This window comes from Castanea sativa, chromosome 5 (assembly GCF_040712315.1).
Source record: "Castanea sativa cultivar Marrone di Chiusa Pesio chromosome 5, ASM4071231v1".
NCBI classification, from domain to species: domain Eukaryota; kingdom Viridiplantae; phylum Streptophyta; class Magnoliopsida; order Fagales; family Fagaceae; genus Castanea; species Castanea sativa.
The window spans coordinates 80,802,130-80,938,483 of record NC_134017.1 but is presented as its reverse complement, the minus strand read 5'-3'; the positions used below and the strand labels follow the sequence as shown (position 1 = coordinate 80,938,483).

General features: G+C 34.1%; 6 protein-coding genes and 2 pseudogenes across 6 annotated transcripts; 5 read left to right on the top strand and 3 right to left on the bottom strand.

Moving 5' to 3' along the window:
• Nucleotides 1–12,470: 12,470 nt before the first annotated feature.
• On the top strand, nt 12,471–15,075 carry LOC142637212 (vacuolar-processing enzyme alpha-isozyme-like; annotated as a pseudogene).
• Nucleotides 15,076–23,636: 8,561 nt separating this feature from the next.
• On the bottom strand, nt 23,637–30,701 carry LOC142636738 (U-box domain-containing protein 35-like). Its single transcript, XM_075811025.1, has 9 exons — nt 30,524–30,701; nt 29,620–29,705; nt 29,357–29,475; nt 27,925–28,160; nt 27,015–27,292; nt 26,338–26,439; nt 25,836–26,264; nt 24,653–25,408; nt 23,637–23,881 (listed from the first exon to the last, which is right to left on the bottom strand). Exons 1-9 carry the CDS (start codon nt 30,699–30,701, stop codon nt 23,876–23,878), a joined length of 2,190 nt encoding a protein of 729 aa, XP_075667140.1. The 3' UTR covers nt 23,637–23,875.
• Nucleotides 30,702–37,742: 7,041 nt separating this feature from the next.
• On the bottom strand, nt 37,743–40,411 carry LOC142633714 (pollen receptor-like kinase 4). The gene is made up of 3 exons (XM_075807955.1): nt 39,721–40,411; nt 38,613–39,215; nt 37,743–38,377 (listed from the first exon to the last, which is right to left on the bottom strand). The coding sequence occupies exons 1-3, from the start codon at nt 40,409–40,411 to the stop codon at nt 37,743–37,745; spliced, it is 1,929 nt and encodes a 642-aa protein (XP_075664070.1).
• A 6,098-nt stretch (nt 40,412–46,509) lies between these two features.
• On the top strand, nt 46,510–48,751 carry LOC142636603 (polygalacturonase QRT3-like). Its single transcript, XM_075810874.1, has 3 exons — nt 46,510–46,747; nt 47,109–47,345; nt 47,515–48,751. Exons 1-3 carry the CDS (start codon nt 46,550–46,552, stop codon nt 48,514–48,516), a joined length of 1,437 nt encoding a protein of 478 aa, XP_075666989.1. The 5' UTR covers nt 46,510–46,549; the 3' UTR covers nt 48,517–48,751.
• A 3,148-nt stretch (nt 48,752–51,899) lies between these two features.
• On the top strand, nt 51,900–55,441 carry LOC142634142 (pentatricopeptide repeat-containing protein At3g02330, mitochondrial). Its single transcript, XM_075808420.1, has one exon. The coding sequence runs from the start codon at nt 52,107–52,109 to the stop codon at nt 54,741–54,743; it is 2,637 nt and encodes an 878-aa protein (XP_075664535.1). The 5' UTR covers nt 51,900–52,106; the 3' UTR covers nt 54,744–55,441.
• A 632-nt stretch (nt 55,442–56,073) lies between these two features.
• On the bottom strand, nt 56,074–59,962 carry LOC142634390 (uncharacterized). Its single transcript, XM_075808681.1, has 2 exons — nt 59,577–59,962; nt 56,074–56,719 (listed from the first exon to the last, which is right to left on the bottom strand). The coding sequence occupies exons 1-2, from the start codon at nt 59,882–59,884 to the stop codon at nt 56,275–56,277; spliced, it is 753 nt and encodes a 250-aa protein (XP_075664796.1). The 5' UTR covers nt 59,885–59,962; the 3' UTR covers nt 56,074–56,274.
• Nucleotides 59,963–65,103: 5,141 nt separating this feature from the next.
• LOC142636831 (DNA-directed RNA polymerase III subunit 2) lies at nt 65,104–107,095 on the top strand. Its single transcript, XM_075811127.1, has 38 exons — nt 65,104–65,261; nt 65,403–65,508; nt 65,631–65,752; nt 66,079–66,171; nt 72,320–72,395; nt 72,468–72,558; nt 72,672–72,724; nt 72,900–72,964; nt 74,969–75,074; nt 75,207–75,317; nt 78,078–78,137; nt 79,507–79,539; nt 79,729–79,773; nt 79,856–79,954; nt 82,074–82,133; nt 82,241–82,333; nt 82,940–83,041; nt 88,632–88,742; nt 88,850–88,966; nt 91,831–91,947; nt 92,043–92,123; nt 95,739–95,843; nt 95,921–96,001; nt 96,096–96,227; nt 96,351–96,395; nt 96,999–97,076; nt 97,143–97,282; nt 98,418–98,508; nt 102,184–102,308; nt 102,388–102,523; nt 102,614–102,744; nt 103,322–103,447; nt 103,537–103,592; nt 103,876–103,946; nt 104,750–104,834; nt 104,921–105,024; nt 105,896–106,024; nt 106,640–107,095. Exons 1-38 carry the CDS (start codon nt 65,212–65,214, stop codon nt 106,688–106,690), a joined length of 3,477 nt encoding a protein of 1,158 aa, XP_075667242.1. The 5' UTR covers nt 65,104–65,211; the 3' UTR covers nt 106,691–107,095.
• A 12,602-nt stretch (nt 107,096–119,697) lies between these two features.
• Nucleotides 119,698–122,062, top strand: LOC142633299 (tyrosine/DOPA decarboxylase 2-like; annotated as a pseudogene).
• Nucleotides 122,063–136,354: the final 14,292 nt, after the last annotated feature.

Genomic DNA, 136,354 nt, shown 5'->3' with positions numbered 1-136,354 from the left:
GTTGAAGGTTAAAGCTGCCCGATTTATCCTGACTAAAAATGTCCTGTACAAAAGAAGATTCTCCCGACCATATCTAAGATGCCTCGGCCGTGAGGAAGCAGACTACGTGATGAGGGAGATACATGAAGGAATTTGTGGGAACCATTCTGGATCAAGGTCTCTAGTGCACAAGCTACTCCGAACGGGATACTACTGGCCAACAATGCATAAGGATGCCCATACGTACGTTAGAACTTGCGACAAGTGTCAACGATTTGGCAATCTCATTAGGCAGCCAACGGAAGAACTCACCCCTATGACGGCTCCATGGCCGTTCGCTCAATGGGGGTTGGACATCATGGGCCCATTCCCTACAGTGGTAAGGCAGCTGAAGTTCTTGGTGGTTGGTATTGACTACTTCACCAAATGGGTGGAAGCAAAAGCTTTGGCTACTATCACGGAGAAAAACATTCGTAGCTTTATGTGGAGAAGTATTATTTGTAGATATGGGATTCCAAGGGTGCTCATTTCAGACAACGGGAAGCAATTCGACAACGACGCATTCCGGGACTTTTGTTCTCAGCTGGGAATCAAAAATCACTACTCGTCGCCCGTCCACCCACAGGCCAACGGACAGGTTGAAGTCACAAACCGGTCCTTGTTAAAAATTATCAAGACCCGGCTCGAGGGGGCAAAAGGCATCTGGCCAAACGAACTACCAAGTGTTTTATGGGTGTACAGGACAAAGGCGAGAACACCAACAGGAGAGACACCGTTTTGATTGGCGTATGGTACTGAGGCCCTCATACCAGCAGAGGTGGAATTAGCGAGCTACCGTGTGGAAAGCTACGATGAGAGCAAGAATAATGAAGCATTGCGTTCAGAACTTGACCTTGTAGATGAGGTCAGGGCAGCAGCAGCAGCAGCACAAAGATTGGCGCGATACCAAGACATGATGGCAAAACACTACAACTCCAAAGTCAGGTACCGAGACTTCCAGGTGGGAGATCTGGTATTGCGAAAAGTACTCGGTGCTACAAAGGATGCCTCCTAGGGAAAACTGGGTCCTAACTGGGAAAGGAACGTACTACTTGGAGACGTTAGACGGAAGGAAACTGAGCCATCCGTGGAACACAGAGCACCTGAAGAAGTACTACCAGTAGTGCAGTAGGCATAAGACAATATCTACCCCCTTGTTTCCAGATTCATTTTTAAACAGTTGTAGTTTTTACTTATTAGCACCTAAGTTTTCTTTTCCATGAACAATATGGTCTATCGATTTGACATAATGAGAAGAATTTTTATTTAGAATATATGAAATGTATGGTGCTGAAGACCTATGAAGTCCACAAAGTAGACGGATCATCCCAAAAGATGAAGACCTACGAAATCCACAAAGTGGACGAATCATCCCAAAGGATGAACCTACAAAGTCCACAAAGTGGACGGGTCATCCCAAAGGATGAAGACCTATGAAGTCCACAAAGTGGACGAATCATCCCAAAGGATGAACCTACGAAGTCCACAAAGTGGACGGGTCATCCCAAAGGATGAAGACCTACGAAGTCCACAAAGTGGACGAATCATCCCAAAGGATGAACCTACGAAGTCCACAAAGTGGACGGGTCATCTCAAAGGATGAAGACCTACGAAGTCCGCAAAGCGGATGGGTCATCCCAAAGGATGAAGACCTGCAAAGTCCACAAAGTGGACGGATCATCCCAAAGGATGAAGACCTACAAAGTCCTCCCAAAGGATGAAGACCTGCAAAATCCACAAAGTGGACGGATCATCCCAAAGGATGAAGACCTGCAAAGTCCACAAAGCGAACGGATAATCCCAAAGGATAAAGACCTGCAAAGTCCACAAAGTGGACGGATCGCCCAAAATGGATAAAAATCTACCAAGTCCACATAGTGGACGGGCATTAACCAAGTCCACAAAAAGGACGGGGTGTCCAAAATGGATAAAAGTCTACTAAGTCCACATAGTGGACAGACATTAACCAAATCTGCACACTGGACGAAGTTATCCAAAATGAATGAAAATCTAGTCCAAAATAGAGGACGGACATCTACAAAGTCCACATAGTGGGCGGCATTATCTAAAATGGGTAAACATCTAGTCCACATAGTGGACGGATCCCTATTTTGACTGCATAAGAGACAGATATCTATCATAGACCCCATTGTGGACGGATCTCCCAATGGATTAAAATTATCAAACAATGGATGGACCCCTGCGACGCGATTAAAAATACTCGACGGATAAAAAGCAAGCAGATAAGTAAATAAGATTCAATAAGATTAAATGTTCACAATTACAAAACGACGGTTCAGCAAAATAAATTACAACGGTTAAAGTTTTGATTGCAAAAAAAAAAAAAAAAAAAAGAAGAAAGAATAAGAAGAAGAGAGATTGCTACTAATGCTTCGGGGAAGAGTTTTCAATATTTTGACCGTCGATTGGTTGACTTGGAGGAAGAGTTTGACCTTCGTTGGCTGGAGCAGCGACGGCAAACACATCGTCTGTGCTTTCTAAACGGACGAATTGCGCGAGTGTTTGCCCTTGAGCATCAATGGAGACATGGGACACGTCTAGATCGGGATACGACGACTTCACCTGACGGATGGCGTTGTCAAATCCATCAGCAAAGGAGCTCCCAAGCTCAGCCAAAAGGAGGTCGGAGTCACGATACTCCTGGACGGCTACTTCTTTTGCATTGTGGAGTTGAGTCTTTGTCTCTGTCAGTTCTTTCTTCTTGTCTTTCAAAATTTGACGTAAATGCTCATTCTCCGTCTCCAGCTCACCTCTGACCTACTCCAAGCACTTAAGCTTCCTATCCATGTTAATCTTCCAGGTCTTTAAGTCATGAAGCTCATCCTCCATCGTCTTGTTCTTCTTCCTGAGACGGTCCATGGTTGTCTCGTGATTGAGGCAATGGCCCATTAACCCTTTCATCATCAGCATGGCCTGAAAGCAAAATACAACACTATGTAAATGACGGATGAGAATGAACATAACAAAGCTAGATGACGGATTCAAAAGTACCTGTGCAATAGTGAAGAGGCTCGTCTCTCCCATCGCCTCCGTCGCATAGTTGCCGAGGTCTTCATAGTCGTCAGCCGTCAGGATGGACGAGAGTTTTTCCAGGGCATAACTTGAGTCTTCCCGAAAGAGAACGGGTGGTTTCTCCCCGGTGGGAACTGGACCCTTCATCAAGCCCTTACCTTTTCCATGCTTGATGGGTGCTTTCTCGGCCTCCAATGCCACGACGGGCTCTGGGGTGGTCTTTTGCTTCTTAGGAGGACGGTCCACTTTCTCTTGATTCCATTTTGACGAAAGAGATGGAACCCTCCCCTTAGCTTGACCAACCTCTTGTTTTTTCTTCACTGCTTGTTGTTTGATGAAGGCTCTTCTCTTGGCAGTGTCCATCTCTGTAAATCAAAGACGGATGTGAAGAGAGACAAAAGTAAAAATAATAACGCTAAAAGAAGACGGAGAGAATTACAACTGACTTACATTTTCTAACTCTGCTATCGTAACGACGGGCGGAAGATGAAGGATCAGGACCGTCACAGTACCAATGGAGAGTGTCAAGAGTGACGAGTTGTGCCCACGTCCTTTCTTGAAGCTTCGTCTTGTTGAAAATTCTCTCTAGGAAACTCCACTGCTCTAAGGTAACTTGTGGACGGTCCCGCGCTGCAAAAAAAAAAAAAAAAAAAAGGGTGATTAGACTTTGAAAAAATAAGATAACTTTCAAAGTTCAATTAGACGGAAGCTAAAACAATGGCGTACCCGACGGAGGCATTATGCCCCAAGTAGTGTCGACGGGCATATACGTGCCATCCCCTAGACGACACATCCATTCGTCCCCTTCCAAAAAGAAATATCTACTCTTCCAGTCCCTATTGGAGTCCAGTGTATCACTAACGAGCCTCAACAACGGGCTCCTAGCTACAAAACTGTACATGCCTTTTGATTTGACGATCTCTGTTGGACGGTAACAGTGGAAGAATTCTTCCACCGTCAATCTTCGAGAACTGTCAGACATGGCCCCGTACAAAACTTCTACGCCTATGAATACTCTCCAGGCATTTGGGGAGATCTGCGTGACGGATAGGCCAAGGTATTGAAGCAGCTGACGGTGGAGAGAACTCAAAGGGAACCTGAGCCCTGCCTTTAGGGCTTGCTCATAGATCCCAACACCGTCGACCCTCCTGTAGTAACATTTTTCAGACTTGTGGGGGAGACGTAGACGGATGTTATCAGGTATTTGATACTTGGTCCTAAGTGTGTTGAGGTGGGATTCAGTGATTGAGGACCTAAAATCGTTTATCGTCCAGAGGGGTAGCATGACGAACTCTTTAAGACCGTTCGGGCCAATCACAGATTGAACGAGGGGATCCACACCGTCTAAGCCACTACTTGACGACTCTGAACTCTCCGTCTCCAAACCTTCATCTAGGGAAGAAGAGGTACTGGATGGATTCATTTCTTCACTTGAAGTGTCAGGATCTCTTGGACCTGACGGGAATCTCTCATCGTAGCCCGCCCTGTCGCGGACAAATGATTGATTACTTGACGCACTAGACATTACCTACATTTATGACGGTATAACCTAAGACACCGACGGATCTAAAGGAAGTGCATATATATAAACAATAAAATAAAGAGAAAGACGGGAGAAGGGTTTAGAGTACATACTGGATCGAGGTCGAGCAAATACGGAATGACAGATAGACTAGCTGAACGACAAGAATGCACGGTAGAAATGACAGTGGCGCTCTGCTTGCAAATTTTTTGATAGGAAGAGAAAATGAAGGGAGAAAGGGCAGGCTTTTATAGAGCGAAGGGCACGGAATACGAAGGGACGCCTTGTTTTAGGGGAACAGCTAATCAAAAAGGACCACGTGTCCTTCGCCAGAAACACAGGTCACGTGTCCTTCATCAAGGTACGCTAGGACCGTCCTATCTCAATAGATTGCCATATGAATCACTCCATGAATCCGTCTGGTTTCAAAGACGGATCCAAGGAGTGAAGGGGGCAACTGAAGGGGATAAAAATAGGAGACGGATCTTTCCTACGGACTTGAAGGGACGGAGAGGAAGAAGACGGATTGACATCGTAAGAAATGCGTATAGGACGGTGTAGGTCATTGAGTATCCGTCATATATGGATTGGTTATAAATTCTTGGTTGTATGTCACCCGATATGTTTGAGTCGACTTTTGCTTTATCTCCACGCAAGCGTGTATACTTGAAATTCTTGCATTACACGTTTGTCCATAATAAGAAGACTCCTATATGGAAAAGAGTTCAAGAAGGAAGTTGTATCCTAAAAGGAAAGGCAATTCTACGCCAATATAAATACCCCAGAAACCCTAAACATCAAGGTACGCACAATTGACTCAACTCTGGCACTCTAGGGTTGTAAAGAAATTCTAACTTGACCTTCGGAGGGTTTTTGGCCGGCACCACACCGATGCTCTCTTTTAGGTCTTTTTGTTTTCTCTTTGCAGGTGTTGTCTCGAATTGGAGAGTGCTTGCGGCTTACTGGTGATTTTTTCGACTTCATCAATATTTATCATTCTAAGAATTTTTTATGTGGCCTTTCAATTTTTCTAATGCCATAGATGCCAGGATGCGAAGTTTTCCCTTAACTGATAGTCCAAACTCTCGAAACATTTACATGCGAACACTAAAAAGAAAAAAAAAAAAATGAAGGACAACAAAGTGAACCACCTTAGTTTTAAAATTATTTCTAAATATCAATTTCATGCAAACAAATATAATTCCATTTACAAACCAAAACTTCCCGCTCATATTTATACAATAGATTGTTCATTTGAGAACATTATATTACACTCATAGTCATTACCCAAACCCTCTCTACAAACATAAAACTGACCAAACAAGAAGGAAAAAAAATAAAATAAAAATTGTGCCAACAATGTAAACCTGACGAAAAGTATATATGCTTACGAACCAAATCATGGGGCTTCCATACACACACGCAAATAGACTGCGCATATTACATATACATACCCATATATAATCTTCAAACCATTTTTGTCAAACCAACAGTGTAAAACCCAACATATCAAACAGTTTTTGAACTTTTTAAAAATTACCCATAATTTTATTTGAATCCTAATGTACACTAACAATTGTTAGATCATTGTTCCCAACTTCCTATACGTGTATAAATATAAAGAAAACAGAAAAGCAAGAAGAAACATTGTTATTAAGAATAGGAACTCGACAAAGGGACTAAGCAGAAGTTTGCAGATATATATGTTCAACATGGAATCTGATTACAGAAGCCAAAGAGTTGTCAGTCAGTGTGCGCAATCTGACCATGAGAGACAAGATAAAGTAGTAACGGTTCCAACTTCCAACGGTTGAAGGAACAAGAAAGGACAAAGAGGGCTGGGAATGGGCCTTGGGCTGAACCTGGGCCTTGTTGAACCTGAGTCTAATCTAATTTCCAACTCTCTGATAATTTTATTTATATTTTTTTTATAAAGACCACAAATTAATAAAATTATGTTCTTTTTAACTTTTTAGATTTCGGGATGGAAATGGGCTTTGTTTTTTATAATCCACGGTATTGTAGTATATGGACACATAAATCAAGGGATTGATCCTAAATTTGCATTGAGAGTGGTTGGACATCCTATCATAAATTTTTTTTTAAAAAAAATTAAAAAAGTCAGGGACTGTTTGGTAGAATAATTTGAGATGAGATTTTTGTAATTTAAAATGAGATTTTTGTAATTTTTTAAAATACGTGTGGGTGAAAAAGTGTGAAAATGTGTGTAATGTTGTTTAAAATGTAAAAATATGAGTTTGAACTTAGAGACCAAATAGACCCTCAATATTTCTAAATATAATACCTAAGATTTAAATATACCCACCCCAATTACCCAATTAATTTTTTTTTTTTAAAGCGAAAAGGGTCACAAGCCACAACATCTTGTTTTTTTTTTTTTTTAATTTTTTTTATCGTGCCACAACATCTTGATTATTACTGTATTTAGAGGTGGCAAAATTGGACACGACCCGCGAACCCAACACGACATGACACGAAATTAGCAAGTTATGGGTTGAGGCTTAATAAGTTTGTGTCATATTCGGGTTGACACGACAAACCCGTTTGATAAATAGGTTGGGTTAGGGTTCAACTTATGAAACTCGTTTGACCCGTCTGACCCGTTTAATTAAATGAAATTTTATCAATATATCATTCAAACTATAGGTATATAAACTTATTAGTTGTTTTAGTTTATTTTCTTTGATGTATTGTGATTGATTATTTATGATATTAAAATATATTTTAGTTTTGAATGATTATTTATGATATAATTACTCATTAATTCTGAATTTTATATTTAAAATATTTATTTCCTTGTTTTTTCATAAATGTTTTTTTTTTTTTTTGATAAATTCAGATAAACAGGTCGACATGATTGACCTGTTTAATAAATGGGTCGTATTAGGGTTGAGGAATCTTGACCCGTTTAATAAACATGTCGGGTTAGTGTTGACCCGTATAGTCGGATACGTATGAGTTGACACGACACGAACCCGACACGCGAACACGAATTGCCACCCCTAACTATATTATAGATAAAAGTAGCTCTCCGGCTGCTTTTGAGAGCAATAATGGTCTATGTCTTAAGGGGGCGTTTGTTTCGTCGTGATATTACGTTATACTATAATATTTCATTATTGTAATTTTACATTAATGTAATTTCAATATAATAATGCAACATTACATTATTTAAGGAGGTGATGAGATTAAGATGATGTGACATATTTTGTAATTTTAAATTATGATAATGTTGGAAAAAATAAAATAAACAAAAAACTTAATGTTACATCATTGTAATGTACATTTCATTAAGGGTACATCACAACAAACAACGCCTTCTAAGAATGATGCTCAATTAAATAGTCCAAACTCAGCTGCATGCCATCCTTTACCACATGAGGAGTTCTCAGGGTTTGCAAGTCCTAATGATGTTAAAAAATCAGGTAAACCAAAATTATTTGTGTTCAATTTTTGTACGATGATTCTAGAACAGAAATTCAGTTTGATGCCTGTAATGATTATCTGCAATTTTTTGTGCTGACAATTTTCTCCATAACCTTACGTTTTAAGATGCTATAATGCTGAGGCCACTTTTTATTGATATAATGTTCAACTTAAAATTAATTCCTCTTATTGATTTTTGAACCATATACGCATTTATATATATCAATGGATTAATTGTGTTTTATGTACTTATAATATTTATATTTAGGCACGGAATCGGATTATTGGCCTACTCATTTTCATTGATCGATGTGATGATCCAGACCAACGCACACGAAAATTTGCAGGCTTTGCTGTAAGTTCTGATCCCTTTTTTTTTTATGACATTTTCTTTACTTCAAACAGTGTTTCCATAGAATATAACATCTTCCTCATAATCCTATTATTAAATTTCTGGCAGAGACCATTCATCTTATCTACATGAATAAATATTGAAGGTATATATCCTTATAGATAAATAACATAAGGCTACTAAGATACTGTATCTATTTTCTTTCAGATTGGAAATGCAGCCTTCTTGTTAAATTACGGATTGTCCAAAAAACTTATACTATTAGGATATGATAAATTTAATCATTTAACCAATACATCTAACACTCTGGAGATCCATTCCTCAACTTGCAAACTTGCTGCTTTCTGCAGAGGAAGAGACCAAAGCCTATGCTGCAGGTGCACTTGGTAATCTTGTTTGAAACTTCAACAAGCTCTGTGAAGATATTGTATCTAAAAAAGCCGCGCAGGTTTGTGAACACGCTGCATTATCATTCTAATGTTACATTATGCATGCATTTTGAGGAGGGATCTGAAGCCAGTTGCATATTCTGTAATAAGTGTGAGAATTATCAAATGGCCTTAATAAACAAAATTTAATCCCTAGAACTTGAATTTGAAAGTCATTATGTTGTATTTTTATTTGAGCTGCAGACCTTGATACCTTTTTGCTTATCAATTTACTGTTTATGTCTGGTACATAAAGGATGAAACTAACAATTAGACACCGGCCATATAACCACATGACATTTGTCAATGGAAAGGAAATAATTAGCTTAATTTGTATATATTTTGATTAAAAGATTTTAACAATTAAAAAGTAACCCAAGAACTTTATTTGCTTGCTCCAGGACTTAAATGACATGCCAAAGCTTTTCCCTGTTAATCACCATTGTAATGCTATACAGTTGCCATATTTGAAACTACGAGAAGATGCTATTTTCAATGAGTCACCATTGATGCTTCAGCAAAGTCTCTGATGCTTAGAGGGCCTAAATTAATTTGATAAATGGAAGTCAACTTGATCTCCGCTAATCATTCATACCATACTGTTGAAGGTTGAAATAGAAAATGTGAAGAAACTAGCATGCCAAAAACTGCTACTTAGTAAATGCTGTAATTTGTCCTTGTATATGGATTAATTTTTCAATGTGCAAACCATGTCTGGTTGTTCATTTTGTGTTCAAGTTATCTCACCATTTGTGTATTTTGTTTCCGATTTGGATAGGAAGGTTCTTTCCTTTTCCCCTTTTCTTATGAGCCTTTGGGGGGGGGGGGGGGGAGTGTGTGCATGCAGATACCTAGGTCTGTTGGTATATGTGCAAGCTTCAACATAAATACTTTAGATGCTAGGGCACTACTCTTTTGTGTTTCATCAACTTGAAGAGTTTTCAAAAGTTACCTTTGTCATAATTTTAGAATATTGACGTCCTACTGTCCTTGCATTGCATTGTCAATGATCTCAGCTCAAATGGCATGTTACCAATAAAAGAATGTTCTTTTGTAATTGCACCCATTTTTTCTTGGTAGCCTAATAGATTGTGAAGGACATCAGATTGGAATAGTACATATCATAAACTTGCAATTATGTTCATATATAGGACTTACTTCATAACCTCTAGCTAGACTAGCTTATATGATTTTTAAGATCATTCATTTTTTTTATATATGTTATGGATATATGTATATATAACTTTTCATTAAATTGAAACTAGTGCTGGAGGATCTTGCTATTGAGTTATTAGAAAAATGGGGTCTATATATAGTTGTGTGATCAAATTATTTGCCTGATTTCTAAACTGTAAACATTGCACCACAGAAAAGAAAGTGAAAATTTGATCCAACTTATAGAGTTTAAAACCAACCTAGTTCATGACTTCAATTTGCAGTTGTAAATCTCAGTTTTGTGTAGGATGGTGAAGTGTGCTTTATGGACAAAATTTTTATTGATTTGTAAGAGTTTCCAACAACTGAGGCATTAGCATGTGCAAAAGGTTGTGTGACTGCTCTTGCCTGCGTGCGCCACATTCCGCCTATATTAGGCATGAGGTTGGCAGTGGAGTGAGGCCACAACTTGACAATCACTTGGGTCTGCAAAGCAATGGGAAATATGGGTCTGAATTTGGTAGAACCCCATCAACATCATTAGTTTGTAATCAAACAAAACTATTTGATAGAGATACTGCTATTAGTATATTTTCCTGGCTCTGTTCCTTATATATAGTGATATCCCTCATTATGTTTATTCCACAAGTGCCGTGCCCAGTTGCATTTGAGTATTTGTGGGGAAGAATGGTTTGAATATCTCAAGTAAGAAAGAAAATAGTAGTACTCCTTGATCATTTGTACTTCCATATATGCAGATTACTTTGGATAGAAGCATTCTTTCCAAGTTTGATTTTTTAACCTCAAAGCAACTTCAGTTGAACCATATCAACTGTCATGTCATTATCTATTTTCTTTCCAATTTTTTCTATAATTTTTTAACATTTAAGATAAATTAAAAAATCCATTATTTAACAATCAAAATATCACCTCTCTTCTTTTTTTTACACTTTTTCCAACTTTCCTCTCTCCTTGTTTGTATCTTTTCATCTCCCTACTATTCTCTACCTTAATATCACTTTCCTATATCCTTTTATCTTCCTTTATTTTATTTTTTTTTATTCTCACCATTTTACTATAATTAAATTTGTCAATTTCTCTCTTATTCTATGCATAGTTTATTGTTTTCCCACACAAATGCTCACCATTTCACTTTCTCTCAAATTTTTTACATTTTTTGATGGATTTTTTTTCTTGTATCTCTACTATAGGTTGATGGCTTTTTGCAGAACTCCAATTTGGGTTGATGCGATTTAGTTTTGTGTTTAAAGTTGTTATCTTCTTCTTCTTCTTTTTCCTTTAATTGTTAAATGTTATCTTCTTGCATTATAAAGAGATAGTATATAAGGATGCCAACGAAGAGAGAGAGGGAGGTTTATGGTAAAGAAAAAAAAAAACAATACAAAGTAATAAAGAGTAGATAGAGAAAAGGTAAAATAAAAGAAATCAAACATCAATAGCAACCTGTTGCTTGGAAAAAAAAAAAAAGACTGTCAGGAGGAGCGAAAAAAAAAATAGAAATGAGATGACTATATAGAGGACATTAAAAACTTTACAATACAATAAAATCAATTGTTACATTCACTTAATTAAATCATATAGTTTCTCAAAAAAGAATTAAATCATATAATCAACAATTAAATATAATCATACAAAATTTAATTACACACACACACACAGAGGAGTTCAAGTTATACCTAGTCTACACATTAATAAATTTCCATCTCATTAATGCTAATTACAGTATCATTTACACCTTTTCTACTCATTAATGCTAATTACATGCAATATCATTTATTCTAATTACCATCTTATTTATTATTTCTTATTTATAAATTCCATATTTATCTCTTATTCCCAAAAACATTCTCTACATTCTCTATCTACCCTACCTCATTTGCTCTTTCATTATTATTTTTTTTTTATAATTAATCTCATCATATGCATTCCAAAAAATGTTAGGTCTCTTTGAAATCAATGGTTTAGAAAAAGTGTAACTATTATGAAATTACACCAGGTATAACTTAAATCCATCTCGTATATATATTTGAAATCGTTGCATTATATCTTCTCTATCAATCCTATGAGCTACATCTTTTTAATGTACATAGCCCATCAATCATTCATCCACTTATCTCTCATTTGATTGATTTGCTTCAAAATTTTTAAGGTCTAGCCTTTTTCCTAAATTTTAAGATTAACAAATTTCTACTTTTGTTGTTGGGTTTTATATTATTATTATTATTATTATTATTATTATTATTATTATTATTATTATTATTTTCATTTATCTTGTTATAATTAAGATGTAAGAGTTCTATAAAATGACATTTTTATATAAATAATTTATTTACCCAGCTCAACACCAATCAAGTATGTATCTCTCTCTCTTCTTCTTCTTCTTTTGTGTTTAATGAGTAAGTACCAATCTACAATCACATAAACAAAAATTATTACTACTTCTATTTAAATATCAACTTCTAAACATGGTCTTTTACAGGTTGTCTAAACCACAATGATTTGTTGGGGGCGTTTTGCATTTATACTACTTACACTTTCATGTTTGATTGTTGATGAGATCTTGAGGCCTGTCACATATGCATCCAAATTACCCATCAAAAGTACTGGATTTCAAAGGTGATTCTAGTAATAATGCTAATTGTAACACTAATTTCGATGGAAAGAGATGGGCGGTTCTAATTGCCGGGTCACGTGGTTACAAAAATTATAGACATCAGGTGTACATTTGACAAAATTATTTATACTTGTATTGAACATGTAAGTTAAGTCTTGTTCATTAGCACACCCAAAAAAAAAAAAAAAAAAGCGTAGTAATTTCTATTTAATTTTGGAAATGCAGGCTGATGTATGTCATGCATACCAATTATTGAAGAAAGGTGGGTTAAAAGATGAGAATATCATTGTTTTCATGTATGATGATATTGCATTTGACAAAAACAACTTTAGGCCTGGTGTGATTATCAACAAACCAAATGGGGATGATGTTTATAAAGGAGTGCCCAAGGTCTTTTTATTTTATACAATTTTCAATTATGAGCTCGTTTATAACATATATTAACATTTAACCATACTTACTTGACTTTGATTTATGTTTCTTCTTGTAGGATTATACAGGACAACATGTTAATGTAAACAACTTTTATGCTGTTATTCTTGGAAACAAAAGTGCCCTCACTGGTGGTAGTGGTAAGGTTGTGGATAGCGGACCAAATGACTGTATTTTCATATATTATACCGACCATGGAGGTCCTGGGGTACTAGGTTAGTAATCTTCCATTATATACCAAAATTTGGATTGAATAATACTATATTATGATTATTCTCACAAAGTTAAAGTAAAATTTTCAAACTAGTTACAATACAATAATTTGAAGGTTTTTTTTCTTTGCCAATGACTAAGATAATGAGTCCATCATTGATCCTACTATTTGTTAGTGATGCCAAATGGTGAATTTGTTTTTGCCGACGATCTTAACGATGTGTTGAAGAGGAAGCACGCAGCAAAAGGTTACAAAAGCATGGTAAGTTATCGACATATCGTACTGATTCCTTCAAGAATGACTAATTTATAATATGTAGCTTGATTAGTGTATTTATGATTTTGGGGTTCAATTACTTAAAATGGTTTTTATACTACCATGAAAATCATAGGTATTTTACCTGGAAGCTTGTGAGTCTGGGAGTATTTTTGAGGGCTTCTTCCAGATAATTTGGACATATATGCAACTACAGCATCAAATGCAACTGAGGATAGTTTTGCAACATATTGTCCTGATGAACCTGAAGCTCCTAAGGTGGAATATAACACATGTTTGGGAGACTTATATAGTGTTTCCTGGTTGGAGGATAGGTATGCAATATTTTGTATCATTATCACAACAATGTATTCTAATAACCTCCCTAAAAACATTGCCTTAAACCAATTAATGTGCTATTAGTACTAATGCTTTTATATTAAACCCGACGCTATTTTTATCCTTTATTTTTTCACTATGTCGCTAATTTTTGGAACTTGAAAACTTGGAGCAGTGACAAACATGATCAGCGCAAGGAAACTTTGCATAAGCAATATGAAGTGGTAAACATTATAACATCTAGTGAATGTTTTACAAAACCTCATGTTAAAAATGTCATTGTTGAATCTTAAAACAGGTCAATTATTGTGGAAAGTTTTTAATTATACATTGAATATGCTTGTAAAAATTAAAATAAATAAAGAGCTTTCCTAGTAGATCTTCTTGTTAGATCTCCTAATTACTATGTCTCTTGACCGGTCACCTATTACTAAAATCTTGTTGCTGCAATTACTGGTTCAAATGAGAACAGAAAAAGGGGATGGTTTTTCACATCAAGGTTCTCATGTAATGCAATATGGAGACAAGAAACTAAGTAATGAATGCCTCTACTCTTACATGGGTACAAATCCTGCCAATGATAATGACACTTCTGTTGAATATGCTTCTTCACCATCAACTTTGAGAGTTGTTAACCAACGTGATGCAAATCTCCTTTATCTCTGGCACAAGGTTTTTTTTTTTTATTTCAACCACTTGTCACTGTTAATTTCACATAGGTTCTTTAAGTTATGTGTCTCTTTTTTTTTTTTTTTCCTTTAAACAAAAGTAAGAATCACATGTCCTTGTCAGTACCATAAAGCCCCTGCAGGCTCTCATGAAAAGCTTGAAGCTCAAAAGCTACTACATGATGAGATTTCTTTAAGGAAGCATGTGGACTACAGTATAAATCATATTGGGGAGCTTTTGTATGGAAATGTTAGTAGCTCAAAAGTGTTGGAGACTGTTCGGCCAAGTGGGCAACCTATTGTGGATGACTGGAATTGTTTTAAGATGCTTGTAGGTCCTTGTTTCCTACTTTCAAGTTTCATGTGTGGATAAATTGCTAGCCTCATGACTTTGATGTTAATATTTTACTTTTCTTGCTACAGATAAGTACATATGAGAAATATTGTGGATCATTATCCAAACATGGGATGCAATACTTGCGAGCAATTGCTAACATGTGCAATGCTGGAGTTACCATGGAGCAAATGGTTACAGCATCAACTCAAACATGTTCTTAAGATACCTCCTACTTATTAGCATTTCTACCAAAATAGAATAAATAGATCCTCCTGCATTATCCTGCTCTAATGTGCCTCATATATATATGCATAAGAAATTTAGCAAGTTATTGGCATGTATGTGTCTTTTTTCTGTGGTTGTACGCATTTGGAATATGACATTTGAATCCGGAAGTATTGAAAAACTAACCCGTTATAACATATGAAGATAGTGAACATGATAAGTTAGCCTAAAAGCCTAATTTGTGCCGAATCATTTTAAGGAAAGAATTGAACCTCTAAATAATCATTATTATACATATATAATGTTGCATTAGTGAATAAACTAAGATAATAAACAAATAACAAGACCAGAAAAAGAATTATTTTCCCCTTTCCCACAATCCCACCCCAACTAGCTTGATCTTTAAAGTAATAAAAAGCGTAAAAGAGAACTAACAAAATAGAAATGACATATAAATAAAGTTGAGAGAAAAAAAGGGATCAACAGTGGTACATAGTTGAGTTTAAAAGGCTATATTACAAACTTCAAACATTGCACCACAGAAAAGAAAGTGAAAATTTGATCCAACTTATAGAGTTTAAAAACGATATCTTTTGGGGGAACCAACCTAGTTCATGACTTCAATTCGCGTTTGTAAATCTCAGTTTTGTGTAGGAAGGTGAAGTGTGCTTTATGGACAAAATTATTGATTTGTAAGAGTTTCCAACAACTGAGGCATTAGCATGTGCAAAAGGTTGTGTGACTGCTTTTGCCTGTGTGCGCCACATTCTGCCCATATATATTAGGCATGAGGTTGGCAGTGGAATGAGGCCACAAATTGACAATCACTTGGGTCTGAAAAGCAATGGGAAATATGGGTCTAAATTTGGCAGAACCCCATCAACAGCAATGGGAAATATGTGATAGAGATACTGCTATTAGTATATTGTCTTGGTTCTTCCTTATATATAGCGATATCTCTCATTATGTTTATTCCACAAGTGCCGTGCCAGTTGCATTTGAGTGTTTGTGGGGAAGAATGGTTTGAATATCTCAAGAAAGAAAATAGTAGTAATCCTTGATCATTTGTACTTCCATATATGCAGATTACTTTGAATAGAAGCATTCTTTTCAAGTTTGATCCGCTTGTCTTTTAACCTCAAAGCAACTTCAGTTAAGCTGCATCAGTGACCATATCATTATCTTTTTTTTTTTCAAATTTTTCCCATAATTTTTTTAACATTTAAGATAAATTAAAAACTTCATTATTTAACAATCAAAATATGATCTTTCTCTTTTTTTTTCTTTTTTTTTTTAACACTTTTTCCAACTTTTCTCTCTCCTTGCTTTTCGCTTTTCATCTCTCCAATACTCTCTACCTTAATATCACTTTTCCTAAATCCTTTTATCTTTCTTTATTTTTTCTTTTCTTATTCTCACCATTTTACTATAATTAAATTTGTTAATTTCTCCCTCATTCTATGCATAGTTTTTTGTTTTCCCACACAAAAAATGTTATTTTTCTTTCTCTCAATTTTTTTTTTCATTTTTGGGTGGATTTTGTTTTCTTGTATCTTTACTTCAGGTTGATGACTTTGTGCAGAACTCCACTATAGGTTGATGCGATTTAGTTTTGTGTTTTAAGTTATTATCTTTTTTGTTCTCTTTGATTGTTAAATTTTATCCTAATCTATCTATATATATAAAACCGACACCTCTAAATCTCTCACAATTTTCTACATTAGCACAATATTTAAATAAAATTATCACTTTTTTAAATAAAATTATTTTTGTTTAGTCCAAACTTAACAAAGAGTGAAACTCTATCTCTCTAACAAATCCAACTTAAACTCAAACTCATCATTATCATTTTTTTAAAACAAAATTATTTTTGTTTAATCCAAACTAAATAAGGAGTAAAACTCTATCTCTCTAACAAGTCCAACCTAAACTCAAACTCGTCCAACTTAATTAAACTCAAACACATCATTATCATTTTTTTAAAACAAAATTATTTTTGTTTAATCCAAACTTAACAAGGAGTGAAACTCTATCTCTCTAACAAGTCCAACTTAAATTTAAACTCAAACTCAAATGTTGATAATTTATTTCCAAATTTGCGAGATTAATCATGAATATTATAAAAGCAATGCAAATCTCAATATATTTTTTTTAAAGCCGAGTAGAGGTATGAGCTCTTGTTATGTTATTTTCTTCTCCTCTACTTTGTTAAAAAATATATATATTTTATGGTTTTTCATATATTTTTAAAAAGTAATTTTCGTACATGAACCACCAAACTCTCTTTAGCCATTTTTTACAAGATAAAAAACTTGCAAGAATTGAAATTATTCTTTTCAATGTAACTCATTTTTCTCTTTTATTTCTTTATTGTTTAGTCATATATATTTTATTTTTTTCAATAATTTCTAGGCAGTGAATTATCTAATTTTTTAATATTTTTTGGTGTTTCAGAAGTTTAATATCTTAATTTTTGAGTTATTTTTTTACAGTGTTTGAAACTATCTGACAAATTTTTTCTAAGTCATTGCATGTTCAAGCAATGACTTCTTCATCAAATTATAACACAAATTGAAGTCATACAAGAATAAATCATGCAATGATGTAGTTTCTTAATCAATTTAAGATGTTATAAAATTATTTTAGTCTACCTCATAAATAATTAGGTTCCCATGCATAATACGGGTTAGCGACTAGTGCATTATAAAAAGATAGTATATAAGGATGTCAACAGAGAGAGAGAGAGTGAGTGAGGTTTATGGTGAAGAAAAAAAAACCATACAAAGTAATAAAGAGTAGATGAAGAAAGGGAAAAATAAAAGAAATCAAACATCAATAGCAACCTGTTAATTGGAAAACAAAGAGACTATCAAGAGGAGTGAAAAAAAAAATATGAGATGACCATATGGAAGACATTAAAAACTTTACAGTATAATAAAATCATCTATTACATTCACTTAATTAAATTATATAATTCTTCTAAAAAATCATATAATTTTTCTCAAAAAAAAAAAATCATATAATCAACAATTAAATATAATCATACAAAATTTAAACTTAAAACTAATCTCTCTCTCTCTCTCTTTATATATATATATATTGAGATAGGTTCAAGTTAGACTTGGTGTAACTCTACAAAAGTTGCACCTTTTTTAGACCATAGATTTCTAAGAAATCTAATAGTTAGAAAATCTCTATACTTAATGTCATCTTTAAAATTAATTGCTGTCCATATTAGCTAACCTACTTAATTTGAGAGAATATTATATTATTTTCTTTTCTACTTTCTTTCTCTCTCCCAATTAACTCATCCCCCTAACCTTGCACAAGAGCCAATTCTCAACATTCTTGAGTAGCAAATTTTCTTTCTCATGGACATATTCTTATCTAGTATTACTTATTGATTATTTGATATGTGAGGCCGTTTAGCAAATGATTATTTGGGTCTAGATTTAGGTTTCTTTATTTTGGATTCGCAAATCTTATGGTGGAATGTGAAAAATCAACTGCAAGTGGATGCTTTTAATAAGGAGGAAGAGTTACTGTTCAATGATCTTAGCTCTTAGATATTGTTTTTATAAGGAGAAAAACAAATGAAACCAAATATGATCCTTAGAGATAAAATTAAATTATCAAATTGTAAAATTATAATAAGATTGAACTATCAAAATTTGATCTCTAGTGATTAAAATTTGTTTGTAATTCAAATTATAATCCCTACCATATGACAAGACAACAATAATGCTAGGAGAGTAGGAGTTCTCTCTCTCTCTCTCTCTCTCAACGTTTAAGGAGCCAATATGTAGATATTCTTAGATTAGGATTATCTAAACTTCACACAATACCAGATAAGAATAAGTCCACGAGAAAGAAAATCCGCAACTCAATAACATTGAGAATAGGCACTTGTGCAATGTTAGGGATGAATTAATTAGGAGAGAGAAAGAAAGTAGAAAAGAAAATAATATAATATTCTCTCAAACTAATTAGATTAGCTAATATGGAAAGCAATTAATTTTAAAGATGACATTAATTATAGTGATTTTCTAACCATTGGATTTCTTAGAAATCTATGGTCTAAAAAATAAAAGTTACACCAGGTGTAACTTATATATATAAAAAGAGAGAGAGAGAGAGAGAGAGAGAGATGGATTTAAGTTATACCTAGTGTAACTCTAAAACACCTTTTCTACATCATTAATGCTAATTACAATATCATTTATTTTTATAACCGTCTCATTTATTATTCTTTATTTATAAATTTCCATACTTATCTCTATCTACCCTACCTCATCTGCTCTTTTCTTTTTCTTTTTTTGCTAAGTAATCTCATCTTATGCATTCCAAAATATGTTAACTACAAACTTTTTTATTATTAAAATCTAGATGCCTTCAGTTTACTACACTATAATTTTCGCTATGATCATGTTATTAGTGCACTTAGAACTAAGAAGGAGTAGAGGAGTAGAAGAAAAGCTTAAAGGAGACATTGTTAGCCATTGTACCATGTACTTATTGTTGTGTGTACACACACTTATTGTTTCACATATCTAGACTTTGTGTTAGGTACTTGATCCTATAGAAATATCTTGTATGTTCAATTGTCGATATAATCATTCACTTACAAATGGAAAGAGCTGCCACTAATTTTAGATTTTTTCGGGTTAAGAAAAACTTCCCAAAAATTTAATTAAAGGCAGAAAGTCGGTGGCTGGCTACGGTGGAACCTTGTAGTCGATGGCAATGGAATCCTATGGCCGAAGATGGTGGAACCCTTTGGCTATGGTAGTGGAGGAGAGAGCAAATGAGGGTAGTGTTAAAAATCAAGCACCGCCTCTCTCTTTCTCTAGAAAATTCTCTTGCATTTCGAAAATTTCTATATGATGTTTTTTCTGGATTTCTCTATGAGAAGTCACTAGAGATTTATATGTAGAAGGAAAACTTAGCCACTAATTTTTGTAATAGTCTAGAAGCTGTCATGGGCTAGAAATCAAAATAATAAGAAAATAAGGCCTAGAACTACTAGAACTCTACTGGCAAAAATTAGATGAAGCTAGAAGCTTTAGTGCTAGTTTGGATAGCACGTCCACGTCTACGTCTGTGAGGTTTCCACGTTTTTTTTTTTTTTTTTTTTAAGACCAGTGCCTGGTGCATTGTTCATGGGACATGAACAGTGCACCAAGGCATATGAACAATAAAAAAAGAGTGAACAGTAATTTTTTACACATTTAAAAATTATTTTGCTACAGTATTTTCTGTTTTCAGTTTTCAATTTTCAGCAATAAGTTCTATCTGAACGGACCCTTGTCCGTTATTTAACCAACCTCCAGCTTATATAAATAAAAACTTTGGTTCCCACTTGTGAGGGGTGAAGTGTGTAGCATGTAAAGTGAAGCAAAGAAAGTCAAGAGCTAGTGTGCAGGTGTCTAGGTGTGTGCACGTATATTTATGCGAATTGACTAATGTCTTGTAAAAGGTCAATTGGTGGATAAAGTCTAAAGGCAAAAATAAAGTGTAGTGCATGTTGGGTATGGATTCTTATAAATTTTTAGAACCTATGAATAGTTGGTTCTTATATATAGAACCAATTGTACCATAGGATGTAAAAAATATATATATATATATATTATTATATTTAAAATATCTCCACACTCTCTCCCTCTCTTGTCTCTAACTTTCTTCTCGCTCTCTCTTCTCTGTTTCTTTTTCTCTCTCTTGGTGGCGTTGGGCTTTGGTTTCGGGTCTCTCTCTCTCGGTGGCATTGGGCTTTGGTTTTGGGGCTGGGGCTTGTATCAGTGGAGGGCGGCTTGGGTGTGGTGGCTTGGGTTGAAATCGGTGGGTTTAAATTGGGCTGCATGGATGTGTAGTGGCGATTTTGGCGGGTTTAAATCAATGGCTTTCTCTATGGTTGTGGGTTGCTTGGCGTGGGTGTGGTGATCACTTGGGTTGATTGATGCTATCACTGGGTTTGATCGATGTTGGCTTGGGTTGATCGGTGGTTGTGGGTTGCTGCCGTTGTAGTGTCTTCTGTGGTTTCATGGGTTTGATCGATGCTGCCGCCGCTATTGCTGCTACTGCCATCGCCGCTTAACTCAGCTCCTATATTGAAGCCCGATCCTTGTGTTCATCTCATTCTCCATTTTTTTTCCACATAAGGGTTTCTTTTTCTTGTCTTTTATTATTATTTTTTGTTGTTTTGGGTTCAGATCTAAGCTGCTAACATTTTTTTTTTGTTGTGATTTTCATTGTAAGATGTCTGATTGTGGACCGTGGAGTGTGTTAATGTAGTTTGGATCCAATGTGTTTTTTGTATGTGGGTATTCCTAAAAATTTAGGATTCTGTGGAGTCTTAGTGATGGTGGTGATGGTTGGCTTTTGGTGGTTGGGCTGAGTTTTAGTGTAGGAAGCTGCTGACTTTGGTGGATTGCTGGTGGTTGCAGTGATTGCTTGTTGTGTGCTTAATGCACAGATAGAGTACAAGAGAGAGAAGGGAGTTGTTTTTTTAATATATTATTTGTTTGTATAATTTATATTATTTTAATAAGTTGTTTCTAAATATAGAAAAAGTAAATTGTAAAATGAGATAGTAAAATAGATAAAGTAGATTTTTAAGGTGAAAAATGCGAAGTGTGACTTGTGTCTTTGTAAAAATGTACAGTCAACTTTTCAATATTATGAAATAAAATTTTGTTCTCCTCTACACGTGTTATCCTCTTTAGGTTAATAGGTAGAGAGTTGAATAGGAGGAAAGAATAGACGAGGGAGGGTAGATAGAGAACATGGAGAATGTTTTTGGGGGGAGAAGAGATAAGTATGGAAATTTATAAATAAATAAGTAATCATAATTGAGATGTTAATTAGAATAAATGCTATTGTAATCAGCATTAGTGAGTTTTTTATTTTACTATTATATTTACTTAAATTTAAGAAAAGTGTTATCTTCATAACATAGGTTCAAATTTGAACTTACTACTAAGATTACTTTTTTACTCCAACAAAAACAAAGTAATAACCTGCCACTTAAGATTTGTTATGAAAATGTTGTAGACATAGTATTTCTCTAAATCTAATGGTGTAGAAAATGTGTAATTGTTTAAAATTACATCAAGTGTAACTTGAATCTATCTTTTTTATATATATTTAGAGAGAGAGAGAGAGAGAGAGCAAAAATCCAAAACTAACCCTCTAACTTTCAGCTTTTCTCATTCTGGTTCTCTAACTTTTAATTTTGTCATTTCAGTCCTCTAACTTTCAATTGTTGTTAATTCGGTATTCGATTAACCGTCTGTTAAGTGTCTCTGTAAAATGAGCAAAACGACGTTGTTTTGGCTTTTTTTTTTTGTAATTAAAAGAAATTAAAAAAATGTTATTAAAAAAAAATTCACAAACTGTGTTTGTTAAAACAATGGTCCCCTTAGGAACCTTGTACAACTCATTCAACGGAAAATCCTCTGCTGCAATGTGTGGGACCAAAGGCGCCAGAGCTCTGTACCTCAGAATCTCACGCGCCACTGCGTGTGTGTACTTCATTTGCGCTAACTAGTTGCCGGTTATCAAAGAATCGGACTCTGGCAGCCATATCGACTCAACTTCTTCACGCACTTTCGCCAAAACCTCTAGATGCGAGTCGAGGAGAGTCACGGCTCAGAGGAGCGATGAAGTGGAAGCATCCTAAGCAGTGAAGAGAAAGTCAAAGAGGTAGCTTTCGATTTCGACATCATTGGTTTTTGGCAGTAGCGCGGTTTCGCTGGATTCGAATAAGGTTGTTAACTCCTTCACAGTCTCTTGCATCCAGAATTCGACCAAGCACATGGGTTCTTTTCCTTTCTTCATGTTCTCTTTGCTTTGTTCTACACAAACAAACAAAGTTTTTACTAAACGGTCAACGCCGAGTAAGTGAAGTTTTTTTTTTTTAATAACAGATTTTTTAATTTCTTTTAATTACAAAAAAAAAATTAAAAAGAAAGAAAAAAGAGCCAAAACAGCGTCGTTTTGCTCATTTAACGGAGACACTTAATAGATGGTTAACAAAATACTGAATTGACAATAATTGAAAGTTAGAGGACTAAAATGACAAAACTAAAAGTTAGAAGACTGAAATAAAAAAGGCTAAAAGTTAAAGGGTTAGTTTTTGATTTTTGCATATATATATATATAGTAAATGAAACGCTACAAATGAGCTCATGAAAATAATTATAAAACTGATTAGTCACTATCCATAGAAGCAAAATTTGTCCACATTATTTCAACATTTATTGAAATGAGGAATTACATGTAACATGCAAATGTGATTGATTGACTTGGAAATGTACAACTTAATCAACTAACTGTGGTAGAATAATCTTATCAAAAAAAAAAAAAAAAACTAGGGTAGAACAAAGGTTTCAAAAATTAAATAAAACAATTATACATTAATAACAAAAAAAATTATGTTTCCATAAATATGATTATGAAATGTATTACTCTTCATTAAATTAGTTTAAAAAAATAATCAACCACAACAGACCGATCCACAGCTAGGATTAAAATAAAACTCCACCCTATTACACTTCTATAGTCTATTGTCAATGTTTCTCCCAAAAAAAAAATAGTTCTATTGTCAATCATATTTACATAAAAATAAAAATAAATTACATACTAGCATGCCAATTTCACTTTCTAAACTCCCATCAAGATGGGAATCAAATTCCAAGAAAGGAACCTCGAATTACATTTCAATTTATCAGTACAAAATTCAACTAATTAAAAAGGATTTTTCTGTTCTAATGCTGCCTCAAGGGAACCTGAATTGAATTGACCTGCTAGCATTACTCAGTTACGCCTGCAAATAAAACAGCCTTTAGATTTTGATCGTTGTACTTTTTGCTTTTAGTGTTTATCAATCTATACCTGATTATTTTTCTGCTAGTGATGATGTACTTGATAAGTTTTCAAGGAGTGGATTGCTTATAACATCCTGCAAAAACTATTTCGATAAGAAAAAAGTTTGGCTACAAAATTGGTTGTAGTATAAAGCTACAACCTTACTCAATAAAATAAACATTACTACATATTTTGAAAATTTAACCATTAAATTGCATGTTCTTTACGCTCTTAATACACATATCAAATTTTGTGTCAACTGGATATCATTTACTGTATGATATATATATATAAGCTTATATTTTGTATATAATTTTAAATTACAAAAACTGGTAATTTAAACAATTTATTGATGACATAGAATTTTTAAAAAATTTTGCAAGTATGGAGAATATAAAAAGAAGATAGGATCCAATGGTAAATTTGTCAAAATTCACCTCTAATAAAAAGATATTGAGTAAGGTTGTAGCCTAAAACTACAACCAATTTTGTAGCTAAACTTTACTCTTTCCATAATGTTATACCTTTTATAGTTGCCAAGGCTAGTAAATTTATTTTTGCCATGAGCACAACAAAAAATTTTAAAAAAATATCAGTTCTTTTGCCTTTTATGTGGTTATTTATTGATTTGGGAGAAGATTTAACAATAATTCAAGTGCAAGTATAGTGAATGGTATCATGTATATTTAGTGAGCAAATGTTCCTGATAATTTACATGTTTTGAACTCACCTGATGTATTGAAGCGTTGCTGTGATTGGGCGAGGGATGAAAACTGCTGTAAGGGTGCATATGGTTCATTTTTTCTTCAGCTATATCTCTTAATCTACTGAGCTCTGGAAAAACTTCATTGCAAAGATCTGGCCGGTCTTTCCGTCTGAGTTCTGCACATTTGAGTGAAAGCTTTGCAAAGCACAAGGTTTCTTCGACTGGCCAATCATGCACAGCTGGGTCCAGCAACTCAGTGAATGTGCCGTTCTCAATAGACTGTTCAACAATGTGAGTCAGCCCCATTGGTGGCTTGGCTGTTATCAACTGCAGAAGCATGACTCCTAGGGAATAGATATCAGACTTCACACCAAGCATTCCTGTTTGTTGATATTCTGGATCAATATAGCAGAAAGTTCCAGCTGTTGAGGTCATGTGGTACTGTGTTGCATTTTCAGCTACAGCAGGTACGAGCCTCGCCAATCCAACATCACTAATCTTACTGACATAGTTGTGGTCTAGCAAAATGTTTCCTGGCTTGAGGTCACGGTGCACCAGTGGCTCTGGCTTGGTCTCATGGAGGAAGAGTAGGCCAGTGGCAATTTCTGCAGCAATTCGGAACCTAAGTTGCCAAGAGAGAGGTGGAGTGTGTCCTTTCTGGAAGATACAGTCATCTAAACTTCCATTAGCCATGTATTCATATACTAGGATGCCGAACTCAGGACAGGCTCCTAGAAGGAGTACCATATTGGGATGTCTTATACAGCTAAGTATGTCTATCTGCATTAGAGTTATCAAGGAAAATGTAAGAAGCAACTCATTCTTTATTGGTAATGTGCATGTCATGTTCGGGAGGAAGTGCTTAAGAAAATGAAATTTTTAACCAAATATTTGTTTAACAAGCTCTTGAGAGGACTCTTATAGGATTTGGCATAATAACTTTTTGTTTGTAACCATCCTATCAAGCCTATGTGCAAGGCTCCTTGAAATTGAAAGGAGTACTACTCAACAAAAACTTATGTATTCCTCATAGGGTGGCTACTTGAAATTGGAAAACCATGTTGGGATCCACTTGCTTTTTCATTTTTAAATGTATGCTATCTAATTATTTCTTTGTTTTTTGCGTGCCTAGTTGCCTAATACAATCAAGTGCATGAAATATGATTTATTCATGTATGTCAAGCAATCTACATTCTTGGTTACGCACCTCTTGCTGAAATTGTGATCTCCCGTGAGCAGCATCTGGACGTAAAACCTTGACTGCGACTGGTGTATGATCAAGGTAACACCTATAGACAGGGCCATAACCACCTTCCCCAATCTTCTGAGATTCAGCAAAGAAATTTGTTGCCTTCTCAATCTCCTCAATAGTGTATCTCCTGTATTTGAGATCACTTCGGGCTAGATTTTCCAAAACCTCCCTAGCTTGCGCTGCTTCTTTGAGGGCTCTGATTTCTGCATTTGCTCTTTTTTGTGATTCCAACTCTGCAATCCTTTTTGCTGCTTCAGCAGTTTCCATGGCTACCTTGGACCTAGCTCTCTCTTTCTCTGCTATTGCCAGTGCAACTTCCTCAGAGTGTTTTGCCTCTTCAAGCTTGTGCTCTTCTGTAAGTTTCCAACGATGCAGCTCCGATGCCTATGGTAATTGTAACTTTAGAAACTATCTTTTAATTTTTAGGAGAAACAAATTAGATGTGTCTTTTAAATACCTTTTGCTTTGCAGTAAGTGCTTCTTTGCATGCTGTACTGTACATGTCCATTGTTTGCTTCAGCTCCAGCTTCAACCTCCTCATCTCTGCTTCCACATCATCCTGCACATTTTAAACACCCATAAGTGGAAATTATCTAGATGACGGATGTATGGTACCATCTTAATGAGAAATTTTGATATTTAAAAATTGAACAAGTACTATTATGTGGTGCAGGCTATTGAATTCTTTTAACCTTGAACTTCAAATGATATTGCAATGCATCATATGAAATAAAATTGAATGTTATAATTTAGAAGAAATGAATGCACTAAAAATGGTTCATCTTCTGCTATCTCACAAGTAGCCATTGTATCATGTCTTTGTGCTCAATCTAATGGATACCTTGGATAGGCATCAAGCAAAAAAAATGTGCTTGTGGAGGTTTAAGGGATAACAGAAAAGTTTAAGGGATAATTTTGTTCAAGCTGTCTAAAGCATAAATTACAGTGAAATCAGTTTGGGTTGGCATATGGAGGATTAAGACTCATGTAAAGTCAGAATTCTGGTACTTGCTTCCATTTTTCATAACTACTAGGAAATTTCCTAGAAATGTACGACTAAAGGAACCGTTTAGGTATGACTTGTCAGATGGTTTCTACATAGAAATGTTGTTTTTAAGAAGAGAATGTCTTTACCAAATTTTGGGATGACCAGGAACATGACGTTCTTCCACTCTCCTGTGAAAATGATGAGACATCATGCAGAAAACTGAGGTCAGTGAACTTGGCATCTAAATGGATTGATTGAAAACTTTGATCTGAGCTGGTTGAAAGCCGAGATGTTCGGCCTGAATCAGTAAAATCATAGACTGTAGGGGACAGCCGTTCAATGCTTGGCCTATCAGAGCTTATAAATGATATTTCAGTATCTGATTCTGAAAATTCCGAATAGGCCTTTGCATTCAAACCTCTTCCTCCTTTTGTGAGCGGTGGCCTGTGTTCAGTCAAGATGAAGTCAGTCATGTAATAAATCACATTTGAAATTTAGCTTCTGTATTCAAAACAAGGACTACTAAATAGGCATCCCTCTCTCTCTCTCTCTCTCTCTCTCTCTCTCTTCACCCCCCCCCCCCCCCTCCCCCCCTTTTAAGAATTTAAACATTGATTTCCACGTGAAAAATAACATGAGGTAGCTCAAATTCAACCCAAATAACTGTAAACAGTTCTAAATTCTCTAGAGCTTTAGAAAAATCCCATGAACTTCGGCCTTCTTCTTTTCAAGTCAACAGAATTCTTTGATTGATTTAAATATTAAGATTTCATTTCTTTGTCGAGCCAAATTTACCCCTTGAAACCATGAAATCCATTTTTACTTTGTCAACGGATGGTTGACAAATATCATTATCCATAACACTAAGGTGTTAACAAGTTTACTGCATCATGTCATTCTTAATTGGGGAGATTTATTATGACTAACCTGATTGGCTCATCGCACAAGCTACGAGGCTTAAATGACGTCCTGTCTGCTACACAAAAATGATAGATGTTTGTATCAGTACTTAAATGAAGACAAGTTGAGAAATCTTTATAATTGAGAGGAGCAAACCTCTTAAGTTCATGGTACGTTTGGAGGGTGAGGCAGGAGGATGAATATGTTTGCTATTTATATTCTGAATATGTTCGCTATTTATATGCTGAATATGTTCAAGTAGTGGGGAAGTATAGGGGGCTGGACGAGAAGCATTTCGAACTGAAGAGACCTTCCCTTTTGAGATCACATATATAGAGCAGAAATCTGGTGCCCCTTTTGATACAGTGCTTGGAACGCTTGATGACTTGAATCTGCATAAGAAAAAGAATTGAAACTAAGCATACTAACAATAGTCAATTCATCTATAGCCTCATCCAATTATGGATTTATTTTTTGAATTTCAGCTTCATATATTCGTTCTAATTAAAATGTAGGTCACACAATTGATTAGGTTAGCTGATTAGAGTGATGAGTCTGCTACTTCAGTTAAAACTACAAAGAAAGCATGGTGAAAGTATTTTTCACTATATGTGATTCATACATAACAAATAAAACTAAATTGTTCAATTGAAGATGGGTTACTATAACTTTTTTAAGTTTGAGTAGAGTGGATATTCTTTCTGACTATGTACTTGCCCTTTTTTTGTTTTTTGATAGTGAACGTCTTACGAATCCAGAAAGATTTTTAGGCAAAAGAAAAAATGGTGCTACTGATTAATTTGTTTGGATCATATAGCTGCAATTAACCTAATCATTTGACAATTTCAAACTGAGTAGATATTAGTTAATTTTTTATTAAGCTAATCTACTTAATAATTGAATAAGAGAAGGTTTATATTTTTTTTTCTTTCAATCAATCAACAATGCAATTCTATTTACATTGTAATAATTTGAATTAAGAATGAACATAAGGTGCGTTGTTTTTTATTTCTCTAGCAGCTTGACCACTTTTCTCTTGCAATTTAGGAACCCTGCACTCCCACAATCAGATTTTGGAAATCATTGCTAATCATAGCTCTATCTCTGATCTTGGGACTTGAGATTAGTTTCGTCAGTTAGGAGTTACAATCAAGTAGGTTTTGTTGATGACTTTGTTATCTATCTACTACTAAAATAAATAAAAAAGGCTATATTACTAGTGCTTCAGTTTGAACAGTTGAACTATTAATGATGTCTTCTTTTTTAGTAGTTTTCTGACTTCCAATTGTCATGCTCCTAGAGATCAATAATCAAATTATAACTTCACTTATTCATGAGTCATAACATCAATTGGTTAATTATTGTGATTTTTATTTCCTATTTCCTCGTTTACTCAATTACGGAAGTGCAACACCTTGGAGAAACAAGGAATTTTGTGCATATCACAGTGGCATAATAATCCAAGGAAGTTTTACAAACCCCTCTAATATTTGAAGATATTATCTATTGACCTCTTATTGTCAGTTTCTTTCTTTTTTCTTTCCCCTTCTGGGAGCTTGATTATGTTAAAAGATTAGAAGGAGATTACCTCATAAATCCATGATGTGACGCACCAAGAACCAAGTTCTCTATTGCAGCATAGGAAACATATTCTGTTAATGCCTTTCCTATATCTGTGTCTTCGAGTAAGACATCGAGGCAGTGTATCTGATACAAAATTTTGTGCATGTCAATAATAAAACGAAAAGGGTTAGAAATAAAAAAAAGAAGCTGGTATCATGAATAGAAATAAAACAGAATGGCATTTTCTCATGGCATAAAGAGAAAATAATGAGCAATGCCAAAACCTACATCTTTACGAGTACAGTAGCAGTGGAAGCTAAGGAATAGATCCCTAGTTTGCTTCTCAAGTTGTTTTCTGTGTGGCGAGGCAACTGCTTCGTTGCTATCACAAATGACAGCACGGTATCCCCCATCTGTACACACAAGTCATTATAGCTTGTAATCTTGTATTGAAGAGAAATTGGCTGCAATGGTAAGAACAGGCATGCAATCTTGCTAGTGTAACACCAAAAGCTTTTTTCAGATGTATTAAACCTTTTGAACCTATTCTCTTAGTTTCTGCTATTACTGTTACAAATATAAATGTTGTAGAGCAACAAGGTTTTATCCAAATAAGAACACAAGGATTTAAATGTTACATATAGATAAGTATCATGGTGTATGCAGAATTTCCTTTTGCATCCAAAATATTTTAAATAGATATCAACTAGCAATTATTTTTTTTACAAATATTTGTCTATAATTATTATTGCACTGTAGTTGTTATTTTCTTTGTTAGTATCATTGTGATCTGAATTATTACAAAATAATTGAGCAATCCCAAACCCCTATGAAATGCCATTCTATGGCAACTATTCATCCTCGGTTTCTGTATTCATCTATAACCGGTTATTCCAAACCGATTTTACCAGTTAAAGCATGACACAATTCCTTTTGTTTTATACTTAAATTTTCCAATTAAATTCAAATTCAACCATATGGCTATATTGACCAAATACAACACAAACACTATAATCTTCCCAAGACAATTAAATTCAACCATGTGATTCATTGGTCAATGCAATCATATGGTTGAATTTAATTGGAAAATCTAAAATATAACACTTAAGAAACTGCATTTTAAGTTTCACTCATAAACTTAAAATGTTAATGTGTATATGAGAGAGAGAGAGAGAGAGAGAGAGAGAGAGACATGGAGATGAGGATGCTCTATGAACAACATGGATTAGAATGACGGTTTGGCCCTTGGAGAGAAGATGATCAGCAGCCCATCTGAGAGCTTGTTGGCTCCCTTTATCCTTGTCTATGGCAAGTGCAACCATCCCATTTCCTTCTGTCTTCTTTGCTCCATGTAATTTTGGGAGCCACATTTTCTTTCTTCAACACAAAAAAAGGCTCTTTATCTGTTAAAAACTCTACTCTGGACAATCTTAACTACCTTTCACAAACTATTCAAGAAGACCCAGAATCTTAAAATGTCAAAAAGAAAAAGAAAAAAAAAATTGCTCATGAAACCTGACAACCCTTTTATCTGTTTAGTTACAAAGCCACCTGAGCGGTTGAAAATCTCTCTCTCTCTCTCTCTCCCTGTAAACAACAAATTCTGATGCCTTGATATTTGCCAGATCTTTTCTTAATTAATCCATTTTCTGGTAGATCATTCTGTTTGTTAATTTCCCTATTTTTGCTCTTCAAATGAGAACCTCACAAAGAGTTTGAAGAAGACAGACAATTAATTTAAAACAATTAAAGGCCCCCATAATTCTCTCCCTCTCTTTCTTGAAGATTTACTAATATTGGTACGTAGTCAAAAGCCTAATATTTGACTTTCCTGATGAGGTGTGTGATTTTGAGATCATGATATGTCAATATTCTATGTATGAAAATCCTATCTCCTATTTTAGTTATTCAGTTCATACTTCACCAATTACAACTTTTCATTTTTTTTTTCTTTTTTTTATAATTTTTTATGGGATCTTCTATCCTTATAAATTAAGTAAAGTTTAACCTTAAAAAAAAAAGAAAAATGAGACATATGAGATTATGCAGTCGGTGGAATTTAAAGTGAAACATTGAAAATGGGACAAAAATTTTTCATTCAATCAAAATTCTACATGGTCGGTCAGTAACATTGAGTGTCCTATATTTAGAGGCTGTCAAATGTGTAGCATTTTGTTTTTTCAAACTTAAAATGGCACGTAATATTTAAGTTTTTACTATTATCGCTAACTTGTGAAGGAATTTTGCGTTAATAATTTGATAATACATGTGCACTATAATAAAATAACATTTTTCCGCTATCCAAAAGATTAGAAATCCAAAAATGTTATGAATGAATACAAAAGAGATATATTGTTACAAGGTAAAAATTCATTTATAACATGACACTCAATTTTTGTTCCAGAGTAGATTCAAAGTGGCTCAAATGGATCAAAGTGGACTGAAATGAGGCATGAAGCTAGGTGGAGATCCAAAAGGGCTTGAGCCCCACCTGACCTTAAAAAAATAATAATAATAATTATAGGTATTTGCTCTACAATTTTATATTTGGGTCCCTCTTCCAAAAATCTTGGCACTACCCTACAATTTTACATTGATTTCATTGTAAGAGCATTTGCATAAGTTATTGTAAATTAGCATAAGGCTCTAAATTTGCCCAATTAACCCCAAAATACACCCACATCATTCTATGTATCATTGTGCAAAAATACATTTATATTATAGTAATGTAGTAAGAAACAATGATATTTTGTGTTTTTGTCTTTATTAGTAGATTATTGCATTGTAATATATTATGAAACAATGATTTTGTGTCTTTAGCTTTTAAATATTAATTAGTCGTAGATGTGGGAATTCATAAATATTTTGTAATTGTAATATAATTATAATTTATTTTCTAAAATTTGTTAAAGATAATTTGTTTTCCCTAAAAGTTAAATAATTGCTAAAATTATTTTCATCTTTCTATTCCTACCAATATATCATTCTATTATTTTTGGTGTGTTTGATTGATATTATTCCTTATAAGGTGGTCCATATTCTTTGAAATTATGTTACAGTATGCTATGTTTTTCTAATTTTTTTGTATAAATTAATAAAATTTTTAAGTTTTAAATAAATTATTCAAATTCTTCATTCTCTTAAAAGGAGATTATCATGATAATCAAAACTTATAACAAGCTTATATAGAATGTGTGTGATTTATTCTTTAAATTTTATTGTAGATAATGGTACTTTCAACCTAAACTTTTTTTTTTTTTTCATTTTTAAGTAAGTACACCGAATTTGACCAAATGAACTGAAGTAGTCCAAATGGACTGAAGTAAACAGAATGGACTAAACTGTACCAAATTGGATCAAATAAACCAAAGTAGATTGAATGGACCGAATAGACTAAAGTGAACTGAATTGACTGAAGTAGACCAAATGGACCAAAGTAGACTTAATTGGCCTGAATTGGACCGAATGGAACGAACTAACTGAAATAGATTGAATTTGACCAAATTAGACTAAAATGGATCGAATAAACTGAAGTGGACCAAATTGACCAAAGTAGACCGAATGGACAGAATAGACTAAAGCGGGCCAAATTGAACCAAAGTAGACCAAATGGATCGAAGTGAACTTAATGAATCGAAGTAGACCGAAGTGGACTGAAGTAAACCAAAATGGACTGAACACCGATCTGTTATTAGCATAGCCAAGATTATGTTTTGATATAAGTTCAAATTCTTACTTCCAAAATAACTAAGTATTAACTGAAACAAAAATCAAATCAAAGCTACGAGAGAGAGAGGGAGAGAGAGAGCGAGAGAGAGTAGTTATGATGGGGAAATAGAAAATACAACACCAAAACACATGAACCCAAAATAGAGTTTTAAAAATCACAATGATTCATCAATCTAAAGTAGAGTTGCAAGAAATAATAAAAATTCAAGAGTACCACTTTGTGATGTAGGATAGAATTTACAATTTAATTATTTTAATTTATTAATTTTGGTATTTAATTTGAAATTTTTGTTATTTTAGGTTTAGGATTATTATTTCCTTGTTTTTAGCTGCTTTTAACGTTTTTTAGGTCAAATTTGGTACTTGTTATGGTTAGATATCAATTAGGAGTTATTTTAAAATATATTTTCTTATCTATCAAGCTTTACAGAGCCCTTTAATAGGCCCCTAAGTCTGTACACGTTTTTTAACAACTATTTAATCAATAAAATTCAGATTTTTGTCTTTCTATTTTCTGATAGATTCCAAGTCTTTTCTCCTTGTGGATTCAATGACTCTTATGGATTCAAGAAACCCTTATGGATTCAAGGAACCCTCATGGATTCGAGGTTATTTTTAGAAGCAAATGTGTTTTGTTTCTTGTTTTCTAGAGGTAGACGTGTTCTGCTTCTTGACACTTCCGTATCCCGCCTCAGTTGGTATCAAAGCCTTGACTTATCCTGGTCTGGTGGTTGGCATATGAGATGGTAGCAATTTTAGTGCCAGAAAACTTAGTAAGTATTTCGTAACATACAGCTAGCACTCACAAATATCTTCTAAGATGCCGTCGTTAAAACATGGAAACAATATGGATATTTTGTGGAGACATAACTCCCAAGCAACCTATTGGTAAGAAAATTTTATATAAACCTTATAAAAGAATTGTAAGTTTTAATGGTTATTTTTATAAAGAAGATTTTCTTGATTGGTTACTTGATCTAGAGGATTTATTTAACTTTGAGAATATTTACTATGAGAAAAAAGTTGGACTTGCTTTGTATAAACTTAGTGAGTATGCCTTACGTTGGTGGGAACGAGTACAATCTGATAGAATCTAACAAGGTAAAGAAGACAAAATTCGCTCATGGCTAAGGATGAAAAAGATACTTGCTATCAAATTTTATCCTTTGGATTGTGAAGAAATCTTGTCGTATACAATACAGGATTATTATTGGCCAAGAAGTTCACACTTGAATTATTTTAAAGAGCCATATATTCCACCACTAAGAGAAGAATTACATGTTGAAAAAAATACACATCTTGAAGAATATGTAGAAGTCAAAATAGAAAATATAGAGATTTTTGAGGAAATTAGTGAAGACCTTGCTGTAGAAGAACCTAATATCAAGATTGTGGAGGAGATTAATGAAGACCCTATTATAGAGAAAAATCTTGAGGTCGAGATACTAGAAACCATTAAAGAAGAAATTATAGAGGAAGTTGTCAACGATCTCGATGAAGTCAAGTTAGATGATTGCAACGTTCAAGCTCCTATTATTTTGGTGGGAGACATTGAAACAAAGTTTATTGATTTTATTAGGGTGGAAAGATTTGATTTGATTATTGACTCTTATTTGGTGAATATTGTTAATTGCATGAAGATCAAGGGACAAGAAGTTCAAGTTGCTCAATTGATGAATTTCAAGTTTGGCAAGAAGACATGGAAGATGAAGTATTCAAAGTATTTATTCTCTTGGAATGGAAGATTTTAGATTTCAAAAATGAACTCAATGACGAGTTTGTTTCAAGTGGAGGGGTCTGACGTAAGATAGAATCTACAATTTAATTATTGTAATTTATTAATTTGGGTATTTAATTTGTAATTTTCGTTATTTTAGGTTTTGAGTTATTATCTCCTTGTTTTGAGTTATTATCTCCTTATTTTTAGGTGCTTTTAATACTTTTTAGGTCAAATTTGATTCCCGTTATGATTAGGTATTAATTAGGAGTTATTTTAGAATATATTTTTTTGCTTGTCAAGTTTTACGGAGCCCTTTGATAGGCCCCAAAGTCTGTATACGTTTTTTAAGAATTATTCAATCAATAAAATTCAAACTTTTGTCTTTCTATTTTCTAGTGGATTCTAGATCCTTTTTCCTTGTGGATTCAAAGGACCTTCATGGATTCAAGGAACCCTCGTGGATTTGAGGTTATTTTTAGAAGCAAACGTATTTTGTTTTTTGTTTTCTAGAGATAGACATGTTCTACTTCTTGACGCTTCCACATCCCGCATCACTTTGTCATGAGAGAATGTGAGAGAAAACAATAAGAAATTTATAGAAATAAGATGAAAGGAAAAAGAGTAAAAATTAAAAAAAAAAATAGTAATAAACACTAAATTATTCAAGTCATGGTATGTAATAAAATAACATTATATTCCTATATACTATGTTTATAATGTAATAGGATAACAACAATGAAATCAAAGAGAAGAAAAAAGTTAACTTAAAAATACAAAACTTAATTATATCAACCCAAAGTAAAGTTACAAATAATACAAAAATTGATCAACCTAAAGTGAAGATGCAATAAAAATAAAAATAAAAATCTATAGAAAAAATGAAATAAAAAAATTGAGAGAGAGAAAGAGAGAAATAAAAAATTTGTGTGGGGGAAAACTATGCATAGAATGGGAGAGAGAATTGTAGATATATAGTAAGATGATGAGAATAAGAAACACCAAAAATAAAGGAAGATAAAGAGATAGAGGAAAATTAAGTGATATTAAGATAGATAATAGTGAGGAAAAAAAAAGGTAAAAGGAAAAGGAAAAGTTGGAGAAAGTGTAACAATAATTAAGTTAGGAAATTAATAAGAATAAAAAGAATTAAAAATAAGAGAGAGGGGATTGGAAATAGGTGGACGATGTGGCCGCTAATGTGACTCAACAAAAGAGTAATCTATATATATATATATATATTAATAGGCAAAATTGAGAGAAAATTCAATTAGATTTTAAATTGAAATTCAATTAGAGTCTAATTTTACGCAACGTATCTTATCTAATTTTAAATTTTTGTGCCAAATGAGTTAATTTAGTATAGAAAACAATGAGTCTAATATATATAAATCATAAAAAAACATAATTATATATCTAGCTAACTCTATATATAAAATTAGAGGAAGAAAGAGTTTGGATGATTTTATATTTATAAGTATTTTTCTTTAATAACTAAAATCAATTCAAATTTATAAGTTATTTATGTAATATACCATGACTATGTACGGTCAATTTAGGAGATACTATTTGACCAATTTATTATTTTATTTTGTGTCATAATTAGTAGAATTTCACAAGCAATAATTGTAAATTTATATTGTATATGTAGTATCCAATAGTGATTTTCAAAATTATATACGTTATAGAAATGTAATGAGAAATTTGACATAACCAATATCATGAAAATTGAAAGGAAAAACTATTTTAGCAACTCCAAATCTCCTGGTCGAATTATGTCCTATATGTTTAATAACCCAAACTAATGTCAATAATAGGTAATGGACCCACGTAAAAGTGAAAATAGGTATAGCTTACTCTATACCTTAACAAATTGGGGAAATTTTTGTATCTCTTACATTGCTCTTTTGCTATTACATGATTTATGCCATAAGATACCATAGTGATTAATTAATATAATACCATGGCATGGTTTTGATTTTGAAACCTAAATGAGTGTAGTATGGTTGGCTTAGCTTATTTTCATCGTAAAAGAAAATGAATATCTTTTTACTTATAAAAAAAGAAAATGAACATATTTTTAAAGTTCAAATTTTTTCCAAGGTTCAAGGGTACTTTTGCCAACTTATTTAACAATATAAACCGATGAAAAAATAATTCACAAAAAAAAAAAAAAAAACCATTATCACCAAACTGCTTATAGTTTTATTTGACAAATAATTTCTATGTACTCGATATAATTTTCTGCTAAAAGAAAACAGATATTGACATATTTGTACATGTATGTGGAGGACATTGGAAGTTGGAAGGTTTCTATAAATCGGCCTAAGACCATCTTGATAGCTAAAATCAATTCATGGGCTTGAAGTGAATACAATTTGAGGTGTTACAACATGTGATTGTGCAGTTTACTTGCTTTGAGTTATAATAGCTTTCCCAATTGCGCTAAAATGGATATAGTGTGGTGCAATACAAAACAACATCATTTCCATTTCCATAGATTCCATTTTACAGTTAAAATTTTAGTTTTTTTCCTAGATGTAACATTATATATTATTTCACTTTAAAATTTTAAGTGACATAGTATTGGATACTCTTTCATATTTATATATAATATTTAATTTGAAGCATAAAATGAATTCATTTGTAATGTAGAATAATTAGTACATGGACATAACATATCTAACCTAAGGTAAGGGAGGTAGGGACAGAGAGAGACAGACATATTGTGTGTAATCCTAACTAGTTCTAAAAAAATAGCCACTCTTTACACAAAGAAACAGAAGTCATGCTCCAACTCCTATACATTGAAAACCAACTTCTTTTCGAAAATAAAAAATAAAAAGGCAAACAAAAAAAACAAGTTGATATTTCATTGTGTGTCCATCTCCTGTTCTTCAACATTGGGAAGCCAAAAATATATGATCCGATCCCTGCAATATATTTGTACGTTTTCATTTGTGTTTTACATACCTATAAAATTATCCCCATCATTAGTAACACTTGATATATATTCACTATCACCATCTCCCTCTTTTACCTCTTCAATCATTCGAACAACCTCCTTAATATCTAACCTTCTCTCCACATCCTCCTCACAACAACTCAATCCAATCTTCAAAAGCTTTAAAATTTCACTTTTGCTGTTCGTTGCTCCCCCCATGTCTAAATCAAACACATCACTCACCCGCTTTTCCTTAATCATTGTGTTAACCCAACTCGCTAAATCCGCATTTTTATCATGAGCATGTGTGAGATAGTTCTCTGGGAACTTGCCTGTTAAAATCTCCAATATTAGTATTCCAAAACTCCATATGTCAGTCTTCTTTGTTATGCGGCCATGTTGTGCAAACTCGGGTGACTTGTAGGCCATCATGATCTGTTGAACAAGTTCAAGGTTGATCACTGGGGATAGAGCATAATCAGCTAGTATGGCATCCATGGACTCATCTAGAAGCACATTTGAAGATTTTAGGTGTCCATGGGGTATAATTAGGCTAGGGATGGCATCATAGAGGTAAGCCAATCCCCGAGCTACACCTTTGATTATTCTCAAACGGGTTGGCCAATCAAGTGCTGGCTTGTCTTCATAATGATTGCCTAAACAAACAAAAGAATCCATGCGATTGATGTCACATTTACAACAATAAAAAGAAAAAAAAATTGTAAGGTTTATGTAATAAAAATTGTAGTAATAAACATCATGTAAAGCAGGGAGAGATTTGATTTCAGAAAAGAAAAAAAAATGTAATAAGTAATTTAATATTACAAAAAAAAAGTGACTGCCAAATAATCACAATTGAGTAATTCGATTTTGATAAGAGAAGAAACCTACCATGAAGGACACTAGCTAAGCTACCATTCACAACAAAGTCAGAAATCAACAGCTTCTCTTCTTTCCTATAATAATAGGCCACAAGAGGCAGCAAGTTGGGATGGCTCAAACTTCCCAGCCTTGTCATATGCTCATCAAACTCTTCTCTTCCCACAAGGTTCATATGCTTGTACCTCTTTACAACCACGACTTGATCATTCATTATCATCGCCTTATATGAAGACCCAAATGTTGCACTCCCTAAAATCTCTGCTGAGGCTCTAAGCAGGTCTTCCAAATCAAACTTCTCTCTGTCATCCCTAACAAATGTCAACTTCCCATGTTCAGACTTCACCTTATGTTGTCCAGTGTTCTCTAGTACTGTAGGTTCCACTGGTTCTGGTCCTTCTGAATAGGAAATATCAAACCTGTTTTCGTCGTGCAAGGTTGAGGTTCGTTCTAATGGTTTCGATTTCTTTTTAAAGTAGAATATGAAGAAAACTGCAATAATGACTGCTGCTACAAGAACTATCATTACCACAATAGCAGTGATTTTAAAACCTGACAACTTCTTCCCACCTTTCTTGCATGATTCTAGAGGTGATCCACATAGATTAGCATTGCCTGCATTTTTCTCAAAAAAAAAAAATGAATCAGATTCCATAATGTTGCTAAGAAAAATTAGAGTAAATTATTCCAAACAAAAAAATAAAGGTGATGTTTCACATATAAGCAAGTATAACAAGCATGGACATTCTTTGATGGGAGCTTTTAAGGCTCACACTCCACAATGGTAGTCACCTATTGGTGTGCATTTACTTATCTAAATGCTTGAAGGGCATTACAACCATAGGCAATAAGTCATCTACTATGGTCATGAATTGATTCCAAATAGAAAATTAACCAACATGAAATTAAAGTTAATGAACCCCAAGGGGACAATTTAGTGCTTCTAGATCTTGTGTAATGCATGAGATCCTAGAGGAATTTCTTCATGTAGTTATTTGGTATATATGAGATGGGAAAACTACACATACCAAGGATTAATTATATCCTCTAAGAGTCCTAAACAGCCACATTAGCACCCAAAAATAAAAGTTAATGTATATAACTCTAAAATATAAATTACCTGAAAAAGAATTGGGATCCATATTGCTTAAGCTAGCAGGAATTTGACCTTCCAAATTATTGTTAGACACATTAAACTTCCTCAAACTCTTCTGTAGAAAATCAGGTATTTGGCCTTCAAATTTGTTTCCATCAAGTGACAACACCAAAATTTTAGGCAAGGCAGCAAGGGATGAGGGAATTTTACCCGTAAACTCATTATTCGCCAATAAAACTTTCTTCAAAGATTTCATACCAACAAAGGCATCATCCGGAATCTCTCCATTGAAATGATTAAACGATAAGTACACCGATCTTAATGCAGTAAGTTTGTTGAAACTAGGCATTGAACCAGCAAAGGTGTTGTTCATGAAGCTTACCGTCCTCAAATATTGCAAAGAAACAAGTGTATCAATATCTATGTTACCCATTAGTCCCATGTTTTCAAGCTGCAAACCCCGAACAGATCCCTTGTGACATTTAACACCAATCCAGTTTCCTCTATTCTCATTACAAGGGTTTACATTAGGATCCCAATTGTTAATAGCTTTTGTATTTGCTAACGACTCTTTGAATTTTAAAAGGATCTCCATGTCTGATGCCCCGAAGGATGTCATTACCATGCAAGATTGCATGACGATAAAGATGAAGAACAAGAATGTTGATCTTGTCGGTGCGCGCATAAGCCTAGCCAAGCGCGCACCCATCAACATTGTTGTAGCCTGAAGATGGTGCAAATGAATTGAAGGCAAGTTTTTGATTGCATGAGACCTTCTTTTCTTTCCCTGTTTCTTGTTTCTTGTTTTTTTGGTTTTTTTGGTTATTTTTTTGGTTTAATTTTTTTTTTTCCTACTGTTTCTTTCTTACTTGTGGTAGGTGTGTAATTCCAAAAACAACAAATGGTGGTAAGGAAAATGCACGGATTAGGACAATAAACTAAAGGTAGGTGAAATTTTGGCAAGGTTTTTGGTTAATTTTGCATGCCAGCCTAGGATGTTAATTTTGTGTTTAGAGGTTGTGATTGGGTGCGGGAGAGATCTAAGGACGGCCTTTGAATTTTGATATCGTTACAAAACTGTTTGAGTGCTCTTCTCCTTTTTTCCTTTTTTTAGTTTCTCTAATAATAGGTAACTATGTAAAAATAGGTTTTCTTTATACGATAAATACGATAGAATCTAAACCTATGGTGTCCAAGTAATAAGGATTGCTAGCTCTTTTCATCAAGTTAAAATATCACTTGGTTTTGTTGTATATGTGGGATTTGAGTCCCAGATGACGACTGATCACATTCCTTTGCATCTAATTAACTATGTAGAAATAGGTTTTCTGTTTTTTAAAAATACAATAAAATTTAAATTTATGGTGTCCATGTAATGATGGTTGCTAGCTCTTATCATCAAGTTAAAATATCAATTGGTTTTTGTATACACTGGATTTATCAATTTTCAGTTGAGCTAACTGAAATCCAAAATTAAAAATTTTGGCATTGATCACAATGTATGTGTGTGTCTATATATATATATATATATATATATATATATATATATTTAATTACACCATATATAACTCCACAAAGTTAAACCTCTTTTTTCTTCTCAAAAAAAGTTACATCTCTTTTAGAGATAGGTACATATAATATAATATATTATGTTTAAATGATTCTTTTACTTTTACATTTACGCCATTTATACTATGCGTGCGTTTAGACTAATGTTGTTTTACCAATTTTATCATAAAGAACTGATTGGATGATGCCAAAAGTACTGTAATTCAATACTAGTAGAATATTCTCATTTATTTTGAGTACTAGGATTTGAATTCCTACTCCTACGTTGTTATAACTATCGAATTAGTTTTTTTTTTTTAATTTTAAGGACGTTAATTTTATAAAGCAGATATTGGTCGAATACAAAGGCATTACTATAGATGAATATCTAGTGGAATGGACAATTCAACAACTTTACAAATCATGATTTTTTTTTTACCCTTTTTACTTTTTGATGTATTATACCATTCAAATTACGAATTCACTCAGAAGAATTATATGTTCCGTTGTTCACATTATTCATAATAGTTAATATATCAATCAAAAACAATACAATAATTAATTTTTTGATTTTTTTTTTCTTGTTGGGTTATAGATTGACCCTAGTTAATTAATTCAATTACCTTAATTGATTAATTAAGTCAAATTACATGCAATATCATGGAGGCACAAACAAGTCACAAAATAATCTAGAGTGCAACGAAAAGTAAATTTGACACAATGATTTGTTGACTAATGAAAAAAACCTCTCACAAGACAAAAACTACACCGAATGATTTTCAAGTCATCGCTCCTATGAATTACTAATCAAAATCAAGAGTTTACAAGTACAAAGAATTTTACCCCAACCCTGACTTATCACAAAGTACCTACCTACAATGGAATCCTTACGCCAATCCCCAATTAATTTCGTAGAGACTTCTTTTCTACACGGATCTCAATACGTAACTAACTCTCAGCAACTGGAAGCTTGTTGTTGGATGCAAATTAAGTTCTTCAATACACTTGAAGAGAATGAAGCACTTGTTCACAAAGCCTTAAGGTGCATAAAAACGAAGTAGCTTCACAAAAAGTGTATAGATTCTCTATGAGTCTATGTGTATGATGACGGTTATAAAATAATCTTTTTATATCATCTAGAAGTTTAGTGAACGAAACTCTAGAAGTCCAAGTCATCATGGCCGAAAAGCAGATCTAGAATTTCAAGATCAAGTAGTATCGAGCTTGTATCAAGGTTCATTAAATATTGATAGAAGCTTTTATCAAGCTTGTGTCAAGGTTCACTATTTTCAGTTTTTTACATTTGTTTCTTTGTGCAGTTTTCATGTCTTCAATAATACAATTTTTCTTGTTTGTAAAACAAACTTCATGATATTATAATCCACTTAAAAGTAAAACTACCCAAATACAAGTAAAATACATTTTGTCAAAGAATATGCCAACTAATAAAAAATATAACCCTAACACTATTACATGTAATATTATTAAAACTGATTAAATCTCCAAAAATTAATGACATTATATACCATACAGATATGTACTACTCATAAGCCGCATGAAGAACTGTCTACAAATTGTTTTAGAATAAGCTTATAGAAAATCTGAACAAATTGCTTGGATTATCACCTAAAACATTTATTAAAAAAAAAAGGTCAAAACTTAATTAATTACTTGTTAGGTGTTAATGACTATGATCACTAATTAATTAATTAAGCCCATCAGAAATAGTTAGGAAAGGAAGGGTTGAAAGAAGGTCGGTCAAAGTAAATTGTGTTTGGAGTTGAAAAGTTGAATGCCTACTACCAAATGCAACTATCAGCAAGAGCTATATATAATATATAGAACATGAAAAAAAAAAATTAAAACACGTAACATATGTAGTAATAGTAGCAGCAAGTCCACAAAAACATAAAAATGTCAATTTAATACGCAAGCAGAAAGAATTTTGATGATAATAAAACTCTCACATGTCCTTCTCATGGCACACCAAAATATAACAAACTATGAGAGATGAACTGTACAAACTAACAAAGTCATATAGGTAGTCAGATTGTTCAAACATGCTTTCATTTAGGCTAATAGCTGTACTATGAGTCCAATAATGGTGGGGTGCAGCCAAGTTTTTTTTTAAAACAAAAATTATTTAGTAGAGTATTGATATTCCAACTTATTAGGCAGATTATTCTACTCTTGTTATCAATGAGACGCTATAAACCTCCTAATAAACAGATAGTTTGGTGAATTAAACATGAAATTTCTAGATTTATTTCACATCACAGTCTCTCAGACTAAAGAGTCTACCACCCGGATATCTCGTAGACAGCCTTCACCCCCATATTGCCAATACGAGTCATATGACACACAAAATTAGAAAATCCCATAAAGTCTAGACCTTGTTCCTGTTTCAGGTCTGAAGAAAATAGTACTAATGCAATTAAAATAAAAAAATTTAAAAAAAAAATGTGTTCCATGGTCGTACGTCCTAAAAAATTATATGTTCCGTTGTTCACATTATTCTTGATGGTTATATCAATCAAAAACAATATAATAATTAATTTTTTTGATTTTTAGGTTATAAATTGACCTCGGTTAATTAATTCAATTACCCTAGTTGATTAATTAAGTCAAATTACATGCAATATCATGGAGGCACAAACAAATCATCAAATAATCTAGAGTGTAGCGAAAAGTATATTTGACACAGTGATTTGTTGATTAATGAGAAAAACCTCTCATAAGGCAAAAACCACATCGAGTGATTTTCAAGTCACTACTTCTAAGAATTACTAATCAAAATTAAGAGTTTACAAGTACAAGGAATCTTACCCCAACCTTGACTTATCATAAAGTACCTACCTACAATGGAATCTTTACGCCAATCCCCAATTGATTTTATAGGGACTTCTTCCCAGCAACTGGAAGTTTGTTGTTGGATGCAAATTAAGTTCTTTCAATACACTTGAAGAGAAGGAAGCACTTGTTCACAAAACCCTAAGGCACATAAAAACGAAGTAGGTTCACAATAAGTGTATAGATTCTCTATATGAGTCCTGTGTGTGATGACGGTTATAAAATAATCTTTTTATATCATCTAGAAGTTTATTGAACAAAACTCTAGGGGTCTATTCAGTTGGATGTGTGGAAATGTGGGAGGATAGAAAATTGTAGGAGGATGAAAAATATTTAGTTTTCCCTCTTGTGTGTCCAGTTGGAGGGGTGGAAAAGTGGGAGGGTGGAAAATGTAATTTATATAAATTGATTATTATACCCTTGTTATATAATATGTAAAAAATAGATTTATTTGTACTCATTACATAATATAAAATGTTCAGGTAATGTTGAAAAAAAAAAGGTTCAATAACTTTTAAAAAAAAAACGTTCATTAATGTTGAAGAAGGAAATAAAAAAAAAAAGAATGTTCAGTAATGTTGAAGAAAAAAAAAAGATTAGAAGCATCAGGTGGGATGGGGGCTTTTTAGTAAAAGCCCCCATCCCAACGTTTTCTCCCATCAGTTTTCCTCCCAATTTGGGAGGAAAATATTTGTGGACCTGGGAGGAAAATTTTCCTTCCAGTTTTCCATCCTTCTTTTGTTTTTTCTTCAAACGAACAGTGAAAAATGTCTATTTTCCTCCCTTTGTTTTCCATCCTCCCTATTTTCACTCCAAACGGACGGGGCCTAGAAGTCCAAGTCATCATGGCCAAAAAACAGATCTGGAATTTCAAGATCGAGTAGTATCGAGCTTGTATCAAGATTCATTAAATATCAATAGAAGCTTTTATCACACTTGTGTTGAGGTTCACTATTTTCAGTTTTTTACATTTGTTTCTTTGTATAGTTTTCATGTCTTCAATAATATATATCATTTTTCTTGTTTGTAAAACAAACTTCGTGATATTACATAATCCACTTAATAGTAAAACTATCCAAATACAAGTAAAGTACACTTTGTCAAAGAATATGTCAACTGATGAAAAATATGACCCTAACACTATTACATGTAATATTATTAAAACTGATTAAATCTCCAAAAATTAATTACATTATATACCATACAGAATATGTACCACACATAAGCCGCATGAAGAACTGTCTACAAATTGTTTTAGAATAAGATTATAAAAAATCTGAACAAATTGCGGGGATTATCACCTAAAATATTTATTAAAAAAAAAGTCAAAAACTTAATTAATTACTTGTTAGGTATTAATGACTATGATCACTGATTAATTAAGCCCATCAGAAGTAGTTAGGAAAGGAAGGGTTGAAAGAAGGTCAAAGTAAATTGTGTTTGGAGTAGAAAAGTTGAATGGCTACTAGTACCAAATGCAACTATCAACAACAGCTATATATAATATATAGAACATGAAAAAAAAATTAAAACACGTAACATATGTAGTAATAGTAGCAGTAAGTCCACAAAAACATACAAAATGTCAATTTAGTACGCAAGCAGTAAGAATTTTGATGATATTAAAACTCTCACATGTCCTCGTGGCACACCAAAATATAACAAACTATGAGAGATGAACTGTACAAACTAACAAAGTCATACGGGTGGTCAGATTGTTCAAACATGCTTTCAAGTAGGCTAATAGCTGTACTATGAGTCCAATAAAGCTGGGGCGCAGCCAAGTTTTTTTTTTTTTTTTTTTAACAAAAAATATTTAGTAGAGAATATGGATATTCCATGAGACACGCTATAAACCTCCTGATAACAAATAGTTTGGTGAATTAAACATAAAACTTCTAAATTTATGTCACATCACAGTCTCTCAGACTAATGAGTCTACCACTCAGATATTCTCCGTAAACAGCCTTCACCCTCATATTGCCTATATGAGTCATATGACGCAAAATTAGAAGATCCCATAAAGTCTAGACCTTGTTCCTGTTTCAGGTCTGAAGAAAATAGTACTAATGCAATTAAAATAAAAATGTGTTCCATGGTTGTACGTCCTAAAGGTTCCACTTCCAAGTTCCATGTCTAGTCATGAATAATTTGTGTGTGTGACACGAAGTATTCAATGTGAAAATGAGTTGTACTACAAAATTCCAACTTTCCCTCTATTTTCTTTCCGGGTTTCAAATTTCAAACCAAATAGAAGAAATTACGTGCAAACATGCTTTTCCATGGCTCCCCCTTTGACCTGAAGTGAATATCTCAGCAAGAAATTGAAAAGTAGCATAACACAGTACCTAGGAAAATATCTATATCTCCCCCTACATCTCTCCCCTCTAAGTATCTCTCTCTCTCTCTCTCATATATAGTGGCACACACAAAATATAGCAAGAAAAGTGTTAAAATGGCTAGGATAGATATGTTGGTTAAGCTATTCATGGGGTTTGTGTATGTAAATGTAATTCTTGGCTACGTTGAGTGCTCTTACTCTGGTGTGACAAAGTATCATGATGCAATACGTCGTATGGCTTTGGTTAAGGCTGCACATATCATCCGCAATGGAGATGGAGCCTCTCAACCTCAGAGCTATTCAACACCACTGGTAATTAATTCCCATGATTTTCTTCTTCTTTTTTAGTTTGGTATCATAGGATTAGATTAAGAAACCGATATATTTATTTGGTATAAGTTAGATTTTATTATAAGTTGTTCATATTCATTATATTCAATGTTAAGAAATTTTATCAGTTGAATTAATTAGAATCCAACCATAATATTTTTTTCTATTTTCTTTTTTAACATATGAATATTGTAGATGTATATTACGACCACGATTTCATGTAGCATTCAAATTAAAGTTGTGAATATAACACTACTTTCTCTTAATTTGCTTGTGAATTTTGGCAAAACATTGATATGATACTAATATGATGGTTGTGATTTGCGAACTTATTGTGATGTAGGTAGTATCAAGATCACGTGTTCTTCATGTGACCGATTATGGTGCTGATCCTACAGGAAGATTGGATAGCACTGAGGCACTTGAGCAAGCTATTTCTGATGCCTTTGGATCTCCAGTTGATGCCCACTTGATGGAAGGTATTGCTGATCTTGGAGGCACTGAGATTCATCTTGATGGAGGGACATACAAGATTAGCCGTCAATTACGTTTACCAAAAACAAGTGGCGGTAACTTCATGGTACACAATCTATAACACTTAATTTTATTTTTCTGAGTTAATTTGGTTATCTAAATCAAGGTTCATATTACAGTACACACTTTTTCTTTTTCTTTTTTATAAATCAATTGTATTTTGTTCATTTAATTTTCTAATTATGTTTCACTTGGGATATGTTATGGTATGACAGATTCATGGAGGGTCACTTCATGCATCCAACAATTTCCCGACAGATCGCCATTTGATCGAGTTGTGGCCATCCTCGGCTTCTTTATCGTATGAGTACATTACACTCAAGGACCTTATGATAAATTCCAATTTTAGAGGGGGTGGTATTTCCATAATTAACTCACTAAGAACCATCATAGACAATTGTTACATTTCACATTTCACTACAAATGGTATACTAATCCAAGATGGGCATGAGACCTACATTAGAAATTCTTTCATTGGTCAACACATTAACATCGGCGGTGACCACCGCGAGAAGGACTTTTCCGGCATCGGAATTAACATCATGGGCAATGACAATGCTGTCACAGATGTGGTCATTTTCTCAGCATCAATAGGAGTTATGGTATCAGGGCAGGCCAATGTGCTCACTGGGGTACATTGTTATAACAAGGCCACTGCATTGGGTGGGACTGGAATTTATGTTAAGGCACCCGGTTTGACCCAAACCCGAATTATGAATTGTTACTTTGATTTCACTGGTATTGTGGTTGAGGATCCGGTCCAGCTCCACATAACCGGGTCATTCTTCCTTGGGAATGCCTTTGTTTTGATCAAGTCCTTGGCAGGAGTTGTGTGTGGTGTGAACATTGTTGATAACATGTTCTCCGGTGATTATACAGGGGTTGAAATTGTTCAATTAGAGCAATCAAATGTGCCATTCACAAATATTGATCAAGTAATTGTTGATCGAAATAATGTCCGGGGCATGGTTCTCAAATCAACGGTAGCGAGAGGGTTAGTATGGAGTAATGGGACGACATGGACCGTCGATTTTTCAAGGGTCCTATTGTTCCCAAACCTAATAAAAAATGTGCAATACACATTGCATGCAGGTGCTACATTTCCTAATCATATGTTACGGAATATATCGAAGAATTGTGTAACGGTAGAGTCGAACGTGCCTGTATCGGCAACATTGCATGTGTCAGTGGACCAAAGCATGGTTGGGTACGTATGATATGCGACATTGGTCTAATTGATCATGTTTTCTTTTTGTTTTTTTAATTTGTTCTTGTTTTTTTTTTCTAGATAGTTGACACAAATGTATGTAAATGATGGACATTAAAGCATACACAACAATAATATTATGTGTAAATTTCCCTATGTCTGCCTAAATTGGCGGGTTAAACACTGTGGTTTAATTGTGACAGTCAAATACTCAAATTATGACTTGGAAATTACAAGATTTGACCATTTTGGGGCTCCGTCTTTCTTGGGTTTTCAATCTCAAGACTCAAGTTGTCAATCCGCTACTCAAACTTTAGCCTCACTAGAAAATAATCCAGCTGCCTTTCTAGGACGAAGGGTTGATTATTTGTTTGACTATGACGAGAATTGCCTGACCTCTACAAAATAATGATAGAAAATTTTCCTTTTCAAAAATTAGAGCGTCTGGAAGATTAATTTGGTCAGATTTGTTGAATTAAACTACGCGCTCTTCAACAATTAACGTCAGGGAAAAAGTTAAAACAAAAAACAGAAATTAGAAACTCTAAGATATCGTTTCTCCCCCAAATAAAAAAAACAAAAACAAAAAATCTCTAAGATATCATCATATCTGAATAAGTTTTTGGTCAATAATTGAAAGTTAACGGCCCATTTTGAACTCCAATTTTAGCTAATTAATTGAAAGAAAAATCTAGAACCATTCATTATTATTGACTTACCAAACACAACAATTTTCACAATAATTGAGTTGGCAAATTATTATTGGTTTTTATTTAAGCTCGTCATTGTAACCACTTTTTTTTATTTACAACTAATGACTAGTCGCCTCAACAATTGCGAAATTTTTTATAACTCAAGAATTATTGAGATATATCATATATCAATGTCTTTTTTTACTTAAGAAATTTTTTGACTAGAATAAGAGATGTTTAGAGAAAAAATTAAGTGTGCGGAAGAAAATGTATTAATTTTTTCCCCTTTTAACTCTCTCTAGTTTCTTTGGTTATGACTTATGAGAATAATGAAAAAGTCTATAGCTTCTATTTCTCTCTTCTTCTTCTTCTTCTTTTTTAATTTATATTATGGTCTCTACGTAACTTTAGAATTTATGTTTTAAAAATAAAATTTTACTCTTTTTTTTGGGGGGGGTAAACTGGATGTATTAAACACAAAGCTAGAAAACAACAACACTGCTATTACAGCGCCTAGAATACAAAGTTCCTAAGGCATCAAGCTTGATTTGTTCCAAAATACAAACAGGGGGTAAATCAAAAGAAACTAAATCAAAGAGCATCCCAACACCCATTCTTGCCAAAGCGTCTGCACAATGATTAGCCTCCCTAAAGCAGTGTTGAATCTTGTGATGGGAAACCCTGCTGAGAAGGTGCTTACAATCATCAACCAGAGGGGATAAATTTTACTTAAAACCATAAGTATAGCTAGCCATGTTAGCATGGATGGCTAGAAGGGAAGGTGTAATGTTGAAATCATATTTAGTTTCCACAACAGTTTGAAACCATTGGGTTTGGAAGTTTAGGGGGAGAGGAGAGTAGGGATAGAAGGGGGAAAAGGAGAGGAGAAAAGAGGGATAAGTTGACTTTTTTTTTTTTTTTAATATAAGAGAATCCATCCTTTTCAAATTGTCCTAATATTGGGGATTAAACATGAGGGGTTTAAAATACTAGCACTATTATTTTCATGTGTGTTCTAATAAGTATTACTGTTTACTCAAAAAAATGAGGAATTTGGAGAGTTGTTCGACAAAAAAAATGAATCAAACCACTCTAATCCCCTCTTCTAGTCCCCCTCTCCCCTTCATCCAACCACACAATAAATTAATGTAATTCCATAATACAAACAACAAAGTAGATCTTAATTTAAGTAAGTTTTATATAATTTTAGACTTCCATGGGAAAAAATTTGAGGATTAAAATGCAAATTTGGTATCTCATACTTAGGTTATTTGTATCTTTGAGGGTTGTTTGGTAGGGATGATGGAAAGTGGGAGGATAAAAAAGTAAGAGGAAAGAAAATATTAGTGTTTTCCTCAATATGCCTTTAGTTAAAGGGTTGAAAAAGTAGAAAAATAGAAAACAAGTATACATTTTCTTTGAAGTGATAATTTGACGTGAATTACTATTATACACTCATACTCATATTATATGAGAAACATTAGGTTTCAGTTAACTCAACTGGTAAAGTCTCTGATGGTTATATAAGAAATCTGGGGTTCAATCTCTGCCTACACCAAAAACTGATTGGTGTCTTAGTCTGATAATAAAGAGCTAACAAAAATATATATATTATATGAGAAACAAAATTTTATTATTTTTGACAATATAAAAAATTTAACAAGGAGATGGTGTAAAAACCACTTTTTTTCACTATCTAGCAACATCATTATTTTTCACTCATAAAAATGCTTTCACCACATACAGAAATCTCTCTTAAAAATTGTATTTACTTAAATACAAAACAAATGAGATTTGAGAACCCAAGAACCAATTTATAGAAGAAAAAAAAAAGCAAATTGAAGAAAGTGAGAGATAAAGGAGAATACCAATAGGCCAACCCAATTTTGAAGAAAGGGTTCAAGGAGGCGGCCACGCACGATGGCCAGTGGTCAATTCACCAACAGACCGGCGTGGCTACCCATCTTGGACCCTTTCTTAGAGATTGAGTTTGGTTGCCAGTCTTCTCTTTCTCTCTCTTCAAATCAGGTCTTTGGATTCTCAAATCTAAAATCTCTTTTTTTTTAATTAGGCAAATATATATTAATCTTAAAACTTAGTGATGTTTCAATTTATTTATATATATAAAAAATTTAATACCACCGCAATAATGTATTTATATAAAGAAAAGAAGAAAAACAGTGCATGATGCACCTTCATCATTCAACTAAAGTATCAAATAGGCAGCAAGAGCAGTGAGAGAGTATGCTCTAATTCTCTTTTGATTGATTGATATTGGACTTGGCTTCTGTACCGTGTGTTGTGACAAAAAATGGCAACATAGAACCCAAAATGGAAGCATGTCCGTTTCAAAAAAAAAAAAAAATAGAAGCATGTCATCATTTCAACAAATCTAATGAAGCACTAAACTCAATGTTTGCCTGATCGATACCATATACACTTTATTTTTCAAAATAGACACATGTTAACGTATGCTATCTCATTCATTTTTACATTATATGAGAAATTGCAAAAATTATTAAAAATCTTTTAAAACTTTTTTATTTTCTCATAAAATATTTCTTAAAATAGTTGACTAATATATACCCCTTTTATAATACGAAAAAAGGAGCATAATGGAAAATATCAAGTTGTTATGTAGACAATTTCGTAGTTATTGACTTATTGTCTCATATATGTTTGTAAGTCCAATAATATTGTGGCTGATAGTTTTCTGCTAAAACTCATTTTGTTGTCTCGGTTTAGTTGGAAGATCTTCCTCAAGCTTTTGGTGTGTCTTGTGCTGATGTTGTACCTTAAAGGCTTATTTAAATAAAAGAAAAACATTTTACTCAAAAAAAAAATCATTCAGCAAACAGAAAAAAACAATCATTCATTTGAATGGTTACAGCCTATTCACTTTCTGTTAATGAGGCTCTTCTGTTTCTTGTCATCGCCTCTATACAAAACTGTACCTTTTTCTCCATTTAGTACTGTTGTGCCAAACCAAACAACACCCACAAGGTGGAAAACCTTTTCCCACATTTTTCAACAATGCTCACACCAACGAGCTCTGAGTCCAGGCAAACAAGCCCATGCTCGCATGATTGTAACTGGGTTTCAGCCCACTGTCTTTGTTACCAATTGTTTAATGCAGATGTATGTGAAATGTGGTAGCTTGGAATATGCATACCATGTGTTTGATAGAATGTGTCAACGAGACATAGTGTCTTGGAACACTGTGATTTTCGGGTATGTGGGATGTGGGAAGATGGGGTTTGCACAGTCAGTTTTTGACTCAATGCCTGAGAGGGATGTCGTGTCATGGAATTCTTTGATTTCAGGGTACTTGCAGAACGATGATTACTGTGAAGCTGTTGATGTTTTTGTTAAAATGCAGAAAATGGGAACAGTGTTTGATCATACTACGTTGGCTGTTGTTTTAAAAGCATGTTCTTTGATGGAAGACATTGACTTGGGGATTCAGATTCATGGAAATGCAGTGCAGAGAGGTTTCGATAACAATGTGGTAACAGGAAGTGCTCTTGTTGATATGTATGCTAAATGTAAGAAATTAGATGACTCTATTCAGGTTTTCCGCAAAATGCCTGAAAAGAATTGGGTTTCTTGGAGCGCTGTTATTGCAGGTTGTGTTCAGAATGATCAGTTCATTAAGGGCTTAGAACTGTTCAAGAAGATGCAGATGGCAGGAGCCATTGTTAGTCAATCTATTTATGCTAGTGTTTTCAGGTCCTGTGCAGGCTTATCTGCATTTAGGTTAGGCATGCAGTTGCATGGACATGCTTTAAAGGCCAACTTTGGATCTGATGTCATTGTGGGAACTGCCACTCTAGATATGTATGCAAAATGTGACAGCATGCCTGATGCTCAAAAGGTATTTAACTCATTGACAAACCGTAGTTTGCAATCTTACAATGCCATTATTGTTGGGTATACTCGAAGTGATCAAGGTTTTAGAGCTCTGGAGCTATTTCTGCTTTTACATAAATCTGGCCTTGGTTTTGATGAAATAAGTCTATCTGGTGCATTTAAGGCATGTGCAGTGATCAAAAGCCATTTGGAGGGACTTCAACTACATGGATTAGCAGTCAAGAGTAGTTTGAGGTCAAATATTTGTGTGGCAAATGCCATGTTGGACATGTATGGTAAATGTGGATCTCTGTTTGAAGCTTGTTTTGTGTTTGATGAGATGGGAAGAAGAGATGCTGTATCTTGGAATGCAATTATTGCAGCTCATGAGCAAAATGAAAACAGAGAGGAAACACTTTCACTATTTCTTTTGATGCTTCGATCAAGAATGGAACCTGATGATTTCACCTATGGCAGTGTTTTAAAAGCTTGTGCAAGTCAGCAAGCTTTAAACTGTGGCATGGAGATCCATAACAGAATCATCAAATCTGGAATGGGGTTGGATGTGTTTGTTGCAAGCGCCCTTGTGGATATGTACTGCAAGTGTGGTATGATGGAAGAGGCAGAAAAGATCCATGACAGAACAGAAGAGCCAAATATGGTTTCATGGAATGCCATAATTTCTGGATTCTCTCTACAAAATCAAAGTGAGAGTGCTCAGAGATTTTTCTCTCAGATGTTAGAGAGGGGTGTAAACCCCGATAACTTCACTTATGCAACAGTTATTGATACTTGTGCTAATTTGGCTACCATTGGACTTGGGAAGCAAATCCATGCTCAAATTATTAAGCTGCAATTGCAATCAGACGTGTATATAACCAGCACTCTTGTAGATATGTACTCAAAATGTGGAGTCATGCAAGACTCCCAACTAATGTTTATGAAAGCACTTAGGCGAGATCCCGTGACATGGAATGCCATGATCTGTGGCTATGCTTACTATGGTCTTGGAGAAGAGGCCCTAACAACTTTTGAGAATATGCAGCTTGAAAATGTGAAACCAAACCATACCACTTTTGTTTCAGTTCTCCGCGCCTGTGGGCACATTGGGCATGTTGAGAAGGGGTTGCGATATTTCCATTCTATGCTAAGCGACTATGGTTTAGATCCTCATTTGGATCACTATTCATGTATGGTGGATATATTAGGCAGGTCCGGTAAAGTTAATGAGGCTTTGAAGCTTATTGAAGAGATGCCTTTTGAAGCTGATGATATTATATGGAGAAATCTTCTTAGTATTTGCATGATGCATGGGAATGTAGAGGTGGCAGAAAAAGCAGCCAATTCTCTCCTGCACTTAGACCCTCAAGACTCTTCTGCTTATATCCTTTTATCAAATATCTATGCTCATGCAAGTATGTGGGGTGAAGTTTCAGAGATGAGAAAAATAATGAAGTACAATAAGTTGAAAAAGGAACCGGGTTGCAGTTGGATTGAGGTAAAAGATGAGGTTCACACCTTTCTTGTGTGTGACAAGGCTCATCCTAGTTGCAAAGATATATATGAGAAGCTTGGTGTGCTAATTAATGAGATGAAGTGGGATGGGTATGTCCCAGATATTGATTTTGTGCTTGATGAGGGTACTGAAGAACTCGAAGAGCAAGAAGAGCTTAAATCTTGCGTGTATATTATGTAGTTTACAACCACAGGACAAACATGAGTTTTTTCAATTATTTGGCGATGATGGAAATTCAGAATTATTCAGGAACAGATACAAAAGAGTTGGACACAAGTCCAGTAGCTCATTCAGCAGGACCTGGAGTTCTGTATTTTAATTGATTTGTGGGAAGACCACACAACTTGTGACATTGCACTGGGATTTGTCATATATAATTTGAGAGTTATTAGAAATTTTGAGATCATTGTCGCCGTGTTTAAGAAGAACTGGGGTTATAAGGATGACATGAGGCTGAGGTTGACTGATGGTGACGTGAGGGAAAAGGGTAAAATGGGAAGTATCACCGGTGATGGGTGGTGACTGCAGGTGTGCTAGTGATGGGAGGCCTGCTGGTGTAGGTCTTGCCAACGCAGCTGGCGAGGAAGAGGTGAGGCAGTCTCTAGTATCGCAGGTGAGGGGAGAGAGAATAAAATAAATGAGTAACCCTTCGATGTTTCAGAATTGGCTAGGTGCAACCAAGAGTTTTTCTTCACCTGAAGAAGCTAAATCCTTTTGCTTGGATACCATTGAAGAGATCTCTATATTGGAAAAGGAGCTCCCAGTAGCTCATCAACGTATAATTTATTGCCATAGTGATTTTCAATATAGTAACATAACGATTGATGAAGAAACTAATATTATAACCATCAGTGTAATTTTATTTTTCTTTTTGCTGGTTATCTAAATTTTCCTTTGCAGAACTGGATTCTCTAGGTGATAAAGCCATGTTTTGAATTTTCTCATAAAACATGTATTGTCATGACATGACGAGGAAGGATGTACCAATTGTTTGGTATTCCCTGTGGAATGCAACATATAGTAGATTAGAAGAATATTTTACCTGTTGATCACTTCATGCCTGTACAGTACATATTGCTCCGAAAATTTGTTGATTTGTGCTAGATTGAATTAGAGCTTTCATGTGCCTTCTAATTTTGAACTCTGCGTTTCTTTTCTTATTTTGTGAGAGAGAGAGAGAGAGAGAGAGAGAGGGAAATACTTTTCTTTTTGTCTTCCCACCTAACGTGCATCTAATTCCAAAAGAAGAGCAAAATACTTTGAAACTCGTTTTCTATATACAGGTATTCAAGGCTAGTAAGAATTATTGGAACTTTGGAAGTGAAGTTAGAAATTACTGTTAAGGGGGTCAATGGGAATTGATTTAGGTTAACTGGTTAGGTAGTAGCTGCTTTGGTAACATTGCCTTTTGTTTCAGAACAACATAAACAACTCTCCCTCACTCTTACACAAGACCCGGTGATTTCCATCCAACAGTACCGATCTACTGAAGTATAACAAAATTGAACTACAACCAAAAAAATTGTTCCAATTATATAAACAAAGGGATTGCCAAATTAGTGATGTTTCGACTGCTAACATACTCGGTGCTCTCAGCGATTTCCTTCAAACTAGTCCAAGATTTTCTTCTTCGTTTATTTGAGCTAACAGTTTTTTCTACATCTATTGGGGTAGAATCATTTTCAGGTCCAGCTGGTTTCTTCAATGCTGATCAATTCCTCTTTCTCCTTCTAGCCTCCAACAAAGTAGAACCACTACTCACCAATGGAGTCACAGGACTATCTGTAGTAGGGACTAATGGAGTTACAGGACCATTTGTGGTAGGATTCTCCCTGGCTAAGGCTGGTGAAGCTACCTTATTTGTTTTATAGGTATCATCTTTGCCTCTGGTGACCTTCTCCAAGCAAGTGCACTTCCGAAGCCTGGATTTTGCAGGTTCTGATTTTAAAGATGTTTTGGCCTTAGAGGGACATATCTCTTTCATATGTCCTTTCGGGGTCCCTCTCCTTAGATTCCAATGTGAACAGAAGTAACACTTGTACACCACATTGTTCTGTGTAAAACCATTAGATTTCTTGTGCCTACGTCTTGCCTTTGCCCTATTCTTTTCTATTCGAACAGTGCAGTTAAACCCAGGCTGAAGGATTGTTTCACATCTGCAATACAGTTACGTGGCAATCAGAGTCACTCTATATGTTATTTACCACAAAAGGAAAGAGCTTAAGTTTTAAGTCCAACAAGCTATACAAATGAAACCAACAAACAATCCAAATCAATGTTGGTGGCACACTTTTCCTCTAGAATTTATAATAAGTAGATGTTGTTAGTGCAATTTGAAAGTAATAGGAAACAACCATTTCCTTGCTTCCATGTAAATAGGTAATCAAGCAAAAATTATATATTATCATATAATCAGTGGGTAGTTCAACTCATAAAATTCTTACAGTTATTAAGGATATCCAACAAGGCAACTTAGGAATATAAAATAAAAAATAAAACAAAAACTTTTTGAAGAACTCCATTTGATACATCATATTTGCTAATCAATTTAAGACCAATATTTTTATTTAAATTTCAATATCCTACAGGTTACATGATATTATACTCTAATACAACTCTTTAATGCACAAAATCACCAAGCTGATTAATGCCACACTGAAGACTCAAGACAGATCAAGAAATAAAAATCTCTCTGGTCAAATGATATGTCCTAACAAAGACCAAGTAGCTAGATTCTTGTTGGGACTAAGATGTAGTCAATACTGAACTAAGCAAAATTTGCACCAAAGAGACTTGGCAAATGGGATGATAATAAAAGTTCATCTATTCATGGTTTGAGAGACAAAAACCCATGTGTAGGTTCTAGTTGTTTCAATGAAGCTTATGATTTGTATTAGATTCTTGAAGGTTTATGCCTGTGGTTTGGACAGTGATTCCATATGCATATCGTCTCACTGGTCTTAAGGGTGTTGAAAATTTCCAAGATTTCTATTAAACTTCTTTGCATATATTAATGAAGGTGATAGAGACATGCCAACTTCTTTCCATATTGACTTACTCTAATCAATTTCAAGCATAATTGCAAAAAAACACCCTCATTCGATCTAATTACTTGAATTCCATTAAAATTTCTTCCTATTTACATTAAGTAGAAAGCCTAAGAACATATTATTCCACAATCCCAACACATATAATTCTTTAGCATTAGCATTGGCTAGCACAACAAATAAACAAAAATCTCAATTGAAATTCTCCCCAATGCAAAGACTCAGCTCTTGCATTAAAAGCTTATTTTGGACAAAACCACATAACTCTCAGTATAAGTACATGCATCTTCAAAAGATTAAAAAGTTTGTGCATGTGCACCTCCATGCACATCCGTTATTTTGACAATTGAAACTAAATTAATGTCAATGGAACTGACCTATGTTGGAAATGTTTGGACCCAATTGTGGGCAGTTAGATGGGCTCCAAAAAGGCAAAAAGATGTACTAGTTGGAGAGTCAGTTATTGGTGGCGACTACTCTTTTTGACAAAAACTAACTTAAAACATTGTAAATTAACATAAAACATGGAGATGGAAATCATTTTCTCTCCTCTCTTTTCTCCGTCACTCTCTCCTAATAAGATTACTCTCTGAGGTTCCATCATCACCCTAATTCCAGAAGCCTGGATATGCTTCTTTTACATAGGTAGATAGTGGGGGTGGGAGAGGTGGGGTTCAAACCACAAAGGATGTCATTACTATTGAGTTATCACGTGAACCCCAGAAGCATGGATACACACCAACTATTATTGTAATTCTGCAGTCATCAACAGGCATAATTAGTGTAAACTAAGCTGACACCAATCCACATTTGATCCCGCATTCAATTCCATCTCAGCAATCTCTCTCTCTCTCTCTCTCTCTCTCTCTCTCTCTCTAAATATTTTCCTTTCCCTGCATAAAATCCTTTTTACCATTCAACCTACACTAAACACCAAAACACAAGACAACTGCTTTCAGTTCTCTATTTAGCAGCAAATCAAAATTCAAACAAATTACAAACAAGACTTTCACTAAAACATCCCATCGGTTCTTCTACTCCATGCTCTAATTTTATTGTCAAAACAGTTTACCATATTCAACAAGAAAAAAAAATTTAATATTCCAGGTGAATCTAAATTGCAAGAAAGACGTGCAATCCATACCAAACTAACTATCCAATAACCCGCAAACCTAAGCCCAAACTGCTACAAGCAATTCCCAATGCAACAACAAAGCCTTAGTTGCAAAACTGCTATGTCAGCCATTGATCCTCAATGTACTAATTAGAATTGTTCACTGACATTCCTCTCTATCATATCATCCTATCCAAAATCACACTTTCTATCAACTCTTCTTAATTGCAAAACTATAGGGTCGACCATAGGCTCTCAACGATCATTCACAATATTCTTCTTTATCACTTCTTCGTATCCAAAATCATGCCCTCTATCTACTCTTTAGTTAAATGTCTCTTTAACGGTTTCTATCAACTCTTTTTAATTGCAAAACTATTGTGTCAGCTATGGATTATCATCGGACTAATCAGAGTCTTTCACTGATATTCTTCTCTATCATTCTCATATACAAAATCATACTCTCTATCAACTCTTAATCAAAATGTCTTTTTTACTACTTCTATCAAGTATTTTTATGAGCAAAACTATTGGGTCATCTATGGATTCTCTAACAGATTAATCAGTCTCTTTCACTTATATTCCTCTCCATCATTACATCCTACCCAAAATCATACTCTCTATCAACTCTTCAATTAAAATGCCATTTTCTTACTCCAAAACCCAAAAAAAAGTCTTTTTTTCTACTTCTGTCAACTCTTTTGTGCTGCAAAAACTATTGGGTCAGCTATGAATTTTCAATAAACTAATCAGAGTCATTCTACATATATCATATATTCTTCTATATCATTCAATCCTATCCAAAACCATACTCTCTATCTACTCTTTAATCAAGTACACAAGAAACCCAACCTCTCACAACAAAACAGAGAATGGTTCGGTGGCGCCCCCGTGGCCTCCGTTACAGCAGCCAAACGTTGCCCAAAAAGAGCACCCAAAGAAGGAATAGCGGCCTCCCCACTGGCCCACGACGCAAGCTTCTGCAAATGCTCGAGCTTTAACATAGACTTGGAATTGATAGAGTTGCCTCCTTTTGTTTGCTTTTTTCCAGTGATCTCTTCTCTCAACGAGATTGGATTGTGAAACCCATTTGAAGATGACAACTTTTGCGCTGATTTCTTGCTCCCGGAACCTCCTCCTCCTCCTCCTCTCTTACCCATGTCGTCTTATCTCGTGTTCCGTTCTTTCTTTCTGTCAGGAATTTTGACGAACATATGCAATGCAATTATGCAACTGCCGTCTCCTTCTTTTATATGCTACTACTTCCCTAGCTTGCAATTTATGTAAGCTTTGGTTTTTTTTTTTTTTGGGTAATTTTTTTTTTCCTTCTACAGTTTCGAAATTTTATTTCAATTTTTTTTAATAGCATCCTTAATAACAGACTTAGATATCAATCGGTCTTAAATGTAGGCAAAGATTAAAAATCAAATCTCTTAAATTCACCAATTGAGCTAAATTTCAATTTCAACTAATATGTATTGTTTGGATTTTTTATTTTATTAAAAGATAATTTTTTTTTTTTTTTCATTATGAAATGAACCATGATAAGATGTCAGTTAAGTGTTATATCCATGGCTTGTTTAATTAGGTGTTTTGGGAAAATAAAAGAGTATTTTTAAAACCCAAAGCTATGTTTTGCAACCGCAACTCTTTATAATTTTTTTACAAATACTCATTTTAAACTTGAAACACAATTTTCTAATAACTTATACCAATACACCCTAACTCAAAAACAAGCTAATTTTATGGACTCAAAATTTAAAATTTAAGGAGACTGAATTAAAATTACTTAAAACTTTAAAGATATAAATTACAATTTAGTGAAAATAATATTTGACATGACTTTAATAAGATTCAAAACAGCATTTTTTTTTTTAATGACATTATTTTGAGCTTAAATAGAATTTAAGTGACAAAAACTTTACGCCCCATTTTGTCAAGAAGTAAACTACCGGCACTGATCACTGGTGAGGTGTCTTTTGTAACTAGATTGCCGGCACTTGTCGTCAAAGTGGAGTCTCCGAACATTGGACTGTCGGCACTGGTCGCGAAGAAGAGTCACTGTCCACTGACTAGATCGCTGGCACTGGTTGCCGGAGCGAAGTCTCCAGCCATCAGATCACAAGCACAGGTCTCTAGAGCGATGTCTTCGGCCACTAGATCAGTGCCCAATTTAGTCAATCCATGTGTAAAGAGAACTTACCCAATTTATTGAGCAAAAGAGAGAAAAAATTCAGGTCCACTGGTTTAGGCGTTCACCGAAAGGGAGAAAGGATCTCTTAACTGGGAAATGAGACTCAGTTTTGTCCGAGTTCTTCTTATTATGCTTGCTAGAACTCTCTGGTTTGGTTGATAAGTGAACCGACACGGGGCTCCGATTCCTGACCCGGCCGAGTGGATCACGGAGTAAAACTGAGTTTCTTGGGCAAGTTTTCTTTACATGTGTTTGTCACGTGATTGACTAACGTGAGTTTAACAGTTAACTAACCGATGACTCTATTTGGCAGTTGTGTAAAGTGTAAGGAGTAAATTAGCTAAAATAAAAGTCGAGGGGGTGTCTTAGCCACTTCCTCAAAGTTCAAGGAGTGTTTGGGCATTTTTTCCAAAATATTTTACCAAATTTTCAAATGTAAAACATTTTACAACTTTTTATAAATGATTTTCCTAATTATATTTTACAAGTTTAACTATATTTTATCTACAAGCAAATATTTAAAAATAGAAAAACATTTTTCAAAAAATATTTTACTTCAAAACAAATTAATTACTTTGTCTTAAACAAAAAGATAAGAATAAATAAAATTATAAAACAGTAATTCGATCACCAGATCCGCTGTAGCGGAAAATATTTTTTCTCTCTCAATTTTTTTATTTATTTAATGACCCTTTGTGGGTTGTCATTGCATTGCATGATGTGCTCTTGTCAACCTATTTTTGTAAATCCAATGTAAGTGGCCCTTAAAAATCCACAGTAGATCGGGATTTTTGACAATTTTAGTCTTTTCACAATCTGCTCTCCATAAATTTTTTTCCTTTTTTTAATTTTTTTTTATAAAAAAAGTGGTCAAAGAGTTTTTTAAACGTGACAAAAGACAATATAAAACCCAACAAAAGTGATATGATGGTCAATATTTAATATTAATATCAATATTAATATTGTTATTATTATGGTAAAACTTGGTTACATAATCTAAAGATATAATACATCCCTGTTTGTTTCGACAGAAAATGTTGTGTAAAAATAATTTTTCGTGTTTTTCAGTGTTTGGTAGCATTAGAAAAAATGAGTTAAAAAAAAATTATCTTTGGTCAACAGAAAAAAGTATGATTTATTTTTAGAGATTATTTTTCATTAAATTTTTTTGGAAATCAACTTTATCTTACAGTAGGCTAAATAAGGAAAGTTAAGAGATTGTTTTTCAATTCATTTAAGGTTGCAACCAAACATAAGAAAATAAGATAGTTTTATTGAAAATACTTTTTGGAAAATGATTTATTTTTTAAAACATTATCGCCAAAACAAACAGAGCGTATTGAGTTCTTTAATTCAATTCAAACACTTCGGTGGATTAAAATTAATTGTCCTTGAAAATACAACAATATTTATATTTTGTTAGTCAATGCAATTAGATGTTTGAAATATATTTTTAGAAAAATGTGTTTTAATTTAATTGAAGAACATAATATACTACAACTATAGTAATATATCTAAGTTTTATCCGTATTATTGTTTTTAGCTATTCTCTAAACAATGGGTGGGCATTGAGTTTCATTTTAAAAAATAAGCACACATTTATATCGATTCATTATTTCTACCACAAGTTGGAACCATGCACTAAAGAGCTAATGCTATTAGATTCCAGTTAATTTAATTGGTAAAGTCTCTTATCATTGAATAAAAGATTTGATATTTGAACTTTGCCTCAATAAAAAACTGATTGGTATTTTAGTCTGATGATTAGAGCAGTCATCATGGAATGGATTCTAAAAAAAGCACTTTAATGCTAAAATCCCAAATTCCAGCTTCAGCTTCAAGTTATTTTTCAACTTTAATCGGGTTAAAGTGCCTTCACATGGCTAACGTTGGTGACATTCTTTTAGACTTGAATACTTGAGTAGGAATAATTTACCTAAAAAATAATTAAGAAATACTTAACAACACTTTCAAAAGTTTTTAAAAAATTAAGCATAAAAAACTTGACAACACTTGGTATAAGAAGCCAACCATCCAAAGAGAAACTAATGGTTTACTTTAAGATGATCATCTTAGAAGTCATAACTAGTTCAATTATATGGGTTCATACATATGGGACATTGAGTAGTTGTAGAAAGTTGTGATAATGCGATTGAGAAAAAGGAAGTACGAAGATTCTAGAGCTTATGCGGTTCCGCCTTATAAGTTATAACTTATATTGACTGGGCGATACCCTAAAAAACTATATTTTGTTATTTTTTGAACATCTTTTTTTTTTTTAATTCGATAATTACAACATTGGGAAAGATGAGCTTACAAAAGAGATTATGAGGGCGTTTGGATACGAATTATTCACGTTGCGTTTCCTTGCTGCGTTTTCCTTTTTTTTTTTTTTTTTTTTTTCTGGGCGCGCGTTTCAGGATGCAGCGGCTACTGTTCATGCACTGTGCATGAACAATAGCCGCAATAGTGGACCAATTCAACCGTGAACAGTGTACTGTATACTGTTCATGGACCCACAAAATTCACTTTTCAGCAAATTTTTCATTAAAAATGGGTCCCACGGCACTATTCACATATTTAAAAATTATTTTGCTACAGTGTTTTCAGTTTTCAATTTTCAGTTTCAGCAAAATAAGTTTTATCCAAACGGACTCTATATCTTGCTCGTTTGGATCCCCGTTTTGCCTTGCGTTTGCGTTTTTTTTTTTTATTTTTTATTTTTAAAGACCAGCGCTTGGTGCACTGTTCATGGGACATGACCAGCGCTTGGTGCACTGTTCATGGGACATGAACAGTGCACCAAGGCATATAAACAGTAAAAAAAAGAGTGAACAGTGTTTTTTTACACATTAAAAAATTATTTTGCTACAGTGTTTTCAGTTTTCAGTTTTTAGCAATAAGTTCTATCCAAACGGACTCATCATGTCACTGACCTATAAGACATTTGAGCTCAACTTTTTTATATATGATAATACAATAAAATGGAATATATGTTTATAATGTGAATTTCTAACAAAAGTCAATGATATTTTGATTTTTAAATTATTGTTTAATTAGTTATTTCAATTTCACAACTTTTTTCTAGCAACTACAGCAACTAATCATGTTATTTTATCTTATTTGACAATCATTAACTTGATTTTGGTCTTCAATGACATAAAAAGTAAATTATACTTTCCTACATTCCCCTCAAGTTGTGCATAGAATCCTTGATGAAATGCACGTCATGCAGAAATTTAATCTAATTTTTGAAAGTATTTCTTTAGTCTTTCACCGGAAAGTCGTTTTACTTCTTCTTTTTTTTTTGTTGAAGTACAAGTAAATTTTACATTTAAATTTTATTTTTAAGTACAAGAAAATGAACTTAACAAAGCAAGACTTGGTATGAATCAATTTGGATGCTCCAAAGGCATGTAAGCCACTATGGTAAACATCTGCAAGACAGCAACCGATAGAATGGCAACAAGGGAAAGATTGGATGGGATTTAAAAGATTTGTAAATGGAAAAGCAAAAAAAGAAAAGAAAAGGATATTACATACTACCTATCCAAGGTTAGGTCCAATTTCATGTTGTGTATCTTTGGTTTGTATTCACTCCAAGTTGACTCCATTATACAGCTGTTACTATCTCATCACTTTCACCATTAAAAAATAAAATATATAGCCCATATATATATATATAAACATAACAAAAACAAATAAATCAAAACTTAAAAGTTAAGCGGGTATTTGGTTAATGTTTTCAAACAAACATTTTCAGTTTTTAAACAACATTTCACACGTTCCTACACATTTTTTCATCCACATATATTTTTACAAATATTTTGAAACAAAAATTTTCAGTTTTTAAGCATATGTACCAAACGGTCCCTTAAATTTTGTAAAATCCCTTTCCTTAAAAAAAAAAAAAAAAAAAGTTTTGTAAAGTTCCGTTGAAAAAATTGTATATTGACAAGAGTTTGTATTCTCCTACTCCCAGTGTAATTATGGAATGATTGGGAAGAAATAAAATTTCATACTTAACAAAAGTTGAAAATACCTTTAAAGCACAATTATGTAACTCTCTAAATTTGGGGTTAAAAATTATTAATTTTATTTTATATATGAAAGTACCATTTGAGAAAAATAGAATTTAAAATAATTTTAGTGAAAAAATATATTTTGACAAAAAAGAAGAAGTAGGAACTTCTATTTTTATATTTGAGAGAGGGTTTAAGAAGGGGTTTGGTCCCAATTCGCCGCTTGTTACAGAGACAGAAGAGAGAAGAAAAGAGCAAGCAAGCGATCATCATGGGCGAAAAGAAGGATTCTTTGGAAGACCCCACAAAGCAAAATCAACAGTAAGCTACCCTTAACCTTTCTTCCTTATTCTTTTTCATTGTTTGTCAATTTTTATTATTTTTTATTTTGCTGGGTTGCATTCTATGTGTTTGATAAATTGCCTCAATGAAAAAAATGTCTAAAAAGATTGAAACTTTCAGTGTTGGGAAGCAATTGCCTGACAATCCGGACATCGACATGCAATTCCTCTCCGCCCCTATCAAATCCGCGGTCGACAAATACCAGCTTGTTCCCGAGTTCCTAAAGGTGTTGCATTTGTTTATATTTCATATATCTTTCCCTGTTTATCAGTGTACGTGTGTGAATGGGTATTTATTTATGTGCGTATTTATGTATAAATGTTGTAACTGTGGTGTGGGAAATTTTAGGTGAGGGGGCTAGTGAAGCAACACTTGGATTCGTTTAACTACTTTGTGAATATTGGAATAAAGAAGATTGTCCGAGCTAATGACCGTATTGAATCAAGCCTTGACCCCAGTGTTTATGTCAGGTAAGTCATTAGATTATTTTAAAAATTCTTGGGTGTATGTGTTGCCTTGAAATTAATATACTTTGTGGGGTAGCATTCGTTTTGTGGTTAGAAGTCAATAGTGTATAAGTTTTAATATGATTGTGGTGTTGCTGTAGGATTAAAAAACATCATAGTACTTGCTTTAATGGGTGTGCATTTTCTTTTTGGAAAGTTGATTCTAGTGATGAATTTCTGTTAGAAATAATGTTTGAAAACCAAGTGTTAAGATTTTGATTTTTTAAGGTTAGTAGTTTCAGTTTCTTTGACTGATTCAGTTCCGTTTTCCTTTCCTCGTTTTTATGCAGGTTTAAAAATGTCAGAATTGGTAAACCCTCAGTACCAAGCGATGGTGTCGATGATGAAATCTGTCCCCAATTTTGCCGCTTATCTGACATGACGTATGCTCTGTTTGCCCTTCATATGCATATCATATATGTTTTTGATTTCATGTAATTTGCTATTCATGGGACTGATTTTAGTCCATATAGTTATTCTATTTATTTTTAATTTTTAAAGTGCTAAGGTGCTGCATTTGAAAGATATATTAATTCTTTATTTTGTTTTTGGATTCACCGTTGGTGAATTTGCGTCCTGTCATCCTAAACTAATGACATGACAGATTTTGTACCGTAGTCTAACCTGCAAAGGCATATGGTTGATAAATAGTTCAATAGAAAAGATTACTTGTCCTAACAATTAGTCATTATTGGATACTTTTTGGTTGAATGCTAAGCAAATAAAAGCATTAAAGCACATATTTATAAACATTTTGCGTGAGCTAAGTATTGGAGAACCCACATTAGGTTGTCTCAAATGAATGATAAAAAAACCATTGTAAATTGATAATGTGCATCACATGGTCTACTTTTGATGCAGTGGCTACCCGCTGCAAACAGTGTGTTAAATTAACAATTGTTCCAAAAGCTTAAGCTAATGGGATATGGTAAATTTAATAATTTAGCTGCTCAATTCTAACACTCCCCCTCACATGTGAGCGAAAACTACATTTTAATAGGTGAGACCTAATACATGGGAATTTAAGTGGGAGGTAAAGTAGAGGAGACAAGGATTGAATTTAGGATCTCATGCTTTGATACCATGTTAAATTACCGACTATCCAAAAATTTAAGTTATTAGGAAGTGATGAGTTTAATCATTTAACTATAATTATAACACTTCCCCTCACTCGTGCGCTTAAACTTCCCCTTAATCAGTTGGGGCCTAACAAGTGGGAATTTAACATTTAAATGGGAGGTAGAGCGAAGATAATGATCGAACTCAGGATCTCCTGCTCTAATACTATGTTAAAAACAAGAATAAAATAATATAGAGAAGCAGAAGCAAGAGAGATAGAAGAACACAAGGATTATGTGGATTGGCCAATGGCCTACACCCACATCATAAAACCCTAGTGGCTACATCTTTATTGTATATTCAAGTCATCTATTACAGTGAACCCTAACAGGGTATATATATAGAGATTTCATGCTAGGGTTAGCCCAACATTGGCTTACAACATAACTGCCCTCTTGGGCCATTACATCAATATAAACTCAATACTTTAACACTTCCCCTCAAGCTAGAGCATATAGTCATATAGATCCAGCTTGTAACACACAACTGGCAAAATTGCTTGAAGAGGATGAAAACATAGTGAACTGGCCAAAATTGAAGCTAAACCGTCCAAAAAAAAAGATGAACCAGTTGAAGTTCTTTAATATCAAACAAAACCAAACAAAGGTTTTATAGGGGTTAGGTTATCCTTATCATGGGTAAGGGACAGCTAAAACCTATACCCAAACAACAAAAAATCACCACATAGGCAAACAAGGGATTCCCCTATCTACTCTGACCAACAACCAACTTTGGCAGCTGCAACACAAGACAACCTGCTGAGAGCAATAACAACAACCAATAGCAACAACAATTACCAACAAAAACCATCAAGTATCAACAACCACAGCCACACCAACAGCTAACAAGAACAACCAACAAACTTAGATATGAAGGTTGCACAAGCAAACAACCACTGGCAACCTGATACCATTTTAAATTACCGATTGTCCTAAAAGCATAAGCTAATGAGATATGATAAATTTAATCAGCTAGGGCTATAAATGAACTAAGCTATTTATGAACATTTTGAGCTTAACTCAAGAAAAAAATTGTTTATGTTCGTTTGTGCTATTTGTGTGTATGAAAGAGGTGGACTAAATGAGGGAGGGAGTCTTGTGCTATTTGTGTGTATGGAAGCTAGGTTTTTTTTTTTATAAAAAATTTAAAACTATAATCACATATCGTGAGATCTCATGAGACACGAGATGACCTTTTTTAAAGAATCGGGAAATAACTTCAAATTTTCTTTTAAGTTTTTTTTTTCCTCAAATTTTCTTTGAGACAAAATGGGGTGGATAAATTATGTTGGAAACTCTCTCCTTGGGGGGTTTTTGAAGTTCGTTCTTATTATGGGGCATTACAACCCACTAATCTACTTTCTTTTCCATAGAAGCCATTGTGGAAACCAAAAGTTCCTACAAAGGTTAGTTTCTTCCTTTGGGCTGTGGTGTTGGGAAAGATATATATATATATTTTTTGATAAGTAATACTCCCTCCGTCCTAGTTAGTTTGTCCTCTATTTCATTTTGGGATGTCTCAAAATATTGTCCTGTTTATAAAAATAAAAGTCATTAATTTACTAATGTTCCTATTATACCTCTACTTTATTTTCAAAACTATTTGAAAAAAGAACTAACAAATATTTATAAAACCAATCTAATTGAGACACCTTTTTAGTTGTCTCATTAAGAGTAACTCTTTAAAAAAAAAAAGAGCTGATAAATTTATTTAAGGTTAGTTTTGTAAATTTATATATTTTTATAAGGCAAACAAAACAATAAATGATGTTCTCTTAAAAAGTTTGACTTTTCAAATAAGACAAACAAATTGGGACGGAGGGAGTAAGTTTTATTGATATAAAAAAGGGACACCCTAGTACACAAGGAGTGTACAAGGGTCAACAAATCAAGTACAAAAATTACAAGAATCAAGAAAATCAAAGAAAGAAGAGAGTGAATCCAATAAAGTTCTAAAGAAAAATAACTTGAGTTTTGGTATGGATCTCTCATTATCTTCAAAACACCTACTATTTCTTCCCCCCCCCCCCCCCAAAGACACTACATTAAACAATGGGGGACAATTAACCATATATGACCATTTCGATGATGACCAAGTGCTGGGAATGATATTGACTATTGATAATCTGAGGAGGAGGCAAGTGGTGGTGGTGGGTGTTGTATGTGTAAGAGGAATGGGGAGAGTGATGATCACTTAATTCTACACTACCCTGTAGCTTGAAAGTTGTGGAATATGGTATGTTCACTTTTTGGTGTTCATTGGGTTATGCCAAGTGGTGTTGTGGAGCTTCTTGCTAGTTGGACATGCAGCTTTAAAAGACATAGATCCATGGTAATTTGTAGTATGATCTCTCATTGTCTCATGCGGGGGTATTTGGAGGGAAAGGAATGCGCGTACATTTCGGGGGAATGAAAGAACAACTCATGATTTGAACCTTTCCTTCCTTCAAACTCTATTTGAATGGGCAAATGCATCCATTGTTTCTACTTACAGTTTCTTCCATGAATTTCTTGATTTTTGTACTTTCATTGTTATTTAGTTATAGAAATTCTGCTGGTATCATAGCACACTGCCTGTGTGCTTTTTGTACTATGTACTTTCTCATTTTATTTTACCGAAGTTTTTTACTTATAAAAAAACTGTTTATAAAATGATATGGTGAAACCATCTAACCTTGTTTTATCTTCATCCATATCATTTAGGGCCCTCCATTATCTTGTCTTTAGAGAATTCCCTTTCCAGCCATCTGCAACTTGTTTCACTAAGAAAACAAGTCTAGATTCTATACAGTGGTCTCCAATCTTTAAACTCAGAATTGCGGTTTTTACAGAAACAAACAATTAGGTCCTTTGCTTCTTGTTCCTCCATAAGATGTACCCCATCCACTTCAAGCTTGCTGTATTATTATAGCATTTGTGGGAATTGGCCAATCTATAAAAAAACCTCCTTTTTCTGTCTCCATCTTTCAACCAGAGTGCTCTAGATTTTTGGCACCAATTAATTTCCTCAAGATTGGCTCAATTAATTCTAGCTTTAATGCTATAGAGAAAGGGATGTGAAATCATAAAGTTGCTTTTGTTCAGGTGCATGCATCAACTGATCGTCCAATCTGCCCTGTGGCGCATGCTCTATGGTTCCAATATCATGAAAGAGGATGCAATTTATCATCAATGTCATCCTCAACATTATCCTTTGGTATGTCCTAGGGTTCACAATTGCCCTCTAGAATCTCCATATGGGCCTCCCTCTAGTTTCTGTCATTGAAGTGCTTGTATAGCTTGTGACAAATCTTCAATCATATGCTTCATTTCAGTCATTTCTGTTTGTTAGCCTTGATTTCCTCAGATCTGAATTTTGTGGCTTAGAACTAGGATAACCACTCTTAATTCATCTCTAACAGATTGTTGCAAGTGAGTTATAGAATGAGATGTCCTTTTCATGTTAGTCTGATTGACCTCACTTGAATAGAGAGATTGTTGAACTCCAAAGTGTGTCCCTTGGACTATTAGGGAGAGGTGAAATCACAAAGGTGTAGTAGCTAACAGGCTAGACAAAATGGACTAATAGGCCTTTTTTTCCCTAAGGCTTAGATGCTAATGTATCATGTTCTTTCCCTGAAAGTCATTTTCTTATCAATCAAGGAAAGGAAGAAGAACATAGTAGTTAATCTTTCTGGTATGTTCTCACATTGGATTGCATGCCCTTATACCTCAAGAGCCATTGTATAAAGTTCTTGGACATGTTGGGTTAGTGTTCTGAGAAATTCTTGAAGTCATTTAATCAGAGAAATCTTTTACTTAGAAAATTAGAAGATTCTTGCAAAATTAAGTTCATATTTGACTTATGCCTTTGAATATTCATATCTTTGTTGTTTTTGATTGTTTTGGGTTTATGGACCAGACTTCTCTTTGTTTGCTAATAGTCTGGTGAAGAATGCTTATCCGCCTGGGTTGGGAGGATTTCAGTAAAAATTGTCAGTTTGTGGTTGGGTTGGGGAATAGGGTGAGGTTTTGGCAGGATGGGTGGTATGGGGATCAACCTTTTCAATTGGCTTTTCCAAGGCTGTATGGCATTGCCATTGATAAGGAGGCTTTTGTTGAAGCTTCTTTGCATAGGCAGGGGGCAGAGGATAGAAGATTTTGGAATGTTCGGTTTAGTAGATTTTTTAATGATTGGGAGATGGATGAAGGGCTGCGGTTTCTTCGTATATTGGGTGCTATATCCCCTCCTATGGATGTTGGAGACCGGATGAGATGGAAATTGAAGCCTAATGGGGCTTTTGACATCCGGTCGTACTATAACAAATTAAGAAATTCTCCTTCAACTATCTTTCCTTGGAAAGCTATTTGGAGAGTAAAGGCCCCTAGGTGAGTTTCTTTTTTTGTTTGGTGTGTAGCTTGGAATAAGATCCTAACGGGAGACAATCTGAGATTGAGGAGATTGGATTTTGTGGATTGGTGCATTATGTGCTGTCATTGTGGAGAGACGGTAGATCACCTACTTCTTCATTGTGAGGTGGCCTATCGGCTATGGAGCTTTGTTTTTAGAACTTTTGGCTTGGCTTGGGTTATGCCTAGTTCGATTCCAGACTTGCTTTTTGGATGGTGGAATTGGCTGGGGAAGCATTCGTCTCAGATCTGGCATTTAGTCCCGTTGTGCATCCTATGGTGTATTTGGAAGGAGCGGAATCGGAGGACTTTTGAGGATTTAGATAGCTTTAGTGATCAGTTGCTTGCTTCTTTTAGTAGAACTCTTTTTGATTGGTCTCGGGCGTGGGGACTCACGTCTAGTGATTCCCTCCCTTCTTTTCTTTGCTCCCTTTTCCTATTGTAATTTCTTTGTTGTTTGGTTTTCTCTCTTGTTTCTCTTTGTTTTCTTCTTCTTGTAATTTCTGGGTTGCTCTGTGTTTTTCAGGCATAGAGTAACCTTTCGTATATATATCATTCTTACTTATAAAAAAAAAATATTTTTAATGGAGGTGTCCAGTGTTCAAATCCCCTTCCCCCACTTAAGATGTTAAAAAAAAAAAAAAAGTTTTGGAGGAATGAAATGTTGCTTAGTACTCAACCTTTTTGGCTGGCAGATTTGGTTCAGGGTTGTATCCCTTATGGACAGTGGGGTGTCTTTGTTGAGTTAAAGGAGTATCTGCAACTATTTCAGTTGGAATTTTTTAGCCATCCAGTTGTTGGTTGCTGGGTGGATGTTTTCTTTCTTTTCTTTTCCGTTCTTTCCTTGTTACTTTTATTGATATGCATTATCCATGTTTCTGCATGTGTACAAGAGTACGCATGTACTTTGAAAATTTACATATATGATGGCTGGGACTCAAAGCTCATGCGGCTAGCAAAAACTATTTGAAAACTAATGGCTTAAATTCTGAATTATTTTGTTATTGATATGTGTAAATTCAAGGTATGCTGCTCCAATATTGGTCAATGTTGAGTACAACACTCAAGGAAATAATCCCCAAAAAACCAGATTTGAGAAGGTATTTCTAGAATCGACTGTGGTTATATTTGGTGACTTGAGTTTGGATATTATATAAGGTTTGTTCTTGCAGAATGATGTTAATATTGGAAGAATGCCGATCATGTTAAGGAGTTGCTGCTGCGTATTATATGGAAAAGATGAAGCTGAACTTGCAAGACTTGGTTTGTGTGCACAGAATTCAATTAATTAGCTCTTTCCTGTCCCTGCTTTTGTGGTCTTACTTCTATGTTCTGTTGTTACATATATATAATTATTTTTTGGACGTGGATTACAGGTGAGTGCCCCCTTGATCCTGGAGGATATTTTGTTATCAAAGGGACAGAGAAGGTATTATTCTCTCATATTATAATGTATTCTATTATTGGGTAGAATGTTAAGAAATATTTTTATGAAAGAAAGTTGAAAAGTGGTTATTTTAACTGTACATGATTCTGTTCTCAGCCTTTTTTTTTCATAGCAGTTTCTGATATTTGTATATTATGACTCCTCTGATCATCCCCAGGTGATGTTGATACAAGAGCAACTATCTAAGAATAGGATTATTATTGATAGTGACAAGAAGGGAAAGTGAGTATTTCTTTTTGCTTTTTGTATTACTTAGCCTTTTCCAATTATCTTTGTGTTCCTCTTTTTTCATTATTTTAGTTGTCATATGAGTTTTTTCTGCAATTCAAGTGATCTCTGGTGGGAGTCGTTTTAATGATAAATTTTATTCTTACTTTGGGTAGAAACTACAATGGCGCCAAATATATGGTGTCAAGCATCATAGCTGTAGAATTTTTTTGGTGGTCAAGCTCCACCTATCTCTACTAAGGAAGTTTAGTTGTATTTTATAATATAAATATATATTAGTGTGTGTGTGTATGTGTATGTATATCACTTCTTTATTTTAACCTCTCAAAGTTTTTTTTTTTTAAAAGTAAAATTTCATTAAAAAAGCAGAAAGGGCAGACCCATGTACACCGGAAGTGTACAACAGATCTACCAAAATTAAACGCTAAAAATATCGGTCAAGGAAATCAGGGAAAGCAGCACACAAACACAACCCGAAACATTTATCCACTCAAACAACGTCTTGTGGATTAAAAGCTTCGGGTTATGAACTGATCTTCCCCAGCCCTCAAAGCCCGAGCATTCCTCTCCCTCCATAGACCCCACATAGGGTGATGAGGGATCATGCTCCAGGTTTCAACATTAGAACTCCTGCTAAACTTGCCGTTCCTTGCTGAAAGCTTCACAACATCTTGTGGCATAACCCAATAAACCCTTAACAGTGAAAATTCTATGTCCAAAGCTCTCTTGCCATTGTGCAATGGAGAAGTGGATGATCAATAGTTTCCCTATTCCTCTTACACATGCAGCACTAATCTATCACAGCTAATCTCTGCTTTCAAAGGTTATCTGTAATTAAAATTTTCCCAAACACTGCAGTCCGTAGTACAAAGCTAGCCTTTGTCAGAACTTTAGGCTTCCAAAGACTCTTTCAAGTATATGACTGATGAGATGTTGAGTGTGACACTCTATAATAGGATTTGACTTCGAAGACATTCTGTGAAGATAGAGTTCACAAAGTGTATCTGTTACTCGTCTTTTCTCCAAAAAGTAAGTTAAATCCATAAAAGTCGCGATCGACTGTAGTTCCCAGCCTTGGATGAGGCAAACAAAACTGATATCCCAATGGTAACTATCCCCTATGCACAAAATTTTCTTTCAAATCAGATTGGAGGAAATAGGTGACGGGCCAAATGAAAATCTGTGTATTTTATTTAGACAACTTGTTAGGCTATCTATATAAATTACATGACCATAGTTAGTAATATATGGAATGTAATATATATAGTATGGAATACGTGTGCATTCCATTAGGTTTAAGATTTCAAAAAATATTTTTAAATGTTGGCATAAAAAACAAAAATGAAAAAAAAAAGTCAATAGATGTACCTACAGGTATATTACAGATTTAAATGAAACATTTCCCATAAAATAAGTCTTGAATAGACGAAGTTGCGAAGTAGATGTCTGCATCAGTGAGGGTAATATTAATTGAGGATAAAATGATGTAGAATCTTTCGAGATGGTTAGGACATGATGCCTATGAATGTTCTAGTACAAAAGAGTGACTATATTGATATGGAACGGACAAAGAGAAATAAGGGCAGACAAAATAATGCTTAAAAGTTATAAGGCATGATTATTAGAGAATAAGGAAGTAACTGGAGACATGTCCCAGCATGATCAAGTGATATAAAAGGTTCCATGGTGCCAACCATGGTTAGTTGGGCTTGTGGCTAGCTACATTAGCCAAGTATTTTTACTCAAATCATATTACTGGTATATTTTCACTACAATATGGATGCAGTTAATCACGCAGAGTGTTTCTTAATTTTTTTTGGGGGGGGGGGATTTAATTTTCAATAGTTTTGTTACTGGTGGTCTTTTATGTTATTATACTAGTCCATTATGACTTCCTGACTAATGTTTGTAACTCATTTGTAGTCTTCCTAATTTTAGTTTTGGTACTATGTAATCACTTAATATGTATTTACGGCTGCTTCCATTGGGTGGTTTCAGCATCAACGCATCTGTGACAAGCAGCACTGAGGATCGGAAAAGCAAAACAGTTATCTTGATGGAAAAGGGGAAGATGTATTTGCACCTAAATATGTTTTCGGAAAAGGTCTTTGCATAGCCACCATTTATTTGTCCCTTTTTGTCCATCTCTGATCCAAGTTTATTTGCTTCTCTCTTTTTCGTAGTTATTGTATAATTATATTGTTGATAATTTTAAATTATTAAACATTTGCTACAGATTCCTATTATGGTAGTCATGAAGGCAATGGGAATGGAGAGTGATCAAGAAGTTGTACAGATGGTTGGAAGAGATCCTCGTTATAGTGCTGTACTTTTGCCATCCATTGAGGTAGCAATATGGTCAAGGATTTGAAGTCTACATTGAATCTCTTTGTTGGAAATGTCAAATATTGTTTATGCAATCTAACTAAAATTTATAAGTCAAAGCAGAATTTAGCCACAAATTTTCTAGCTTGTGATGTCACTAAGTATCCCAATTTGTCACAGCCACACCATGTTTACAAGAGCAGTCTCCCAACCTTTATTACTTTCCCGCAAAGTAGAAACTAGATTAGCTCCCTTTTCAAAACTCACAGCAGGGATCACTTGGCTAAATTTGCCTTCCACAAGAAAACCAAGAGAATACATTGATTCCATGCACAACACACACTCATTTTTCTGCTTTGCTGTTGAAACCCTGAGCTGCCTTAGGGAATTATATGTGTTACTGCCAAATAATTGTCAACAAGCAGTTAACAAGTAATTTCCCCCTTAGACATGCCCACTTGCATGGGATTGCCTCAGGTTACAAACAACTGCTGCTTTCTTGGCCCACCCATGATAATTGCTCTAACTTGCTGTTGCCATTTGTTGCCTAAATGTGCACATTTATAAAAAAAATTCACTTCCCATAGGGAATGTAATTGGCAGCCCCCTTAAAGATGTATAGGAGGTTAGGGAAAGCAGGTTCTAGTGCTCAAGCATTAATTTGGGATGTTTTGGATGATGAAGAGCTCTCTTGGTACCTTGCTTAGTTTATCTAAAGCTGAATTGAATCTTATTTATTTGTAATCTCCAGATTTCTGGAATGGGCCATCCTTGGCTGTAGCAAAACCCTATTAGTTGTCCTTTTCCTATTTGGTTAAGAAGTCCTTAAAGTACTTTTTTCCTTGTAATTAGTAAACCTTGTCTTTCTACAAATAGGTAGGAGTCCTTGGTATGATTTCTTAGGATAGCCTAGTGTTTTATATTTCCATATTTAATGTTCTATTCATTGTTTTAATACCAAACAGCCATCAACACATTCAAAATCCCATTTTTTTCATTACATAAACCCTTAAACATCAACAATTATTCAAGAACCTTTCAAGATCTCATCAAGAAATTTAATATAGTGTTGAATTCCTAAAGATCCTACATCAAACTATCTGAAGTTGGCAATGGGAGCTGCTTTCATGATCCATTCTACTGAAATGAAGGTTTTTCTGTTTGTTTGTTTTTTTGGATTTTTGTTTTGTTTTTTTTTGTTTTTGTTTTTTTTTATAAATTTTTAAATAAGTAAAGTTTCATTAAAAAAAGCTAGAAGGGTGCTACCCATGTACACAAGAAGAGTACAATGGTACATCAGTTTAAATGCTAAAAGTACATTGATCTATTAAATTAGACAAAGCAGTTAAAGAAAACAACCCAACAACATTTATCCACTCAAACAGGGTCCTGAGGAATACAAAAATTCAGCTGATGAAAAGATTTTTCACAACCCTCAAAAGTCTGAGCATTCCTCTCTTGCCAAAGACCCCGCTAGAGGCAATGGGAAATCATACTCCAAATCTTATCATTACAAATGCCCAAAAGTTGGATAGGATGGCCTTTACGTAAGGATTATATTGCCCTGAATTTTTATGAAATACAGGATGCTCATTAAATATAAATAATAAAATAAGAAACTAATTTTCACTTCTACACCTGGTGAACTTGTATTTCTGACTAGCTAAAAGCTTTACAACACCTTTTGGCATAATCCAATGCACCCAAACAATGAAAAAATCTTGAAATAAAGCTTTCCAGCCACTATGCAATGGGATGTAGATGATCAATAGTTTCCCCATCCCTCTTGCACATGCAGCACCAATCTAGAACAACAATTCTCCACTTCCGATGGTTATTTGTAGTGAAACGTATCTGCAAAGCTGTTTTTTTTTTTTTGTGGGAATTTTTAGGTATTGTTGTAGGTATTGTTCATACATACTGTTCACAGCCCTTAAAAAGTCATGGTGTTTCCTTGATTTTCCTTCCTTTCAACTCCAACTCAAGTCTTTTCTACCATACCCTTCAAAATCTTGAATCCCTAAAATTTTCAAACATTTTAGATCATAAATAGGCTCTGTAACATTCCAAGCAGTACAACCTTTACCGTTCCTAGAGAATTCCAGCAAGTTGTTTTCTTAGTTTTTAACTTCTTTTGTCCATCAAAGTCGTTGAATCTTTTGAAGGCATAATTCAATCTTGAAACCTAACCTTTCTCCTGTGATCTCAGATTCTAGATTTATAGATTCTTGTAACTCTAATCCCACCATAACCACATGTAGATAAAAAAGTTGTATCAAGTGCACAAACCTCCCCCTTTGACCAGGTCTGGGAGATGTGATTGGTAGGCAACCTTACCCCAAATCTTTATTATGTCATTCTATTTACCCTTTTTATTCTTCTAGCAACTTGTGGATGTGCTTGCACCCATGTATACACAGAGATGCACATGTTTGTATACCGGCGTGATGTCACTCATGGATGTTAGCCCAGTATATCCAGAAAGTATACAAGATTATTTATTTATTTATTATTATTATTGTTATTGTTATTGTTATTGTTATTATTATTATTATTATTTCATCTGTGTGGTAGATAATAAAATTGAAGTTAGTGCTTTGTTATGAGTAATTATAAAATTCTTTGTTGGTTGATTATTGCCTGATGTATCTTTTGAGTGTTGGCATTGTAATTTATATTTCTGACTTTGTTATTTATATTTTGGGCCTGCAAACCCCTTCTTTGATTCTTTAAATATGTTCCCTTTTAGTCTTACCTTTTTAGTATGTTGCTCAACTTTCAGGAATGTGCAAACAAGGGTATATTCACGAAACAGCAGGCTTTGGAGTATCTTGATCCAAAGGTGTGATGCTGCTTGATATTTTAATGCAATTTATTTCATTAATGTGTCATTTCACTCCTTGGTGTTAATAACTTGAAGTGTACTTCTGTGGTTGAAACATACAGTGGACTGTTATAGCATTATTTGGATCCAACACTACTCCTATATCATTATTGGTGATGCAGTTGTTGGGGTCATTACTCCTGTTGTTTGATTCCTGTTCTTCTTGGCTGAAAAAAAAATAGTTTCTCACTCTTTTCATTTTGAATTTGTAGATATTAATTTGACATTAAAGATATCTTGCTTTGTGGCAATGTAGACTTCCTAATGGCTGAAATATTTTTGTTTTTGTTTTTGTTTTTTTTTTTTTTTGGGTTGGATTATGGTTAGGTTTGTTGGATCTTCAGGTCTAGCAATGAATCTTCAGAATCTGATACTTATAAAAAATAGGGGGAATTTTGAGAATCTGATATGCAGCTTATTTTATGAATTGTGAGAAAGAGACCACGCATAGTGGACAAAGTTAAATGCTCACCATGGTGACATTTTTCTTATTGTTGAGCTTCGCATGTGTGGCTTGAAATGGAACTCTCTTCCCTATCTTCTCTATAATATATGGTTATAATTTTTTTGGTTTGAGCTGTTTTGACCCAAAAGAATCTACCGCATGGATGGGCATGTCATCTATGCAGTCAAGTGAAATTTGTAAAGTTTCTTGATTTCTTTTGATTGGTTTCTAAGTAACACGGCCACTTCTGCAATGGATCCATTCTTTCTTTTACCTTTTTAACAATTTAAACAAAATTAGGCCATGTTTAACACTCTTTACACTTGCCATAATGATTGAAAAATTTCCAAATTTGGACATTCTAGAGATGTGTTGGACCCATTGTGACCTATTGCAACATAAGCTTGTAACTATGTTTATTTGACACATTATAAATATCTATACATACACACACAGAGTATAAGTATATTTTGTTGGTAAAGTTACAGACAATTGGTGGGTTTTGAATCTATGACCTTACTCTCAACCTTGCTCTCGCAAGAAAAAAAGGGGGGGAGGGGGTGAGGAATATGTGTGTGTGATATTATGTAAAAATGAGCATATTAATTGGTTTTTTTAGGGTTACACTTACATTGAAGAGAATTTTTTAAAAATTGAATGGCTATTTCTCGTCCCAAAATTATTTTTTTTGGGATAAATAAATCCATTTGAATTTGCTTTGTAGTGCTAAGTTGTCAACTTAGCATTAGTATCTTTAGAATTTGTCTTGGTATCTATGGAACTAGTATCCTGAAAATAGATTGATTTTTGATGTGTTCTTTGATTTTAAGTGGTACAGGTTGTCATGTGTTTCCTAACCTCCATATGGTATTGCTGTTGCAGGCAAAGAGGACTTATGCCAGTGCATCAGAAAAGGTCTTCTTTATCTTATATATATGTGTGTGTATGTGTGTGGATAATGTATTTGCTTTGATCTGCATTTCAATATAATATTTGCACATACAATCACAAACATATATGCATGTATGTAAGATTTCTTTTCAATTGCAAACAATTTATCTTTGTTAAAATTTTAACTCCAACTACTCTTGATTTTTTTTATAGGGAGCTTTACCCGTCCTTCGAGATATGTTTCTTGCAAATGTACCAGTAAGTTTTGTTTCAACCTTTTGAGCTTGGAAATTTATGATGGTTCTCCATTGTTCTTTTATTTTTTATTGTTTTTTTCTAGGTGCGCCAGGGTAGCTTCCGTGCGAAATGCATATATGTTGCTGTAATGTTACGACGTGTGATAGATGCATTTCTGAATAAGGATACAATGGATGACAAGGTAATTAGTTTAATTCCAAAACTAACCAAACTTTCCTAGTTTTTAAGATGATAAGCGTGTTTATTAGACAATTTCTCTTTTTATGGTGTATGTATGAATCTTTATTTGAAGTGTTTAATAGATTTCAATAGCCTATTAAAAATGGTTTAAATTAATTTATTATAGTGTTTTTATAGAATTCATAACATGGTTTAAATTATTTACGTGTAATCTAACATACACATTTTAATGTGTTTGAGGTCCAAAATATGTAATTAGTGAATTCATGTTAAATATTATTGACATCTCCTTGTTAAAATTGATTTGTCGATTTTTTTTTGGTTTGTCTTTTAGCTGTGGTTGCATATTCTAAACACATTAATTCTAATTCCCTTTTGTCTATTTGTTAGTGGAGTAGGTTTCAATAAACTGAATTTTTTTTAGAGAAAATTTGTGTGAGCAGTTGGATTTTTTTTTGGTTTCTTCTTTCATTTTTGGCTTCAGCAGTTTAGATTGATTTCTCATTCTCAAATGGTAGAGTAGTGGAATTTTAGTTAGACTCAGTTTTCTTAGAGCAAAAATTGTGTCATCACTCATCGCTGAGTTTTTCTTGGAGTTGTGATAATATTTTTGTATATTTTTTTTTATGCAGTGGCTGGAATTTATATGTTTTGTAAAGTAATTTTTAAAGAAATCTTTTAGTAGCTGGACAATATTTTCTACAAAATTGGCTATGCCCGTAACAAATTTATACAATAATAGTTATGTCACTAATACAATAATTTCTATAAAATAGGCAAAAGCCACAAACCAAACACGATAATAATATAATTATTATAAATACTATCTCTCCGAGTCTCCCACCATGTCCACCCAAACTATCACTGCATTTTCTCAACCAATGTATATTCATTTTTGGGATTCTGCTAGAATTCTTACTCTTCAAAGTAATTATAATTATTATCCTTAATATTAAAACTCTATACTTTACTACCAATCAAAGTAGCAAACATGGGGTAACGTGAGAATTATAGAGTAAATGGCAAAAAAGCAAAAGCAACACAGAGCAACACAATTAAACAAAAAAGCAATGTAGAGTAACCCTATTCAAACCAAACGGCTCGCAGAGCAAGAGTAGTAGCAAAATAAAAAACAAAACCCAACACACTGTATCATCTACCTACGCGCAGATGATCCTAGCAAAAACCCACTAAGCGAAAAGAATGTAGCATCTCCCCAACGAAACCGTCTTAGTCCCTGAAACTTGATCTGTCTCAATCACCGATTTGTCAGCTTCCCGAGAAGAGTGTATACGACCAATACTCAGACAATGGATACGCCAACCTAAACCTTGTATGGCCTGAGAGGCAGTCTCTTGGGAATGGAAAACAGGCGGTGGTTTGGGGACATTGAAGATGCAGAGGAAGGGTTTGAGTGAAGATTTATGGGGTTTTGAAGGGTTTATTTGAGATTTGGGCAATGAGGAGGAAGTAGAGTCCATTTGTGTTATTTGGTGGTGAATATAAAGGTTTAATATGGGTTTTAAGTGAGAGTGAGGGATTATATCGGTGTGGTGTTTGAAGCAGTGAATGGGCACGACCGGTTTTGATTGAATTTATTGAACTTTGACTGACTGGGATACAGCGGATGGCACTAACATTTTCTTTTGGCTGTGCTGTTTCAGGTTTTGTTTTTTGACATGTTCCTGTTTTTAAAGTGGTTTTTTTTCCCTACATGGCAGAACAGGAGACATTTTAGGATTTAACTCTCTCACCTTTTGCTTTTATATATAGTATATTAAATTTTATGTGTGTGTGTGGTCATGTGGTGGTTGGGGGGGGGGGGGGGAGGGCTTAGGTGGGTTTGAGATTCAAAATCTTGCCATGCAAAGAAAGAAATTGTAGGTGATGCTGCAATTTTTTCCTCAGATTAGGCCACTGACTTTGATGCTATAATCATCTCCCACCCCTCTTCTTTATGTTTATCAGTTTTACATGGGTGACATTGGCTGATTGGTGCTTTTCACACCCATGGTTATTGCTTGTTCTTGATAGAATGTATGCAAGCTTGAAATGCACGTATATCTATGAGTAGTATGTAGGTGTGTGTCCTAAACAGATTATTTTCCTTCATTTTATAGGATTATGTGGGAAACAAGCGGTTGGAGTTATCTGGCCAGTTAATTTCTCTACTCTTTGAGGTACCACTTTAAGCTTTGTACTCCTAGCTGGAATTTTGATACACAACCTTCATCATCTTGTGTTCAATTTCTTATTTGTTCTTATCTCCATTGGTCTTATATCCTAGGATTTGTTCAAGACGATGATTGATAATGTTAAGAAGAAGATGGATGAAATCATGGGAAAGCCTAGCAGGTCTAGCCGATTTGACCCCGTGCCAGTAAGTCGTGGGAATTATTTTATTGACATCAAGGTTTTTTGGATAAGTAGTTTTGAAATTGTTAGAACTATGGTTAAATGATTAAATTCACTATTTCCTAACAACTTAAGCTTTTGGGACATCGGTAATTTATCATGGTATTAAAGCCACTTCATAGTGGCCTTCAATTGCTTTCACTCTCTTTACAATTTTTTCTGTTATCCTGTGGCCTCTAGAAAACAGAGAGAGAGACTTTTGATATCCAGGTTGTTACATCTTTTATTTTGTTAGCCTATTTTAGTTCTAAACCATAGGTGTCATCTGCATTAATTGTGCTTTTCTGCCGATGCTTACAACATACCAGGTTGCATTTCTGTTGGGAAATCTCAAGCATGTAATTTTTAATACTTCTAAAGTACCAGGTTGCGGTACTGATTATTACATAAAAAAAAGCATTTGACATTTATATAACCAAACAGCAGTTCCTGATTTCAACTTAATTTTTGTTAAAATGCTAGCATCTTAATTTTTTGTTAATGAGGTATTTGCTTATACAAAAAATATCATTTCTAATTGAGAAATGTCATGCTGTGGTTTTTTTGTTTTGTTGTGTTTGTGTGAGTATAGTATCTTTGTGGAGACAGTATTACAAATGGCCTGGAGAGGACGCTTTCTACAGGTAACTTCAATGTCAAACGGTTCAGGATGGATAGAAAAGGCATGACACAGGTTCGTTATATTACAATATCTACATTTCTGTTATTGTTCTTTGATGCCTTCTCTTTCTTACCATGTTGCTTAAATTGTTATTTAATTTTCCAGTAGGTATTCTGATGTAATTCAAAGTAGTAAGAATAAGTACAAAATTAGAGGCAGGGATCTAAGGCTGATGCTCTAATTTGATTTTTTCTTGCTTCTCTTCCACCCTCAACTAGGGACATTAGGGTTTGAATTGAAGAAAATTGAGGATGAGGGAGTGTTTAAAATTGAACCAGAAGTAGAAAATAGAAACAAGATTTATAATTGCTAGTAGCTTGTTTGGATGGATGAGAGTAGAGAGAGGGAGAGTAAGTAAAATTACCTTGTTTGGTTATTTTTTAAGGGAGGAGGGGGAGGGATTTGGAGGGGTTCTAACTACATCTAACCTCTCATTTTTAATTCTCCCAAATTGGAGATATTTGGAGGGAGAGTAGAGAACAAAAATACTTGACCAAATGACTTCCAAATTTACTCTTACCATATTATTAAAATTACAAACTATGAAAATGCTAATTATTCCCCTCTTCCCCCTTTACTTAATTTTAAAAACATCCAAACTGATGGGAATCAAGTTCAATTGATTGAGAACTTGAACTAGAATTGCATTAAAATTAAGAATTAAAGCTGGAATTACAGAGAAACTGGAGAAACAAGTTTCTGTCCAGGTCTGAAACTAAATTAAATGCACATAAAAAATACTGATGGTACTCTTACATAACAAGCCGATATAATCTCAGCTCAAAATGCTTTTGTGAGAGATAGACAGATCCTTGACCCTGTTCTTATTGCTAATGAATGTCTTGACAGTAGATTGAAGTCTGGGGTGTTGGGGCTGATTTGTAAATTGGATGTTGAGAAAGCTTTTGACCATGTAAATTGGAGTTTTCTTTTGCAAATGTTAAAAAGAAGTGGTTCTCAGCCAAGTGGAGACAATGGATTTCCTTTTGCTTATCTACAGTCCGCTCCTCTATCTTGATTAATGGCTCTCCTTGTGGGTTTTTTTGGTAGCTCTAGAGGTTTGAGACAAGGTGATCCGTTCTCTCCTTTGTTGTTTGTGTTGGTGATGGAAGCTCTGGGAAGGATGTTGGATAAAGCAGTTCTTGAAGGTCGCTTGTCAGGATTTAGTGTGGGTAACTTGGAGGGAAGATCCTTGGCTGTGTCTCATCTCCTTTTTGCGGATGACACTCTTATCTTTTGTGATGCTAACCTAGACCAAATTTTGATTCTCCGTATGATTCTTATTCGGTTTGAGGCGGTGTCAGGTCTAAAGATTAATTTGGGTAAGTCTGAATTGGTTCCAGTTGGAGTAGTGCATAATTTTGACTTATTGCTTAATGTCCTTGGCTGCAAGCAGGGCTCTCTACCAATGAAATACTTAGGTCTTCCTTTGGGTGCTAATTTCAAGGATAAGTCTATTTGGAATCCGATCCTGGAAAAAATGGAAAGGAAATTGGCGGGTTGGAAATGCTTGTATTTATCAAATGGAGGTAGAGTCACTCTAATCAAAAGCATCCTTTCTAATTTACCCACTTACTTTCTATCTCTATTTCCTATTCCTGCTAGTGTGGCTAACCGAATTGAGAAGCTTCAGCGAAATTTCTTATTGGGGGTCTTGGTGATGATCCTAAAATTCATTTGGTTAAATGGGCTACTGTATGTGCTCCTATTTCTTCAGGTGGATTAGGGAGTAGGAAGATAAGTTTTTTCAATATAGCTCTACTTGGGAAGTGGTTATGGAGATTTGGGATTGAGAAGGATGCCCTTTGGAGACAAGTGATAGAGCTGAAATATGGTCGTGTGTAGGGGGGTTGGTGTACCAGATCTGTTAATAGTCCTCACGGTATTGGTTTATGGAAGAGTATCAGTCAGGGTTGGCCTTCTTTCTCTCACCATATTCGATATAATATTGGTGATGGGTCTAGTGTGAAGTTTTGGCAAGACCGTTGGTGTGGGGAGACTCCTCTTGCAGTTAGCTACCCTGACATATTCAGATTTTGCAGGAATAAAGAGGCTAGTGTGGCTGAGCTTATGAAATCCCCCAATGGAGTCATTTTTTGGGATGTGAGCTTCTTTAGGGGTGTGCATGTTCGAGAATTAGAGGCTTTGTCAAGCTTCATGGTAACCATATATGGTTCTTCAATAAGGGATTTGGTGAGGATAGGATGTGTTGGATTCCTAGCAAAGATAAGGGGTTCTTAGTGAAAGATTATTATAGAATTTTAGCTGGTCCTATTATCTTCGGTTTTCCTTGGAGAAGTATTTGGAAGCAGAAGATTCTCTCTAGAGTAGCTTTCTTTGTATGGACTGCTGTCTTAGGGAAATGCTTGATGATTGATAATTTACGAAAAAGGAAGGTGTGAATTTTAGATTGGTGTTACATGTGCAAGAGTAATGGTGAATCGGTTGACCATCTCTTCTTTCACTGTCCCGTTACTATGGATCTATGGTCTATGGTTTTGGGCTTATTTGGTGTTTCTTGGGTTAGCCACATTCTATTTTGGGGCTATTAGGGTGTTGGAAAGGCAGCTTTGGTTGTCATCGAAATGGTTATATATGGTCCATTGTTCCCCATGCCTTAATGTGGTGTCTTTGGAGGGAGAGAAATAGTCGTTGTTTTGAAGATTTTGAGAGATCTATTCCGTACCTCAAGCTTCTCTTATTTAGAACTTTGTTAGATTGGTTGTTTGCTTTACAAAACCAATCATTTCCTTCTTTTATTGATTTCTTAGATTCTTACAATTTTTGTATTTGATTTGTTGTTCCCTTGTTCACTCCCTGTGTACTAGGGTGCTTCATTCCTTTTTGGTTTCAATATATCTTATTACTTATAAAAAAAAAAACTATTAGGAAATAAAGTAGCTAATAGCTACATAAGTCAAAGCTATAATTAAAGAGGATACATGGCAGATATGTGAGTCAAAATAAAGGGGCTACTGGCTGCCCTAAGAGGTCAGAAAGGGTGGCTGGCTGTTTGACTTGTAGAGGGTGGTTTGTTGTCAGTCCTAATGGTAGAGGGGGGGTTGGTTGGCTGGCCTAAGGATAGAGGGTGGCTGCATCATACTCCCCTCCATAAAGGAAACTTGCCCTCAAGTTTCAGTTGGAAAATAAGGCTTCAAATGCTTCACATTGAAGGCATTAGATATGTTTAAGTGAGGGGGTAGTTGGCATTGTCATTGATATTAGTCAATACTTTGCATGGACCTACTTTCCTTGCTCCCAACTTGGAATAGGAGCCATGAGGACACCTTTCTTTAGTCAAAATCACCCATACAAGGTCCCCTTCCTTGAAAATTAGTCTCCTTCGGTGGATATTAGCAGCAGCCTTGTAGTTTGCATTGGAATGTTCAATTCTCTCCTTGACTTGTGCATGGACAGATTGTATAAAATCTGTCATTTCTATTGCTCTTGCATTCTCCTTCTTAGAAAGTGGCAAAGGTGCCAAATCTAAGACACTCAAAGGTTTATTCCCATACACAACTTCAAAAGGAGATATGTTAATAGTACGATTAAGAGAATAGTTGTAAGCAAATTCAACCAAGGGAAGGATACTTTCCCAATTCCTGGGATTTTCTCCAATCAAGCATCTCAAGAGATTTCCAAGACTCCGGTTGACAACTTCAGTTTGACCATCCTTCTGAGGGTGGAAAGAAGTGCTAAAGCTCAATTCAGTTCCTATCTTGCGCCATAGAGTTAGCCAAAAATGAGCAAGACATTTAGCATCCTTGTCGGAAACAATAGATAGGGATACACCATGAAGTTTGTAGACTTCTTTGATAAATAAAGCAGCCATATTGGAAGCATCCGAAGTCTTCTTGCATGGGATGAAGTGAGCCATCTTGGAGAAGCAATCCACTACCACCATGATTGAATCACTCTTTCGTTGTGTAGGTGGAAGGCCAAGAACAAAATCCATACTAATATATTCCCATGGTTTATTAGGCTTTGGAAGGGGTAAATACAGACTTGCATTAGTGGTTGTACGCTTTCCTTTTTGACAAACTTGGCACCTTTGAACATGCCACTCAAAACCAGCGACCTTAGCTTGCATTTCCACCAAGAAATTAGTCCTCCTACTCAACCAACCAGCTACTTTGTTGAGAATTCCCGACTGATGTTTCATTGAGAAAGTGAATTGCTGCAAAAAGCTTACCCACTTAGCATGCCTCTTGTTCACATTAGATTGGCTATTGAGATATTTCAAAGCCTCATGATTGGTGTGTAGAATAAACTCCTTGTAGGCCAAATAGTAACTCCAATGCTTGATTGATGGCTTGAACAATAGCATAGAATTCCTTGTCATAGGTAGAATACCTAAGTTTTGCTTCATTCAACTTCTCATTAAAGAATGCTATGGGCTGCCCTTCTTGGCTAAGGACACCCCCAATTCCCACTCCTGATGCATCACAATTAAGCTCAAATATCTTGTCAAAATTGGGCAAGGCAAGGATAGGAGCTTCGGTTAACTTCCTCTTCAAAAGTTGGAAGCTTTCTTGAGTTTCATCAGTCCAAACAAAGGACTTTTGTTTGAGACTCATGAGAGGTGCTGCAATGGTGCTAAATTTGCTAATAAACCTTCTATAAAAGGTAGCAAGACCATGGAAACTCCTCACCTCATGCACACTAGAAGGTGTAGGCCAATCAACAATTGCCTTAACCTTGTTTTCATCCATGAACACTCTTTTAGAAGACACAACACGCCCCAAGAACACCACTTGATCCATCCCAAAGCTACACTTTTTCATGTTACCATAAAACTTTTCTCTCCTCAAAATGTCAAGCACAAGCTGTAAATCCACCAAATGATCCTCCAAACAACGGCTATACACCAAAATATCATCAAAATATACCACAACACAAACCCTCAATAGTGGTTGCAACATTTGTGTCATCACCCTCATGAAAGTGCTAGGTGCATTTGTCAAACCAAATAGCATAACAAGCCATTCAAATAATCCATGATGTGTCTTGAATGCCGTCTTCCATTCATCTCCTGGGCGAATTCTAATTTGATAATACCCACTTAGCAAATCAATCTTGGAAAACACCTTTGCACCCACCAAGCAATCTAGCAATTGGAAAACGATTGTTGATTGTGATCTTGTTGATAGCTTTACTATCCACACATATCCTCCAAGAGCCATCCTTTTTAGGAGTCAAAAGAGCGGGTACTGCACAAGGGCTAATACTAGCCCAAATGTAGCATCTATCAAGGGCTAATACTAGCCCGGATTATATGTAATAAGACAAGTGACTTTTTAATTAGGCATGTGACATCTGTAGGAAAAATTCATAACTGTTGGATTAGATTTGAATTAGAGGTTGTAATTGCATCTTAGGGATGCAACTTATTGTCTTGTTTATGAGTTTTTATAATAACAATTTTCTAGAGAATTGAATAGCATTTTAGCCAACGCTTGTGGCTTTCCTCTCCCTTAATTTTAGGGATTAGTTTGGTTGTTCTTGCTAATTCGATAGCTTGAAATGGCTCTTGGATTTCCCCTATTAAACTCTCTTTCTCTCATTCATATTTACAATTGCATATAAAATCCTCTCTTGACAGGTACTAGCTAGGTTATCATTCATAGCGGCTCTGGGGCACATGACGAGAATCTCACCACAGTTTGAGAAGTCTAGGAAAGTCAGTGGACCTCGAGCTTTGCAACCTAGCCAGGTAAGCTTGAAGTGTCTGCACTACCTTTAAAAGCTATCTTCACTAAATTATTTTTATGTGGTAGCATAATGATTATCTTGTTTTGTGCTATGATACTTTTGTCACAGTGGGGCATGCTTTGCCCATGTGATACTCCAGAAGGTGAAGCTTGTGGTCTGGTAAAAAACTTGGCCTTGATGACTCATGTTACAACTGATGAAGAGGAGGGCCCATTAATTTCTCTGGTAAGTTTAAATTTTAAATTTTTTTGTTAGGCAAGATAAATTTGAATAAAAAAACCTACTTCGTGGAAAAAACATGAAACAGCCAAGAGAATATAACAAAGACTAAAAATTATGTTAAAATTTTTATTATATTCTGAAAGTTTGGTGACTTTTTTTGAAAATTTTAGGCTAAATAATTGAAAGTGATACCTCCTCTAGAAGTCTTATATGAAACTACCATGTAATTGTTGCTTTTATCTCAAAGTAACATAAAAATCTCCTTATGCATGGAAAATTTATGTTTAATGATTTGAGCACAAAGCCTTAAAACCAAATAGATTTTTATTTGGATTTCATCTAAAAATATATGACTTGGCCTGATTTGACATCTATCAAATTTGCAATCTTGATTTACTAATAAAAAAAAGGAGAAAAAGAAGAACATATGCTACTATAGTTCAAAAACAGTATTTGATGGGGAAGCTCAAGTAAGGATTTATTTTAATTTAGTCTTATTTAATTTAGGAGTTAATTGTGATGTTAGCATTTTTATTTCCTAGAGTCAATGTTATTTTTGTCATTCAATAATTGGAATTTCCTCAAGTCATTTAAAATTAGGTTTCCTAATTCAATTAGAAGTAGGGTTTCCTATGTCAGTTAATAGGCTATATAAACATAATAATTCCCTTGTATGGAGTACATTGTTATGCTTATATAGAGAAAAAAAAAATGATGTACTTCTATGGAGACGACCTTCTTTTGATAATGATTAAAATTTCTCTTGAAATTGTCTCAATGGTCTAGAGTTGATGCACACCAACCAACCCTAGGAGCTAGCTCTCAAAGGTTTTCTCTTTCTTTTTTTGCACTTTAGCATGAGGGAAAATCCTCACTTGTGATAATCTCATTAACAGAGAATACACGTTAGTAGAGTGGTGTTGCATGTGTGGTTATAATGGGGAGACGATGGAGCATCTTCTCTGACATTGTAGTGTTGCGTTTTGAGTTATGGAGCTTTGTTTTTGGTTCCTTTGGGTTTCAACGGGTGTTGCTGGAAAAGGCTAACGATCTTTGTTGGTTTCTATTAAATTACCGATTGTTCCAAAAGTTTAAGCTATTGGAATATGGTAAATTTAGAGTTCGTTTGGATATAACTTATTGTTGAAAATTGAAAATATTGTAGTAGAATAATTTTTAAATGTGTAAATAGTATCGTGAGACCCATTTTTAATGAAAAAGTTGTTGAAAAGTGAAGTTTGTGGGTTCCATGAACAGTGCACGGATGCACTGTTCACGGGAGAATTGGTCAACAACTGCGGTTGAAAAAAAAAAAAAAAAAAGAAGCTGAAAACGCGTTAGAGCTGAAAACGTGGATGTGGACGTGGACGTATATCCAAACGGATACTTAATTATTTAACCACACAATTCTAACCTTCCCTTCATGTGCAGGCCAAAACTACCTTTAATAGGTGAGGCCTAACATGTGGGATTTTAAATGGGAGGTAGAATGGATGACACAAGAATTGTGTGGTTAAATTACTAATTGTCCTAAATGCTTAAGTTATTGGAATATGATAAATTTAATCATTTAACCATACAATTCTAACAGATCCTTTGGATATTTGGAACTTGGTCTTGTTGTGTTTGATGCATTGTGGCAGGAACGGAAATGTTGTACTTTTGATGACATGAAACTTCCTGGAACACAATTGATAGAATTGTTTGCTAATTTGTTGTTTGATTTGTCTTGGGTGTGGGGTTTTACTAATAATGACTCCATCAAGGATTTCTTTAGAATCATTGTCCTTTAATACATAAATTTTGTAATTCTTTAGACTCCTTTGTGCCCAATTTCATGTACATGAAGTAGTGTTTTTTTATTTTATATTTTATTCTAATAACTAAAATACTCATTTAGTTTTCTAAAAAGGTTGGTCTACGAGAATTTTTTCCGAGAACAATGGCTGATAGCATGAGTATTTACCTAGCAAAAAGAAAGAAAAGAAACAAAGAAAGATGATGATAAGAATAGCTCAAAGCATATTATTGTGTATTTGATTGGTTGTCATTGAGATGGCGTTATCTAGAAGGCTGTCTCTCATTGCTTGATGCGATGCATTTGGTGGGAGACAAACAATGGGTGCTTTGAATACTCTGAAAGGACAATGGCAAACTTAAAATTTTTCTTTTTTAGAACACCATTGGATTGGATGTCAATCATAGGAAATCATTCTATTTTTTTGGTTTATGATTTGATGGATGCATGTAATTTTTGTATTTGATTGGTTTGATCCCCAGATGTATACTTCCTGTATTATTGGGTGACTCCTTTGCATGATTTGCATAAGATTTCCATTACTTATCCAAAAAAAACTAAAATTAGGTTATACTGTAGACCTTGTTTTTAGGAACGTGTTGGTGTGTCTGTGTTTTTCCTGGCAGGATCTACTTCATATGCTTCTATTTGCTATACAGAATTATGACTGGAATAGTGAGCATTAGTGGGCTATTGATCAAACCAAGGTAAAAAGTGTGTATGTCACTATAATTAGTCTATTGTGAAGATCTTGTAAAATGCTATTTGGATAGAGGAATTCTTGGATTTATTCCTGTAAATCTAATGCTACGATTGAGGAAGCTTTCATTCAAAGCATCGGATATGTAGTTTGAGGTAGACTAGTATCTTGTGGAAACTTGAAATTTTCGGATACTCTTTGATGCTTCTATGTATGAGTTCTACCTTTATAATATATGGTAAATATAGACATACATATTCACTCTGCTTCAATGTTATGGTAATGGTATTCACATTTGATAAAGATCTGACACTGTTGCCTATGTTTGTGTTACTTATTCATCGTATCTTTAATTACTGGTTGTGATAGTGCTACTATTTGGGCGTTGAAGACTTGGAACTACTATCTGGAGAAGAGCTTCACACACCAAATTCCTTTCTAGTTATATTTAATGGGCTGATCCTTGGCAAGCATCGGAGGCCACAGGTACTAGAAGTATATAATTGAGGTGAATATTTAGAAAGTTTTTTAATTTCTTTTTTATGTTCTCTCTAACCTTTAATGTTTTATTTCTTTTTTAGCATTTTGCTGCTACCATGAGAAAGTTACGGAGAGCTGGCAAAATTGGCGAGTTCGTAAGTGTCTATGTCAATGAGAAGCAGGTAAATTATTCTAAAACTACCATTTTATCCCTTTTATTCTTTCTCCTGGTTTTGGCTGTGTTATTTCCCTTGAATGGGCGTGTGTGAAATAATATGAAATCTTATATATTTTCATAGGAAAATATGTAATTCATGCATTTGATTTGATGTAAAATGATACAAAAGAAAAAAAAAAATTGATGTAACGACCTGAGGAAATCACTAGTCTAGTTACTATTTGGGCTTCTCGTAATCACTTATTTACCCGAGATCCACCTAGTAAACACCTGGCGTGGGACTCAATACATACTCGCACAGCCCACACTCAAACAATCAAATCCAATCAAATCATTTGTGTATCACATCTCCCCAGCTTAAATTCCCGACGTCCTTGTCAGAGCCCATGTTATATTGTAGTGCCCCCAAGCCACATGGTGTTGCCAGATTTGTTTTGATACCATTTTGTCATGCCCCGACCCATCACTAGCATGATATTTTCTGCTTTGGTTGCATTGACCTCAATGTCTTTAAAACGCGTCATACCAATTAAGGTTCAATGCCTGTATATAAAGTGGTGAGGTCTATGCGACTAAAGCGGTTTCCTTGGGTTGTTACAAACACCATCAAAGTTGACTTTACCGGCTAGGGTGGTGGGTAGGTACCACATGGGGACATATAGCCCTTAAGGGGGGGTGGATTGTGGTGACCCAAAAGTTCAGAAGACCTCTTAAGTGAGGTGAGGTGAGGTGAGGGAGAATCAAATACTAATTGATTCCCACATCACCAAGGTAGAGGGAGTTATTGCACATTGTATGGAGGTCTTGGACTCTAATCGGTAAGACTCGTTTTAAAACCTTGAGGGATGAGGCTATGTGTCACTCCCAAAAAGAACAATTGCTTGCCAATGATGAGTGGGGGTGTGATAATTGATGTTTAAGCTTAAACACTTTGTTGAGAGAGAGAGAGAGAGAGAGAAATCTCATATCTCATTTCTGATTCCGAAGGAAAATTCTCATACAATAATGAAGTGAGTCTATGAGAACAGCATCTATTGCTTAAAAGTTAAAGGTCATGACCTGTTTCAAATATACAATTTCTATTGCCTAGCTGAGGATGCTTCCTGATATGGTGGAAAGTTTAAAAACTTCTCACCCTAATGTGCTGCCAAGTATCTGTGTATGCACAGAATCATTTCTTGTACTCCACTTGGCAAAGAAAAATTCACCTACCTGCTTGTAGAAGAAATCATTCATTTAACTGTGATGATGAATTATTGCCAACACATCTGTTAAATGGCAATACTCTTTGCTAAAGACAAGAATAAAATAATATAGAGAAGCGGAAGCAAGAAAGAGAGAATAACCCAAGGGATTAGGTGGTTCAACCAACGGTCTACATCCACGGGATAGAACCCTAGCGGCTATATCTTTACTGTAAACTAAAGTCAACAATTACATTGAACCCTTAACAGTGTATATATGGACCCTAGAAGCTAGGGTTAGCCAACATTGGCTTACAACATAACTTGTCTTCTTGGGCCATTACATCAACGTAAACCCAATATTTTAACACCTCCCCCTCAAGTTAGGGCATATGGTCATATAGGTCCAGCTTGCAACACATAAACTCTAAGCAACTTCTACATAGTGCCAACTTGCTTGAAAAGGCTAAAAAATGATGTGAACTAGCCAAAACTTGAGGGAACAAGCCAAAATTGAAGCTGAACTGACCAAAATAATGAGATGAACCGGCTGGAGTTCTTGAATACCAATAATAGATTTTATGGGGGTTAGTTTATCATAATCATTAATAAGGGACATCCAAAACCTATACCCAATCAACCAAAATCACCAAACAAGTTTTCTCCCAATCCAGGATTAAGTTATCCTTATCCTGGAAACAGAATAGCTTAAACCTCGAACCAGATAAGGGTAATACATGTCAACTCTGACCAACAACCATATTGGCAGCCTTAGAACTTGTTGGCGACCACTGCACTGGCAACCAACAACTCTAGCAACAACCACTGAGAAAACCACCTTGGTTCCAGAGAAATCGAGGACAAGCCACTGCGATATCCGACTAGCAACCTCCGTGACCAGAAAGCTACTAAGAACATGCTGAAAACAACAAAAAAAAATACAACAAAAACAGAGGCCAACTTCGAAAAACACCAAAAACAACTGAATCGGGGGAGGATGGTCGAAAACCACCACTGATCTTTCGAGAACAACAAAAACAGAGGCCAACTACTGAGATCTACCAAGCTAGGTTGCGTTCAGATCTGAATTTCAGGTCAAATCTATGTCTATATGTTGGATCCACAACACCAACAACAACAGCTAAAGCCACCAATAATGGCAATGAGACAACAAGTTGAGAACAACAACAACAACCAACAGCAACAATAACCAATCTGCCGAGAACAACCACCAACAACTACAATCACCAACAACAACCACAACCACGCCAAAAACCATCAACACCCATAAAGAACAACCAACAAACTTAGATTTGAAGGTTGCGCAAGTATACAACCACTGACAACCATTGGCTCTGATACCATGTTAAAGACTAGGATAAAATAATGTAGAGAAGTAGATGCAAGAAAGAGAGAGGAACATGAGAAATTATGCGGTTTGACTAACAACCTACATCTATGGGATAAAGCCCTAGTAGCTACATGTTTACTGTATACTCAAGTTAGCAATTACATTGAACCCTTAACAAGATATATATAGAGACTAGAAGTTAGGGTTAGCCCAACATGGGCTTCCAGAATAACTTGTCCTCTTGGGCCATTACATCAACATAAACCCAATACTTTTAACAATCTTGGTAGATATATTAATAACATTGGACAACATGGAAAATGTTTCATCACAATACTTACTGCATGGTGGAATTGGTTAGGGAGTCACACTTCAAAAGTGTGAAATATGGTTCTAGCATGTCTTATGTAGCTAATTTGGAAGGAACGCAATACCCATACTTTTGAGGAAACTGAGAGACTTATAGACTGTGTGAAGTCTTTGCTATTTAGGACATTGTTTGAGTGGTCCTGGATTTGGGGGTTTACGCATTGTCATTGTTTGTCTGATTTTCTTAATTCTGTTAGTCTCTCTTTTTGATTGGTTTGTATTCTTTTTAGTACAGTGAGTTTACTATTGTAAATTAATTGTGCTTACATTATCAATAAAGCTGTTATTACCTATCAAAAAGGAAAATGTTTCATCACAAGTCATGAAACAAAAGAGATGCTGCTCTGCATAATTACTTGGACACTGAGAAAGTAGTTGCTAATGCAATATGACTACAATTTATGATTGACTCTCTTGTCATAATCTAATTTTATATCACTTTGTTCACTTTAATCTCTGTCTTGATTGGCATTTTGATACTTGATTAGGTTACTTTTCTAACTGAGGGTGTGGCAATTATGTCTTTTGTTGCTTCCCTCTGCCTCATTTTGTTTCTGCAATGTTTTTCCAGTATATAAAATCATAACTGCACAGCTGACTTTAAGCAAATTATGTATTTTGTTGCTTCCCTCTGCATCATCTTGTTTCTGCATTGTTTTTCCAGTATATAAAATCATAACTGCACGGCTGACTTTGAGGGGAAACATGTTTTCAGTGCTGTGTTTACGTTGCTTCTGATGGAGGTCGAGTTTGTCGTCCACTTGTCATTGCTGACAAGGGCATATCAAGGATCAAAGAACATCATATGAAGGAGTTGTTGGTAAGTCTAATTTATGCCTTGTTTCCTTAATTAAGAGTTGTAATTTCAAAACTGATTTTATTTTTTGTTCTTTCAAGGCTGGAGTCCGTACATTTGATAGTTTTTTACAAGACGGGTTGATTGAGTATCTTGATGTTAATGAGGAGAACAATGCTTTGGTTTGTTACAATCTAATAACTTTTAAATTCCTTTGATGCTATGTTGCCATTATTTGATTTTATTTCTCTTGTTGCATAATTATCTATTTCATAGATTGCTTTATACGAAGGAGAGGCTACACCAGAAACAACACATATTGAAATTGAGCCATTCACCATCCTAGGTGTTTGTGCTGGGCTTATTCCTTTTCCTCATCATAATCAGTCACCTAGAAATACTTATCAGGTTTTTATTATTATTTTTTTAATGTGTGCATAACTTCTCTGATTGCTATTTTGAATTCTAAATTTCAGTGATAAAAAATGTTTCACCCTTGTGTTCTGAAATGACTTATTTTTATCTTCATAGTGTGCAATGGGGAAGCAAGCTATGGGAAATATTGCATATAACCAGGCAAGTGGATTTATTCTATGTTGTCAAATTTTTGTTTTGTGGCAGGAGCCTGATTGTTCTTTCTTTACCTTCCAGCATGTTTGTCATGAAGTTACAAAATATGCTTTCCTCTGTTCATACAGAAATTACTGATAGTTTTGTTGTTCTGTAGCTTCTTTTAATGCGCGTTGGATAAATTTAAATCATCAAGTATAATTCAATTGTTTGTATTAGCAGTATAATTTGTGTGTATAACTTTGCTGAATTACAACTTTAATCTGAAACTTCCAAAACCACTTCATTAGGAGCCAAAAGAAAAAGGTCAATGCGTTGAGACATTGCAATTATAAATTATTAATCAGATACTGTCTATTCTATTAGTTATTTTTGTAGTTATATTTGACATTTTTTGGTGGATCTTGTCTATTTGGTCTTTTCCTTTTCAGTGATAAATTCCCTTTCCCATGGTCTTCTGTGGGTTCAAGTTCCACAAAATAAGAAAACTACCTTTTTGTTTGCATTTTTATTTTCCTGTGTGAATAGATCATCCATAGTTGTTTATTATGGCAACTTTCATAATTTTGATCTGTATGACTAATACTGCCCATCTCTCTTGATTTGTAGTTAAGTCGGATGGACACCCTACTATACCTGCTGGTGTATCCTCAACGACCTCTGTTGACAACAAAAACAATTGAGCTGGTTGGTATGCATTATTTGAAGTATTGCAGGCCATTTTTTGCTGTGAACTAATTACTGCTATTTTAGGTTGGATATGATAAGCTTGGAGCAGGGCAAAATGCCACTGTTGCTGTGATGAGCTATAGTGGCTATGACATAGAGGATGCAATTGTCATGAACAAGTCATCTTTAGATCGTGGATTTGGCCGTTGTATCGTTATGAAAAGGTACCAAATTCATCACCTATAATGGTTTCATTTTTTAATCATTGCACAATTTCTTGATAAGTAATAAGTTTTATTAGAAAAACAATTAGAATTCATCTAGTACACAGGAAGTATACTAGATGAACATGACAGCTAAGCCATTTGAACAAAGTTCTTAGGAAGTGCAATTTCAGATATAGTATTTTTCCCCCACATCCTTCAAAGTTTCTTGCGTTTCTTCCCCTCTAGATGCACTGCCAACAAGGTGGTAAGTCAACAACCTTGCCAAGCATAACCCATTGGACCCCAAAAAGAGCAAAAACCATATCCCACAATTCCCTTGCAACAGAACAATGCAGCATCAAGTGATCCGTTGTCTCCCCACCCCACTTGCTCATACAGCACCATCTCACCAACACAATGTTCCACTTCCTCAGGTTATCTGTTAGTATTTTTCCCAAAGAACCAACCCATAGAAAAAATCCCACTTTTGTTGGGACTTTAGGCTTCCAAATGCTTTTCCAAGGAAAATGCTCAACTCCAGCAGGGGCTAGAACTCTATTGTAAGCTTTAACCTTGAAACCCTTCAACTTGACTGGCTCAAAAACAACTTGTCCTCTTCATGACCTTGCACATCAATAGAATACGAAAGATCCAAGAACGATGAGAGTGACTCGAATTCCCAGTCTTGTGTTGCTTGTATGAAATTTATTTGCCAATGAACAGATCCATTGTGGAGATGCATATGATCAGCTAATAGTGCTTCCTTATCCTGTGTAATATGACAACTCAGGCAAGGTGCCCTTCAAGCTGACTGTACCACACCAAGCATCAGACCAAAATTTTATTCTAGAACCATCACCGACTGCAAACTTGATAAAGTGAGAGAACTGTGTCCACTCCCTCTGAATATATTTCCAAAGAATAACCCTATACGGCCTAGAAATAGCCTTAGTGCACCAACCTCCCCTCATAGGGTTGTACTTTAGATTCTACTACCTGCCTCCAGAGCATGTTTTTATTTTTCCTACTTTGTGTTCATTGTAAATGTAGTCTCTGTTTACTAAAATTATTCTTATAAAAAAAGTCCTTGCATGTCTTCAATTGCCCAAGTAATTAAATAAGTATGGCCGCTTATCTTAGAGTTCTTTAACAGGTATAGTGCTGTGCTTCAAAAGTACGAGAATGACACACAGGACAGGATACTCAGGCCTGATAGAAAGGGCTATGGTGCAAAACATATGCGGGTAATACATATTAATAATTGGTGCAGTATCACATGGTATAGATCTCAATTGTTCTGCATACTTATTTGGGACAGATGGTACTATATCTCATGTTGTGGAAGTATATCTATTCCTATGAATTTAAAATCAATATGTAATAGAACTGTTTTAGACAATGTAAATAACTATTTATTGATAAGGGTTTTCTACCTATCACAAGTGAATCAGTTTTTTATTTTTTTATTTTTTTTATGAAGAACTAAAATTTATTAACCAAGAAATGAAAAGAGATAACCAGTACACAGGAAGTGTACTAGCAGTATATCAGAATTATATAGCAGTACATGAATCCAAAAATCATAGCAAACTAGAGAAGGAATGACCACTCATATAAAGTGCACCAAAAAAAAAAAACCCAGCTTCACTGACAGAATAGATCGTTCAGTGTCTTCAAATGTCTGGCCATAAGAAGTGAATTGTGTATCAGATATGTACTCTAATCATTCTTAGCAATGTCCAGCTAAGTCACTCTTTAAACTGCTATGTGAAGCATCTCATAGTATAGACTTAGTACTTTTTGTTTTTCTCTGGCTGTCATGTAAATTTGGAATGTGATTCAGAACATTACTTGGGACAGCCTTCCAATTTGAGGATTAGGTTTTCAATGATCAATTTAGACAGGGTAAAAGCTCAAGACATTTTATGGTTAAGAAGCCTAGTTTAAAGATTATGGAGGGTTTCAAGTTTGAATTGCACAAGTAATAATAAGAAAAAAAAAAACGAAAAATAAATAAATAAATAAATTTGCTGTTCAGGAGCTGTCAACAGTAGCCACTAATAGAATTAGAAATGGTAAAATTGCTCCATTGTAAGTTTTCTCATGCTTTGTGGAGTGAAGTCTTTCCTATGTATGGTAGTGGGTGATGCCAAATACAATTTTCTCTCTCCTTTTTGCATGGAGGAATTGGTTGGGGAAATTTTCTTCAAATGTTTGGAATATGGAACTGGCTTGTCTTATTTGGTTAATTTGGAAGGAACGTAATTCCCGAATGTTTGAAGCATTGAGAGACCTGTAGATCTGTTGAAGTCTTTAATTGAGTATAGTTGTAATATATATTGTTGATACCAGATTTTGGTTGGCATCGCCTATGGATGTAAACGTGGAATTGGCTGAACCACGTTAACTTCTTTCTTGTTTGTATCAACGTCTTTCTGTTAGCATTGCTATCACAACAAACTGGTATTGGAGCATATTATCTAGTGTCAATTAAAGCAATTAGTTGGGGAGAAGATTCTATAAGTTTACAATTGTTTTACAATTGGTTTGATTTAGGCATGTGCGAGTTTGGGGCTTTAGCTATGGAAACTTTGTCTATATGTTCAAGGAAAACTTGCTTGAGTTAAGGTGGAGATCTGTTGGAATTGTCTAAAATTCCTATTTTAACTAATTTACCTATTTTTTTATATTATTCTTATACTTATCAAAAACTAATTTATCTATTTTTGTTTTCCTGTTGTGGAAGGAAAGTTTATTCCATTTCAAAGAAGTTGTTTAATATTTCTTGTTCACCTAGAAATAGTAGCTGGAGCCTTAAAATAACACGAGTGGGTTTCTGTGAAGAGTAGTTTGGCAGTTCTTTTGGGGTTGAAATATACTTTTGAGATGATAATTTGTCTCTTGATTAAGTGGGAGAGCACAATTAGTTGTTTTAAGGTTTTGGGCTGTAAATTTGTGAGTAAGTATTGAATGTTTATTTTGGTTATAATGGGATTTGGGATAATTTGTGTTTGTGAGTTGTGTGTGTGTGTGTGTGTGTGTTTGGGAAGGTTATCAGTGTTGTTTGTGAGAGACAACAAGTGTTGTTTGTGAGGTTTTCATTGAGTGCAGTAATATAATCCATATCATTCATAATGGATCTAAATTGGTGTTTTCTATAGATGTAGACAAGGAGCTGGTTGAAGAATGCTGAACCTTTCTTTTTGTTCGGATGTTTTGATTACTTGTTCTTACTAATACCTTTCTGCAAGCCTTGCAATGGCAATAATTGGTATCAGAGCATAGCGTTTGGGAAGAATACAACTCTCACCAAGTGCCTCAAGGATTCTCACCTAGAAGAATTTTAATGGAGTCTCGTCATTAAATATAAAGCAAAACCACTAAAGATTTCGATAATTTAGTTGTTCTTATATTAGCATTCAAGTCCAAAATTCCTGACATGCAGTAGTTGGAATTGAATCCAAAAATCCCCTAACCTGTGTGGTAGTATTCCAAGAGTGGGTCTCTTGAAGAGCTAGTTTATTCTTTCTTTTCTTTAAGCAACTTAGCCTTCCAAAACAGCTCTCCTTTTCACCAATTTTTACCTCAACTCCATTCCAATCTAAAGCATCACAAACTGCATTAGCCGTCTGTTCTGCAACCACAAGATCCATTCTGCTTGATCCTCCTTGAATAGAGGATCTGATTTCATTTGGCAGCAGCAGGAAGATGTACGTGTGGGAATGACAAGAACATGCTGTGCATCACAATCTTGAGGTTGCCAGCACATCTGGAACCTAAATCCTCCAGTAATTGATCCTTAATCAGTACTGCTGCCAAACTTCCATCAGCAATTGGCCTTGCTCAAACATCAACAAAGGTGTCTCCACTGGGAGCTTCATGAGGTCACTATCCGTCGTTCAGCGTGATGTGGGAACGAATGCTAGTGATGAGCAAACACAATTGACATGTTGACCATGAAACCTGTATGCCGTGAAGAATGATGAGCACTAAAAACTTTTATGTTGTTGTAGTTGTTATTGCTATTATTATTATTATTGATTCCCCCCCCCCCCCCCACCTTGGGGCCAAAACTTACTTATCAAAAAAACTAATAATAATAAATTAATAATATTGGGCAAGTGGGGGTTGCATTGTTATGGACATATCTGATTTGAATGGTTATAATTTCCATGGTTGGGTTTCACTTATCAGTTAGGACTTACATATATTTTTATGGGTTTTGATGAATGGGATTTCCTGGTCTGTGGACATAATATTCAAAAAGTAAATTAGCATTTGTTTGGATTTTAATTGAAATTTTGTTTGCAAATATCAATTGCTTCAACCAAACACAAACTTTATTTGAAAAGGAAACGATTCTAATAACAAAGAGAGACTCAAACTATACATATACAAGAACAAACTAAAGCTAGAAGCATAACCAAAAAGAGTTCCAAATATGAAAGCAAACTACCCAATGTTGATCTTTGAAATGTTTGCTAGTTAGGACTTTGTTTGAGTGGTCTAGGATTTGGGGCTTTACACAATGTTTTTCCATTTTTGATTTTCTACAATCTGTAATTTCCTCTTCTTGATTTGTTTGTAACTGTTTCAAGTACATTTGTTCACTATCGTGAACAAGATGTACTTTTTTCAACAAAGCTTTTATCACCTATAAAAAAAAAATGAAAGCAAACTACCCAATTGAAAGTTAACCAAAATATCCCTGTTAATTTTTTTTCCCATACTCTGAGAATGCTGAAAGTACATTCGGAAATGATTATGAGGTTTTATTTTTTATGGAAGCCAGATTGACTCTGCCAATCCCAAGGATCCCATTCTTCATCATTTTCCTTTTGTTCTCTGGTTATTTGTTTCTTTGAATTGCAAATGTTTCCTGTATATTCTTTAATTCTGATATGTTCTAACATGTGTAGATACTGGATGATGATGGGATTGCTTCACCAGGGGAAATTATTAGCCCACAAGATATCTATATAAATAAACAGTCCCCTGCTGTTACAAGGGGGACGAGAGTACCACCATCAGAATTACCAAATATGTTAGTTTCACTTTCTGGCAAAAATTCTTGATAGGTTTCCTTTAACAACAAGATTGCTAATGCTTGTTTTTAAATGCAGAGGATATAAGAGCAGTAAACAAACATTTAAGGGTCCCGAAGGGGAGTCTTGTGTAGTGGATCGAGTGGCTCTTTATAATGATAGGCATAATAACTTATCTATCAAATTCTTAATTCGCCATACTCGTAGGCCAGAGGTAAGGATTTCTAACCTGGCCTAAGTTTATATGCTATATGAATCTTATATTTTAGGTTGACTTTCTTTCTTGTATTTCTTGCCCCCTCAGGTCGGTGACAAATTTAGTAGCAGACATGGGCAGAAAGGAGTTTGTGGCACCATTATCCAGCAGGAAGACTTCCCATTTTCTGAACGTGGCATTTGCCCTGATTTGATTATGAATCCTCATGGGTTTCCTAGGTAAATAAGTTAAAAGTTTGGAATAGTGGAAAACTTAACAAGCAAGTGATGCAAGACGATTAATACTGAATTTTCAGTACAGAAAGATTCTAGAGAGAGAGGGAAGTAAAGAAAGAGAGGGAACTCAGACCTCAATCTAAACTCAAATATGAGATTTTAAAATTCACTATCAATCTATCTATCTTAACGATGCATGTACATGGATATTTATAGCTTGGGAGTTGGTTATTGTTGATGACATCTTCCATAACTAACTCACATTTATCACATGCTTGAGTGCAATTGTAACATACTAATCACAAGCTAGATTTAATAAAGCACATGGCTTTTGCTTCTAAAAAGTTTCTAAAATCTAACATGTGCATGTGCCACTAATTAATTTTCCCTCCAATTGTCTACAAACTTGGCACATGTGGACTCAGCTGCAATAATCATATGGAACGTGAAATTCAGCCCTTAGGCTTGACTGGCCTTGTTCCATGTCATAATCATCCATGTTTTGTGTCATAACTTATAGTTGCTAGCAGTGCAAGCACCCAAGATGTAACTTAATGTTTTGATATTCTGTTACTATCAGTCGAATGACAGTGGGGAAGATGATAGAGCTTCTTGGGGGTAAAGCTGGAGTTTCATGTGGTAGGTTTCATTATGGCAGTGCCTTTGGGGAACCAAGCGGTCATGCAGACACAGTTGAAGCTATGAGGTGCTTTCTGCGTCCTCACTATGACATCTGATTATTTTGCATTTTTCCATATTTCATTTTTTTTACCATGCTTCCTTGCTCTGTGACAGTGAAATTCTTGTGAACAAAGGCTTTAGCTACAATGGCAAAGACTTTCTGTATTCAGGTTTAAATTTTTACATCTGAAATATGTACATATGGGAATCCTATTGCAACTGTTCATTTTAATTCTTCTTTTGGAGCTTTGTTACGTTTTGTGTTCAATTTTTTGAAACCCTAGGGGTGAAAGGAAACTTATTTTCAATTTAAATTAGACAATGGATTTCTAACGTGTTCTGGAAGTTACTGTCATTAATATAAGTTGGATGTTCTCATAACGATAATAATTAAATTGTGTCATTTCCTTTTTATCGTTAGTGTCATTTCCTAATACTTTTTGTCTTCTCCAGGTATCACAGGTTGCCCACTGCAAGCATATATTTTCATGGGTCCAATTTACTATCAAAAGTTAAAACATATGGTAAGATTGAAAGCCTCCTTTATTATGTTCCAGAGTCCAATCATGCTTATGAATCCTAGGTTCTAAATTTTATGTTGTTGCCATTATTTGGTTTCTTGTGGGGTTGGTTGGGGTTATTAACATGCATTGAAAAATCCTTAAGTTGCTTGATAAACTGTTTAGTCACTACAGGAGGCTGATAAGTGATGAGCAGCTAAATTTGACTATATGTGCTCTTAATTTTGACTGTTGGATGAAATTAGAAGGCATGCGTATAACCCCTCACTTAGGGTAAAGGGGAATTGCCTTCAGGCTAAAGCTTTCTGTTTGAACACTAGTGTGATTCTCAAATGATCATGAAGCAGATACCTCACACCATTTACACTGATATGGCTGAGTCTAAATCAGTGTATGCAAAACCTACAGTTTCCTATCTTGCTCTTCCCCCCTTGCCTCATTAGTGATTCTTTTAACCTTTTGAGGCTCTTGTTTTGACATTCCCTTGACGTGCCAACCTGAACAAATTGAGAGAGATCTTTTGGTGCATGGCATGTCTATTTTTTTTTATGTCTGGTGATTCTGGTCAGCATTGTTTCTATGATTTAGATTAGTTGATATTCTTTTACTCATAGCATCTAGAATTTGTGTGACAGAAATGCCTTTATTAGTTGTAGTTTTAAATAATCCTAGTAATTTTTCTTTGATGTATCACACCTTTTCTTCCCTGTTACATAAAGCATGTCATATTGATTTAGAATATTAGCTTGAAAATATTTATTTTTGATATTGATTTTTTGTGATATCCATTATTTCATGACAAGTAGGTCCTAGATAAAATGCATGCTCGAGCCGATGGACCCCGTGTTCTGCTAACAAGACAGCCTACAGAGGGGAGAGCTCGCAATGGAGGTTCTTAATTTCTGGTTCTTAGATATTTTATTAGATGCAAGTTTACCTTGCATAGTTCTAATTTCTTCTAACCTTTCATTTCCCAGGACTACGTGTAGGAGAAATGGAACGTGATTGTTTGATAGCTTATGGTGCTAGTATGTTAATTTTTGAGCGCCTAATGATCTCTAGCGATCCTTTTGAGGTTCAGGTATCAGCTCATGCCTATGTCACTCCTTGATAATTGTTTGCTGAGTATGTATTACAATGCTTGCTTTTAAGTCATGTAACAGGAAGATTTAACAGGAAGACTAGTATATTAGCATCATTATCATCTAACATGTTGTGTTCAGCCAGAAAATTTTCTTGATTTTCTGGAGTTGCAGCCCTTATGTATAGGGTGGAAGTTGATCAGAAATCAGCTCTTCACCAGCCCATAAGATTCTGTATTAGCATCTGGTTGTCTATCCCTCTTATTCTTTCCTTTCTATTGTAATAGCTATATAAAGCTTCCTTCTTAAGGAGGCCTCCTGGAACTGCAAGAACGCATGACTATTGATAGAGATCAGCTTCCAGAATAGATCTGGAGCACCAGCTAAGTTTGCTTGCTGAAACATATCCAGCTATGCACTCGGAACGAAACCCATTTTTACTGTAACTTGGGCATGTCTTTGAGACTTTCAAGGCTCCTCCTCTAATAGTGCAATGCTGTTTGTCAAAGCCATTTTATTTTTCTCTTTGTCAAAGCCATTATCTATAACTTCTAAAGGCTTATTTGGACCTTTTTAGGACTTCACTATTGCTGTTCCAAAAACTGTCAGTACAAGGGATACTAACCAACGAAAAGGCTTTTTGTGATTGTTGTGGAGATTTTTAACTATGACTTACAGTAATTTCCTTTAGACCAACACTATGTTGTGTGTAAGCAAAATGTTTATTGGTTTTGTTTTGTTTTGTTTTGTTTTGCTTTGTTTTTGTTTTCTTAAGATTGTTGTGGTCCTTCAAAGCTTCAACATCATTCTTGGAATTGATTTGTTTATTTAGCTCTTTAAGTATGCGGCAACATCTGCTTTTTGGTGCAGGTCTGCAGAATATGTGGTTTGTTAGGATATTACAACCATAATCTGAAAACTGGAATCTGTTCATCTTGTAAAAAAAGGGACGGTATGTCTACTATGAAGCTTCCGTATGCATGCAAGCTCTTAATCCAGGTATGAATTGACATTGTATTGATTGGTTTATCCATAGCATAGCTCTCATTTTATTCTGTTGATATTTTTTTTCATTAAGTTATATAACTTGGTTGAGATCTCATCTTTCTTGTCTTTCTTATTCGATTTGTTGGAGGTCTCTATACACAAGTTATTCTTTTATATCTTTTTTCCTGGTTTTACTACATAAACTTGGTGTTGGTGCTTGTTGTCTGTGTATTATTTTCTCTGACAAAGAAGAATATTCTCTCTATAGAGACTTTATCTTCCTTTTGACACGCATTTAGAGCTGTATAATGACCTATGCATTTTTTTTACTCCTATACAGTTTGTCTGATTTCACTAGATTAAATTTGGATCTATGGCATAGTGTACTTTTAGCATCAAGATTTGCACGTGGTGTATTGGAAACATTTAAATGTGGTGCTACATTCTTGGAAAAAAAAATGTATAAAATCGAAAACAACAGACTGAAAGAATACAGTAACATAAAAAAAAAAAGGCAAAAAATGTTGGCATTTCCACTGTTCACTCTTGGATGAATATGTTTACTCCTGTCAGTCGTTGACAGATGTTTTTTGTTTAAATTCTCACCACTCAATGGCATGCTTTCAGGAACTCCAATCGATGAATATTGTTCCCCGCTTAAAGCTAGCCGAGGCATGAGTTGAAAGAGATTCTCTTTAGTTCCTAAAGATCATAAAAGGAGAGAAGGATTTGGTAATTGGTTTTGTATGCTGCACATATCCTTCTGGGGGCTACTGCTATCCAGCTAAGTTTTCATTGCAAAGTTCAATCAGGAACGTAAATACGAGCTACATGGAAGTCTTGTTAGAGAGATGCAAAGCCATTGAGCACATTTTTCACTCATCTAAGCCAACCATCATGCCATCTATCTATGACATATAGAATTTTATAATGTAGAATGGGTTCTCTCTTAGCACATGTAATATATATTTTTTCCATTACCATTTTTAGCTTCTTCTTTTTTCCTTCTGTGGGGAAATTATAGGAATGGATGGACTTTTTCATGGATGAGATTACAACCTTTAATTAGTTTCTATTGATCCATCATTTGTGTGTTTTATTATTATTATTATATATTTTTATTTACTTTATTGAAAAAAATCAACAAAAGAAAGGTAAATTGAGGCCAAGGTGGAGACCTTATTTGTTTTGTTTTGTAGGTATTTATTTACAAGTTGTCTTTGTATCGACCTAATAAATGTTTTGTAGGTATTTATTTACCATTTATGTCTTTGTGTCGACCTAATTTGTTTTGTAGGTATTTGTTTACCAAGGTAAATCAATTCAAAAGAACGTTTTCCACTCTCTATTTTCACAACTTTTCGTAAAGTTAAAATAGCATTAGAAGTCCCCCAAGGAAGACTATGGACCAGTGACAGAGTTGCCAATTCATAGTCTTGATTTTTTGGCAAACATATTGTGGATCATACATTTTAAGCCAACTCGGAACTTTTGGAATTATTGAATTAAAGAATAGGTAAAGGGTCATTATCAATATCAATATCAATATCAATTATAGATAAGTTCCACAAAAATGGCAAAACATATAATTCAGTTGTATGACTAAAACTAAAGATTTCAACAGGTGATTCGTACGAAGGAAAAAAAAAAGGATTAATTCATTAGGAAAAACAAATTTATTTTGAAATAGACTCATTACCAAATTAAAAAGAAATAAGTTAACCTAGAGTAATTTACTCTGACATCAAGTACTATTGTAAATTCAATATATATGAAAAATTCAATGATAATTGCGCTTTGAATTTGCAAAAGAACCACTATATATATTATTCCTGATGAATTTGTGATATTCTTTGGTTAATATTCTATTTCAGATAAACTGTAATGGAGCTTTATCCCATCAATATCGAAGTCCCTCACTAATTTTTGTTTAAAACATTTCTTAGATTTATTAAGGGTTCTTGTACAAGGAAATTTTGTAAAATACATATAGTTTTCCCCCCTACGTACGCATGTGATGCTATTCATTCAGTTTCTAAGTACGATTAAATACGTAAGTTATTATTATTATTATTAAAAAAAAAGAGATGCACACACAAAGGAGAGGGGATAGAGAGCAGTTATAACACAAATGCATACGAAAATATATTATTTATAACTTGGAAGACATACTATTTATAAATCTATTCAAACCGTTTTGTATCGGTTAAGTAATATAATAAATATGTAAAAATGGTTGAGGCCTTATGAAGTTTGATGAGATAACACCTTATTATAATTTATGGTTATAATTAAGCTAAAGAGGTTAAATAATTTTTTAAAATTGTAATGCTTCTCTTTTTCAATTTCTTTAACTGCCAACTTGAACTTAGAGAGTTGTGAGGTTAAGGAAGGAAGAAGCAAAATTTACCCTTCTTTTCTTAGGTTATTTTTTATTAGGGATCAAATTAAAAGAAAAATCAATATAGTAATTGAAAAGTGGAAGATATGGGGCGTGCCATGTACCCAAAAATGTCACAAGTATGTCCATATTAATTTTTATTAAAAATATTTTTAAAATATATTATTGAGAGAGTCTCAGAGTTATTGATTACAAAATTAAAAACAAAAAGTTACAATCTTTCTAAGTACGTCTTTTGTACACATTCATATTTATATGATATTATAAAAAATTTATTTGAATACTATTTCTTAAGTACATTTCTTGCGGACACTTCTTATTTATATTTTGCTCAATTATCAAATACTAGAAATGGATAAAATTAATGTGTGTGATAATATAGACAGAAGTGTTTATGCATGTAGGTACGGATTTTTTAAGCAAGATGTACTACAAGAAGTTTTATTTAACACAATGCTTCACCATAAACCTATTTTATTGTAAATAGGAGTTATCATTTGAATGAGAGTAAATTTTGTTCAAGAAAAGAATTAGAGTAATTAGCCACAATATCCTTTTAAATTCATTTTAAATAATTCTTGATCGCTTTACCACCTTTATAAGAAAATAAAGTTTCATAGTCAAGATGTCACAAAATGCAGCACTAAAATAAGGAGCCAACCTTTGTTGAAATAAAATACAATGTGACACGTGAGTTTGACATTTCATAATTTTTGATAGCTTAAAAAAAATTTAAAAAATAAAAAAACTAAACTTTTTCCTCATTAATATCTTATGCAAAGACAAAATACTTTACCAATTTCTTCTTTTTATCCACGTCTTATCCACACACACCAAAAAAAAAAAATTTAAAATTAAAATTAAAATAATGAACCACTACACGTATATATTATTTTGAGAAAGGACAAAAAAAAACCTTTTTTTTTTTTTTTTTTTTTTTTTTTTTTTTTGGTGCGGAAAAGGGGAAGGATAACTATGTATACAAGTTCCGCCTGATTGAAATCTCTCAATATATAATAAATTAATAATATTACTTTTGAAATTTATTATATTTACAATATTTTTAAAATATTTTTACAACAAATATTATAATAATTTCACGAGAAACAATTAAATAAATAATTAATGGTAAGATGTTATTAGCTTAAATTTAAGCTGAAAATTTTAATTACCTTTTTTTGCCTACACTAATAACAACTACAAATATATATAAATATATATATATATATATATATATATATATATATATATATTTTAAGAAAGGAAAGGACAAAAAAGAAAAAAGTATTTTTTTTAAGAAAAAAAAGGCCAACTAGGTACCCCACCCAGAAGATACTGGTCCCATGTACCCACTATCCTCAATCTGTTCAATTTTTCGTTCTTTCTTGCTTGTTTTAGTTCTATGGTGAATATGGGTTGTTTTCACTTCTGTTTGTTGGTTGGCTTATTTGTTAGTGGCATTTCTCAATTTTGTTGAATCTAATGGTTATATGAATTTTTGGTTTTATGTATATAGGGATAATTTCAATTGACTTGTGGTTATGGATGCCTTTTTTGGGAATCACTGAAGAATACTGATGGTGGCTCTGCAACTTATGAATTAACTATTATAACTTCTTAAGGCTTCTTTCTTTTACTTTTACCTTTAGTTTTAAATAATTTTTCTTACCATGAATTTACTATGTCTTGAAAGTTTGAATTATTGCCAACTACCCCCTTATTAAGAGCTTCATGACTAAGCTGGCCCTGTTCTCCCAGTGATATTTGCAATCAAATAAAATGAATGTTTAGGCTTAGCCTTCACTTAGAAAAATATTATAAATTACTTATGAATTTATTATATAACTCAGCCCTAGAATCTTTTGTGACTTTTGGCTGCACCAATATTGTGATTCATACTAATCCATTGGAAAATAACCATCAGTGTTTGGAATGACACTTCAGAAGCTATTCCACCTTGAATTTCATTGTATGGAAACCCTTGAATTGAGATGGCTAATATACATTAGGGATTTTTAGTTCTGCAAAATACCCTTGATTCACAGACTTAAAAAAAGCTGAATTTTCACTTAGATGAGATGCTGGCATCCTAACAGTCTACCAACGATACTTGTTTGCGGAGTAAAAGACCGTCTTACATGTCATGGGACTCAGCTCATGGCTCCTATGTAAGCTCTGGTTGGTAATCACTGATTGCCCCAGGTGACTTCCTATATAGATGTGTGTGTGTGTTTTGCGTAGTCTTTACTTTCCTACGATGATTGAGAATTGTATAGTATTGATAAGGGATTGTAGGGAGTTGAGGTAAATGAGCGCTCTAATGGTACCATATCCCCCCATAAGAAATGGTGGAGGGTAAAAATGTAGGTTTAAAACTCATTGGGTGTTTGTGTAGACTTATCAATCTAAAAAAAAAAGATTGTAGGAAGTTGATATAGAGCAATGGTGTTTTGACCTGGGAAATTTAGGATCAATGTGATGATTAACTCTATATAAGTTTCCCTTTCCCTTTCGCTTTGCCCTTTCTTACGGGGAATGAGGTGCCTTTTGATTTAGAGCTCATTTGCAACTCCGTATCAATTTCTAATGATTTTATGGTTGTATTTTATTATGATTTGATGAGCTCTTTTTAGATATAGGGAATGTGGTAAAGAATTCATATCAATTAGTAATTTATCCATACAAGGCGGCTGTTTCTAACTCCTGCTGAAGTGATGGTTGAGTCACAAGCATTTTTATATGGCAGTCAGTTGGAAATTCACTAGAAATTAAAATATAGCTCTTTGTAATCCATATCCATGTGTTTTTCCCTCTCTTTGCCTTTCTTGGGGTTTGAGTGGGGGATAAGGAGATGATGTGTGAAATGAAGATACTTTACTATGCCAATCTTGCTTCTAACTGGTGGCTTTGCAACAGTGGTCGGGTTATGTAATCCTAAACTACATGTTCTTATCTTGTAATTGGCTGTATAGTTCATTTTATCCTATGCTGCAAGTGTATTGGAATAATGCTGAGATTAGGACTGAGCATGGACCCGGCCCACCTGACCACCCAACCTGACCCAACCTGACCCAAAAGGTCTTGGGCGGGTCTGATGGATGCTCGGGTCGGGCTAGGGCCAAAGACACGGGTTTATTTCGGGTCTTGGGTCGGGGTCGGGTCAAACCGACCCGACCGATTAATATTTTAAATAAATACACCTTACCTACTTTAATCAGTAAATTCACAGCCACAGTTGATTGAATTCATTTTGGGATTTTCAACTTCGAATATGCTCATAAAATTCTTACATGAACAATCAAAAAGGGAACAATTTACTTTTGGTGAGAGTATATTTGCATGGTCTGTTGTCTCCATCAATTTTCAGTTATTCAATCCCGCTGAAACCTTTGGTGATATTATTATTGATTATCCGTACGTAAGATTTCATCACACTTCATTCTTCATGGTAGTAATTCTATTTCACTTTCGTAAGATATTTGTTGAATGAAGCGGTCATGTAGATATGTTGATCAGTGTACATCAGCTGCAATTCAAGCACTGACATTATTCAAGAAGTTATATCCTGAGTATATATGGGAGGGAAGAAATAGAAAATTGTATTACAAAAGCTGCAATGTTCATTGAAAAAGTACAAGAATCAGATGGCTCCTGGTTTGCTTTCACATTACTTTTCTATTTATATATTCTGCATTTTTGCATGAATGTCTTTGTTATTGTCTGTCACTAATTTCTCCCACTTTAATTTTGTATCAGTGCCTGAGCAGTGAGCACCTTTAACCTAATTAGTCACTTTTTATCTTGGAATTGTTTGAACTTTGAACAGTTATGAAATTTCTTGCACCCAATTAATCTAAAATATTTAAATAGGTATGGATCATGGGGAGTCTGCTTCATCTATATATGGTGGATGGTTTGGTATAAAGGGGTTGGTAGCTGCTGGAAGGACATATAAGAATAGCTCTAGCATCCGAAAAGCATGCAATTATCTGTTGTCCAAAGAGCTTGCTTCAGGTGGTTGGGGAGAAAGTTACCTTTTCTTGAACAGGTGTATACCAATCTCAAGGACAATAGGCCACATATTGTCAATACCGGATGGGTTATGTTAGCCCTCATTGATGCTGCATGGGCGGGTACATTTGGTGAAGAATCATTTGCATCACATAAATCCAATAAATTAAGTTAAAGACAACAGCAAGCACAAACTGACTAACTATTGGAAAATATGCAATTTTAAAAAAAAAATTAGCAATTTTAAAATATATCTTTCGAAAAAAACAATTTAAAATATCATAATTAAACATTTGATTTAAGTTTTTAGGCTAATTTGTTTGTTTGGACAATTTTTAAAAAATGTTGTCCACAACAATTTCACAACAAATTCAAGGTGGATTGTTACTAATTCTAACTTACGTATCACTGAAATTGTTTTTGTGTTCACTGATAATAACCCGTCACTTAGAATTTGTTGTAAAAGTATTGTGGAAATGTTGTGAATTTAGCATTTCTCACAATTTTATTTCTTTAATATTCACTGGACCAAAATTTTGGAGAGTTCAAATTTTATTTTTAATGGGCTTAAATTCTTATTTAAAATGTTCAAGTTTATTTTTAGAGTGGTATAGTTTTTTTTGTCTAGGTGGTCAACAACACATTAATTTATAATTCTTTTTTTTTAAAGGTATAAAAATTATTTTTTAAGGTTATTAAAACTAGAGAATTATCATGAATGCCTACTTAAGACTCATGAAGGAAAAGTTTCAACTTCATATTGGTAATGAAATATCAGTTCCATACATAAGCTGCTCTCAGTGACGTTTAGCCGCAGAGAAAATAGGTTCTGATAATCCGTATGCTGTCTTTGATTGTGTGCAATACATTAAACGAGAGAGAGTGCAAATTCTCTTTTGTGAAAACTAATGGGATTTTTGAACAGTAATGTTTAAAAATCCATACATTATATAATTAATACTTTGATTCACAGAGGCAATATTTGTGTTAATTTTACCAATCGTGTCTTGAATGAAAATCACATTCATCACCATATTTCTCATAATTTGATAATTAAAGTAACCATCAGTTTTGGTTGATCGCATTCCCAGTTTCATTTTTAAATAAACGTAATAAAAACCAGAAAATAAGGACAGGCAAAAAAAAAAAAAAAATTAAAATCAAGCTGGTTGTATACTCTTTTCTTCGCAACAGAAATTTCTATCACCTCCTGTATAATATATTCTCAAATGGAGAATGGAGATTTTCCACTAGAGGTAAACCTAGGCATTGTTTCTCTATTTTTCTTTCTCATCAAAGCAAAATATTTCTTGAATGTGCAATTGTATTATGTTCTGAGGAAAGACAGGAACAGACCAACAGTTCATTTTTATGGCTTTAAAACTTCAGTATCCTCCCATAAAAAATAAAAAAAAACTTCAGTATCCTAATACATAAATTCGACTAAGAAATAAACCACACCAAGATAAAAATATGTAAAACTTAGAAATATTTTTAGCATATTTTTACAAGTGAAAGCTCAATATAGTGCAAAATAATATAGATTGTTTAGATCACAATTTTAAACTAATATTAGTTTAACAAATGGCTCAAGTTAGCGAAGTCGAGCCTAACAAAAGGCTGTTTAGCTCTATCATGTACCTTTCGTGAATTGCCACTCGCGAGCTGTAGGAAATTGACACAAAATTCCTAACACATGAGAAACAAAAAATAGAAAAAACACACGTCAAAGAAAAATAATCACACGCACAAGACAATATTTATGTGGTTCGGCAATTTGCTTACGTCCACAGAGTTGCAGAGATTTCACTATTATCAGGAAAAAATACAAAGTAATGCCTACAGTTTTTCACTCTCTCAAATCAATAAGAACCATTTTTTATATCTTGCGCACATGATTTACAATGGGCTACAAAACGGGCCAAAAAGTTTTCCCCGGAGGCAAGCGCTATGGCTTGGGTCTATTGGTCCAAACCTCCGCTCCATGGACCAAGTCTTAGAAAATCTCCCATTAAAAGCCACGCAACATTATTCGAGTCGGGTCAGGTCGTCAACCAGATTAAACACAACTAGGCTCCACAAAGCCCAACGCGAGCAAGTCGCGAACTGCACTGTATGCACAATTTTTTACCAAACTCTCACACTCGACCCTTACATTAAATCCCACAAAATATATAGGGAAATGATTGAACAAAATACAATCAAATTTGATACAGAATTAAAGCCAACATAAATATAGTTGTAAATCACAACTTTACAACTTGGGATAGGCAACCACAAAGTTTTGGTATTGACGCATTGTTGATATTTTTACTAGAGGTGGTTAAATGGATGATATGGAGGTTATAGGTTCTCTAGACCATTAATTTCTTTAGATATCTGGTTTCTTCTAGACTAGAAAAGATAAATATTGTAAATCTTGGCTTCTTCGCTCATGTATTTTAGACCACACAGCATAAGAATCTTTTAAAAACAACTTGTTTCACCAGCAACTGCTCAAGAAAGTTATTTATCAATACCTTATATGTATGTGTTAGTAATTTATGCATTTTGTCATGCAGGAGATCATGGGAGTTTACAGCAAAAATGGTATGATCAGCTATGCTGCATACCGAAAGATTTTTCCTATGAGAATATTGTTGTCGAGTATTGCAGGCACCCTAAATAATGTCACTTTTACCTTCTTCTTTTGTTTTGGTTTTTTTTTTTTTTTTTTTTTGTGTTTGTTTATTTGTTTGTGTTGTTGTTTGGATTCCATAAATGTCACTTTTGCAGGCACCCTAAAATTTTCTTTCTAGCTACATGACCATTAATAAAAATAGTACAAATAGTTTTATAATTGTGGGGCACTTAAATTATTGCCAATTGGACTTAAATCAGGCCTATTAAAAGTCCCAATGCTAGCTTAAGGCCCCAATTGTTTGAGGTAGATGTTGAATGGTCATGGTAGTTAACGCCCCAATTGCATGAGGTAGATGTTGCATAATTTGCCATGTTAATATATCACTTTAATAAATTATAGTGGCTTCCTCACATGTGCTTCATGCATGCTTTGAGGTTCTATTTGTCAATCTCTAATTATTAACTATTGTATCCCCTTAGTTATATACTAAATGTAAGAATTGAAATGCTGAATTTAGTATTATATCCTCATTATTTTTGTTTTTTCTATTAAATTACTTTCAATTTGTTAATATGGTTATTAATCTTTAATTTATAAAATATTGGACACCAAATATTCCTATCCCAATTATATACATAGATAAAAAATAAAATAAAAGGTCCCAAAAAATGGTGTATCCCTAACACTCAAAGAAGGAATTATTTTGTTTTTATTTTCTAAATTTTTTATTGGTTAACACTATTTAAATATTAGTAAAGACTTTCAATTTTCTAGTCCATGCTATTTTCTTTATAGAATAGTTATACTTGTATTTACTCTTTCAATTTTCTCTATAATCACAAAAATAAGAATTTTCAATCATGAATGCTATAGCTAGTATTAGTTTTCGAAAGAAAATGAAAGATGATTTTCTTATGATTTTTTGTCTTTAAATATTGAAAGGAAAGTTGCTGCAAAATTTGGAACATAATTAATTATAACTAATTTTCATGATTTAAAAGATAATTGAATTCCATTTATTAAAGATGTATCATTGTATGCGCAATATAACTCTTTGAAATATCACATCAATAATTTCGTAACCATCCAACCTAACAATATATACTGTCATCTGCCATATTAATTGTTACAAATATAGAACGTAATTGTCTACCGACAAAGAAAATATATAGAGAAACAAATGATTGGAAGAGTGGAGTAGAAAAATGTAGAATTCTAATTAATAATATATAGAAAAATAGATGATCACCAAAATGTTTTTTTTTTTTTTTAAACAACCACACACACAAGGAAGGGAGAAAGAGGTTCTAACACAAAATGTTAATGGGTCACTAATTAATAATATCTACCGACAGTCGAAATATTAGACAGTTAGATGGAACCCATATAAAACAATAAAATAATAGACCTTTAAAAGGATGGTATGAGTATTACATGGTATCAAATTCAAATTCAAAAAAAAAAAAAAAATCAAAGATTTCCCTATTGGAGGCTATGACCCTTTAATTATTCGAAGGCTTACACAAATATCTCAAAAGTAATAATGAGTTCAAGGTGGGATATCCCTGGATATATGCGGATGCAAATTAACTAAGTTCACTACATCGTTGAACTTAGTTTTCAAGATATATGTGGATGCAAACTATGTTATGTGGTTCGATGCAAACCTTTTTTTTTGGTTATGTGGTTCGATGCAAACTCAGTTTTCAAGAAAGGGTTGTATGAATATCCACACACATGATATCGTTGCATGCACGTTCACTATTAATGGACGGCATAATCACTCTTTTTTTTTTTTTTTTTGGAGAAAGGGAATAATCACTTTGTCTACAAACCACACACAAAACGGTGATAAATACTTATGGTGAAATATTTGGTGGAGTTATGGGCCTTGATGTCATGTGGTGTAATTAAGTTATACCTGATCTAACTTTAAGTAATGTTACATTACCAAATAACTTGTTATTGAATTATTTTGAAAATTCAACCGTTGAATTACATGTCCTATATATTCTTAACATGTATGTCAATTTTCATATCAACCGGTTGTTATCTCCTATTTGATCCCTAAACTAATCTTTTATACATTATTTTAAACTACAAAAACTTGAATTTTAACAATTGATTGATGAGGTAACTATTAATCTTTGACCACTTTGAAATTTTGCAAACATAGGGAATATATGAAGATAATGTAATCTAATGGTGGATTTGTCAATATTCGCATCCAATTAAAAAATATTAAGTGATGTAATATTACTTGTAGTTATACTAGGTGTAACTTAAACCCAACACTATATATATATATATATATATATATATATATATATATATATAATCAAAGCTGAGAGAAAATTTAATTAAATTCTAAATTGGAGTTTAATTTGCACGTGTTTCATCAAATTTTTAATTTTGTGTGTCAAATGAATTATTAGGTCAAAATTCAAAGAGTCTAAATTAAATTAAATTCTAAATGAATAATTGGAGTTCAATTTTGTGCCATGGATCTCATCCTTTTTTTTTTTTTTTTTTTGTGGCAAGTGAATTTTTGAGTGTAAAAACTAAAGGGCCTAGATCCAATTAGATTCTAAATCATATATATGTAATTGTGATAGTTTTTAATTGTACCCGTGTATACGCAAGGGATTACACACTAAAGCTCTGTTTATATAGCTTATTTTTTGTCAGTTTATATTTTACTATTCAACTTATTTTTGCTACTATTTATGTGGCTCATTACACTTTTTGGTATTATTCATAAGTTCTACTGTACTATTTTAACTAACTTTTCTTTTATCTATAGTACTTTTAATATTTTGCTTCCCAAACAGAGCTAATATTTTTAACAACAGAAATGTTTAGTTGACATACGTCACTTTGTATTATGTAACATTACATTACTTATACCTTCTCAACACCTAATTATATGCCACACCAGCAATTCTAAAATCATGTCAACAAATACACACTATTCCCACATAAATAGCAAAAACTTGTAACCGAACAATTTCACCAACAACTAACAGCCCTAATCCCTATTCTCTTCTCACTTTTTTGCTCTTAGCCGTCTAGCACTCCACCAACTCAAGAACTTCACATCTGATCTCGCCATCAAGCACTATACTAATCAATGATGACGAACAATAAATCTAACAATCAAGGCCGACCCTTCCACTAGGCCAATTAGGCCATTGCCTATGGCCCCCAAGTGGAAAGGGGGCCCAAAATTTTGAAAAAGAAGGGGTAGTATAAAAAAATAAAAAATATAGTTTAAGATGAAACTCTAAAAAATCTGATACATCATTGTAATAAAAAAACAAAAAATTTGGAATATTCTTGTAAACATCGGTACTCAAAAAAAATCTTTAGTCTAAACAAAATCAATTATCCCAAAAAAATCATCATTAACCTCTAGACAAATCAAAAATCAACTGGATAAAATGCAAATCTGGTCTAAAAAATTACCCACAAAACAATTTCAAATCAAAAATATCAAATCTCTAAAATTTACTCGCACCCTCTCTCTCTCTCTCTCTCTCTCTCTCTCTCTCTCTCTCTCTCTCTCTCTCTCTCTCTCTCTCTCTCTCTCTCTCTCGACGATGATGGTTTGCAAAAATACTGTCTTAAACTTGAATCTTTTCTCAAACATGATGTTTATTATGATATTGATGATTTAGATTTGTTTTTAGAGTAAAAAATTTTAAAAGAAATTTTACAAATAAAAGGATACACTCCTATCTTCTTCATTAAATTAAAAAAAAGGGATATAATCCAATTGACATACTAAATTATATAAAAACGTTAGATTCATGTCTAAATACATGCATTACTTATAGAATTTTATTAACAATACATATCTAAGATAGACAATATTCAAGAAAGATTAAACAAATTAGTTATACAATCGATTGAAAATGAGATGTTAGAAAAACTTGAATACAAAAATTTAATTAATCACTTTGTATTTTGAAAGGCAAGAAAAATATACTTTAAATTAAATATATTATAATATAAAAATATTAAATAAATATTAATTTAATTAATACATAAATATATTTTAAAAAAAATGCTTCATTTTAATTCATGTCTAAGCTCCCAAAATGTGTAGGGCTGCCCTGCTAACAATACAAATACTTCTGTTACGAATAATAACGAAAGGAATAAAAAATTTAATTACGGAGTTGAGCTCTCAATTGTATGTATGTTGTTAGTTAGGTTCCAATAAATATGTATGATAGCAACTTCAGCATTTCCTTTTTTGAAATGAATTAATTGCTTTTCTCTTTTCTTTATAAGCCCTGAGCTCTCAATTGTATGTATGTTCTTAGTTAGGTTCCAATAAATATGTATGATAGCAACTTCAGCATTTCCTTTTTTGAAATGAATTAATTGCTTTTCTCTTTTCTTTATAAGCCCTGAGCTCTCAATTGTATGTAGTTAGTTAGGTTCCAATAAATATGTATGATAGCAACTTCAGCATTTCCTTTTTTGAAATGAATTAATTGCTTTTCTCTTTTCTTTATAAGCCCTCCTTGCCATTGATTATATCTCACTCAACCAGCGCAAACTTAGATTCTGCATAGATTTTTCTCCTTTATTTTTCATAGAGCAACTTTTAGTTTTGCAAAAAACCGACTCAAAACAATCAATATGGGTAGCCTCAAGCTCGATCATGAACTTGAAAATGATTCTCACATGATGGTTAACCCTCTAGACCCAGAGGAATTCAGGAGGCAAGGCCACATGTTGATAGACTTCATTGCTGATTATTACCAAAATATAGAGAGTGACAAAGTCCTAAGCCAAGTTGAGCCAGGTTACCTTAAAAAACTCTTGCCAGAATCTGCCCCCTATTATCCTGAATCAATTGAAACCATCCTCCAAGATGTGCAAAAATATATTATACCTGGGATCACACATTGGCAGAGTCCTAATTACTTTGCCTACTTCCCTTCAAGTGGTAGCACTGCAGGTTTTCTTGGTGAAATTCTAAGCACTGGCTTTAATGTAGTCGGATTCAATTGGATGTCATCACCAGCTGCAACTGAGCTAGAATGTATTGTCATGGATTGGCTTGGAGAAATGCTTATGCTACCAAAGTCTTTCCTTGTCAAAGGCAATGGTGGAGGTGTATTACAAGGGACTACTTGTGAGGCCATTTTGTGTACACTAGCTGCAGCAAGGGATCAGATGCTAAACCGATGTGGGAGTGAGAAGATGGAAAAGTTGGTGGTCTATGGGTCTGACCAAACACATAGTGCACTACAAAAGGCAGCTCAAATTGCTGGAATCCACACAAAGAACTTCCGAACCATTAAAACTACGAAGTCAAATTCATTTGGGTTATGCCCAAACTCTCTAAGAGATGCAGTTCAAGCAGATGTTGAAGCTGGGCTAGTCCCATTATTTCTATGTGCCACAGTTGGGACAACCTCAACAAATGCTATTGATCCAATAGAACCATTGTGTGAAGTAGCAAAAGATTTTAACATGCTATGAAGCACGGGTGCGGCGTTTGGGCCGCCGCACCCGCGTCGGACGCGGCCGGACGCGGCGACGCGCAGGCGACGCCGCTGCCTGCGCGTCCGTGCCGCGTCCGGCAATAAAAAACTATTTTTTTCGGCGCGATTCGCGCCGATTCGCGCCGATACGGCGCCGATTCGGGCCGACGCGCGCGAAATCGGGCCGATTCGGCCCGAATCGGTCCGTATCGGTTGATATCGGCCGGCCGAAATCTGCCGATACCGGCCGAAATTTGCAGATATCGGCCGAAATCGGCCGATACCGGCCGAAATTCAAAAAAAAAAAAACAACAACAACAACAAAAACAGGTGCTTATGGCTGGAAAAAAAAAAAAAGAGGTGCAAACGCACCGTTTGGAAAAAAACCAAAACCCAACCCTCTCCCTCTCCATTTTTCTTGAGCCTCTCTCCCACTCTCTACCTTCACTCTTCAGCTAGGCTCTCTCCTATTCTCTGTATTCTAATTATTATTTACTATTGTTCTTAAATTTGGTATATATTTATATAATGTGAAAAAAGTATGTTTAGTAATATATTAAAAATATAAATAAAAATATTTTTAATAATTTTTTAATCGCCGCACCCCGCCGCACCCGCACCCTACTTTTTCAAAAATTGCCGAGTCCCGCACCCGCTCCCGCACCCGCACCCGAATCCCGAAACGCACCCGTGCTTCATAGTTAACATGTGGGTTCATGTTGATGCTGCATATGCTGGAAGTGCTTGCATTTGCCCAGAATTTTGTCATTTCATTGATGGGATTGAGGGTGCAAACTCGTTTACTTTGAATGCACATTAATGGTTCCTTACAACTCTAGATTGTTGCTGCCTTTGGGTGAAGGATCCAAGTGCCTTGATAAAATCTCTCTCAACTAATCCAGAGTTTTTGAGAAATAAGGCCACAGATTCAAAACTAGTGGTGGACTACAAAGACTGGCAAATAACCTTGAGCCGAAGATTCCGAGCCATGAAACTATGGCTTGTGCTAAGAAGCTATGGCGTGGCTAACCTCAGAAACTTCCTGAGAAGCCATGTCAAAATGGCAAAGCTTTTTGAAGAACTTGTAAGAAACGATAATAAGTTTGAAGTTATGGCCCCTAGAAACTTTGCTTTGGTTTGCTTTAGGGTTTTGCCTTGGCCAAATGATAACAGCGTGGCTAATCAAGTAGAATATGCAAATGAGCTAAACAAGAAGCTGCTAGAGTCGATTAATGGGTCAGGAAATGTGTACATGTCTTCTACTGTGGTTGATGGAGCATACATTATACGGTGTGTTATAGGTGCAACTCTGACAGAGGAAAGACATGTGATTAGGGCTTGGAAGGTTATTCAAGAGCATGCAGATGCTTTACTCAGCAAAAACTAGTGTAAAGGTATTGACACTAGTCACATTGAGTTTGCTTTTAGTTGCCAATAAAAGTAAAATAAGTGTGCATGGGATGGGGCAATTTGATGCCATGCAGTCCCTTATCTTCTATATATGTAAGATGCTGTTAATTTTATTCTTCAATCTATCTTTTTATTGACAAAAATAATTTGTTATTACGTGGCTGTTGTTTGATGAAAATTTTATTTATAACTGGCCTAGATAGAATGAAAAGCTTTGGCAAAGACGATTATTTCTCGATGTCTATTAGTCTGTTTGTCAATCTCCTTCTCTCTTTCCACCCAAGAAAATAATAATGATAAAAGAAGTAAAACACTTGTCTGTCTCCTTCTCTCTTTCTACCCAAAATAATAATAATGATAAAAGAAGAAGTAAAACACTGCCCGAGTGGACCAAATTGTCTGTCTATAATGCAATATTTATCATTTTTATTGCATTTTCGGGCTCATATTTCGTACTTTTCAACTCAAAAACTAAGAAAAAAAATGAATTCTTGCACTAAACTTGAAAAAGTAATTTACAAAAAGAATCAATTTAAAGCCTAATTAGCCTAATATGGAATGAAGGGAATTGAAATTTACTGAGTGGACCAAATTGAACCATAGTAGACCTAATTAGACTAAATTGGAATGAATAGAAATTATTTAATTTTTAAGGAGAATAGTTTATTTTCAACAAATTTTAGAGAAAAATGTTTACATTATATTACAATACAAAATAATTATTTATTTATATGCATTGCTTGGGTTTGTGATTAGCATTTTTATAATTGTGGGCCACTTAAATTAGTGTGCATGGGATGTGGCAATTTAGTGGCAATTTTAGAAATTTTTTTCAAGGTGGTATTTAAAAAACATAAATTACACAATTTAGGCTGAGTTTGGATACGGATGAAAAATTATGCGACTGCGTTCAGCGTTTTTTTTTTTTTTTTTTTTTTTTCCTTCTGCTTCACGCGTTTCACAGGAGAAGCGGCTACTGTTCATGCTACTGTGCATGAACAGTAGCCGATTTTGTTGACTTTCAGCAAATTTGTGGGTCCCGTGTACTGTTCATGGGACCCACAAACTTCACTTTTCAGATTTTTTAAAATTAAAAATGGGACCCACGGCACTATTCACACATTTAAAAATTATTTTGGTACAGTGTTTTCAGTTTTCAGTTTTCAGTTTTCAGCAATAAGCTGTATCCAAACGGACCCTTAATAAAAATAAAATTTTACCACTTTTTTTTTTGAATTTTTATATTTTGAAATAGTTGCTTAATATATATATATATATTTTTTTTTTTTGTCTTTTATAATGTCTTGTGCACCTATTTTTAAAATTACATACACTCCTATCCAAAAAAAAAAAAAAAAAAACACAATTACATACACTTAAACAGTTACACAAAAGAAAAAAGATGAGAGCCTGAGTCTAAATCACAGGTCAGACTAGTCTGTGGACAGTGGGTGGGTGAAGTTCAAGAAATATAAAACATTAACATTACACAAAAGCACAGACCGCTAAAGTCAAATAAAGGAAAAGCTATTCAATATTTAGTCACTAGTCTGTTGTGCATGTGCTATTCAGTAATTAGCTCAGAACATCAGCTGATGAATCAGATTTTTCAGTTCCAAAGAGAGACAGAGAGAGCGGAGATGAGATCAAGAAAAAAGAGAGAGAACTGAGATACGATGAGGGCTTGCGTTTAAGGCCACTGGCCAGGCGAGGCGATGAAGGCTGGCTAGGCTGGGTTACCAAATTAGCGGCGGCTGTTCTGGGCCAAGGCAATCTCGGCGATATGCTTTGGGACAGGGTCCTGACTGCTGAGGTTCTTATTTTCCTTTAAGGATAGGAATTTTTTTTTTGGTTTAAAATTTGATTGGGTATATAGTTTATAGAAATTAAAATTAAAATCATTTTTATTGATTAAAAAATCTGTCTAAGTAGTGAGTGAGGACTGATCTGACTTTTTTTTTCCTGAGGTTTTTATTGGGCTTGGACCGTTTGGTATTATTATAAATATTTTTTGGGTTTTTTTTTTTTTTTTGGCTTGAAAGACTATAATAAATTAATAATTGTTAAGTGAACAAGTTATGAACCAAAAGTTTAGTTTTATTGGTTATAAAAAAAATTGAGGGTAGATAAAATTTTTAGGTAAATATACAAAATTATCCTTCTAACTTTCACTGTTTTTTATTTCAGTTTTCTAACTTTCATTTTTGTCAATTCAATCTTTTAAGTTTCAATTTTTTTGTCAATTCAAAGCGTTGTTACTATTGTGTCATGCTGCCAAAACGACGCTGTTTTGGTAGGTTTTTTTTTAATTATTTTTTTTAATTCGGAATTAAAATCAGGAAAATCAGAAAAAAAAAAAAAAAAAAAAAAAAACCTACCCATGTACCCAAATCCCTAACCCGTGAGAAAACCTTGAGAAAGAGAGAGACTGAGCCAATTTGAGAGAGAGACTGAGACTGAGTTCGCCTCCCCTACTCGCAGCCCCTTCTCGCCGTGTGAACCTCGCCGCCCCTCCGCCCCTGCTCGCCGTGTAAACCACCACCACCTCGCTGCTTTGCCTTGACTAAATCGGTGATGGGTGTGCTTTAGGATTCACGGTCATGGCTGAGAGGAAACCAATGTTCAGGTTCACGGTCACGGCTGAGACGCTTTTGGATCATCCCTTTCTTGCCGGCGTGGATGAACCTGAGCACAACAACGATTTTCTTGCATCCCTTTCACGCCCCTGCTCTAGTTCTTCTTGCATCGTTTTTTCAGTGTAGCAGAACGGGGATTTTGAGTTTTTATTTTATTTTTTATTTTTGGGTAAATTACATATTTGATCCCTATTTTTTACATTATATTTCAATTTAGTCTCTAATCTTTCAATTGTGTCAATTTAATCCCTAATATTTTAATGACGTGTCAATTTAGTTCCTGCCGTTATCTCTTGGATGGAAAAACTTGACATATCAAACAGCCTAAATAAAAAAATTGCCACATCAACCGCTGCCTAAACTAATAGATCAGTTTTTTTTTTTTTTTTTTTTGGGTAAAGAACACGTCAGTTTTTTTTTTTTTTTTTGAAAGCAACATGTCAATTTAAAAAAAAAAAAAAAAAAACCAAATTAAATCCTTTTAATTTGATTCAGAATTTTGTTATTTCATTAAACAGGGACAGTCACAGTCCATGTAAAACACTCTCCCTAAAATCCAAAATCTCTTCTCCTCCCTTTCGGTGGCACCTTCTCCTTCCTTCCAGTGGCGCCTTCTCTATTCCAGTGGCTTCAGGTTCGTCCCTTTATCTCACTGAGTAATCCAAACAACAATAAAACATTCCCAAACCCCTGACTCTTCCTCCACAATTCCCTATACCCATTTCTCTACTCCATATTTTCATCACAAAATTGTCTTTCATGATATAGAATATCTGTTCAATCTGTTGGGTATTGAGAAAAAGCAAAAAAGTTTGATTACATTCTTTGAAAATGGCAGTTTTGTATTGTGATGTTTTCATTGTTATTGCTTGAGTGTTTGATTTGTTCATTGAATAAATTTTTTGGCTTTTCTATGTTTACACTCTAGCTGCATAATATCATGTGTACTTCTTAATTTATTTTGGCATGTTTCAAAATACCACACATTAATAAAATTATGAAATATAATTAATGTGGATGTATCTCTTTTTTTTTTTTTTTTTTTTTGCAAGAATGGATGAATTTTCTATGGAAGTTCATCATGGTGGGAAACTCCTAAACAATCCAATTAGGTATGAGGAGGTTGCTATAATTATTTTGATGGCTATGATCGTGATTGTTGATCTGCCCAAGAATTGAGAAATATGGTTGGGAAGTTGGGGTATACGAGTTGTGGTAAGTTGTGGTATAGGATGCCTACAGTGAGCTTGAAGGATGGTGGGCTTAGGCCTGTAACTACTGACAATGATGATTTGGCTATGGGTATGGCGGATGCTATTCAGGGCCATAAAAAAAATATTTTTAATTCTCTCTCTCTCCACTTTTAACCTGGGAATTTCTCTCTCCTCTATCATTATTTCTCTTCTTTTCTCTCTCTTCCTTCTCTCTTTCTCATCTGCTCTCTCACTTTTCAGACTCAAGACCCCGTGGGTTTGCTCCACAGTGGAATCGCATGGCTCTGATGGGTCGGCGTGACGGCTCCGATGGTTTGAATCGGAGCTCCGATCGGCGTGGTATAATTTTTTGTTGTGGGTTTCTGGTATGATTTTTTTTGTTGTGGGTTGCAATTGGTGCGGGTTTCTTTGGAGGTGTGGGTTGCGATTGGCGTGTGGGTTGAGATGGATGATAGAGGAGGAGTCTGGGTGTGCGATCGACGTGGGTTTCTTTGGAGGTGGTGGGTTTTTTTTTTCAATTTCGCCGATCTGGGTTGATATGGATGATGGAGGAGTTGTGTGGAGGAGTTTGGTTGATTTGGATGATGGAGGAGGAGTCTGGAAGGTCGGTGTTGTGGTGGCTGTGCCGCTGATCGGCGTGATGTTTTTTTTTTTAGTTTCGCCAATCTGGGTTGATATGGATGATGGAGGAGTTGTGTGGAGGAGTTGGGTTGATATGGATGATGGAGGAGGAGTGGAAGATCGGCGTTTGTGGTGGCTGTGCCGTTGATCGGAGTGATGTTTTTTTTTTTTTTTTTTTGTTCAAGTTTCGCCGATCTGGAGTTGTAGGGAGGAGTTTGAAAGAGAAGAGGTGAAAAGTTCAGTGAGGATAAAATTGGGAAAAAAAAAGGGAAAAAAATATTTTATTGTAAAAATATATTATTTTAATGAGTAGAATAAAAAAATAAAAGTTTTGATGTTGGGGTATTGTAAAATGGTATGGTATAATTGATAAAGTAATTTTTTAGATGGTAAAATAAGATAGAATTAGGAAAAATGAATGTGGATGCTCTAAGGTGATAGAGTTGTATGTAGAGTATTGCGTGGATGTGCCTAACATAATTGATGATGTGGGAAATTTCACTCAATCTGTTGCAACTGTTGGTGTGGTTGGTTGTGATGCATCTTTTGATGATGTGTTTAAGGGATATGATTGTGATATGGATGAGGGTGATGATATAAACATTTCTGACAATTCTGAAGACTCAAGTGGTAGTGATGATGATGCTTTTGACAAGTTGGTGATAGGGCCAGTTGATTTAGGCCAGGCAAGCAAAGAACAAGATAGTAACATGGTGACCGGGTCAAATGCCAAGATTGTAACTGGTTTTAGTGACAATCGGTGATTGTGAGTTAGAGAGATTTTTGTTGTTTATTGAGGAAATGGATTTTTTGTTGTTGATAGACGTGACTTAGGTATGCACTTACTGTTTTTGTTTTCTAATTTAAAATTATTTTGACATTTCATAAAATAAAATTACAAATGCTGACATGTTAGTTCAGTTGGTAGTTGATGTGGCAACAATTTTTTTTTTTAAATTTATTTAAGCCGTTTGACACATAAGACTTTTCCATTCAATAGATAACGGCAGGGATTAAATTAACGGGATATTAAAAGGTTAGGAACCAACTTGACACAATTAAAAGTTTAGAGACTAAATTGAAATTTGGTGTAAAGGATAGAGACCATTTATGTAGTTTAACTAAGATTTTTTTTTTTAAAGGAGTTGGTAGTTCACATTCAAATCTAAGGATAGAATGGGAAAAATAAATAATTCATTTAAGATTCCTGAAAATAAACCAAACATTATTATTTCACATTCCTAGGAATCTTAAGAGATTTTCAATGAAACCAAACAAAGAGATTTTCAATGATGGGAGTTGGTTCCTACCTTTTAGGATAGATTATTTCAGTCTTATTTTGTGTACTCCATATTAAAAACAAAGAAACTCTCTCTCTCTCTCTCATGTTCAGGAGGTTATAGTCACCTTAAATCTATTCAGTTTCTCAAGTACAACTGGGTTCATTAAATTTTCAATAAATAATGGGTTTACATTTTGGTAGTGTAAAAGGGGTTTGAAGTTGTAGTGGGAGTCTGTTGGAGTGGTGGTAAAATGGATTTGAACCCATTTAAATGTTTCATCACTTTTTGTATAGTTGAACATAAGGGTTCGTTTGGACACAGTTGAAAACTGAAAACTAAAAATATTGTAACAAAATAATTTTTAAATGTGTTAATAGTGCCGCAGGTCCCATTTTTAATTAAAAAAAAGCTGAAAAGTGCGTGTACTGTTTATAAACAGTGCATGAACAGTACCTGCACAGTAATAAACAGTACATATTGTCTTTGGTTGAAATCCGTGCACAAGAAAAAAAAAAAGTTGGAAAACGCTGAACGCTGGACGCATTCAGCTATCCAAACTTAGCCTAAGACGTATGTCTTATTTCATCTCTTCCCTTTTGCTACTAAAACAAGGTTCAAGTGATTTGTTAATGTTAATCTATGCTCACTGATTTCTTAAGCAAGGAGTTTTCCATGACTATCTAATTTAATTCACCAAAATTGATAGTACCATAGTGATACGAGTTATCATCTCGGATAACTTGGAATTCTACCTCCCTTATTTAAGCTGTTAGTGAGGGAAGTTGATTGATAATATTTTAGTAGAAACAATCCAATAGTACCTACTCAATTTAAACAATCCAATAATACATAATTAGTGCCAAAGCCAAAATTAGTTAATCTCAGCATTAGGTTGATTAGGTTGATAAACTATCATAATGTGAAAAAGTGGCTTAGTTCTTCTTGCCTTTTTTCCCCCTAATGCTTACTCTTTTGAAAAAATAAAAAATAATCTTACTTAATTATGAAATCAACTAAATTGCTATAAATTTTTGTAATTTCTCTAGATTTGAGTTGTGGGTTTCAATTAGCTTAACTGGTAAAGTCTTTGATGGTTGAATAAGAGATCTAGGGTTCAAAAAACTAATTGGTGTCTTATCTGATGATAATGAGTTATCATTAGGAGCAAACGCTATAAGTTGAAATTCTCTAAAAACAAAGGTGAGGCTTGAGTTGCCCAACTTTTTTTTTTTTAATTAAGGTTGTAGCCTTAGTGTAGAGAGGGAAAAATCCCGACCTACTAAGTCCACAAAATACAACTAATTACAAAGTGCCACGTACTGTTGTTAGGTTTTGCTATCACTATTTAGAAACCAATAGAAATTTGCCAAGTGTCATTGAAATAAAGACATGAAATGCATTAGCATGCGTAAGCAATGACACAAGCAACCCTGCACGTGTAAGCGATGACACAAGCAATCCAACACGTGTAAGCGATGACATAAGCGGACCAATCAGGCTGTGACATGTGTCATCAATCAAACTCCACCACGTGTCGCTCACCCACTCCCAAACTTCTATAAATAAAAGCCTTCCTAAGACATTTAGGGGGACAAAAAAAGAAGAAAAAAAGAAGCCATCTAGAGCATAAGCAGCATTGAAGAAGATTCAGAAGCACTCAAGAATACAGAAGCTCTGCAGGAATCAAGCCTCGAAGCCTCCAAGAACTTCAACTTCAAAACCGAAGAATATTCGAAGCAGAATCATCCAAACTACTTGTCTAGATCTTAAAGTTCATTAGAATCAAGCTCGAAAGCCTCTAGAAATCTCAACAAACCACAAATCAATGAAACTCTATGGATTCAAGCCTCTAAAGCACTGAAGAACTTCCACCACAAACCTTCGAAGACGAAGAATGCCGAAAACATGAAGAACGTATCAAAGAACGCGAAGAACAAAGAATTTCTAACAAGCTCATAGCCAGAGATTCATTGTAATTCCGTTTCAAAGATTTTCGATCCGTTCCTCAGCCAAATTGAAAGATATTTTGTGTTCGAATCAAAATTATATTACCACAATTCCAATTAACAAATCTTTCAAGGAGATCGAATCAGAGGATCACTCTTTTGTAATTACAGAGAATTGTACCATACATTCATCAATATAAATTCACATTTGTGAAACTATTTTACTTGTTTGATTTATTTCGAACTAAGAATTTAGTCGTCTACACTTAGCTGCAACCAATTTTATATATACATCCAGAGACATTAGTACTCTACCACAATGCTTATACCAAAAAAAAACATCACCTTTTCTATGTTATTTACCCCACAACTCAACAATGCCTTTCTCTGTGGAACAGACAGCAATTTGGAATTTGGTTCCCTAATAAACGCCACTGAATTGTCCACTTGAGTGGCATTCAAAGAGTCCTCAGAAACTGACCTTCTTCTTTTACTTAAACTACAACACAATACCAATTCATAAGGGCACGTAGTTAGTCCTCAAGTCTACCATTTCATAAGGACACACCTACAGCACTGGACAAAATCCTACCCCAAATGAACCACACCCGATTAGTACTGTTCTCCAAACTTGACCAACCTCTAACGATAAAATAAATAATGATGCTCTTTCTAAATTTCTTAAGAATTTTGGCATATATTTTTAATCAGTACAATACTCTAAATAAATTTCTTTAAACTTTGGAACTATTATTTATTTATTTTTAAATATAATGTTAATAATTTTAATGTATCTATATAGCGGGCACCTATGGATACATAAACATGGATTCTCAAAATAAAATAAAAAAAAATAAAAAAATTACATAGACATGGGATGGGGCACTACTCTTAAAATTTCTATAAACCTTTGGTCAATTTGAATAATTTTTTAAGCTCATTAAAAATCTAGCAAAATGTTTCACTTCAAGCAAATTACGCTAATAATTTTTTTTAGTAGGTAGACAGTGGAGGTTAGAGGGTGGGGTTCTAAACATACACATGGGACAATAACTAATGTCATTTAAACAAAAAAAATTATGTTAATAACTTCAATATACACAACACCTTATTGTGGTGAGTGTTTTTAGGAACGTAGGTCCACAAAAGTTCACAATAATTTCACAACATTCATAAATTAGATTACCACCACACACATAAGTGATTTTTTTTTTAAAAAAAAAAAAACTAAATAACAAATTGTGGTGAGCTCATTTGTAGGGTAGTAGGCTAATTTAGAAGTATTGGTTATTCACACAATCTTTTTTTTTTTTTTTTTTTTTTGGGGGGGGGGGGGTGGGGAGCGTGGGGGGAGGGGTTGTGTAAAAAGGAATCTAATATAAAAGACTAAGGAACAGAGTACGAGTTATTGCAACACCTCTCATGATACAAACCAACATAATCCTAAAGTAAAAGCAAATTGATCTATCTATATGGGAGGAGTATCATAAACCACAAAATCCTGCTGCAAGTTACTTCTAAACTCTCTCTCAAATGGTGAGATAATTATGTGAGAGAATATGACAGGAAATAAGTCATATTTGGTATTAAAATATGTGGAGTATATATAAATAACATTTTAAATAACAATAGTTCTCGTTCTTTTTGAACTATTACATTTTACTTTTGGTTCATTGGGTAGATTCAATACAAGCCTTTAGCGAATGACTTGAAAGTGGTTGTCGTTAGACATGTTAGTAGTTATTCAGTATGGATGGAAGATGTTTATCTATATTTTAGTATTGTAGTCTTAGCTGATTTGGCTTCTTCTAAAAAATACTAAACATACAGAATTTTTTTTTTTGGTTGATAATTAAATAGTAATATCAAATATGGATTTTTATGTAATTCTTTCAAATAAACTATGTTTATAATGATTCTCAAAAAAAAAAAAAAAAACTATGTTAATAATTCCAAGTAAACTATGTTAATAATTTTAATATACTTATAATGAGTTCCATGACAATGTCTAGATTCTTTACTCTAGGCAATGACTTTAAAACATTATAAATTGTCAGATGGAGAAATGGACTTTTCAGTTTAGCTACATATGTCTAGCAGGATTTAAAAAAAAATTCCGTGTCACCTTATTTACGTTGGATTTTATGGTCTACTTTGATTTTAAGACAATGTAAATAAAAAAGGCTGATAGACTGGAATTAGTAAAATATAAAGTAGAATACTCAAAATAGGACAAATAATTTGTATTCAATTCGTATAAAAAAAATGGTTGTATTCAATACGAATAAATAGAAACTTATTAAAAAAAAATTAATGTGTTTGAAATAAAAACTTTTTTAAGTCACTTGGTTGTTCATATAATTGAGATATGATATGGTGATATGGTCTAATCGTGTATTTCTCTTAAGAAGTTCAAGCAATCTCGATTAAACTTGTACGTCCCAGTATTTTCATAAAACCCAAAACTCAAAAGACCTACGTTCTAGTGGTGTTTGTTGAGACCCAACTTTTAGGCTACGCAGCAGCTATTTATCATTTAAAAGCCCACAAAAAATTCAGCATCAATAGGGCCGAAGTCAGATAGTCTTTGAAGGGCTTGGGTTTTAAGGAACCAAATTTGAAATAAATGGTGAAATGGGCTCCATACCTATTATTTCAGATAGATGGATCACCAAGGCCCACATGACAACAATCTTTTAACGGCCATGTACAATCAGCATTTTATGTCCAAAACCTTAAGACGCAACACAATTAAGTTGGCAAGGCATATTCCCCTTCTCTTGTGTCCAAAAACGAAATTATAATGAGTCATTGCTTGAATTTCACATTTACTCTCTTAGGGCTGTGTGAGCAATGCCTATGTGGTAAAATATGTTATAATATTTTTTTTTACAATTATTGAGATAGCAAAATTTTATTAATTATTATCTAAATTTAACAGTAACATCAATTTTTTATTTACTACATCATTCCGATGTTAAAGTTTTCAGCAAATTTTGTGCTATCGACTTTCTTTGCGCATAAAGAATAACATTTTGAGGGGAGAATACAATATGAAAACTTATATCTTTTATAACTTTTGGAAAATAATAGGACCACAACTTGTTCACGTGGCAAATTGTGAGTGGTGAGTCCACAACTTCCCCACTCTTAACTTATCACGTAATTAAGTTGTAATAAAAATTGTGGTAAAAGTTGTTATCCTAACATTACTTATAACTTTTTTATTGTGAAAAATAGTATCTTTCAATAACTTGACTTTTTAGTTTGAACGGAGTTCAGTTTTTTTCATTGGCGCTTAAGACATTTTGCAATAATACAATATTCTCCTCAGCCACCTCGCTTTAACTTTTATCAAACCTGAACAATATACAAAGCATATTAATATCGAAGCAGGTAATGAAAATATGAAATACGTATGTGAGAGAAGAGTGCAGTGTGAAAACAACATTATTTAGTGAATATACTTTTTTTTATTAAGAGTTGGAAGACTTGGAAAATTCGCAACTAAAAAAGTTGGCAATAATACAATGGTGTACACTCTATTAAACGAAATTTCCAGTGACTTTAAGTCTTCTTTCATTTTACCATTTGCTGCTAATAATTTATACTTAACACAGGTATTAATAATTAAGACATATTTTAGGCTAATAAAATCATTCTTGCAACATTGCACATTTGATGTGTCGATGCTCTTATCTTAATCACATTCTTGATCCTCTAATTAATAAAAACAAGTTCCCTCCAATTTCTCCTCACTTTAATTCTCCTTTTGTTGTGCATGAAACCAAAGAGCATGAGAGACAAGCTCTTCTCAAGATTGAACAAGACCTTATTGATGACTATGGCCAAAAAAGTTATATGCAAATTAGTGAATTACAAAAACACATCAATAATATAATTAAAATTGAACAATGAAGTAGATAATAAATAATAATAGTAATAATAAAAAAGAATACCGTCTAAGACCAAAGTTATAGTAAAAAAAGAGGCATGGGACCAAAATTGCATAAACCACCCAGACCAACCAAGTGAAGTCTATATATGTGCTACCTTCTGGGAAGATACAAGAGTTTAGAGGGAGACATCAGTGATTAAACAAAGACTAGTGCCTATGATTTTTACTCTTTTTCTATCAACAACTTGCCGTGTTGGCTATCCACCCCCATTGACCATTGTGGACTGAAGATTGGTGCAAGAGCAGAAATCTGATTGGTTCAAGGATTTATTTATATATTTTTTAATACTTTATTGTACTATTGGAGCATCTTATATGCATTTATGTCCCATCTTTCCAGAAAATAAAACCAGCAACCACTGCATCGGACCATGAAATTCGAACTCATGTATAGCTAAACAGGAAGGGCTTGTGTCCTATGGAAGTTTCCACTGGACACGTCAGGATTCGAACACGTTTCCAAGAGTGGACATGTGTCCGCAATCCAACGTGTCTAGTGGAAACTTCCACTAGACACGTGTCCTAGAATTCATTGGTTCTCTCTCCAACTTAATACACCTTGACCTTTATTATGCTAATTTTGGAGGAAATATACCTTTTTAGCTTGGAAATCTTTCCAACTTGCAGTACCTTGATCTTGGCTGGAATAATTTTAATAAACTTGAAAACATACAGTGGCTCCCTCAACTTTCTTCTTTAGAATTCCTTCGCATGAGTACTGTTAACTTGAGCAAAGTCAATAATTGGCTCCACAAAAAAAAAAAAAAAAAAAAAAAAAAAAAAAAAAAAAAACCAGCCGATTTAAAAAAAAAAATAAAATAAAAAACCCACCCCATCACGCCGTCATACACGTCGAAGAAATGGGAGTTGTTCACCGGTGACGATCCTGACGAGGCGAGGGAGCTTCTGAAATTTTTATGGGTTCGAGTTTGTGTTTTGGGAGAGATGGGTGTTGTTGCTGCTATTATTGTTGTTGTTGTTGTTGTTATTGTTTTCTTCTTCTTTTTTCTTTTTTTGGTTGAAGCTGATTTTGTTATCAGAAGGGTCTAACCACTTTATAGAAATGGGTCCCACAAAAAAGTAGTAAAATTGAGTGATGAGAAGGTGAGTGAAGTGTGCCAAACGGGTGGGTATAAAAAATTGGGGTATTTTAAGTGATGAGTAATGAAAATTGAGTGAAGATTGATGAGTGATGAAAAAAAAAAATCCATATAGGGCCTTAGTCATCTCAAAGCTGACTAAAATTCTGTTCATTTTCTCAAATATAATACAACTTGTCTCATAATATTCGCAATGGTTAGAGTGGGAGTGGGAGTAGGAGTCTGTTTGTGTGGTGGTAAAAAGGATTTGAACCTTTTAGAGTAGTTCTGCAAATCAAAATTTACTAAAATCATTCAATGCTATATGAATAGTTGAACGTTAAGACGTATGTCTTATATTTCACCTCTCCCTTTTACCACTAAAACCTCTTCCCTTTTACCACTAAAGCAAGGCACAAGGGTCAAGTGATTTGTTAATGTTAATCCACGCTCACTGATTTCTTAGGCTAGGAATTTTTCATGGCTATCTAACATGCTTTACCACAATTTTTTGATAGTGTCTAGTTCCAGTATATATGGGAGAAATGTTATATTCATAATATTTTCATTACATTTTCACAACAAATACTAGGAGATAAGTTATAATTGGTTCTAATTTGAATTTACTATTAAAATTACTTTTTTTATTCAACGGTAATAGTTCGTAACAACCTACTACTTAAGATTTGTTGTGAAAATATTGTAAATTTAGCATTTCTCTATTTGTAACAACCTACCACTTAAGATTTGTTGTGAAAATATTGTAAATTTAACATTTCTCTATTTGTTGTGAAAATAAATCATTTGATTTTTAAAATACATAGAGATTTACATTAATCAAAAGATACATTAATTTTATAAATTTTGATAATTATGTCCAAAAAAATATTCTCATTCGTATAAGAATTTTGATTAACCACAAAATTAGGGTAGCTATTTAATAGATAAATATCTATTTTACTATAATAGTTTTAGTACCTATTTGCTAAAAGAAATATATCTATTTACTAAAAATTTCTAAGAATAGTAGCAAATATCATTATCTTTCAAGAATAAACAACTGAGTTTTGTTAAGAAAAAAAAAAAAAAAGATAACAAAAGGAATGTGTTATTAAATTTTCTAATAGATAAATTATAAGTATCGAAAATTTAAATCTAAAAAATTAATATTCTTTAGATAACAAATAAAAAACTTTATATCATCAATCTAACTTTCCAAGAATTACTACCAAAATATGATCCCTCAAAATATTGTTTTAATTGGATTTGAAACAGAGTATGATCCCTCAAAATATTGTTTTGATATATTTTCGGCAGCTCCATCCTCTTTTACTCATCTGGCATTGGTCTTTTTTTTTTTTTTTCCTTTCTCTTTTATAAGGCATTAGTCAAGTTTTATCCTAAAAAATTGGACGTAATTCAAAATGATTAGACGTAAAGCATCTGTAAGTTGTTTGTTTTGATAAGGCATTGGTCACTTTTACAGCATTAGTCTTGCATCACGTGCATTGGTCCCACCATTCACACAAAAATATACTCATGCATCACCTTCATACTGGATTCAGATTCTCTGAGGTATTCATGCATCACTATTCACACAAAAATGCACTCTATTAGTAAATTTTTTTTAAATTCTAACCACTTTTTAATGATTTAATG

Coding starts and splice junctions, on each gene's coding strand:
- LOC142636738 (XM_075811025.1), bottom strand. CDS start 30,701: ATGTGGCTCCCAAAATTACATGGAGCAAAGAAGACAGAAGGAAATGGG. Junction 27,293..27,924: donor ACGTACCATGAACTTAAGAG/GTTTGCTCCTCT, acceptor TCACAAAAGGAG/GAAGAGGTTTGAATGCAAAG. Junction 26,265..26,337: donor CACTTACTGCAAAGCAAAAG/GTATTTAAAAGA, acceptor CAATTACCATAG/GCATCGGAGCTGCATCGTTG.
- LOC142633714 (XM_075807955.1), bottom strand. CDS start 40,411: ATGTTGATGGGTGCGCGCTTGGCTAGGCTTATGCGCGCACCGACAAGA. Junction 39,216..39,720: donor GGATCCCAATTCTTTTTCAG/GTAATTTATATT, acceptor AGAAAAATGCAG/GCAATGCTAATCTATGTGGA. Junction 38,378..38,612: donor CTTAGCTAGTGTCCTTCATG/GTAGGTTTCTTC, acceptor TTGTTTGTTTAG/GCAATCATTATGAAGACAAG.
- LOC142636603 (XM_075810874.1), top strand. CDS start 46,550: ATGGCTAGGATAGATATGTTGGTTAAGCTATTCATGGGGTTTGTGTAT. Junction 46,748..47,108: donor AGAGCTATTCAACACCACTG/GTAATTAATTCC, acceptor ATTGTGATGTAG/GTAGTATCAAGATCACGTGT. Junction 47,346..47,514: donor CAAGTGGCGGTAACTTCATG/GTACACAATCTA, acceptor ATGGTATGACAG/ATTCATGGAGGGTCACTTCA.
- LOC142634142 (XM_075808420.1), top strand. CDS start 52,107: ATGAGGCTCTTCTGTTTCTTGTCATCGCCTCTATACAAAACTGTACCT.
- LOC142634390 (XM_075808681.1), bottom strand. CDS start 59,884: ATGGGTAAGAGAGGAGGAGGAGGAGGAGGTTCCGGGAGCAAGAAATCA. Junction 56,720..59,576: donor TCTCTGTTTTGTTGTGAGAG/GTTGGGTTTCTT, acceptor ACTGTATTGCAG/ATGTGAAACAATCCTTCAGC.
- LOC142636831 (XM_075811127.1), top strand. CDS start 65,212: ATGGGCGAAAAGAAGGATTCTTTGGAAGACCCCACAAAGCAAAATCAA. Junction 79,774..79,855: donor TGTTTCTTGCAAATGTACCA/GTAAGTTTTGTT, acceptor GTTTTTTTCTAG/GTGCGCCAGGGTAGCTTCCG. Junction 88,743..88,849: donor GAGCTTTGCAACCTAGCCAG/GTAAGCTTGAAG, acceptor CTTTTGTCACAG/TGGGGCATGCTTTGCCCATG.